At 27.0% G+C, this 144179-nt stretch overlaps 1 long non-coding RNA gene across 3 annotated transcripts; it reads left to right on the top strand.

Moving 5' to 3' along the window:
- The first annotated feature begins 22794 nt into the window (after nucleotides 1-22794).
- On the top strand, nucleotides 22795-71796 carry LOC129959428 (uncharacterized). 3 transcript variants are annotated; one of them, XR_008783423.1, is made up of 5 exons: nucleotides 22795-22933; nucleotides 59355-59415; nucleotides 63390-63517; nucleotides 70095-70650; nucleotides 71494-71796. It is a non-coding gene; the product is annotated as an uncharacterized LOC129959428 (long non-coding RNA). The 3 variants fall into 3 exon arrangements; XR_008783422.1 differs by lacking the exon at nucleotides 22795-22933 and adding an exon at nucleotides 30115-30476; XR_008783424.1 differs by lacking the exons at nucleotides 22795-22933; nucleotides 63390-63517 and adding an exon at nucleotides 30117-30476.
- Nucleotides 71797-144179: the final 72383 nt, after the last annotated feature.

Below are 144179 nucleotides of genomic sequence, written 5' to 3'. Positions count from 1 at the left end.
CATCTGTATAAAAATAATTTATTTTTGAATCTACAATTAGCAAGTTCATTTTGGCGAATACGAGAATTACATTTACATGAAACAGAATCGGCATAGTTCTGCCGTTTTCACAGAGATAACAACTTTTCCTTTCGATGATGAAATTATTTTCCAAGAAATTTTTAGGTAGATATTTGGTAGATATTAGGTAGATTATATATATATATATATATATATATATATATATATATATATATATATATATATATTAATTTTATATATATATATATATATATAAATTTTATATATATATATATATTATATAAATATTTTATTATTATTATTATATATATAATATATATAATAATATCGTGTTCGATTATCTCTTTAAATATTGTCGACTCGAGTAAAAATCTAGGGGAAAGGATGCCGTACCCTCTTCTCTCCCCCCTCCTCACGTCACTATGAGGCATGAATTGTAACAAAAGAAGATAAATTTGGAAATGCAAAAGAAAGTAACGCATTGGAAACGTATGAATACAATACTAAATTTATATACATTTATCGGCATTTTGTCCCTAATGATATTAACAATGCAGTCTTTTTCGCTCAATTTTTTAAAAACTTTTTTAAGAAAGAATGACTTTCTAAAACACATGAGATTTAAGGGGTTTTTTTTATTTTGGTTATGCATCATAGTAATTTAAATTATAAAAATTACACATTTTTACCTTATTATAAAGAGAATATTTAACCAAATTATAACAAGTAAATGATTAATATAACCATCAAAAAGAATGATCTTGCAATAGACGATTTAAAGATTATAACTAAGAAGTGAATAAATCAAAACTAATGGAAAAGCATATTTTAAAAATGGCTTTTCATTCAGTGTTGAAAAAAAATCCACTAACAAAAACCTAAAAAACTGGCAGAATAATGAAAATCAACTTGATTTTATTTTTTAAAAAGCAAGCAATGCTTAAATTGTATTTAAAAAAACTAATATTTAGAAACTTGTTAAAATCGGAAATAATGAACCATAGGAATAAAAGTAGTTCAATTGAAAAGATAATAATTATCTGCCAGTAGGTATGTAAAAACTATATATATAAGCATTATTTTATGTTAAGCAGAATGCAGGTGCGAAAAGCAGTGAAGAGACTTGGCATTTTTAAATTCGATTTATTCTCTCCTGGGAGACAGGCATGATTTATTTACAAGAAGGCGCAAACTAGGCACGTCCACCACAGCACGGCACAAAAGCAGAAGTCGGGAAGAGAGCAAGAAATAAATTATCCTTTGTCTTATATAACATGAGATATTGATAAAGGAAAATATTTTTTTACAGTGCTAATATATTATTAAGATTCTCATAAGGATTTCTGACGCATGACAATCACAAGTAAGGGAAACAGGGATCTTTTAAAAAGAATGTGCTTACTGGACATTTTTCTATCCCGTCGCGTGGAGCGTGTGAAAGTGCAAATGTAAGCACTTTTACAAAGCTTCTCTCGAATTAATTAAGTAGAAACAGCGGAATCGGATCAGGAAATAAGAGAATGAAATTACTATGGGCTAAATTAAAATAAAGCTTTGGATATTAATTTGGATTAAATTAAGAGTTTAAAATATCATTACATATATATATATATATATACAAATAGGATACAATATATATATATATATATAAAATTAATGAAAATAAATGAAATAATATAAATAAAAAAGATGCATAAAATAATAATGGAGATTTGAATCTTCCAGGTTGAAACGCAATCAAATGACAATATTTTAGTTTCAAATAGTTTGACATTTTCTTATTTTTAAAAATTTACTCTTAACAATTAAAATAACAATAATGTGCATATAAAAAAGATGTATTTAATATTACTGAATGCACGTATATGTAAATGTAGTCACTAAATCATTGAGAAAATATTTTTTTGCAAAATGCACTTAAAAATATTTAGAAAAAATATTAAGATTAAAGGCAGAGGAGGATAGAAAGGAGTCAAAAAATTAATCACTGAAAAACTGACTTTTTAAAATTCATTGTGGTGTAAAAATGTTTTTTGTGCATTAATATGGTCCAAAGTTATTAAAGAAAAGTATTGAAATTTCGGTAAATTTTTAATTAAAAATATAACCAAGATTTTCAAACACCTTTCTTAGTCAATACCTTGTATCCAAAAAGTAGGTAACTGCTTGCTGAATTTGGTGGTGCAAATTCCAAGATCTGCCTTGTAAAACAATTTACAGGAATTTTTATCATCCATCTCGCATAATGCAATTTACGGATATGCCAACCTATTAACATTATCACATTAAAATTAAGGATAATTTTATCTCATTTTTTTACAAAGGAAAATCTTTCTATTTTGATTAACTAATGAAATTGGCTTATTTTTATTACAACAATAAAAATATTGGTGAAAAATAATATTAAAAAATTAGTGAAATAAAGAGAAAGAATTGCACAACTAAATTTATATCATTAAAAATGTATTATTATATATTTATCTTTAAGATGAATGAGAAACTGTTTTCATACGGTAATATTTTCGAAAGTTATTGCAAAAAAAATCAAAATTATTTTGATTTTAATTTGCTTTAAAGTATTCATTTTCGCCCTCCGAAACTTGTCCTTACTGCCCTGTAGAGCGTAACAGTGAGATATACACACTTTCTTTATTTATTTGGAAAGGAATTATATATTATATATAGTTATTGCAGCAAAATGTGAAAAACAATACCAAAATCACGTTATAACAACACAAAAAAAATTTATTTATGCAAATTTTGGACCAAAATTTTTTTATTGCTTTCTGTAGTTGACGGCGTTTTCTTTTAAATAAAAAAAATAACAATGGCATATGTCAGATTCATTTCTGAAAGTTTATAAAAATTTATTTTGTTGAGGAGCCGAAAAATCTTGACTCAAAGTTACAGGAACACCTGTCATTTCAGGCCCGAATTAGAATGCAAAACAAAATTGCCTAAAGAGAGATGGAAAAATGAGAATAAATCACCATAAATGTGTTTTCTCGCCAAATCTTGTTACCATTAAACATTTCAGAATGCATCTTCTATTAGCGCCATCTACAGGTGCTAACAAGAACAAGGTTCGTCGAGACAAAAGAATGAGAATGTGTCCTGAGTTTAACGATAGCAAAGACACGTCATAGACAGGATGTTGCCCACTCAACTCCACTTGAAAGACGCATTGACAATTCTTTGTTCGATTACTTAAGTAAATGTAGTAAATCTTGAAAATTAAACTTTATTTATCGATTAAATAATTACCCGCTAAGGAAAATAATTTCTTTTGTATGTAAGTTCAAAAAAATTGAGAACTTTCATCATAATTTGAAATTATTCAGCTTTCTGAATAATGAATAAAAACCTCTATAATATGCTGTAGTAAATTTTCAAATGATGATAAAAATGCTCCAATAACAAGCTAAATTGTAATATTTTTTAATAATTATATTAGAATTTTAAAATACAAATCCATTATTCATTTTAATCATCGAGAAGCTTTACAAAATGGCAACGGTAACTGGACATAGTTTATTATGGTTTCTGATTGTTTACATTGGGTTGTCATCGGGGATAAAGGCCTTTGCTGCTGTATATCCTACAACCTGTTACTCAAACAAATAAGTTGTCATGGGCAAATCCGTGATGTGATACTTCCCTATAACTTAAGATCATGGCCATTTGATCGTAATCTTAGTAACAGTTTCGAATGTCTTAAATTATCCTGCGGAAAACAGCTTGTTGAAGTCTTCACTTTTAAAGTCCACTGCAGAAAATATGCCGCTATTTTCGTTCATATTCTTATCGCAATTCTCTTTTTTTTTTATAAATTTATTTAAATACTAATTAATTGATTTTTTTTTTTTTTTACCTACTCTTACTGGGGGTTACAATCGAAAGGTAAATAATTTATTTTAAGCCAAGCATGTAGTACAGTAGCTGCTGCTTAATGGTCATTTTGGTACTTAAGAATTTTGATAACATCAACTGATTGCTAACAATAACCGAATTAATACTTTTAACTATATTTTTATCAATTTCAAAGGGAAAGAAAAAAACATTCACTTCATGGCTATCTACAATTTATTTCAAAAATAAAAATTAAAAATTTCTTTAACTATTGCTTGTCAACAGTTATTCCTTAACAGTCCACTTAAATAAACTTTGTATTTGTATATTGTTTTTTAAAACTCATTGAACAATGCAGCTTTTCAAAATATTAAAAGCTTGACTGATTTCGGTGCTCATTAGAGAGGTTTTTTCCAACACATTTGATGTCATCAGAATCATCAATATCTATTGCTTAGTTTTTCTCACAAAAAGCTAAGATTTTACAAATTGAAATTTTCATTTGCAATGATGAGGACTGTGCTAATTCATTTTAGGTGAACTTTTATACCTATCAAATATTTAAATTTTGTCTATAACACACTAATCAATTCTTTTTTTTTTTTTTTTGGAAAAATTTTGCTTTTGTAATTTAACTGCTAGTACCAGTGAGTTATGGCTGTTCAGATTTCAGCCCAGTAAATTAATGATTGAATGTTGATTCATAGATTTTGAATAAAAAGTTTCTGATTTTTTTTCTGCTATCTAAATTTTGGTATATTTAATTGTATGATTATAAAGAATATATAACACATTTTTATGCATTTATTTTTAAAATATAGAATATATTGTAAACAAATGTATCTGAGGGAAATTACAGAAAGTGTTTTTATATAATCAAGATTTTACATTTTTAGAATGATTTTGGCCTGTTTAATTGAAATGTGTATAAATTTAAAAGGTACAGATATGTCTCATTTCAAGTAATAAACTGTTGCCAGAAATTCCTATTCCAAAACATTTACTTTTTAAAAAATTCTTTATTTAAATTGTTCTAAAAATATGCAAATACCCCTTGCATGTGCAATAGTTTGTCTTAAATTGTACTTGGTTCTGAGCACTACTATTCTTATTGTCAGTTGTTTAAAGTAGAAAAAAAGAATTGCTTATAATTCTGTTTAAACATTTGTTTAAAAATACCAAAGTCTTAATACTTAATTCACAAAATGGTATTAACTCTAGTGCATACTAGCTAAACATTTTAATCTGTTAATTTTTTTCTTACTAAAATTTATTCACTTGGTCAATAGTAACAATTTTGAATCAAATGATATATGGCCTAGAGCTGAGTTTCATAAACTACTGATCATTATTGACTTAAAGCATGGTAGCAACAGACAGCAGATATATCAACTGCAGGTTTCTACTATGTCTTGCATCTGCTTATCATTATGTAATAGGATTTAATTTAAAACATTTAGGGCCATGCATTTTAAATAAGGAAATTTATTTTGTTTACAGTTAAATGATGATTCATGATTCTGTTCAGGAGTAGTAGGGATTTTAAAAAGCTTTGAAAATACAGACTTCCATAATGATTATGAAAATCTTTAAAAAGTGTGGCATAGATGCACTTGTCTTTCAGTTTTTTTTTTCCTTCATTAGTTAATGAAATAATTGAAAAATGTTACTTGATATGAAATATTTTATTAAATTTCCTCAAATAGATGTATTTAAAGGAGTTTATTTTTTATTAATATCTGAATTTCCCTCGTCTTTTTCTGATCTATGTATTGATGAGCACAAAAGTTTTTTCTTACTTAGATTGATTGAAGAATCATGAGTCAAAATGGGTTTATAAATGATGAAAGTTTAAGAACCCTTAGTCTCTCTTTGTTCATTGCCATAGGGTAGAGCTTCTGATACTTTTTCTATACTTGACTCCATTTTTGTGAGAGAAAAATTGATCTCCCCCATTCCATTAGAAAAATTATGCTGTGATTTTAAGAGCCTAAATGAATGAAAAAGAAATTAATTAATTATGCTTGTTCTTGACTATAAGCTCGTGTGTGTGTGTGTGTGTGTGTGTGTGCGTGTGTGTGTGCGTGCGTGCGTGCGTGCGTGTTTAAATTATTGTGCTGAGTAGTTAAGCAATATTAAATTTTAAAGAAAAATGCCAGAAGAGTTATTGTTATAATATATATATATATTCTATTTTTCTGTTACATTATGAAATCCTCAGTTATCTTCAAAATTAAATTTGAAGATGTAACCATAACAATAATTATTTTTATAACTAACATAAACTTAATTTAATTGTTTTGCAGTATGAAAATGATTAATGAATCATAAATTGAAAAATACAAATAATGAATATTGTAATCATCTAAAAATATGAATGTGAGAATTTTGTAAGTCTGTCTATCTATGAACATGATAAAACAAAATCACTTTGAGTGAGACAGATGAAATTTGAATCATCATTATGCCAAATTTCTAGAATTCCATTAAATTTTGAATAGAATCCATTTACAGGAAATTTTGTCTTGCTGGCTGTTCAAGTGAAGGTAATCATAATAACTATAAGACATAAAAATCTAGACAGATGAAATCTATTACACAGGTTTAGCACTTAAAATGTTGATCTATTAAATTTTGTTCCAAATCTGCTGAGGTGTTGACCATCTCTACTTTTGCATGGATGTAAATGTGATAACTAAAAACATGCAATAACTTAGACAAATGAAATTTGGTATGTGATCTTATTACTGCTATTATAGTTCTGTATCAAATTTTCATCTCAACAAAAATTAATAAAAAAATGTCCAAAATATATACTTGCCCCCCCCCCCATTATTCTAAGAAGCACAAAACTCTCATGTGCTAGAAACTAAAAATAGAAATTTGAACATTCATGATATCCTTAGCTTTGACCATAGTACACAATTTGTATCTGGTTGAGGGAGGGGGATAACATCTTTATTAGACAGCAGGCAAGAAAAATTCTGAAGGATTACCCTCCCCTAGCTTTTTTAATAATGGCTGGTCAACAATAATTAACAAAGTAAATTTCCAATTCAATAGTCACCATTCAATTATCAATTCACTTGCTGCTTCTCTTTCTATCATATTAACTTCTATTAAATAAATCAGTTTTTAAGAGCTTTTTGGTGTGTGTATATGTGTGTGTGTGTGTGTGTGTGTGTGTGTGTGTGTGTGTGTGTGTGTGTGTGTGTGTGTGTGTGTGTGTGTGTGTGTGTGTGTGTGTGTGTGTGTGTGTGTGTGTGTGTGTGTGTGTGTGTGTGTGTGTGTGTGTGTGTGTGTGTGTGTGTGTGTGTGTGTGTGTGTGTGTGTGTGTGTGTGTGTGTAAAGTTTTTTTTTCTCTCTCTCTCATTCTCTAGATATTACTGTTTCTTCAGAATATATGCATTAAAGCATTTAAGTTATTTTTAGGAAGTGTATATTTAAAATAAATATGAATGATATAGAAAAAAGAATGAAGTGTATATTAAAATGGATTACCATCGGGTTTTGAGATCTTTTCGTTGTGGTAAAGAAACTCTTTCGATGGGATTATGTCTTTGTAAATATGTAGAAAAATCTGCATCTTTTATACGTGTGTTTGAAATTTATTTCCTGTTTGGCTTGTAGAATGAATGATCTTAATTTGTTTCGTTTTATACAGTTATAACTGAATTTTCTGGATGAATGATGTTTAATGAAACTACCACGGATAATTTGGTTTGGAATAATTAAATTTAAGTTTCTGTATGTAATGTAAATAGTGTTTGAGTTGATATGGAGCTGGGATTGGAACACATATTTTGTTGTTGTCTCAGGTGTGTTCTTTGTGAAAGGACTAAATTGTAGCTATACTCATTTATAAAAATCCACATGTTCAAAAAAATTTTGTATTAGAGAGGAAGTTATATCACTGACTCTCCGACCCGCTCGAAGGCACACGGATAAAAAAATACTGAATGACAGGACCGCCGCAACAGCAACACTGGTGGGAACTGTGGTTGAGTCCTAAGGGCCATCACCGGCCACGGTACAACCCTTCCCTTAGGAAGTACGTCCCGTCATCGATGGGAGGAGCCAGACCCCCATCTCTTCGTGTACCCTCCAGGGTGGCGAGATCCAACCATCATGCCGGAAGCATCTCATCCTCTCTTCGAGGTGCCCCCCCCCGGGAGGATGTGTGAGAGAGAAAGAGAGATTGTTTTTTGCTTTAACTCTAGTAAAATTTATATTCCGATATAAATATACGTTTATAAATTGATATGTTGATTCTTTTTGCAATATAAATTCATTAAAGTTATTATTATCTACTAATAGTAGAATTTGTAGTCCTGATCTAATCAGAAATTCTGGTGCTCTCAGTCAATATAAATTTATCCTATGTTCTAAATCAGAGATGTAAAGAAATAACTTATAAATAGTAAAGTTTGTATTCCTGAGCCAATCAAAAATTACTGTTAATACCTGATCATAAATGTATCTGGTTAGGAGAAGACTGCTGCTATGAGAAGACATAACTTAGAAATTGTTCAATAAAAGTCAAGTGCAGTCTCCATCTGACTTCATGGTTTTACACATTCTCAAATGTAGACCTGCCCATTTTATAAGATTTGCTGAAATATGTTTCAACATCTGATGTATCGTATGATTCATAGAATAAACCAATGGGAGTGATCTACCCAAAGTTTTCTTACATATTTTCTACTTTTTATTTTCAGATGTTTAGATTTTTATTTTCTGAGTCTTGCATTTGTACTTAATATATCAAGGTGAACTGAGACTGGTTTCGATCTATTAGTTTACCTTTGCCTTACTTTACCTGAGTAACAGCGAACTCTATAATAATGCAGAGCACAACTATTAGCGCTCTGCAATGTTAGAGTACTTTCCTATTTACTTTGCATTATGCAACTTACCAATCTGCCATAACATCAAGAAATGCTGTGGATATCGGTATGATTCAAGAAATATAATCTTGACTTGATTTGAGTAATGACTAGGTTAACTGACCCAATGATACTGCAGAGAACCTCCTTCCAAAAGCTCATTCCGATTCTACATTTCTTTCTTGAGAGTCAGATATTCATCTTTATGCATATAATTAACTCCTCTCTAGAATACCTTTTTTTTTTTTTTTTACTAAAGAGATATGGTTGCATTTACATAATTCCTGTGATAAACTGCTGATAAATATTAATTGTTGCCTTGTACCTAAAGCTGATTATAAATTAATTATTGATCAATCAAAACTGATGTTACAGAATTCCTTTCAGTGTCGGAATCTAACTTGATTGACCATTTATTTCAGAATGTCTTCCTGGGATGTTTGCTTTGACCATCTAAATGAAAAACAGAAACTTAAAATTCGTAACTTTTTAATATACTTATTTTTCGAATAGAAATAATAATACGGGAAAATTAATATTTCTTGCCGTACCTTGATAAGATAACTTTGTGTGCAGTATTTCGAGTTACGTTTTATTAGGACATTATAAAAGCTGATGCAAGAAATTTTATTGAATAGAATTCGGTTCTGTGAATTGAAGGAATTTTAAACCGATGTTGCTTTATTAGTAGTTAATTGAAGACTTCTTATGTCATCCCATGAATACATAATATTTACGTATTGAATCTATGTAAACTATTTCTCTTTTTATCCTTTAGGTAAGATGACTTATATGAAACCTTGAATGACCACTGATATGTTAGTGAATTTATTCACTGGTATTTTGTAAATTCTCAGATTTGATGAGATCCGAAAATATTTTTTTATTCTATAATTGTGATTACTATTTTTAAAAACTTAAAAACTATACAAATAATTAAAGAGATATTTGTTTTAAAAAAAAATGTTAAAAACAGTCTACTGTTGAATTTTGAAAAATATTCCTACACTATCGAATTAAATAAATTTTAATGAACTAGGTTTAATATTTTTTAAAGTGAAATAAATAATTATAAAAATTGGGTTGGTTGAAATATGCTGGGAAATTTTTGTAAGTTACAAAATTCTGATTAGACCACATTTTTTAATATCAATAATATTTTCTATATTTATGGCATTTGTAATGACAGTCGCTTTATAATATTGTACTATGTGATGTATTATATTTTTGTCCTCGTTATATACATCAGTTGTTTGTGAAATTGCTTTACATTCCTGTGCAATATGGTGTATTCTGAATTATTGTGATTATTTTTAAATGAAAACACTATACCACAAATTTTTCATTTTCTTAACCAACATTGTATAAATTTCTTTCGGGACTATTTTATTATACATATCACGTTTGAAGGAACTGGTCAATTTAGCCATAGCTGACATAAAATATTTAAAAAGGGAAATATTTTAATTCAACAAACCCGAAAAATATACCCAAAAATGTATGAATTTTCTATTTTTGTTTCCTGCTCTAGGCCTGCCATTAACTGGGCCAATATATCTTTACTATGCATTTAATATTTTCGATAAAAAATGAAATGCATCTCAAAAATAAAAACTTTAAATAGCATTTTATTTCTATGTCCATTTTTCCCCCGCTTTAATGTTTTTAATATGCGAGAGGCTTCCACCACCACCACCCAATTTGTAGTACAGGTTATAAATTTTTTTGTACGTTTATCATTATGTATATGAGAAAACTGTTAATGCAATAAGTATTGAGATTAATTTTTTATACAAAAAGAAAAAAATGAAATATTATTCAATTCTTTTGTTTCTTGCTCTTTCGGAAAAGCATTTTATTAATATTTGATGTAACCATTGGTTAAGTGGTTATAATTAAAGTAATCCTACTCAGACTTATGTAGAGAACTTCTCATTGACGTAATTTGTTGAAACTTGCTATATAAGTTCTTTGAATCATGGGGAGGAAAAGTCTGCAATAAAAATTATTAATTCAAATTCCATCTATCTGGTGAAAAGATGGCGCATAAGAAACAAACAAACAAACAAAAAATAATAATAAATCACAGATTTGAAATATAAAACTTTATTTAATTACATAATTTGTTCAATGGGCATTTCATTTGCATGAATCACATGTTCAAAGCGTGTTCAACATCTCGAAGTGTTTCTTGAAGAATTCCAGCAACATGGCGGGCTTTCAATTCAGGTAGAGTTCGTCTGTCAATGTATGTATGTATGACAATGTAATGTATGAATTAAATAGATAGAAATGGTTAATTTCATTCGGTAAAAAAAAAAGAAAGAAAAAACTAAATATTTTTGTTCTGCAATCAAACATTAACGAAAAACGAATTTTTTTTTATTATTTTTAGATTTTGTTTCACAGCTTGATAATTATCCAACAATATTGAGCTGTTATCAGATGACCAAGACGACAGCTAAGCTGTCACTCAACACTTCAGACTACTCCCTACTGTCAGTTTTAAAGTACACTAATTCCAATGGAGTCAATGTTATAGGTGTTGCAAGACAATACTGCACTTCTTACTCTGTCTTATGAAATCGCGTCTTTTTTTCTGCCTGCAATGAAATGCAAAACTAAATTTCCCGGCACATTTGATAAGTTTCAAGTGAGCACGAATTGTTCCGCATTCACAATCAATTTTTCAATGACGAAACCAGTGGGTATGGTCTCTCAAACTTTTTAGCATACTCTCCAAAAGTCATTATTCCCCTTTTCACCTGAAAATTGGATACCTTGGGTTAAGCCGTAAATGCCACGAGTGCTCAGATTTTTATTTTCACAGTGTCTCACATGGGTATTTTGCGCTCCATAGTATAGTGAAGGAAAGCAAACATATGTTTCGGATACTTTTGTGTCAGCGAATTTAAAATGAAATTCATGATACAACTACAATTTTAGTAACAAGATCACATACTAATTTTCATTTATCTAAGTCAGTGCGTCTTCGAGTTATTACTTTTACATGCATGCGAATGTACAAAACTTTGATAATTTTTTCAAACTTTCATACGGATCTACACTTTATATAGAGCTGTATCAAATTCTTTTCGTCTAACTTTGTGTTGTGTAGTAATGTTCCCATGCTGTGGAACAGATACAGATTTCCTCCGCATGGATTTCGTTCGAAACTTGATAGAAATCTAAACATTGAGTAAAGATCAGATGCCAAATTTCAGCCTTTTAGCTCAAAGGATTGTGAGTTACTTTCACTGAAATCTAATTCGAAGAAAGCATTTTTCGTCTCGAGGATATCTAAAACATGAAGATTCATTAAAAAAAAAAAAAAAAAAAAAAAAAAAATCAAACTTGGATTTTTTTTTTTTCTCCCTTCTTTACAATGCTTTACATACTTCGTTTCGTATACATGAATATTATATTAATTCATAATTTATCGATCTGAAAAAAAAGTCTAATTTCAGATAATGAAGAGACAGAAATTCAATGCAATTACTTAGTATGTTTAAATAAAATTTACGAAGTGAATATATTTCCGAACATTAAGAAATCTAACAGGAATTCGTTGTGAAAGTTTTAACACTTCACAATATTACTTTATTGCAGCTTAGGAAAGAACCTCATCGTATAAATCTCAGAAATTTTAAAATCCCATACAAACTATATCTCAAGAATAGCAGCTGTTTGTATAAATTATGAAACTTACAATTCCGTAAAAATTAAAAGCATTGATAATTCGAAAAAAGAAATTTATTTGCAGGTTTAATATAGAGATAACAGTACATTGTTTTTAAGATTATAATTTTATAGATAATATATTTGCAATCATTATATACAGAATAAGGTTTTCCAAAAACAATTTTTAAAAACACTTTAGAATTTAATGCACTGTTTTTTTTTTTATCATTTTATTATATTTATTCACTTTTTAGTCTTTAAAAGTGAATTAAATATCACAGGTTTTTGAAATCAATACCTTCTAAATATCAACAAAATAAATATATATTGTATATATATATACAATTTTATTGTATATATATATACAATAAAAATGTTAATTAATTGGTTAACTTATAATTAAGTTAAAACAATGTTGAAATAGTGCACTATCAGTTAGAATTCACAGTTATACAATATTTAGAAATCTAACATATCAGAAAGTGAGTGAAAAAAAAATCAGTTACAGAATTCCATCTTTTTAAACATGAAATAGTCAAGTTAATTGAATTTAATAAAATAATTTAAAAAAGTTTTAATGCACTCAAAAGCTATTTTTTAAAAGCATTTTTCAATTATTTAAAACCTTTTAATCTATAATTCATTATTATGAATATGAAATCTTAGAATCATTTAAAAAAAATTAAAATACAAAATAGCATCACAGATACGGAATAAAAATTCCAATTAAATTCATTTATAATTATAACAACATTAAAATAGTACATGGTCGTCGACAACGCAAGTTAACAAAATTTTAATATTCTAATACAATGTGGAAAGGGAAATTTTAAAGGATTTGTTTTTGCAAGCATTGATCAAGTTGAAAATGTATAAAATAAAAGCAAGATATTCTGATGATAAAATAATCAGAAAATCTGATTTTACTATTTTACTTTACTTGCAAACAAATAAATTGATTATATTTGTACAAATTACTATAATGGTATTGTAAATTCAGAATGAATTTATTCGAGTGATTTTTTTAAAAAATTTCGTAAGGATAATTTTTTTAGAATGAAACTTTTATAAATTTTTTTAGCAATTTAGTAGGAAAAAAAAATTGTGGACATTTTACATGTTTTAGAAGAGGCTGATTATTAAGATTATCTAAATTTAATAATAATGAGGGGGGGATAGCCTTTGTATCATTGCCATTCTTCGAATGTAATTTTCTTATAGAAATATATTATATTTATCAAAAACTATCCATACATATTTTAATTTTTATTACTGTCAATTCTATGGTACGTAACGTATTAAGTATATCGATCATTACGTTGATCAGACATGATGATAATTTTTTTTTAATTTAAGAAGATATTTGATTAGTTGGCTGTCCAATCGGATGTTTCTATTTGAAAAGAGGGGAGTCGTAGTAATTTCATTTTATATAATCTAATTTTCCTATAAATATAGAAATATTAAAAAATTAAATACTATTTTAACATTTTTGCATTCAAGATTTAAAATATTAAGATGAATTTTTAAAATAAACTTACACAAACAAGAATTTTCTCCAGAAGATGTATTTGTTAACAAATGCAAAAAAGGAGCAATATATTTTTAAATTACTTGCATAGACAATAGAAAAATTTTTGGAAGTTTTTAAAAATTAGAATTAAAAAGATATCTTTGAATTGATATATATTGAAATTGTATTTGAACTTGATTGCTGTAAGGGACTATTAGCAGCTTTTAGTTTCTATAAAAAATATTAGACATTCTAAAAAGTCTTAAGAAATTTCATGGGGAGAAAAAAAAGTACTTTTTATGACAGCATTTTTAAATGACTGCATTCATTAAATATTCTCAATCTAAATATTCCGTAATTGACAAAATTAATGCATAACATCTAGCTTAGTTTCATATAAGTTAATAATTTTTCAGAGCATATATTTGCTTATTTAGAACTTACAAATATGAAACTAATTATTTATAACAAAAAATTTTTTTTAACAAGATTATAATCAGATATGTTATTACAACATATTTTTGTTCCATCTTCATTGTGAGCATACATATCTAGCTTCATCATCTTGAATTCAACCTTGACTAATGTAAACAAGATAAGCATCAACTTTTACTAATCTCTAAATCTCGATCATAAAGTGTAAACTAAGACGGAAAATTTAGGAGGCAAACATTCAACTAATCAATGGGGGGAAAAAATCCACTTCATTCATGTGTGAGATATTTTAAAATAATCATTTCGTATGCGGTTTAGAGCCGTATGAAAATGTCAATAAATGTGAAAATTATTGACAGACACAGATGAAACTACTTATAAGAAAATTTTGTGAATGTAGATTTTTTTAATGAGAGGAATTTGCTGTATTTTATTGAATATTTGTCATTAACAAGTTTTACAAACAAACAAAAATTAGTTGATAAATGTTTTTTTATAAAGTTTTAAAGCTCTAAACGGCGAAGTTTACAAAAACTTTACATAATTCAAAATATCGCTTACAATTTTTTTTAAAATTTATTGTACTTGGGATGAATGCGCTTTTTAATAAATTATGGTAAGAAGCGAAAAACTATCAAAAATTAAACGAAACCTTGTTGTGTACAATTGTTCTGCCGGTGTCCTGATCTAGGGGTAGTGAGTCATCTCCGTGATCGTCTTGGTTCGGGCATGGTTGTACTCTACCCTGTGTTCTATATGTGAGGTACGTGAAACTGCTTTCCCCATATAAAAAGGGGTTGTGCAAGCGAGTGTGTGAGGGTCATCTTCATATGAGATAAAGTCTAATTTCTGCCCTTGGGTGCTCAGGGATCTTTACCCTCAGAAGCTACTGCACCCCTTTTTCCCCGATCTCTTGTCTTGGTTTGAATCGGTGTTTAATCCAAGGGGGATAAGCAACAACAACAATTATTCTTGATATTTCTATCTCCTATAGAGATGCACAGATCTCTATAGGAGATATTTATTATTTTGAATTACATTGAAATAAAATGATCCATCTGAAACTATTTTCAGTTGCTTGGAAGCAACTGAAAGCTGCTTGAAACTTACAAATTACAACAAATGCTTACATTTTTTTTTTTTTTTACTATATTATATTTTCGTAGTTATAATTTCAGTCTGCTGCTTTAGTTATTTAATCAAAAAGATCTATCTGCTAGTCTTGAATATGGTTAGTAGAAAATTAGTTCATCACTTGCGAAATAGTAAAAATTTGAATTATGACTGCAATGATAGCTGATAAAATGGATTAACTTAAGAAAATTTAAAACATACAACCCTGGGACAATTAACTTGAAGACTTATGCAAAATGTAGGTCCACCAAATTTTTAAATGATGAGTATCTGTCTCAAAATTTAGCTATGCAGTTTTCCTGAAAGAAAAATTTCACGCTTAATATGTGCTTCTATTAAGTTTCTATATTTCAGCCAAAACTAATTTTGCTATTTTAAACAAAAACGTTAACATTTGAATACAATTTAAAAATGATTTTTTCTTTGGAATACCAAATACATACTTTGAACTTTTAGATTACAAAGATATATTGGCTTCCAAAACAGCATTCTAAATTATTCATGCATGTGTTGTAATATACTGGTGAAATTTAGAAAGTTATATTGCAAGAAACTCAGAAAAATATAGAACATTCAATATCAGGACTTTGAAATAAGGCCAGCAAATACTTCAAAAGCCTTAATTTACTTGTACATTTCCATAGTTCGGTTCCATGTACGGTTCCATAGGGAACGTATCGCAGCTCAAATTGCAGTGTTCTAATATATTTCAGACTTGGTATAATTTCCAGTGCTGGATTTGGTTTTAACTCTGGACCAAGCTATTTGATACATGGGGGTTTTCTTTATGCCCATTTATAGAGTAAATTTAGCATATACGATACTTGTTCTCTTAGATATTTTGGGAACCCCCAAGTAAGTAGGGGCTCTAAGTTTGTGCAACTTATACGTAAACCCAAAATTGATAGTGTCACAAGATTCCTCAACTGTCTATGACAAGCTGTTTTTTACATGTCCTTCGCCACCTACATTCTGACAAAGGATTGGAATTGGAAGAACTCGATGATGGTGCAAGCAAAATCTTCTCTCTCTTGCTTAGAAAATTCCATCTATATCTAATACCATGTCATCGTACATAAGCTGAGGTCTCATAATGCATGCCGAAATGCACTTCTTCCAAAACTTCCCGACTTAATAATAACTAAAGAGAAATGAAAAAAAAAAAAATTAATACGTCAAAGTGAAGATGGGCGATTAAAGAAATAATGCAATATAGCAAACACTAAAATGTTTATGGACAACAGGATTGGTCTTCTCGAAATTTTCGTACATTCTCTAAAGAAGGTTTTGTCACCCCTTCCCCTCATAAAAATTGTGGACCTGGACAAGGCCATAAATGTCCAAATAAACTTAATAATTAGATTTTTAGTTCCTGTTTCAGTAACATAATGTAGAAATTCACGTATGTATTTTAAGAACCTTATTTCGGCTGACTGAAAAAAAAAATTGATACAGAACTTCAATTTTAGTAAGTACTGCATACCAAATTTCATTTATCTAAATCAAGGCATTTTTAAGTTATCGTGTTTGCATGCACGCAAATCAAAGACCACCAAGCGATCAAACAATTTACGGATTTGTTTCAAAATTTGACATGAATCCGTAATTAAGATGCTGAAACTGTACCAAATTTTATTTGTTTAGCTCATTTTATAGTTATGGTGTTCACTTGGTTTCAAATTGAAAAACTTACTGTGAATGGAATCTACATATTTAACGTTAACAGGAAACGTTGAGTTATCTTGTTCACAGACGTTAAACAATTTTAGGATTTTGCGGATTTGGGAAAGGTTTGAAAATAGAGATTAGCTTTAGCGATTACAACACTTTCTCTTTCTATGCGAAAAAGCAAAAATGTAAGAAACTCGTTTTTTTTTTTTTTTTTTTGTTTGTGTGTGTGTGTGTGAGGGAGGGGAGAAATGCCGCATTTGTAACAAACTTCTACAAAAATTCCCAAGCTCCAATAAAAAGCTTCAAGTCCCTGAAGACAGAATAGTACTTTTCAAATGGCTAGAAATAAAACCTGGTGCAAATGAGAACCTTCGGTTTTCCTCAAAGTTACTTCCAATTTTGATTTAACAACACTTCATTGTACAAAATGCGAGTTCACTTGAGAATTCTTAAACGTTAAATTTTTAGTTTTTCTCCTTATTAACACCCAAAATTCTTCTGTCGTCGCATTCTTTTTACCAATTTTATCTTTGACTTTATTCTAATGTGTTTTTCGAAGTTTTTATTACTCAAAATAAATTACCTTGAAACATGACACAAGGAAATCCCCCTTCTTAGTAAAAATTTTAATTTATTCCCATTTTACCTTCAAGAAATATATATAATCTCAGCACAGTTCTGAAAAGTCAAACAAGCGTAAGTCATCATGCAATTTAAAGAATGCCAACATGAGTACTTATTTTAAAACAATGTTTTTAATATGTCAAGGCATTATAAACTGAATAATATGATTCAATTTTGCTGAGTCGCACGACAGCTATTAAAATATTGCCATTGATTATTTACAATCATGTCTTTTTATTTCATGCGGTTATATAAAAGAAAGGCATTGCTACAAAATTGTGCTTAAAATTATTTCTTGTAAAATTTTATTAAAGTAAAGAAAAACTGCTCGGAAATATCTTTGTACCTAAACGGTAATGCGCTTAGAATTTATGTAGGAAAGACGTTATGATTTTATTACATTTTTAATTAAATTAGATTATTAGATTTTTAATTAAAAACCTTATAAAAGTTTTAAAAAATCCTTTTTAGCTTAGGACCTGCTACCCAAGAAAACACGAGCGAAAGTTAGTAACTATAGATCCAACGGTCTGTCTGTAAAGCAGTTTAAACGATTTTTGAATCATGTATAAAACTTCAGGTAATTTACAGTTAGTATGCCAGTTTATAAGCAAGTCAAAAAAATTAAGTATCCAACAGTTACGTATATTACCTAATAGTAATGCTCGAGAGAAATTTCGGTTTGCGCGAATATGGCCAGGACACTTTTTGTTCATGCGTAAAATAAATTATTCCAAAAGTAATTGAACAAAAATTTTTATTGTCTGGGTATGAACAATATAGAATGCGAAAAAGAAACGGGGATTATATTGTTTTTTAAGATAGCTGGCGAAAATATTTTGTAAATATATATATTAATCTTTTATAAATGACTTAGTATGATGCGAAAAATATGTGAAAAATGAATTACTTAAACGTTAGATTCTACATGTACTTATTTCTATGTATATATTTATTTAAACTCAAAAACGAATACATTTAATTAAAAAATCATCTGATCTGGAATATGAACTCCCTTATATTCATTTGTAGGCACATGCTCTTATCGTTAAGTACCCCCTCCCCCCTTAGAACCTTTTGCAAACTTATATTCTCAAATATATATATATATATATATATATATATATATATATCAATTGTCTGCATTTGTCTTTTCCAATGTGTTAGTTATGGATATTCTATAAATAACATTTTTAATTATCGTTTTATTTAGACAACTATTGCAAAGTTTATTACAAATTTAGAAGCATCTAAAATTATATAGTTTTAAAAGCTCTTTTAATGCAGCTAAAAATCTCCCATATCACATATATTTATTATTTGTCATCAAATTGCAGTCGTTAATATTTCATTCGTAAAATAATTGTAGCTTAATAAATGAGATCCCAGAAAATAAATGTAATAAATTAGATTTTTTTCACAATTATATAAACCTAGTTTACGTTTACGCAATTTATTTACTTCCTAGATTTATAATGTATTTACATAATTTGATACAGAAAGCAACTCTTCTTAGTATGCATATAGCAAAAGAATGTTGATGATCCTTACTTTTATTTATTATTAAAGTTTTTATTAAATTTACTTTAACCATTAACCAGATTTTAGTTAGAAAATGATCGATATGAAATAAAGTGTAATAAATTAGAAAAGCTTGGAAATTTACTGCCGAGGAAGTAACAATCGGATGAATAAAATATGGCTTATTTGCTGAAATATTCAATGAGATATGAATAAGAAAAAAAAACAACTCTTTTGCCATATTCATGTAAAAGATAGGTTTTCTAATTTTTCTAATAATTCCACTGACAGATGATCGAAGTAAATGAAAGTAAAAATTCAGTGTTTCATTAAAAAAGAATGATAGCATCTTAGCTGAAAGACAAAAAGAGTCGTCAAAAGTGCTATTTCTTAACTTGTCACCTCATCAGTTATTCTGCCAAATCTAGTTCACTCTGGAATAACTCAATAACAAACAGCATAGGCTTAATGAACGACAATTGGATCAGATGTCTGGAAGTCTGTTGACTTAAAATCGGCGCCATCCTCTGCATTGACTTCTTGGTAAACCGAAAATAATTGGCAAGATCTGTTCGGTTATTCTGCCCAATGGAGCGTAAATGAGACTGAATTGACATTTGAATCAAATGCCTGACAGTTTGTCCATTTAAAATCATCGACATCTGTCACATTGATTTCTTAAGCGACCGACCAAAATTAATCGGCAAAATGCGCAGAGGCGTACCTGTATAAAATGGCAACCTGGACAAATACCAAAATAACGCCCCCCCCCCCTTTTTTTTTACTTGCAAGCCTTATATTCCCCTCTTCGGAAACTGTATGCCGGAGGGAGGGTGAAGTGGGAAAAAAATTAACTGTTAATATTTATGCATAAAGCATTTTTGAACTAATATGATCCAGCCGCCGATTAAAGGACCTTGATTATCTAATTCAGATTTATCTAATAAATTCAATAGATCTAAAAATATCCTAAATATGATTTCCAAAAATATTTTTCATTAGTGAAATTTAAGTTATCATTATTGAAATTAAAGTCATTATTTCATCAAACTTTTAAATGGTTTTTCTTCTGTTAAAAAAGGATTACTCTGTCTCAAATAACTTTTTAATAAAGAAATTTAGTTTACTTTTAAACAATGAAAAGGTAGTTAGCGATATTATAGCTTGCGAAAATTAAGCTTTCTTTGCTCTAATTTCTTTTCTCTTTCTGCATAATCTACATAAGCCAGTTTCTGTTTCAGGTATCGATCTGTCATGGATATTTTATTAAGTGAATATGAATTATTTAAGTGATTTTTCATAAGTTCTAAAGCGTATAGATATTTTTTATACGGGCATTTTGTTAGCAAATAATATTTTTTCTTGTTATAAGAGCTAAGGCATCTATATCTATTAATTTTTTATTCTTTTATGTAATTTCAAATCAATTAATAAATGTAATTATTAAAATAACCATAAAAATCTCCTGTGATTTTAATGGCTTAAAACTTGTTAAATTTATCAGATTTATTTTTTTGCCAAGGAACTAACATTTTTAGATATTATACAATTTAATATCATCATAAAATAATTTATATTTCAGAATTATATTTGGCATGCACTTTTTATGTAGATAATTTAAATGGCTACTATGATTGCTATTCTTTTTTGCCAATTTTATATACATTTAGTTGTGCATTTTTTAAAGATAATTTACTCATTTTGAGAGCAAAAACACTACCAACAATTAATATGTTCTTTAATTCTGATAAATGTTTTTAGAATTCTGAAATACTCTTTTATAATTATCATAATATTTTTTAAATTGTTTTATTACCTTATATAAGCATTGTTAAATTTTAATTTTAAAGAAATTTTCATCGATTTTTGCACATTTGTAACATTATGCTATCAGTTTTTCATTTTAGTTTGATGAGCTATAGTCAGTGGCTTTTGCTAAAAAGAAATTACTTAATAAACAATAACTTAATTAGCTAAGTAATGGAGACTTATTTAAATCAATTTTGTACTTGACTAAACCTTAATTACATTTATATTTTTTAGGAAGCCATTCTGTTTAGCACCTTTGCAAATTTGAATATAAAGGCCTAAATCATTACCTGTATTCTCTGTTACCCATTCAATTAATTTTGTTTATGCATCAAAATACAATTCCAACACAATGATTTGTTCTTGTTAATGGTATTTTCCTTTCTTTTTTAATTATTGCTTTCAGCATAGCAAACATTAAATAAGTTCAGTAATAATTTACAATTGGTTGACATTACTAAATTAATACAGTTAACTTGATGGATGAACCAACAGCAATTTTAAATTAGTAGGTACTTATAAATATTTACGTACATATTATAACCGATTAATGTATTATATCAAAGATTCAATAATAATAAATGCACATGCTTGAGATTTTCTTTTTGTTATCTGTCTGGATTTCTTTCCCTTAATAAAAGATATCAAATGCTGTAAAAGGTAAATTGGTGGATAATGCTTATTATATGATTTACAAATAAAAATCCAGGATCCCTTCTCATAAAAATTCTTGTGTCATATCGATAAGTCCAATGTTATGCGGATATTTTTTCTTCGCACTCTAAAGAAGGAAGCTAGAATATCTTGTTTTATCAAATACCTCTCGCATAATTCGTTTATAGGCCGCGGTGGCCTGGTGGTAAGGTTTCGGCTTTCAGTGGGTTTCAGGTTTGAGACACGATTCCACCGAAGAACCGTCATATAAGCGGGTCTGTTGCACGTTAAATTCGTCGGAGCCAAACGTCCTCCCGCTCGTGTGGTGCGGAAGTTTGGACTGGGGGTTCCAGCTCAGGTGTCGTTCTCGTCATCTGACCGCGGTTTAATATTACGAGGTCCTCCCAAAATAGCTCTAGTGTTGCTTAAAAATGCGGGATGTTAATGTAACTAAAAACTGAAAAAAACTAAAGATTCGTTTATATTATGGCGATATATCTGCCTTTGTTAAATAAAAAAAATGTTCAAACCATCATGATTGGATTTTCAATATCAGCGATAAAATTTGGGCAAGAGAAAAATCTTCATTATAATTTTTAAGAATCTAGGTAACGAGTAAAAAATAAAAATAAATAAATAAAAACGTACTTTTTACTTAAATGCAACTAATTTGTTTCTCACTTTTCCCCTCTCTAATAATGGCACCTAGGGCACTCGCCCTGCCTTAGTTATACCGCGGAAAATGCGACATTTTATTCTCTTATTAACTATTTCGCCAAATGCAGTCATTATGCTAATTTAGGCCATTACTTGTATATTGTTACTTGTTACTTGTAATTGTTTATAACATATTAAATTCATGATCGGTTTTAAACCATCATATTCGTTAATATCCAACTCGCCACATCACCGTTCTGAAGCGGTAAGACTACTCCGGATGAAAGTCTCGATTTCTCCCCGACGGGAGGAAGGGGGAAGTAACCGCCGTCAAAGGGCCAGGAAACAACCATCTGCTTCCCTTCCCTCCGCCTCCATTATCCCAGCATACGTAAGGGTGACCTACCTTGAAAGACTGCCTTCTGATTTTAGAAGGGCTCTTTTTTTTTTCTGCATGTGGAATGAAACAGATCTGGAGGTAAGGACTTGCAAAGTAACATTTGTGTAGATTTTTTTAATTTATTCTTCTAGTATTTTTGCTTATTATTATCATAGACATTTGCCATTAACAAAGACGGACAACTGAATTTTGTCACCCTGACAAGAAGTTTACACACAGCGGAGACCTATAAGTGCCACTAAGATCTCTATTCCACTCATATAGTAGAAGAACGCTTCAATAACACTCAGTAATAAAGCGAAGGTGAGGGTGAAACCCTCTAATTGCTTGATCTCAAACTGGTGTTATCAGAAAATGATCTCATCGTAAATTGATTCAGAGTTACCATTATTCTTTTCTAGATTTAAAAAAGAAATTTTATTTATAATTTATTTTACCTTTTTATATTTCAATTTTTATATACGGATGGGACACGGTATTTTCTTCATTTCTAAATGAAAGATCGAATCATTGACTATAAATTACCAGGGAAATGCACAATGGCTGATTTCTGAATAAGCAGTTAACAGATCAATTAAAAATATTATCAGTCTAGTTTATCAAATAAATTTTATGAAAAATAAAAATCACAGGAATTTTAAAATATCAGAGTAATATTTTCATTTCATTAAGTATAACTGTTTTGGATCCTAGCTAATTTGTTAAAGTCACTTAATTATTAAAGTATTTATAAATTCCGAACGCCTGCTTAAAAAAAAGTGCGTTCAAAAATGGATGCAACAGAATCGAAAGCCTTAATAAATAAATATAAATATACATATTAATAACCACATAACTAAGTTAGTGAAAAAAATTAACCGAAAATAAATCATTAATATCTTTATAATGTTACAAATGTGAAGCTGAATTGAAAAATTTATTAAAAGAGTGGCCTTTAAATCTGCAGTATAACCTTTGCGATGTCTAACTCTGCTTCCGGAAATGCGGAATGCAGCTCCTTCCTAAATTTAGCTCTTATCGCTACGCAACGAGACACCAGATATCGATCGAAGTCCGACTGCGGAGCAGCAAGACAGGTGATGAAATGATGGATTCAAAATGGCTTCCTCCGTTTCACGGAGGAGACAAAATAATGCCATATACGAAAAATTTCTTAGCTTAAATTACATGGGTAAAATTATTTCCAACACACACGTGAAATTTCAATTCTAAAAGAGCTGTATAAGGATACAGATTCTATATATGACAAATTTATAAATATTTAAAATTTCACTTTTTTTTTTTTGTCTTGCCAAATATAATAAAATAAAGTGACATACATAGCTGCGGTTTTTCAATACTGTCAAATTTTTTAATTGTTATTTTAAATTCGAATTTTTCGGATGATTTTTATTTTATAGCAACTAATATAAAATAGAATAATAACGAGGCAAAACAAAATAATATGGTATGATCATCAAACTGTAATTTTTTTAAAACAATAAATTGTCAAAATGGTAAACTAACCGGAGTCATTAATTAATATTTGGCGCATTTTTTATGGTTTGGCAAAGATTGGTAAACAGATCTGCTCTGCTTTCTGTTTTGGTGCAGAATTTTTAAACAAAAATTCTGAGTATAAGTATACAAAATTTAATGGATTCTTTTTATAGGTTAAATAATATAATATTAAATTTTGTGTATAAAGGCCACATCCTTAGAGTTCAATAGAGTAAAAAACAATAAACAATAGTAAAATTTTAAACCTTTCAATTAAACTTTGAAATTCCAGATTTTTTAGAAAAAATATATACATATATGTTTCAAATTCTGAAAAACATGCTTTTAAATCTTAAAATCTCAGAGCAAAAATGGGTTCTTCTTTAAATATTTTATTTTTTCATTTTAAAGTGTGTGACGTTTTACTCTAATGTGTTTTAATCAATGAAATAATAATTGGTGACTGTCATGATCGAATGCGAATCCATTTCCAGCCAGGAGTTTTATTCATCCTCGCCTGATTTGCATAAAACATCCAAATTTCGCATGTGAGCGCCATCTTTTGGTTACTTTTGGAAGCATTTTTATAAGTGGGAGGGAGAAAAAAAATTCAATGCTCCTCTGATTATATTTGCGCAAATATAATAATTTTTTTTTAAATCACTGAAATTTTTTTCCAATCATTACTTCTTTTATTATGAATTTTTTAAGTTTACACGGATTAATAATCCCTTTTGCATGTACTCGATATGTTATATATAAAGATACTATATGGATATAGTTTGGGGTAAAATTAATGTCAGTTGACAATCATGGAAATTGTAAGAAACGATTTTCACCAATATTTCTTTTCATTTCCTACGAAATTAATTAACAAAAGATTGAAATTATCAGCCGTAATTTTGTATTTAAAATAAAAACATATGGCATAAATTAGTCCTAAGCACTTTGTTCCCTGTCGATTTGATGCTATTTATTGTCCTTCAAGCAACTTCGGAAAATGTCCATATCCGAGATAGCATTCTTGAGCATGATGCCCTAAAATGTTAGTCTGTATCCACCAATGATTGTATTTTTGCAATAATACATCAAAAAATCTGAACTGAGGCCTAAATAATTTCATCACATTTTTTAAATGAATTAATCCTTTTAAAAATTAAGAATGTAATATTTGATTTTAATTTTATTAAACCCAAATCCGTAGGTTTCAATAAGAGCAAAGGAAAAAAAACAACAGTAAAATGACAACAATAAAATTTTGAGCCTATCAATTAGGCCTTGAAACATTAGATCTTCTTTTAGAAAAATTTCTGTTTTAAATCCTCAAAACACTTTTTTTTAAAGCGGGCACTTTCTGTTCTTTGATTAAGTAGGCTGTAGTCTATAAATACCAGCAAATCAATATAAACAGAAAATACTCACTAAAAAGTATTCCAATTAAAAATATTTGATATCTAATAAATTTTACATCTTGAATTCAGCCTGGAAATTCCAGATAGTAATGTCTAAACATTTCTAATAATTTTATATATCTTTCTAATCAATACAGAAACGTTTGAATTCAGCATTTTAATTTTGTGAATAAAATTTAAGATAAATAATCTGCATTCAATTCTTTATAGAAAAGTAGATGTTCATTTAATAAAATGAATGTTTTATTGCCATTAATAGAGTGTCATTGTTGCAAATGTTAACTTTTGTGAATTATGCATTCTGAAACAGGAATTTCAATATAGAATCTTTATTTATTATTCAGCCGATATTGAAATGGTTTGAAATACATTTAGTTGAATAAAATAATATTACAAAATGGTTTTTTAGAGTTTTATTGAATAATTAATGTCTTAAAAATACTAAAAGGTATAAAAGATATTTTATTGAGTGAGCTGTTGGATATTTTGAACTACTCTATATGGTTGTTTAAAATAAATGAGAAATATCTCTCCTTAAATTAAATATAAGGCATATAACAATTATATTTATTCTATAAAATTATCTTTCCAATAGAAGAACTTTTTATCAACTTTTAGTTTGTAGATTAAAAACTGAACTTACTTCAAATGTTTCAATTGTGTACAACATCATCTTTTTATCTTATAACTGTTAAACATAAAGAGGTTTAACAAAATAAATCTTTTTATGTTTAGATGTATTTAAATAAACTTTTTTCTCTGTAATACTTTTTATGAGCAACTGTATTTTTTTATATTATTTTGCTATAAAATGAGATTGTTCAGGAAAAATTGAAAAGAATGAGGAAAAATTCAAATGAATTAGAATTTTCATGAATTACCTTATTTTATTTATTACTTGAAAAATTTCAGTAATCTCTTGCTATTAAAATTCATTTTTTTTTTTTTTTTGTTGGTGGTGTTTAAAGATTTTAAATAAGGTATTCAATATTTTATTTTTTTATTGTTCAGATGAGATTTTTTTAAAAAAGTTGTAAATGCATCTTTATGTACACTAGATTTTAAGAATTTGGAATAAAAGAAATTGTTTGATAATATTTATACTAGTGGGGCAAGAAAATCTTGGAGGAAAAGTGACTTCTTTAAATATCTTATTTTTTCAATTTAAAGTAACATTTTCTTCATTTTACTTTGATGTGTTTTTCAAAATGTGTTTTTTTGGGTGTGTTTACAAAAATTATTGTTTACAGTATTATATATTATATTGGTTGCAGAATTATAAAACTTTTTTTGAATAAAATTAAGCAAGTATTTTTCCACATTTTAACTTAATTCTACTTAAAAAGCTTGCAGTAATAATCATTTTTACATTCAGCTTCCAAAATATTAATGAATTTATACTTATGAAAATCTATTTTTAAATTTGAGAATAAATAATATCAATTAAAGTTTAGACTGAGTGAATATACTGCTTCAGAAGATTTTAAACTGCACCCTGCTGGATATAATATTCTGTATTGTTATTATTATTCTGTTAGCAGCAAATGATAAATATTTCTAAATAATTTTCATAAACAACCTTTACAGTATGTGTTGAAATTTACTATGCAAACCCTCATAATTCAAGGAAAGTATGAAATTTTAAATTATGTCACATTTAAAAAAATGTATTTTTTATTAAATAATGCTAAATGTCTTTCTCTAGTTAAATTAAAAATAAATTTTATAGTTGAAGAATTAAAAGTAAGGAAAGACATGTTGTCTATCATCTTCACAAAGATTGAGCCATTATCTGTATAATTTTCTTTTGTTAGGATATGAAATTATTTCTGATAATCATGAAAATTTTATTTTGCTATACATTGAAAAATTGTGTTATAATTGTTGAAATGAATTCTAAACTTTTGAGGTGATAAAGTATTTTACTCATGTTTTTTTAACTGCACATTTCATAAATTTGCTATTTTAAATCATTCTTCTTGGGTTATTTGTAAATTTTCTTCCTCTTTTATAACATAATATAGCATTTTACTCATGTTTTGTTTTTTTAACTAGACATTTCATGAATTTGTTATTTCAAATTTTTAAATTTTTATAAAATGTCTTATAATATTTAATATAATATCAGTGAAAAATCAATATGCCCGATTGAGCTGATTTAGTTAATTTTATTGGCGCTGAGACATAAATGAAACATGAGACATATTTAAAAATGCAAAAAAAAAATTATTCTTTAGGTTAAATTTTACTTATAACATTAATGCATTCTAGTTTTAAATGACATCAGAATGGACTGACCTAGACCTCAGATCTTTAACGCGTTACAGCAAAATTTCCATGATATCCGAAAACTGAACATTATTCAACGAATGTCCAATCATTCATAAAATTCATTCCCATGTTACAATTTATCAAAATTTAAAAGTTTTTAACCTGGCTAATTATATCACTTTGCTTTCTGAAACTTGTAGACTTGTTCACAATTTTTTCCACTCTTTACTCAGAAAAGAAAAAAAAAAAGAAAGAAAGAAATTAAATGATAATGAAAAGAGTCAAACGAAACGAAACGTAGAGAAAAATAACTTTCAATGGAAAAACCAAAAATAAATAAATAGATAATTCCGAAAGTAGTGATATTCAGGGAATTTCTAAGATATCCAAAATTATAAAATCTTGGGGAAAAAAACGCAATATCAAAACTACTTGTTCCACATAAATTACAATATGGTTAGCAGCATCATATGATTTGTTTATTATTAACTGAGGGAGATTGGCATATCGGAACGATCAAAATGCTTTTTTTTTTCTGGAACAAATCAGTGACTTCTTTTATTTATTTGATTTACTAGGATAGTGTGCTTGAACGCATTAAAATTAAAATTCTGTCAAATTTCAGAATATTTCTAGGATTTATTTATTTCAAATTTGCAGATCCATAAGATCCATTTTTCTTTTAGTTGGCTAACTGACTCACAGGTCAACAATTCTCAGCTAACATAGGATAAAGAAAAAAAGATCCCCCTCCATTCCCTGCACCTACAAAAGAGTGGGACATTGACCTCACCCTTGACCTTAGGCCTAGGGGATGACATTTTTTGACATAGAGATTTCTGTGTATTTTTGTTTCCTATCCGTCTACATTTCCATTAAAGTATTTTATGCTCACAAGATTTTCTTTTTGTTGAATTTTTGAAGATGCCAGCTTTTGCACATATTTTAAAATGCAGAGACAAACCAACACAGTTATTTAAAATTAAATATACAATTTTTCTCATCTGTCATAAATATTTATACACTGCCATTTTTTAATAATTTAAAGAGAATTCGTTTTATAGTTTTTTGCACGTAAATTGAAAAATTGAACTAATTTATGACAATTAATAATAATTAAAAAATGGAACGATAATTTTAATTTTGAAGCTTACCATTTTCTTATTAATTTAATATTTTTAAGTAAATAAGGAATATATAATTATTTGAATGCTCCTAGTTGAAATTTTCTGAAAACGCACTTAACAAAATTAAATATACAATTTTTCTATATTCTATATAAAAAAAACCTTGAGACATTAATCTTAGGGTTTATTTTCAACATAGAAAAACAAATTAAAAAGTGCGCTTCGTATAATAACTTTCATCAAAATATATATTACAAAAAAGTTGCAAAAAGTTTATTATTTCGAAATAAAAATCACATGAGTGATACTCGTGGTTGATTATGAAATTTTTTACTTTTTTTTTTCTTCTGCAAATAGTATTTGGATTCAAAGGGATTTTGCAAGTATTTAAATCTAGCCAATTACATTTAAAAGATGAAACATTTTCATTCTAGAAATTTTGAAATCTTAGTCTCTTTAAATGTGGATACGCGTCATAATCAATACCTGTTGTGTATCATAAGTTTGTGTTATGTATGATGTGTTAATATTTATAATATTCAAATATTAGATTGTTTCAGAAACTGTCACAGTCTTATGATTTAGCGCGAACAATTCATTCCTTGGAAGAAGAAAAAGGTTTGGGAATTTGTTTTATCTTTTGTTATTGTCGTTGAAAATATGCTTTTTTTTTATTTTTGTCGGTATCAAATATTCTAAAAGCATGCCGAATGTTTCAGAAAAATGGCATCTTTAAAAAGGAAGGCTCAGTATTTTTAAAGAACTATATATGCTTTTTATATACGCTTTTTTTTAGTATACATAATGCTAGAAAAAATATATAGTTTTGTCTTTCCTGTGTGTTCGTCCTCCTAAGTAAAATGTCCGCACTTCGCGAATAAAATCTTTTTAACAATATTCAAAAGCACTAACAGTAAAGAAAGCTGCCTCAACGTGAATAAAATGTGCGCACATTACGAATAAAATCTTTTTATTAATGTTCAGAAGCATTAACAGTAAACGAAGCTGAGTCAACATGAGCTGTTTCTTTTTTCTACACTGGGGCACATATAGTAGCTGGAAGGTTCTTGCAATTTGATGATGCCTCTATATTTGTGAAAAGGGAGTTAAAGTAGGTTGGCTCTCCTAAATTTATGTCCGAGGGAAATTCAGTGGCTTTATATCACTCTATCCCTTCAACTCCTATTAAACAGATATCTCTAACTCTTATCAACGGTTCAAGATAGGAATAAGAACAAATATATATATATATATATTTTCCCCTTCAACAGAAGCAGTTGCGAATCGTTGAAAATACTGTAACGTGTAAAAACTCAACCTGCTTTGAAAGAGGTAAGCAAAGTTCTTAATAGTTTATGTTGATTTGTTGTATTAATTATTTTCGTATAAAATTTAAATTAATAACAAATGTTCATGAAAATATAAAAAAGATAATTTATACTATTTGAATATCGTGAATATAATAATAATGAATATAAATTCAATTTGATTTGGATATCGGAGCAATTATATAATTGCATCATAATAGACAAAACATTATCGCGATATATATATATATATATACATGTGTGTATATCGTAATAGTTTCTAGTCTATTATATCAATTTTAATTGTCAGAAATAATAAGATTTTACTTTTTTCCGCAGGGTCATTAAAACAATGATTGCGATTTTGGTATAAATCTGTGAAATATTTATTCATTAATCATACATTTGATACATATTAACTCTTTCTCTTTCTAATAAGTTAAATTCCATGAATCTTTTAAAATGATTATTTTGTTAAAAGTTTAATAACCAGAGCAGAACACATTTTTAATATACCAATAATAAATATAAATTGGCATGAAATGTTATGTTTAGCAATTATATCATTTAAAACCTTACAAGTGAAAGCTTTGCCATATGTTATACTTATATCTTACAAATTTTTCCTATTGTTAAAACCATCGTCAAAATAACACTTTGATGCTTTTTATTAGTTTTCCTTTGGTAATTATAGTGGTAGTTGATTTAAACATTATATTTTATTTTTAATCTTCTTGATTTGATAGCTGTATGGTTTTGCATAATTATGTAAGCAGATTGATCAAATTTTAAGTAATAATTTCAATATTTCTATATTGCTCCACTCATTAATCTTTATGAAATTGTATAACGTTTTTAAAAATTTTGTTTCATAACTTAGTTTTTATCATTCAGTATCAGGAAATATTTCTGTTATTTCAATTTGTTACTCAACTCAACAACCTTTGTTTAAAAACTGTTTTATATAAAAATATTTAACTTACTCAATAATATTTAAATAAATAATTTAATCTATTAAATAATTTTAAATTATTATTTTTAGCAGTATTATATTTAATAACTCATATTTAAAATAAATAAATAAAGTATTATTTAACTTAGTAATAGCAATTTAGTTCTTTTAATATGCATTTTTACTAAAAATTAATAAGGTGCACCTACGATTTCAGGAATATCAGGCAAAAGTGTGGAAGAAAAATATTTAAATAAGCAATTTTCGGTATGAAAATAAAATAATTTTTTTTAACTGAAAATATTCAATATAAAATATTTATTACTAAAAGTATTTAAAATAAAATTTTATTCAGAGATTAGAAAACAAAATAACTTTGAGGAGATATTTTGTTACTTGATATGGAAACGTTAAAAGATCCATGCTCGACTACAAAATAAGAAGAAAAAAAAATAATAATGAATAAATAAATAAATAAAATAACCAACACAAAAAAGCGAGTACCTACATGCATATTTATATCTTAAAAATAGAAAGCTTAAAAATGTAACATGCAACAAGGAATTTTCCCGGAAAACGAATTTAAATCCGCGTTACTGTTCTCACACGTAAGAAAAAAGTACTGTGTGGGACTTATGTAATAAGTACTTTTGTCTACAATCTAATTTAAAACAATACTTCCGTGTTCTTATAAGAGAAAACCATACATTTCTAAAGTACGCAGCGTCATATTTTTTTTTAACTGATTTAAATAGACGTTATGGTAAAAAAAAAAAAGAACTATGTGTCTGGGAAGAGTTTAAACTTTTTCTAAAAAATTCATTTAATTCATTAATTCATTAAAAAATTCATTTCATGTCAATGAAAATTTTTCATTTTCATTTCAATTCATTTTATTTAAATTATTCATTTCAATTCATTTTATTTAAATTATTCATTTCATTCATTTTTATTTATTTAACTTATTTATTATTCATATCATTCATTAAAAAGTTCATTCATTTTTGTATGAACGTTATCGCGTTCATACAAAAGAAAAGCTGCAAGATTGTGACGATAAAATTGAAATGTTTCATAGAAACCATTTACTGCGGATTACCATTGACACTAAAGAAAAATCCAGCTACATGTTGAGAGATCTTTTCATGAAAAATTATCTTAAATATGCTTTATCATCTCTGTAAAAGAAAAACCATGTATATGTGTCAGAAATCGTTTACAAATAGATTTATGCTATTCAGATGGATTTAAAAATCGTAAATATATGCTATATGCCGCAAAATATTTTCATTTTTTATATAAATAACATGAGATTATGTTTGATTAATGAAAATGCTTTTCTTTTCTGCAATGAAATAATATTTTTACTTTGCAATCAATTAAATTCATTTACATTTCACTCCTAAACAAATATTTTGATGTGATATTGGAATGTGACTTTTTTTTTTTTTTTTTTTTTTTTTTTGCTAAGGAATAAATTTTAAATTATATATAAAATAGCTCGAATTTATCCCATAAAGAAAGTTCCGTTCCCACAGTGTTTCTTTGAAATTTAGATGAACTATTTTATTTCGAGCTTCAACACAATGAGAAATAGTTTCAAATTTGTAATCTTCTGTTATAAAAACATTATCAAGTGTTACAGAAAAACATTGTACTTTGTTTTCTTCAAACAATCAACGTTTTTAAAAATTCTTCAGGCAACTGTTGCAATTCTGTATTTGTAATTTAGAGCAAATATATAATATGGTGAAAGCTAATTTAAGGAACCATGAAACAAGCAAACAAAAAAAAAAATGCTTTTTTGCAATATTAATAAGAGTTTAAAAAGTGTTGGCTTCAAGGATTTTAAACGCATGATATATTTGTTTTTAAATTAAAATTATTGAATGTGATTCTTTAAAGAGTTTTAAATAATTCGGGACATTTTATATTCTGATGATATTTTATAAATGTAATGTGTATTTTTATTATTTTGCTTTCTAAAAGAAAATGTTTTAATCAGCATTTTTTTGCGAAGAAATGTATTTTGTTAGAAAACAAATTTTGTATGTTCTTCGCTGCTAATTTCATTTTTGTGTGTATACATATATAATATATCGAACAAATATAATTTCTATATATCGAGCAAACTTTTGACATAAAAAAATTATGTTTATGTATTGCAGTCAAGAAGCGGCCACTGATTTCGTTCACGAGAAAGAATATAAATTAAATATGAAATAAATCTTTCCAGAAATCCCCGGAAAACGGAAAATCGATAACGGAAAATCAATAAACACGTGCGGGTAAGTCACGTGTTATTCTTAGCTCCTGTTTACGAAACCCTGTCTTAATTCGCAGCCATATTTTTGCTTTGACATCAATGTAATTGGAGATTTCGTATCGCGTTTTGTGGCTCCAAAACGTAAGTCTTTAATTGTGAGAGAAACTTTTCTTAATAAGAAGAGCAGAAATTGGAATAAAAAATGAAGCCGCGAGAAAAAAAAAAGAAAAAAAAAATCTTGATTTTGGTTTCTGCGGAAGTTGTTATTCCCTCAAAACCATACACATCATTTTTAAAACTGATATTCGTTTTCCTATCTATAATGTTTCTAGAATCATTTAGAGATTCATTACAAAATGAAGATTTATTACTGTCATCAAGAATAATTTTGCCCTTAGCATCTAGTTTTATTAGTTGACACTGTTTGTTTTCTTCACCGAATTCAGACATTGTCTCTAATTCTTCATTATATATATATGTATATATAAATGTTTTTATTTAAAGTATCTTGATAAAATTAGCCACTTTTAAGATTTTTCATAGTTTAATATTTTTTCACTATATTTTAATACTAGCGTTGTTTAATGCCTTTTACATACTTTAATTCATTTTTTTCTTTTTGGGGGTGGGGTGGGGTGGGGGGTCAGACAGAAAAACAAAACTCTCTTTTATATGCGAAAAAAAATATTTTCAAAAAATTATATTTTTTTAAATACATAATTACATATATTTAAAATATATATAAAAACCACCTTCAAATGGTAAGAAATTTTACACAAACACAGTAATAAAAAATTACATAATAATAAAAACTATTGACAAAAGTTACGCATCTGAAATAAAGAAAATTAAATAAAATGGAAAATTATTATAGAAGCACTTATTTATTATATTCAACAAAATTCGATAATAAAGGAAAATATTTAATTCATATTGCTTTGAAAAATGTAATGAATAAATGGAACTGTGCAATTAAATTATTGCTTGCATTGAAACAGTATTAAATATGAAAATAAATAAATGCATTAAAGGCTGATACAATTTCTAATTATTTGTACTTATCATAACTTAATGTTGTGGTTCAGAACTTAACAATAAGAATTGATTTATATGCAAACTTGTCAATTTAAATGAATGTCATTATAAATAAAAGTTACTACGTAGCAGGTGACACTGTTTTCCATATATTTACAATATAACTATTGATGAACTGAAATATATAAATATTATAAAATGCCTTCTTGAAGGAAATTTTAAGAGTATTGCAGTTTCTATGAATAATAAATATAACACACACAGTATTGCAGAGAATCTATTCAATTTTTATTAGAAATACTTTTTTAAAAATAATTTAGTGATTATTAAAAATATTTCATCAGAAATAGTTTGCATTCATTCTTTGTGAAGTATCAAAAATAAATGGAATTTGGTAATTATTTTCTATCATTATAGAAAATGAAAATATTAGTATAGAACTCAAAAACTCGTACATTCCCCATAAATCGGTTCCATTCTGTTGTTAGTATTTGTGCCTTGCGTAAAACGGTGCATGTGTTTCTCTATGTGAAAGTAGTCTTTCAACTTGTCTGTATTGTTAATAGAAATTCTACAGTCAAAGCAATCAGTAAAATGTCTGTAAGTTTACTGTTGAAAGACGCCCAAGCTATGTTATTTAGAAAATCGTTACATCTGGGGACTGCAGCATATTCAAGAAATATTTGCGTCGCAAAATTGGTTACATAGAACATGTGTCAGGCAGATTGTACATCAGAAGTAAGAATCCTGTGTTGAAAGGAAGCATATTTTCCCTTGCTTGGCATTCAACAGGACTCGAATGGATTCCGAAAGAGTGTTCAGAATATTTCTTTTTATCTTTTCAATTCTTGAAACTTATCAGTTTGGGATCCAAAAGGTTAGTTTATCACTCTTGAAAGTGCTGTCTTTTTTATAGAATAAATGTGAGCAATATAGCAATAATATATGAATAAAAGTATTTTAAGCCTTGTTTTTTATTCAGTTTTAGATTTTAGGTCAAACATAATGAGTGCTTTGCTATTTTTGATCTTCAAATTTATTATATTAAAGTTATATTGCTTCATGGTAGATTTAAAGATGAACGTCTTAATGTATTTAATAATAATGAATGACTAAAATATAAAAAATAACAATTAAATGAAAAGTTAATTTTTCTGTTTATTAATAAAATGCAAATGAATTTTTTTTATTAAATTTATTTTATATTCTGAGTGAAAGTTGGCTATTGATTAGATATTATTGAAAATTTTTCCAATAAAAAAATTGCTTCCTATAGGAAAATTATTTCTAATGCACCTCCTAAGGCATCAATAGCAGTTTTTGAAAATGGGCGAACTTTAAAATTTTTTCACCAATGCCTGATTCTGCAGTTGAATCTTATTTAAAGTATAACAAAACTTTTAATAAAAGCAAAGCACCGAAACATACTGAACATTAAAAAATAAGTTGGATCATATTTTGTTATCAGCAATGGAAAAAAAAAATGGTTTAAATGATAGTAGCAACAATGAACCCAAATCGTCACATCCATCATAAAATATAATGATGTCAAACATACTTAAAATGAATTAATATAGATATTTGATGATGATGATGTCGTGTTCGCGTTGCAATGGAAAGAGGGGTGCAGTAGCTTCTGAGGGTAAAGACCCCTTAGTACATGAGGACTGAAGTTTGACTTCTAGCTCATGTGAAGATGACACTCCCACAATCGTTTGCACAACCCCTTTTTACAGGGGGGGGGGTCTTTTGCACACCTCACAGACAGAACACAGGGCGAAGAACAACTATGCCCGAATCCGGGACTCCCAGATCTTTGGGAAGATGTGCTATCCCTATGCCAGGACGCCGCCAATATAGATATTTCAAATTACTTAATTTACTTTCCTTCGAGTCACCACGGGAAAATTTGAATTAATATTTTTATTATGTTTTAAAATTAATAATTTGTAAAATTATTAGCTTTTGACTTTTTTAAAAATCTATTTGTGGATGCTATTTTTGTTTTGATAAAAAATAAAGTTGCAGGTGATAAGAATATTTTAATATCAGAAGACCCCGGCAAGTCATCTGTGACTAGACCACCAATAACTTGCTGCTTTACCACACCAACATGTTTCTCTGACCCAGTCTTTGTCAATTAATTCTATAATGTAAAAATTCTCTATTTTTCTATTTGTTTTTTTTTTACATATATAAAATATTAACTAAGCTTCGATATCTCTGATGTAGCACAACCTTCTTACTATGTAATGTCATTGTTAAGCACTTTCCTCCCATCCAGCTGTTTTGACCGGATGATAAGAACCTTTAAATAAAACACTACGCCACTTTTCATAAACTGGAAAAACCGTTTCAGATTCATTAACATCTATAATTTATTTTATTTTAATCAACGTTTCAAAATTTGTAGCCATGATTTTTATTGTTGCAATGAAAAAAAAAAAAAAAAAACCTTATTTTTCAGTCATGTGCTTTAAATGCTGCTGAAGTTTAAAAAAAACGTGCATGCTCTAGAATCCCCCTCCCTCTTTTTTTATTTCGTTGTGTATCCGTCTTTTGAAATTCACATGCAGTGAAATAACTTATAAATACTGCTGATGTAACTCGTTTGAATTGTTCAGACATGAAGTGCATGGAAGCAACGTTCTAAAAGGGACAATTCTTGATTGTTCGGTATATGCAGATAAGTCTCATTTTTATCCACAAAATTTCTCAAATTTTCACAAAAAAAAAAAAAATCTTAATATTATAATTTAAAAAAATAAATAGATTTGAAATTTTGATTTCATTAAAATAATTAAATGGAGGAAAAGTTCATTACAATATTTGTAGGAAAGAAAACACATGGATTTATGAAAACATTTCTGGTGCTGATTAACGCCGATTACATGAGTAATTTTTACCAAGATTTGCGACAAGTTTATAAATGATATAAGAAACTGATATTTAAAATATTCACTTACTAATAAAAGAAAATGATAACTTTGATATGAAATAAGCTTTGCGAGTAAAAAGTATTAACATGTGTTCTTATTTTAGTATTAAAATAAACTTTAAAAACTTATTATCTTGACTTAACTTATTATCCTAATTATTTCGTCAAATATATTTATATTGATAATATTTTTAAATAAAAATTTAAAATGTTATGAACAAAATATTCACCTGCTATTGACAAAAAATTGTTTTAATATTTTCAGAACTTTAAAAAAAAAAAAAATGAAATGGAAAACAGGAATCTGAAACAGAAAATCATACAAATTTTTTATTCTAAAATTTTCAATGACAGATTATATTTTTTCGAAATAAATGTAGTAATTTTATTATTATAGATTATTAACTAATAATAAATTTTTTATTACATATTTTAATCAGAGAACAATATATTCATTTATATATATATCATGCTATTCTCATTTCAAATACTAAATATGTGAGTGAAATTAAAAACTTATTTGCTTGAAACTAAAAATTGGAAGAAATTGAAGTAAAATTTTTTTAATGTCAGTAGAAGAATGTATTATATTCGTTATGCATTTCGATTAGTGATAATTTCTCTATATCATTTATTAAACAAATTTTTCTATTACTTATGAAAGTTTATAAGATCATATGATGCGATTATTTTAAACAAATTATATTCTCTGCAAACACGTCGCACTAAAAGAGGAAGCGGTTCTCAAAGCGAAAACCAAATTCTTAGTTGAAAAACCACAAGGCAATTACCATACGCTGATAGATTTATTACTTGAATGATCACGCAATACCATTCAAAATCCGAGATGTTTAGGGGGAAATTATAGACGAGAAGCAGGAAAATTTACCCCCTGCTGTGAATGGGTCGGGGGAAAGGAAAAACATACCAAACCGGTTGACGAACGTTCTGTTAATTTTTCGTCAGCAAATTGTATTCGACTTTATCCAGACAGCGGCTAGACAGCCGACGCTCGATAGATTAAATATACAAAAGAAAAAAAAAAAAACGAAAAAATTTTAACCCCAACTGATATGTATAAATTTATTTTTTATAGCCTACAATCAACATTTCCCAAAGTGAAAACAATTTAAAACATTTTTCTCACCATGCCAATTTGCAATGCACGCGGAGAGAGATTGTTTTCCGTTTTAAAATGTGTCAAGAATTATTTACGAAATACCATGAGTCAATCGCATTTAAATGAATTTCACTATCATTCATTGAAAATGATGTAGTACAAGAATTAGATTATTAGAAAATTATAGACAAATTCTTCAAATTAAAAGCAAGAAAAGTGATATATGTATATATATATATTTCATGTCTTTCAGTATCTGTTTCTGTGTTAGTAGAAATTTTATTTCCATTATTTTTGGCGTCTATTTATTTTATTACCCTTTATCATTTTAATATTTTTTTAATATATATTTTTGTGCTTCCCCACAAAAATTTATTTTTTGTTATTTTTAAGAATTATGATTTTTATCATCACTATCTAAAAACATAAATATAAATTTAATTTCTATGACAGAAAATATGTAAATAAACTGAATTTAGGATATCAGTGTATTTTTGTGATATATTTTTGTTTCATTATATTATTTTTGAGCTCAATACTTTTTTTTTTCAATTTATATTATAACTTTTTACGAACAGGACTTGTAGAAGAAAAGAAGGATGAAAATGTTTTTAATTATCTGTTTTCTAGATTTTCAATTATACAGTATTTTTAAGAACTATTTTGCAATTTCTCTAAGTACAATTTAAAAAAACAAAATCTCAGAAGAGATAAATTTATAATTTTTATTTTTATTTATAATTTTTATTTTTATTATCTGGATTGTTAATGGAAAATACTATTCAGTTCATGGGTCAAAGGATGTTGACACTGTTTATGCCAATTCGAATTAGAATTAATATCAATAAGAATATTTTCTCTTAGTAGTTACTGAATAGAACTGTCATTTTATCCTTATGTGTTTTCAAAAAAAATTTCTATAAATAAAAGGTCTGCAACTTTTTTTTTAACTATTTGATATATACATATAATATAGGAATTACTGAAAAATATACTTAAAGGTAAAATTAAAATCTTAAATAAGTTTAATTCACAACGCTTTCTTGTTATAAATAGAATTTACCTAGAAAGGGCTTCAATATAATTTGGCGCTTGTGGCCTCATATTGTCAAAATCTGCCATTCTAATATGGTTATTAAATCATAGAACACACACTTTTTCATTTAGCTGGAACATTAGATTTAACGCAAATCTATAACTCTGTATATTATGTAAACTATAAGCAAATTATTTCCTTTCCAAATTTTTATAGAGTACATACTAATTTGAAACACTGCTAATATTTTGAAACCACCGGTATTATGGAGTGACTTTTACCAATTTTATGTTATAAAATTATGTTTAAATATTTGCAATACATCAGTGAGACTAGAGAAAAGGAAAAGAAAATTAGTATTTAGCACTCAGTACTAGATCTGGTTTGTTAAGGAAGACAAACTCACATAATTTTATTTAGAAAGAAAAGAAAGAAAGAAAGGCAATAAAAAGGCAAGAAGCATGAACTCACAAGAAGTTCTGGAATGCATCTAGGAGATAGTCAGATTCATTTAGTGCTTGGCAAGGCACTGGTGTATGCCTGTCATCATCCTCTTACTCAGAATTTTGAATCATCGCGTTATAAAAGAATTATTTTCTTTCCCAGAACACCGGGGCACAAGGTGGGTAGAACCGACCTTCTCTATAAAGGGGCCTGGGTGCAAGAAATTATTTGGAGCCCTAAATTTTTTGTAAAATAAAAAAAAAGTACAAACACGAGCAGATATTACTATTTCAAGTATTTAATGCTCGATTTTATTTTTGCTATTAATTATTTCGAAAAAATTAATTTTTTCAGATTATAATTCTTTTTTTCAATTTCCTTTTCGCCGCTTAATATAGAATGTACATTTAATCCTTCTGTACGCCATGCTTGACCGAAGAGAATTCTTTATTAATTTTTAATTTTCTAAAAGGGTGCTCAGCACTCTCTCTAATGACTGAAATAATAATTTAGAAAGATATGAATTAATTTGAAATACTCTTAAACCTATCTTCTGTTTGTGCAATAACGGTATCAATTATACTGTTAATAAATAGCATCTAAATTCCTCACCCGGGTTTTCTAACTTTAATTTGCTATTTCAGAATATAATCTTTTTCAGAAAAATGTTCTGAAATATTCAAATTGCACACTATCACTTTCGCTTCGTCTAAAAATGTATTAAATTTTGCATTTCAGTTTTAATTTTATTAACTAAAATTAAATCAATCGAGAACAATTGCTTTCGATCGAAATAATTTATTGATATTGATAAATTTGGACAATTTTGCAAACTATACGATTAAACATAAAATAAATGGCACTTCTGATATTGAATCCCACAGACTTTTAACTTCGGGAGCGGTATTTGCGCCAACAAATTCTTTTAGGATTTTACAAATTTGTTTAAACTGTGTATACACTATTTATAGCGAATCTGTTTTGGTTTCCCAACGAGTGTCACAAAATGGTTTAAGAGAAATGTTTCTGTAGAATTTCCCCGCTTTTTGTTGTAGCAGAAAATAAGCAAAATAAACGTTGCAATATTTAAAAAAAATTGCAATATGCGGCAAAAATTACAATACTGGAAATGGCATCACAAATTAATAAATTTAAAGAATGTAATTGGGAAGGCATATAAATTGCATTAGGATTGAAAACAATTATCTAGATTGTACACTTTATATTTTCCTTTCATGTTGTTACCGTTGTCGTATGCCTGGTCTCTACTATTCATAAAATCTAAATCAAGTTTATTTAATTTTTTCAATAGAATTTTTTCTAGTCCTTCTCCGGGCATATCAGTTATTTCTATAAACCCTGTAAATGACTCATTTATAGTTAATCACTTTCTTCAAAATTTGTATACCTAATAATGACTGAAATTTGTTCCTTATAGGAAATATCAAGAGTACATTTAGATACTCTAGTACGTGAATGCTTTTATACCGTCTTTAATTTTATTAATTCATTTCCTAAAGCAGAAATAATTTGTTCTTGTGATCTATGTGTTAAATGATGCACAATTTTATTTTTTGAATTTTTTATTCTGTTTATATAATCCATTGACACAGAATCGTATTTACTTAATAATTCGATTAAATAAATAAAAATTTCCATTATTTGGGGTACCTATTTCTTGGGTTCCTCGAAGTGGAAAATTATTACATGCTAAAATTAGAATCAATCACATTTTTTGAAATAGTTAAGCTTTCCCGTTTCTTTGTTTATAGTAACTTGATTTGTTTTATCAATAGTTGAAAATAAATTTAGTCGTTTTAGTAATTCTTTCCTAACAATAAACGAATTAAAGGGCCAATAGAACGCTCATGATCTTGAATTACATTTGACAGCTATCTACAATTATTATAATCCCTAATAAATCGTGTAGATTGTTCATTTTCACATCTTTTCGAAAATAGTATACAATAAAAACAAAATACAGAGTCTTGCGTTTTTGAATACATTAACCAGCTGCGAAGCTAAATTTCACCATTTGGCATTTTTTTTTTTAATAATACGTAGTGGAAAATGATCTATTTTCAGGATTCTTCGCAAAACATATTAATCAACAATAAATCGTGTATAACTTTGTGTTATACACGATTTATTAAGGATTTTAACACAACATTCTAAGCTTATTCGTTTAATAATACTTGGTCATAAATATGGATCACTTACATTCACTTGATGAAATATGTTATCGTTATTTTCTGATTCGATCATATTCGTATAAATATACAATTCTTTCACGAATTTCAGTTTCTGCATTTTCTTTACAAGATTGTGTAGTTTGTGCGGATCTTTTTTCTCCAGTTGAATTGTAACTTCTGAAGGCGAAACAATTTCAATGCCAGAAAAACTTCGTAGACAAGAAAACATGTCTATTGTGACTTCTTGAAGTTTAACGTTTATTTATTTGTTATTATTATTATTTTTTCCATTTCTGCTAATTTTTTTTGACAGCCAGAAGAATATGTTCTTACCATGGACATGATTAGATCTAACAATATTAAATATTTTATAGTATGAATTTTCAAACACTATATGCAGTCTTACTTAATAGGTGAGGTAAATTATTGCCTTAGATGTTTTATACTTGCATAAGACAATAATATATTCGTATATTTCCACACCTAGCGATTTTTAAAGTTAAATTTCTTCTCTTCTTTCCATTCCGCAATTATAGTTCAGAATATTATTTTAGTTCTTGATCATTTTGAGCCCCCTCAATCCTGGGGCTCCGGTACAGAGCATCCACCCCCCACCCCCCCAGAAGGCCGGCCCTGAAGGTGGAAATTTCGCGCATGAACTGTCTGCAGTGGCAATCGGGATATTGGTATCAAGGATATTTTTCTCCAAATTTCAGTTTTTGGCTTTGATATGCATTGACCAGTTTTTATTTCTAATTTTCTTCCATTTCTGCATCCTTATACAATCTGTAAAATTTCTCCAGAATTACATTAATTTTCTCCACATTCATAAATTGTAATATTTTTCTATTACAAATCAAACAATATTTGTTCGTTGGTACCTAAATTTCGGTTGTTTGGGTATACTATAAGTGTTATTTAAGATTTAAATACCAGAAATTAAAAAAAAAAAGTACTTTATTGAAGAAGTTTAAATGAATCTTAAATTGCAATGCAGAGAAGCCAAAAACAAGTTCAGATACATGAATAAGATGTAACAACCAATCACGATAGTTAATTGAAAATCCCATTCTTCTTGCTGAGAAAAACAGCCAATTAGTGTTCATCTCAGTGGCCAAACAATTTATTTTCGTATCTAATATTGAGCCTTGTTGGCCATTAAATCCATTTTCAATATATATTTTAGAATTAAAAAAAAAGTTTTTCCCACATAAACCCGCAAAAAAAAAAAAAAAAAAAAAAAAAAAAGGTGCCATATTTTTTAAAAAATTTAAATATATGGCAGTTGAAATTCATCAGCATTTAATAACTTTCGGATGAGTTTATATTTAATATCTATACGTTTACTTATTAATACTTTACTGTCACAGTTCAGTTCAGGTATTTTGAAATCCAATATAATTAAATTGCTTTAAAATTCATGAATACCAAAGCATATTTTGCGCTTTCGGTTAAAGCTACAAATTCAACTTCCTTTGAACTTAATGCAATACATTTTCGTTTCTGGGATTTCCAATATGTTAGTGTCATGCCGAAAAAAAAAACAAAAAAAACAATGTATTTGCTTATAGAATGCCTCCCACTGAATTTCTTCCCAACTAGATTAAGATAATATTCCGACGATCAGACAAATTTATTATACTTGTCTGGTTTTAAAAACATAATTTCATATAACAATAGTTGAATGATGAATAAGCTAATTAATATGTCAAAAACAACTGCTGAATGATGAATAAGGTAATTGATAGGTCAGTAACAACAGTTGAATAATGAATAATCTATTCATTCGAAAATTGTGACATAGTATTTACAGCAAATCCAGTGTCCTATCTGAAATTCATAATGAATATAAAAATGCATTTAATGTTCTGTTCGGTATTTGTTGAATCAGTTCTTTTATCTCATTTTCCTTTGCTCTATTTGGCATGCTACAGATCACTTTAAAAGGCCCCGCTCCTGTTAAGCAAATTTTTGTTCCTTATCACATGCACAGAAACCCATCTGTGTATTTTTTGTTTATTCCCTTGCTTTTACCATGTTTAAATTATTTTCTTTAACATCACAGAAAATTCTTTCTTTTAAATTCTTAATTCATTTAAAACTTAATTCTTTAGCATATTTGATAAAAGACTTTTGTATTTACACCAAATTCTCATCTATCTAGTTGTTTTATCATTATTTTATTCTTCAACGAAGATTTATTTTTAGTAGGACAGAACGTTAAACATTTTGAATACACCTTTGTGTTGTAGTAAATGAACTCTTCTATGAATTCTATTATATATTGGGAAATTTGCATATGCATTGATATGATTGAAATTTAAAATGAGGTTTGCATTCTGGAGGTTTTACAGAATTTCTTTTTTATTATTATTTTTAATCGTATTTGCTTTATCACTTCAATGAATTTGGTGCTTTAAATATGTAATATTTGAATATATTGTTATATGAGGAATTATTACTTTTTTTTTTTTTTTTTTTTTTGCTTGCTTGTAGTAAACTTTTGAAGTTATATCTCTGATCATTCATGTTAGATTGTTTTGAGAAATTAAGGATCAGATGGAATTAAAAAAAATATATATGTGTGTATTTTAAATTTTAATGTGTTCATGGAATTCAAGACATTTTTTTTTATCATAAGAATAATTATTCATTTAAAAATAAAGATACTTTTTATTATCTTATCCATCACTATATTCAAGATGCAACAAAAATATGAGAAAACATCAGCTATGTAGCACATTTATATTTTTGATCCAGTGGTGGAGTTGAAAAATTTCTAAAAATAATTTGTTGTTGCAAGGTGCATATTTAAATTACATTCATAATGTGAATGATATTATTCTTCCTTGCTTTTAATAATTTCTGATTTTTATAATTTCAAAGTTTGGGTGAAAAATAATCTGTTGAGAATTAAGTTTCATTTGTAAAACGTGTCTATACTAAAAATAAATAAAATGCCTGCATTTCTTTACTTATAAATGGTATAATTGCTTACTCTTTCCTTGATTGAAAAAAAAAATTTTCTTGGAATATTTCCATTTCATGTAATTTTTATTTTATTCAGCTTGATAGTAAATTTGACAGAATAAAATAATTTTGATAAATATATGGAGGAAAAATTAATTATTATGCAGGAATATATATATATATATATATATATATATGTAATATAATACTTTTTTTTAACTTAAATTATTTCTTAATGATGAATCATAAAAAAACAACATTACTTGTATATAGTCCTATTTTTTAATTTAATTCTATTTATCAGGGGATCAAAAGAAAACTATCCAAATTTTCATGAAGACTGATAATGTTTGTATTTTTAAGTATATATCAAAGGTTATTTGTGAAACATTTGTAATTATTGCAGTCATTTTTAAATTCAGGGGGAAATTATTTTATTACTAGTTAGTTTACTTGCAGTGAAATTATTTAAATGTTTAATTTCTGTTAATAATAAGACTGAATGCATGTCATTTTAATGCTTCAAAATTTGAATTAAATAGGAGATATTATAACCTGGGAGAGTTTTTTAAAAACTTGGTGTGGTTTTTAAGTTTTGTCTTTCGGACTTTATTATAGTAAACCATTTATGGTATGTGTTAAAATTCTGAGACAAATCTCTAATATACCATGGTTTGGTAAAAACAGTAATAACAGAAAAGACCTAGACGTCTACTCTATACGAGAATGTATTAAATCAGCGGCTGTGGTCTTCCCAAATCTTTCTAATACAAGTGTTGTCCCCTAAAGATTTGTCACTAAATGCTAAAAATGTGTTTTTCGAACTCGGGAAGCTTTAAAATATGGTGTTTTGTCAAAATCTCGAGTTCAAACTTTTTTGACAATTACAATATGTTCTCTATACTTCGTAGATGAGAAAGTAAAAAAGTAACCACTTCCTTCAAAAAAAGAATTGGCAAAATGAAAAATATCACTATCAGATCCATTACACTCTACACCCCAACAAGAAATGCTCCAGAAACCTCCCGATGAAAGAAATTATCTCCTCAAGGACAACAGCATCAATCACTAGACGATTTCGAAACTGACTGTGAAATCCCCACTTGTCTCTTCTCTGAAAACCCGCTCATCAGCTGCTAGAACCAGTTCGGCTATTCCTCCTCCTCCCCTGCCTTCCGAATGAACGAGTCTACTTCCAGGAATTTTTCTAATCGATCTCCCTTCTCGTATTTGCTCTATTTTACTGTAATGGCGGAAACCAAATCTTATTTTCCCAGTATTTTCTTAAATTATTTTATTGCAATTTGATTCTTTTTTTTACTAAAAATTCTCATATCACTTCCACTATTCTGCACAACATTATTTAAATTAGATCATGGTGTTCTATAATTTTTTCCCAGCAAATTCACGGAATGGAGATTAATGGCGAAAGCCCAGGCTCTTCCAACAAATGCTTCTACTCCCCATCCACAAGTGTTCGCCATTTTCCAAACCTGCTCTCACGGCATCCCGAAGGAGCAAAATTTGACGAGTTCTCTAGTTGTAGATAAAAATGACAGGCAGCGCCGTCTACTGGTGCTACTAGGAAACTCGTTCATGATTCGCTAATGACAGAGCAACGGTGAGCTCTGTTATTTCCGGTATGTTGGAGTGCGTGGAGGATGGGGTAGATGCTGAGACCAATCAGCGTTCTTCTCTCTCCCATTTATTGATTCTTTTTGTCTCCACGTGCCGTTTCGCTTTTCTTTTTTTTATTATTATTACTAGCCGCATTTGGCGACTAGACAACGAGCTGATTCGCTGGAAATATTGGTTGTCTTTAAATTCAAATAAATCTAGTATTCATTGCTTACGATTCCTTCAAAAAAATATTTTTAAACATCAAATTAAGATATATTTTGAAATCTACTATTTTAATAGCGTTGTTCGGTGCATCATTCTTTTAACTTTCGTGGTACTGTAACTTCACATTCTTATTCCTTATGTAAAATACAAATCAAGGTATTAAATAGAATCTTTCTTTCTATGGTGCTTTTAACAATGATTTAGTGAAGAAATTTAATGATTAAACATCCTATGAAACAATGAAACGTTTTGAATTTCATAATAACAAAAAATATTGTTGAAAAATTATGCAAAAAAAAAAATACAGTTTTAAATCATTTTCAAAATTTTTTAAAAAAAGCCGACAAATGGAATGGTACCATTAAGAAGATATATATATATATATATTAAAACGGTTTAAAGAGCCTATTATTAGGTGTGTTTTTTTTCGTAATTCACCAAACTTTCAATGAGGAAAAATAAACCAAATAGAATTACAAACGGATTTTTTTTTTTTTTTTTTTTTTTTTTAATAATTTCATGTTAGGGGAAGCTACATCTCCGAAATCCTAATAGACGAACCGCTACTAGGCATTGGTTCAACATTATATGAGATCCATTCCCAAATAATAGTTATACAACTTCAAAACATTACCTTAAACTAAATGAACTAAACAGGGATAGATCTTAAAAAAATTAACTGATATAACAGAAATACGAAATTTCCTTGACTAAAATAATTGCCCCATGGATGATTTGAAACTCAAGACTCTTCTCGGAAATCGTCATATTTATACATATACATAAAACATATATACATATACATAACCACTAACAGAGATACGCCTTGATATATTTTAACATGCATATGAGAAAGTTAAGGCCCCATCCGTTTAAAAAGAAAATGTAAATTTGCTTCAAAATTTTACTGTGGATAAATTTATATTAAATCGTTAATATATTTACCTCTATATTAATGTGTAATAATTTTGTTCTCTACTGCATTCTTTTTACAGATATTTTTCAAAGGAATATTTTTTAAATTTGACACCCTACGAGTTTATTAATCTTAATCCATTCTCTCTAGCTAACACTAAAGGAAGTAGAAGTCTACACTTAAGCGAAATAATAATATATAAAAGAATTATGACCCTGATTTACCTTTTTTACAAAAGTAAGTAAGGTGAGCATATTTTAAGAGCAGTGAACCCATGGTTTTTGGAATCTAATTGCAATAGATTTAACTTGCTTGAACTGCTGTCTAAATATTTTTTTAATTCCAGTTTCACTTCTAAAACAAGAAGTCCCCTCTCTGAGTTGTTAAAACATTGTTATTTTTTCATTCACCACCATTTTTGCTTTTATATTCTCACCGGTGAAGCTTTGTCACATTAGTCTTGAATAGTCGTATAGTCGTTGGGATTAATATGTAAAAACTAGTTTAAGATTCATCTTTAATCTAAAATAAAATTATTTATGTTTATTTTCCCACAACTGCATTTTCTTCAGGACTCTATAGAACAACACTACTCCTTTTATATTACATCCTTGTATGTAAAGTTACTGCATATAGCTTTACTTCCTACACAGAATTTCCTCATGCGTTCATGTTACTAAGTAAAAGCAAAAAATAATGAAACTACACAGTAAATCTTGTTTGCCTCAAACAAATATATACATTCTACTTTAAAAAATAAAAAAACCAAGTTGCATTTTAATTACATTTATACTAATTTTTCAGTATTGTAAAACTGTTATCAAAACTCATAACGAAGATTAATTTCCTTTACTGCACATGGTTACAGGAAAAAAAAGAAGAAATACAAACCTTCATCATATAACAACAAGGAACGTTTTAAATAAAGAAACATTTTCATTTATGTAAAAATTATTAAGCGTTAATTTGGATTTACAATATACTGTACATTTCAGTTTAAAACAGGAGATTTCACAATGTTGTAGAATATGGTAAGTCTCCTATTTGTTAAAAGTATGTAGGAAATCCATCAAATATCATGATAAATATTTCAACCTGCACCACCATCAGAAAGCACAAATGCTGAAATATTTAAAACAGAAAAGTTAAATGGGAAGTGAAAATTTATTCCTTCTCTAATTTTCCTAATTCATTCATGTGACTTACTGTATACAGATGACAAAATATGACGAGTACAATGTACACTTTTTATGATGCTGGCAATAAAATATTGTTTAAAGCCGAAAACAATTTTTAAATTGATGTGATTTTTCAGGGAATGCAAGGATCCTTTCAAATATAATCTATAAAAATGGGAAAAGCTAAATAATTTCTGAAAGGTTTAAGTCATGCAGGATTTTCAATATGACGTTTTGAAAGAAAAAAAAAATATCATTTATAATTGAATACCTAAAATAGGCTCATATAAAAATACCAGTCTGTATTCTAACTGTCAACTAAAAATACAAATATGAAAGATATATATTTTTTTAAATTACAAAGCAAGACATAAAATAGCGAACGAATTCAAATTAATTAAGAATGATTCCTGAAAGAGGAATGCCACCAAATAACTCATCAATAATACAAAATGAAAGTTCATAAATAATAATTCATGAAATTATAAAATTATAATTCATTTACTAATGTGTAAGTTTCTTGCATTATGTCACACTATCCACCTTCAGTGACTACTTTATTTGTTCCTTATATTCACTGAATTAATAGTTTTGTCAAAGAGCCTTATAAAATACAGGAAATTTCGATAAGCTGAAGGCATTAATGGCTATAAAAGAACAAGAAACTAATAAAAGAATAAAAGCGTAAAGAACAGGAAATGTGTCAGGAGGAGAAGGTTTTATACGTGTTCTAATTGACATTTTCAATTTATCTAATCAGCAGAGCAATTCAAGAAACTAGGGGCTCTAATGACATGTTTTGTTGCGGCCATTAAGAAAAATTAAAACCTTCCCGATGAAAAGTAAATATTTTATCACCATCATCCTTACTTTAACATCTTTAATACTGTTATTTGTGTTAAAGATATGAACTATAACTTGGAAATTTGTCTTTTGTAAAGGCGCAATTATATCTACAGTTCAATTATGTCTTAACGGTTTCTCATGCTACTTTTCCTATGAAGATTCATTGTAGTACTTAGAACAAAAACTTGTTGCTGCTCAAGATATCCCAGTGTGTTACGGGGTTTTAGGAAATGCTACATTTCGTAATAAAATAATCAGTTCATCCGGTTTATGATATAAAAATATCTCTCACAGGATTTCTTAAATAATTATGTTTAGGAAAGAAGCGAAAATACATTTTTTTAGGTAATCAAAAATGACTGTAAATAATAATATAAATTGCTGCATTTATTGATTAATAAAATAGTAAAATAAATATTTTTTTCCTTTTAAAGTGTTTTGTTATACCATGCTGCATTTTCGTAGCTGTAAAAAAAAAAACTTTTTTATGTACGTTTTGAATGAGATAAAGCAAATGTAATAATTATCAGGCATTAAAAAAAAGTTAACATTAAAAAAAACCTAAAAAGCAAATTTAAAAAATTTTCCCTGTTTTTTAAAAAAATAAATTAAAATTAAAAAAAAAAATCCTTTCACAGAGTACAACCCCTTTCCTTATTTAGTCTAATAAAAAATTCGAAATAATTTCACTGCAAGTTTGCTAACATGCAATAAAATATTTGTCCCCTGAATTTAAAAATGACTACAATAATTAAAAATGTTTCACAAATAGCATTTGATGAATACTTAAAAATACAAATATCATCAGTCTTCACGAGAATATGGATAATTTTCTAAAGAGCAACTAAAATCTTGATCCCTGACAGATGTCAGAATTAAATAAAAAAACAGAACTAATATATACAAGAAATGTTTCTTCACGATTCATTATTCAGAAATAATTTATGTTAAAAATAATTGGATTATATTCACTGAATCATATTTATTGTTTTCTTTTAATTTGGAATGAATTTTTCTCCATATATCTATCAAAAATACTGTTAAATTTATTATCATGTTAAAAAAAATTTAAAAATTACATGAAATGGAAATAGTCCAAGAAAATTAATTTTCATTCATTCAAGAAAAGAATAAGCAACTATACCGTTTATAAGAAAAAAAAACTGTAGACAATTTTTTCAGTATAGACACATTTTACAAAAGAAAATTAACTTTTTACAAATAATTTTTCAACTAAACTTTGAAATCTAAAAAAAAAAAAAAAATTAAAAGCAAGGAAGAACAATATCATTCACATTGTGAATGTAAAGCAAGGTATACAGCTTACAACAATAATTTAATTAAAAAAAATTTTCCAACACCACCATTGGATCGAAAATAGAAATATGCTACACAGCTGATGTTTTCTCCAATTTTTGTATCATTTTGAATATAGTGATGGATAATGAAAGAAAAAGTATCCTATTTTCTAAATGAATAATTATTCTTATGATAAAAAAAAAATGTCTTCACTTTCATAAACACATTAAAATGTAAAATACGCAGTTATTATTTTTTTTTTATACTGTCTCATCCTTAATTTCTCAAAACAATCTAACATTACCGATCAGAGACATGACATCAAAATTTTACTACAAGCAAAAGAAAAAAAAAAACATTAGTAGTAATTTTTCTTATAACAATATATTCAAACGCTCCATATTTAAAACATCAAATTCTTTCGACTGAAAAAGTAAATACGATTAAAAATTAAAAAAATAACGAAATTCTGTAAAACCTCCAGAATGCAAACTGCATTTTAAATTTCAATGATATCAATGCATATGCAAATTTCCCAATATATAATAGAATTCACAGAAGAGTTCATTTACTGCAATATAAAGGCGTATTCAAGATGTTCAGCTTTCTATCCTACTAAAAATAAATATTTGTTGCAGAATAACATGATGAAAAACAACTAGAAACATGAGAGTTTGATGCAAATAAAGTCTTTTATCAAATATGCTAAAGAATTAGGAATTAAGTTGTAAAAGAGTTAAGAATTAAAACGAAAGAATTTTCTGTGACGTCGAAGAAAATTATTTAAACATGGTAAAAGCAAGTGAATAAATAAAATCTGCACAGATTGGTCTGTGTGCATGTGAAAAGCATCAAAAATTTGCTTAACAGGTAGGCAACAAATCCTTTTAAAGTTTTTTGTATCTTGCCAGATAGATCAAAGAAAAATGAAATACAAGAAACAGAACTGATTAAACTAATACCGAGCAGAAAAATAAATGCATCTTTAAATTTGTTATGAATTCCAGGTAAGACACTGGATTTTCTGTAAATACCCTGTCACAATTTTATAATGAATGCACTATTCATCATTCAACTGTTGTTACTGACATATCATTTATATTATTTATCATTCAACTGTTGTTATTGACGTATTGAATTTTGTTTTTAAAACCAGACATGTATGATAAATTTGTCCGATCCTCGGAATATTATGTTAATCTAGTTGGGATTAAATTCAATGGAAGGCATTCTATATGCGAATGCATTATTATTTTACATAAGATTCTAAAAGCATTTTATTACGTAAGATTGGTAAAAATCACTTCATAATACCAGTGTTTTCAAAATGTTAGCAGTGTTATAAATTAGTATGTACTGTTTAAAAAGTTCGAAACGAAATAATTTGATTATAGTTTACATGGTATACAAAGTTATAGATTTGTCTTAAATCCAATGTTTCAGGAAAATGAAAAAGTGTTATTTAATGCAAAATTTGATTTAGTGTAAAATTAATTAAAATTAATAATTTGAATGCAGCAGAATATTTTATGAATTGTGATTTAATAATTTTATCTGTAGTAAAATTAGAGGTAATATGATATAAATATATATAAAAGGGTCTTGTTAATACCTAATGCTCTGCATGATTCAGAAAGAAATTTAATTAGCCAGGTTAGAAACATTTTAAATTTTTGCCGTGTGAAATGCCCGATTCATTTGAATAACAGCTAGCGGAAATATTCCGATTAGGAAATAACATGTACTATACAATTAGGGTATAAACAATCCAGTTTGTACATCTTTGCCTGATTTTTATTAGAATAATGTAATTGCACATTACATCAATTAATTTTAGAATTAAAATGTCATATTAAACATAGCTAATTGGTTCTCTTATGAGTATTTTCTATTGGCTATTCATTAGGAATACTTATTGGGTGTAAATTGTGTATTGAGTATACACAATTCCAAAAAAAAAAAAAAAAAAAAAAGTTTATAACAATTTCTGATTTTGGCAGCTATCATATTCAAAGAAAAATCTCCAAGTGGGTAAAGAGTCGCATTTTTTTCTATTACTATCATAAATCTTATTCGAGAAAGAATGGAGAAATAAGAACATGAAGGAAACATTTCGAAAATTATTAATGCATATTAACCCTTTAAAGGGCCATTTTTTCTAGTCATATTATGTTAAAATATTTTTAGACTTGAAATTAGAATAAGAAAAGGGATTCATTTAGCTTATTAGATAAATTTAATTTGATTAATTAATTAATTTGGTTAATTAGTAATTAAGTATCAAATAAGACACATCATTTTGTGTAAAATAAAGAACTAAAGCATCTAAGTTTCTGTCTTTCTAAAAAAATTTGTCAGAATTTATGCCAATAAATTCTGACAAATTTTTTTAGAAAGACAGAAATAAATTTGTCAATAAATTCATACGAAGATTGATAAATTTGGTGGGAAGCATACTTCCCACGGCCCTAGAAAGGGTTAAATTAGGCATTTTGCATTAAAAACACTCGAAATTTCTAAAATTTAAATGTTAACTATTACTAATTTACATCAATAAACGAAGAGATTTAAAACATAAAAAAAAAAAATTAACAAGGAAGAAAAATAAAGCTTCTTAATATAATAGTTTTTATATCAAAGACAATAACATAAATGAAAAAGAAATAAGAACTATTTTTGCAAGCATAAATTGATAGGAAGAAATTTATCATAAAAATAAATGTTAATAAACAATGCATAGATTTACTTTACTTAACTTTGTCACTATTGCTTCCAGAAGTTTAATATAAATTAACATGCACAAAAGACATTGAATAATTTCAAAAATCTTATCCTTGGTGGATTTTTAAGACTCAAATGATGCATAGATCTGGTTTCTATAGTAAATTCTGAAAGAAAAGAAAAAATAAATTTTCTTAAAATAAATCTAATTTTTTTAACATAAAGATTTTTTCTGTATAACAGAAAATGAAATATTTGTTATGAACTCCAATAACAAATATAAAAATAGTTTTGAACATTTCACACTATTCAGTATAGAAAAATCTATCAACTAATTTGAGATACACTGTTATATGCTTAATAAATTTTACAAATACAGAACATGAACATTATTTGAAGAGAAGATGACGAAAAAACACATTTAAATTAAGAAGAAAAGTTTTTTTTTTTTTTTTTTTTTTTTTTTTAAATACAAAATATTTCCTTCAAAATATTAGGTTCGAAGTAAAGTAAATCGAAAATATATTTTTTAAAGAATTTTATATTAGAAAAAGAAATTACATTTTATAATAATATGATTCACAACACTTAGATATCGAGAACAATCACGCTAAAATTTAAAAAAAAAAAAATCTAAGTGAGCCAATAGAATTACTAAAGCATTTCACTCTTTACTAATTTCATACCTTTAGTTTAACAGTGATAGAATTACAGCATCAGGGAATCGCTCAGAATATTGCAACTGTATGGTATTTTAAATTTTTAGCTTTGTAAAATCATACATCTAAAATTTAAATAGTAAATTTCAAGATTTCTAGGTAAATAATAAAAAAAAATAATTTATTAAAAATAACAGTAATTTATAATACTAATTTTAAATTTTATTAAAAGTGAAAAAATAGTGCTACTTAATATGACAATTCAAATCAGAAATCATATTAAAAACACTAAGAAATCATAAATATGAATAAGTTTAAACAGACAAGAAGTGTAGTCCATTTACTTATCTTTTGCCGTCATAGATTAAGGACATTTTATATAAACCAGAAAATACACCATGGTTTATGCAGAGTCTTAAAAGTTTATCAGTAATAGATTTTTCAGTTTCACATAATGTGGAAAACATTTCCATCCATTTGGGCGGTAAAAAAAAAGCGATGTAGAACTTATAGTATCTAGGTCAAAGAAGAAACAAAAATGTCTAAAGTTTGATATTAAAATATAATGCAATGATAAAGATTCTATAATCTTTAAAAAGAAGCACTGTATATATGGTCTTTGTTACGGAATCGTCTACGAATAAGAAGTGTGATTAAACTTGTTGATTGAATCTTTACATCCAGAATTTGGAGCAAACCGAGTACAAAATTTATATTTAAATCAATATACAGCATTTTTAAAAATAAAATTTAGAAATGGGAAATTTTTGAACTATTTTTTAACGTAATTATTAATAACAAACACAAGGTTTAGAATAGATCAAAACAGTTTAGGCAAAATATCTCCTGGAGTAGCTAAACTAAATACCTTGGTATGACCTTTGATCAGAGGTTAACCTTCAAAGACCATATTGACACTATAAGGAACAAAGTCAAAGCATTCAAAGCTAAACTGTACCCCATAATGGGGAAAGGGTGCAGACTCTCTCAGAAAAAATGAGCTATTGTTATACAAGACCAGAATCAGGTCAACAACGAGCTGCTCACCGCCTGTTTGAGGGGAAGCCGCAAAAACGAACCTAAACAAGTTACCCCAAAATAGAATTGCACATGAAATATCTAAAGCACCGTGGTTCGTCAATAAAAAGCAAATTTTCAAAGAACTAAAAGTACCAACAATATGAGACTACTTTAAAGAACTTGCAGAAAGCTTCTTCCATACAATAAATAACAATACCAATCCAGCAATAGTACATATACTCAAATATGACGCTAAGCACCCCCAAAAAGAAAAGACGGCTTAGGGCACTCCTTTTTGTAGATTGAGTACAATGAAGGGGAAGGTCAACGACCCGTAGTGTGGGGATGCGAGTACGAAGACGAGGGATGTAGGTATTTTAAAGAATGAATAGTTGACCGTATCTGCACTTATCAGGACTGAGTGGGAAAGTAACTATCATTGAGCCATCGGAGCCCTTGAGAACTGATCAGTTGAAAGGGATGAAATCGTGCCAGCAATAGCTATAAGGAAACAGAAGAAAGAGAAAATCAGGTATTTTTTCCCCTTTATCCTTTCTCTCTCTCTCTCTCTCTTTTCCCTCTCCCTGGGTAATATCGTTATTTATGTATGGATGGGTGTGAATGTTAAACGAAAGGATGAATGAATGGTTATACCATATCACCAAATAATAATTCCCTTACAGATAAAAAACAAACAAACAAAGGCACCAATAATATCCAGGCTTAAAGCAATATTCTTAACTAGGTTTAAATGAAATAACTATCAGGTCTCGTAGATGTAGCACCACACAGTCCAGGTGGTCCGTCCAAAACATTCATCACTGGCGTGATAAAGGAATAAATTACAATTTGTCAAAGTTAATAACTCTAAATTGGCAAAAAAAAAAACAAAAAAAAAATGGTTTAAAATTTAACAAAATAAAAAAAAAACATCTTGTATAGGTACAGGAATTTCAATAGGAATTTTAATGCATCAGAGATGACTTTCTAATTAATGGATACCCTCAAACGAACTTAGCAGCAATAGTATATTCTAATTCTCTTGCCTGAATTGTGTGTTGTAAATATTTAAAGCTTAATTGTAAGACATAAGATTGCTAAAAGTCACTCCATAGTACTAATGTTTTTGAAGTATTAACAACATTATAAATTAGTGTGTAATCTATAAAAATGTTGAAAGGTATATAATTTGATTGTAGTTTACATAACAGAGAATTACAGATGTGATTATATCTCTGTATATCATATTGACCATTATACTAAAATTGCATATTAATTTATCCGTAAAATTTACTAAGCATATTATAAGTCTCAATTTAGTTTTTTGATTTTGGTACATTGAATTTGAAAATTATCATCAGAAAGACTGCATGTATCTTAAGCGGCGCTCCTACGACCTGTCCGCCTGCAGACGAGGCACACTTTCCCTCCTTGACTTTCTCTTGCGGCTTTCTGGGGTGCTTTGATGTCTGTCCAGTTTACCGACAAATTGTCCGGTATGATTGGACAGAGAGTCAAGGGGTAAAAGTGTGCCCAGTATGAAGATTCACGGGTCTTAGGAACGCCTCTTTTTACTTACGGCACTTAGAAAGACAAGTCTAAGAACGGACATTTTGACTACTCTCCTTAAATCATTCAAAGGCGCACAGAACCTGGCTGATCATATTGCTTTGCTAAGGACTTTGAAATCATGCATCACATAAGGTATTAGCAAGAAATTTTTATTTATATTCATATCATATCAGCAGAGTCTTGAATCCAAAATTTGCTTGTCTCTAATCTTTCTATTTATATAAATATCATACTAATTATCACTTCTAATTCTAATTCTAATTCTATATCAAATATTGCCCAAAATACTCCTGAAACAATATTTCAATAACTTCCTGCATCATTAAAGCCGTTTTAAATTAACATGCAATTTTAGGAATATGGTCAATATGATATACAGAGTTATAATCATATCTGTAATTCTCTGTTATGTAAACTACAATCAAATTATATACTTTTCAACATTTTTATAGATTACACACTAATTTATAATGCTGTTAATATTTCAAAAACATTAGAACTATGGAGTGACTTTTAACAATCTTATGACTTAAAACTAAGCTTTAAATGCAACACACAATTCAGAAAAGAGAATTAGATTATACCATTGCTGCTTAATTCATTTGATTCAGTTTTTATTTTGGGGGCGTCCATTAATTAGAAAGCCATGTCTGATGCATTAAAATTCCTGTTGAAGTTCCTGTACCTATACAAGAAGATTTCTTTTTTTCATTTTATTAAATTTTAAACCATTTTTTTTTCAGTTTAGAGTTATTGTTTTTGTCAAACTGTAATTTACTTCTTTATATCAGTTTTGTAAGGAATTACTTTGAAACAGACTACTACATTGAAGCAGGCTTGTTCCATTTATGTCTTTTGCAGAATGTTTTCCATCCTTTGATTAAGCTGAAGTTAATTTAAATAAAATAAAAACTTTGGAAAATAACCATATATATTTTTAAAAGCTATACAAGGTTTATTTTTAGAAATTAGTAGATGATTCTGTAGCAAGATCGCATAAATAGCGCGTCTTTTTAAAGAGTGTAAAAACTTTATCATTGCATTTTATTTTAGCATCGCACTACTTTAGACATTTTTGTTTCTCTTTTCAACTAGATACTAATAAATTGTGGACTTTTTTTTTTTTTTTTTGACTGCCCAAATGGATGGAAATTAGTTTTCCACAATATGAGAAATTGAAAAATCTACCATTGATAACTTTTTAAGAATTTGCATTAACCATGGTGTATTTTCTGGTTCAGATAAAATTTCTTTAATCTATTACAGCAAAAGATAAGTAAATGAACTACACACATGTTTCTTTAAACTTATTCAGATTTATGATTTCTTAGTATTGTCGATATGATCTCTGATTTGAATTGTCATATTAGGTAACACAATTTTTTTCACTTTTAATAAAATTTAAAATTAGTGCTTAAAATTAGTTTAAAATTAGTGCTATTTTTATGAAACATCAGGCAGTGCTATAGAAACTGGATTATGTATACCCGAACTGTATGATAAATGTTGTTATTTCTTAATCGGAATATTTGTGCTAGCTTTTGTTGTAATGAATCGGGGCTCCCACACTTACATGGGAAAAATATTGGTCATTCATATGATTAACAGGATTTCTCTACAACATTATCTTGCCAAATTACGAACTTTCAAAAAAAGTCGACAAAAAATGCAATAATTAAAATCAGCATACATTACGGTCTATAGATGATTTTGAAATTTTAAAAATATGTAATATTTCAAAAATTATTATTTATTTGTTTAATGTGTTGTCAGTTTTAGGATCAGCAAACTCAAGGGAGCCTAAGAAATTCTTATTTGACTTTTTCTTGACTTTTGCCTTTTGTTCTTGCTGTTAAGCAACATTTAGAACAATTTCTTTTTTCCTTTCTTCCAGACTTAATTGGGATGGAAATGGAAGTTTTCCGTACTATCCAAGATTGAAAAATTCATCATTGGTAAGCATTTTGAATTTTTATCTGATGAATTTTATTTACTGGCTGGAGATTTATTTTTTGGAATAAATAATGGCAAATAATAATAATTCCGTTGCTTATTTTCACTTTTATTTTTACTAAGAACACCGTTACTTAGAAAAATGTTATGAATGATCCGATTTAAAAATAATAATAATTAGCATTTGGGTAGGAATTTGTAAGTTTATCTTTTTGCATTTTAGATGTATGTTATTTAATGAGTCTAAGTGGTTACATTATGATACAGTAGTGATATACTAAGTTTTTTTTCCTTTTGTTCTAGTTTTGTGTATTGAATTAGAGCTATGAGAGTATCAGAAAATGGAGTGCTTCCGTTACACTTTAACCTCCAATAGAATTTTTATTTCTTTATTTGAACATAATAGTCCCAAGAAACTGCAATTCATAAAACTTTTTTGATGAATTGGGATCATTAATTATATTTTGGTTACTTATAATTGGTGACAGAGTGGAATTCTAAATAACCTTCTTTAATTAAAATTGCTGTATTGTCTTAACTTCTTTTTATATATACCGCTGATTTCCAATAATTTTTTAATGCAATATATTTTGCAGTCTTTTCTTAGTTGACTGTGATTTTTCAAATAGTTTTCACATTCAGTATCAATAAAATTCAAGAAGCACATTGTAATAAGTATCAACTTAGTTTATTGATTTTTGAACATTACACAGTGTAATCTTTTTTCATTATTCTACTTTTGACTCTTGTAATTATAATATTGTTTATTCAAAAAAGTTGCAGTGATTTAAAAAAAAAAGCATAGAAAGACAAATAATTTTGTAAGATCCTTAAGTTTCTACACCATGTCGTATAATATTTAGTATAATTTCAGTGAAAAATCAGTATACGAAATTGTGCCGATTCTGTTAATTTTATAGGTGCTGAGATATAAATAAACTGTGCGATATTTAAAAATGCACAAAATTTATTCTCTAGATTAAGATTTCCTTACAAAATTAATGCATACAGGTTGTATATGACACTAGGCTGCCCTAGATCTCAGATCTTTAACACGTTACAGTAAAATGTTCACGATACCTGAAAACTGAACTTTATTCAACGAATCTCCAATCACTCATAGAATTCATGCCGATATTACAATTCATCAAAATTTAATTGTTTCTGACCTGGCTAACTATAGTATTTTGTTTTCTGAAATCATGCATAGCATTAGGTATTAACAAGAATCTTTTATACATATTTTTTTTATCTTATCTGCAGTGTTAGAATCAAAATTTGTTTACCTTTGATTTTACTACCAATATATATAATTATTAAATCATAACGCATAAACTATTTTGCTACATTTCCTTTCCAATTTTTTATAGAGTATATACTAATTTATAATACTGCTAATATTTCGAAAGCACTGATATTAAGGACGGATGTTTACCAATCTTATATTATAAAATTATGCTTAAATATTTGCAATACAGAAGTGAGACTAGAGAAAAGGAGAAAAAAGTTGACATTTAACACTCAGTACTCGACCTAGTTTTGCAAAAAAGAAAGCTCACACGAACTTTTCATTGTCCAGAAGGGTAAAGCCGCGGTCCCACGAAGGAGGATCTTCACAGATGTGGTCATAAAACTGTCACCCTTCCTTCGTGGTGCCACCCCCGTCTGTGGCAGCGGACCCACGACCGGAGAAATCTTCAGACGGCACGCGTTCCCCTTTCGACCTCTCAAAACCCTCAGTTTCTTTGACCCCCCCTACCCCCCCGTAGCCCAAACAAATTTTCCGGCTCTTTGATGTTTGTCGATTTACCGACATTTTGCGGGAAGCTATACCACGGGCGACGGGGGAGTGTGGTCCCCCAATGGGTCGGATGTCAGATTTATGAATCAAATCCGTGAGGTGGCAGGTCGTTGGACCGCCGCTTAAGAAGCATGTATTCACAAGAAGTTCTGGAATGCATCTAGAAGACAGATTCATTTAGAGCTTGGCAAGGCACTGGTGTATGCCTGTCATCATCCCCTTACTCAGAATTTTGAATCATCGCGTTATAGAAGAATTATTTAGTGTTTCCACCTGGGCATAAAGTGGAAATCTCGCCCATAAACTGTCTGGAGTGACAGTTAGGGCATGGAATCAAAGATTTTTTTCTCCAAACTTCAGTTTCAGCGTTGATGTGTATTAACCAGCTTTTATTATTATTATTATTTTTAATTTTCTTCCATCATTGTACCTAATACATCTGTAAGGTTTCTTTCGAATCAGATTGATTTTCAGTTTCAGCGTTGATGTGTATTAACCAGCTTTTATTATTATTATTTATTTTATTTATTATTATTTTTAATTTTCTTCCATCACTGTACCTAATACATCTGTAAGGTTTCTTTTGAATCAGATTGATTTTTCTCAAATTCAAAAGGTGCTGTAATATTTTTCTATTAGAAATCCAACAATATTTTCTCTCAGATAATTAAATTTCGGGGATTCGGCTATACTGCATTATTTAAGGTTTAAACCCCATATAGTTAAATAAAGAAAAAAGAGGTTTATTGAAGAAGTTTAAAATTATTCCTAAATTGCAATGCAGAGCAGCCCTTCTCCCTCCCCCCCCCAAAAAAAAAGTTCAGAAACATGAATAAGATATGACAACCAATCACGATAGTTAATTGAAAATTCTACTCTTCTTGCTGAGAAAAGCAAGCAATTAGTTTTCATTTCAATGGTTACGCAATTTATTTGTATATCTAACATTGGATCCTGTCGGCCATCAAATCCATTTTCAATATATATTTTAGCATAAAAAAAGTTTTTCCCACATAAGTCCGCCAAAAAAAAAATCTGTCAAATTTTCTATAAAATTTAAATATATAGCAGTTGAAATTCAATAATATTTAATAACTTTCGGATAAGTTTATATTTAACATCTATACGTTTACTTGTACAGTTCTGATCATTATTTTTCAAATATTGAATTAGTGCTTCACTGTCACAATTCAGTTCAGGTATTTTGAAATCAATAAAATTAAGTTGCTTTAAAATTTTAGAATACCAAAAAGTACCTTTTGAACTATCAATTTATTTAATTTTTAATTTAAAGCAATAAATTCAGATTTCTTTGAACTTAATACAATACATTTTTGTTTCTGAGATTAGCAAGATATTTGTACAATATCGGGGAAAAAAACAATGCTTATAGAATGCCTCCCACTGAATTTCTTCTCAACTTGATAAACATAATATTCCGAGGATAAGAAAAATTTATTATACATATCTAGTTTTAAAAACAAAATTTAATATGTCAGCAATTAAGGATGAATAATGTAATTAATATGTTAATAACAACAGTATAATGATGAATATTTCATTCATTATAAAACTGTGACACAATATTTACAGCAAATCCAGTTTAATAGAAAAATAATTTGTTGACAAATAATTTTCCTTTTTAACAGGGTGTGTAGCGTCATGAAAATTGCTTAAATTTGAAAACCATTTTTAAGCACCTTAAAAAGGCATAATTTTGAAATAAGGTCCTTAAAAAGTGTTTACTTTTCTCGAGTAGTGCAAAGACAGCATTTTATTTCCTTATATGTTGAATACGATACTTCAAAAGCATGGCTTGTAAAGGCTTGTTTATCAGATATCTCAAGAAAGAAAACCAAGAAAAGGGAAGAATTCGGACAAGGAATCCAGGATGAAATAGGTTCAGGAGTTCCAACACATATTAAGATAACGCTTAATGAATCTTTTTGTTCCCCACTCCCTCTTTCTTCAACAATGTGCATTGCCGTTTATTAAAATAATGGGATAGTTATTCGGAAGGAACAGTACGAAAAACGTACTGTGGCATACATGTTGCGAAAGACGTTCGATTTTTTTTTAAATTTCTCAAGCACTAAAAAAAAATTTTTTGTGTGTGTTTGAGATGTTGTTAAATTATGTCTGGTAAGTATATGCTTAATCTTTTATGTGTTGTAGAAGAAGAAAACGCAGATTGGTCCTATCAACGGAAAATAAGAATACAGCAGGTTGAATTTGATGCAACACACGGATTTATCGAATATAATAGAAGCTACTGTTCAAACACTTGCAGTGAAGCCTCTTTAGTACGTTACGCATTCGATCCTCATTCTCATTAATATGTTGTTTTGAAGCAATCTCTTGAGTGTCTTATTAGATGGATTTTAATGTATTATACTGAATTAATTGCGGTGTGTAATTATGTTAGTTGATCGAGTAAAATCTAGTATGATGAGATTTTAACTTGAAGCCGTAAGTTTCCAATGATTATGATTTCTTTCATTGTGTACTTTTTAAATAATCCATCCATTTGAAAATTGTTATTTGTTGCACCAATCTCGCCACATAAAATTTTTACTAAGAAAAACAAAGAAAAAAATTGCTAGTTCTGTACTTAACATTTTTAAAGAAATAAAAAGTTTTCCAAAACTTTCATTCTTCAGTGTTTAGATTCCGTCATTTTATAACGATTTTTCCTTTTTATAACTCTTACAGAATTTTTTCCCCCATTGACATCTCTCTTTACATATAAAGGTTCGTCCTGATTGGCATCTTAAACCAGTGAAGTTAGGAGTATGAAATCTGGAAAGTTACTTCTTGTAAGCTAGAAGTCCACTAAGAACGGATATTTAAAAATTTTAATCAGAAATTTAATTTAAAAAATAAAAACAGAATTTTAACTTGTATCTCCAACATCAAAACATTATTGCTCAAAAATTACTTTTACACAATTTTAAAGATTAAAAAAATAGCTTTTCAATCATACCAATTTTGTTTGAATGAATGCATTCCCTCCCCTTTAGTTTTAGTAAGTTTTGAAAAATTAGTTTTGGTCATAATTTGTAACAATGATTTTTATTATATGAAATTCAAAATAAAATCATTGCTTTTTTGAATCATTGAGTCATATTGTTTTATCGTTCTTAATGTCGTGATAAAAGGGGAAGGCGTTCTTAAACTTAAGTTCTTAAACTTTGGTTCAACTTAAACTTAAGTGTAAAGTTTCTAGTTTTTAAAGCAGTTCATTAAATAAGATTCTTGATTTCATGAGGGTTTTTTTTTTGAAGCAATGCAATATATTATCTTGTGCTGGCTTCAAAAACATAAAAAAATACTTTAAAAAATGCTTTAACTAGCATTTTTTATTTTCATTTGGCTTTTAACTACAGAGCATTTTTTCCCATTATTTATGGAAACTAGAAGCATTTTCATTTCTTCGCAAAATATATCATCACACTTTTCAGCAATTTTTTAAAAACTAAAGTAAGAATATATATATATAAAGGCTTTACGGAACTTCAAAAATAAAAAGCGATAAGACAATTTTTTAATAGTCTGGCCATTTATGAACTATACTATTCTTTTCTATTAAAAAAACGATCTAAAAACACATTTAGATTATGGGGCTTTGTTCTATCTTCAATTTTATGGCAGTTTTGCCAGTCTTATGATGGTAGCCCTCCGATATCCCTTTATAAGATTGCAACTAAAATTTCTGAATATAGCGAGTTATTACAAGAGGAAATTTATACTTTCGATCCCAGCTATGTCGAATCTTAATCGTTGTTGCATGCAAAAAAATCAAATATAAACTGTTGGCCATGCTATGCTTCTACATCAATGATATTTTCAGAAATGATGTATCCATCTAAATAAACAGGTAGTTTGATATTTTAAGAAATAATGAAAAAAGATCACATATCTTTATTGTTACTTTTGTAAAAGTTGTCTTAATTTTTTGGTATTGATAGTTTTTTCCTTTTTATGAACCTTTTTTGTTTTTATCAAAACCAAAAATTCATCATTTGTTTTGCAATAGAAGACGTTGCGTAAATACAGAAAAAAAATACTAAAATTTAAAGAATACACATTTAAAATTATTTAAAAAACTTTTTAACAAAATCTATGCATTACTGTAAAACAGGAAATACCCTATCCTTACATTATTAACATAATATTCCGAATATCTGACAAATTTATTATATATGTTAGATTTTAAAAGCATAATTTAATATGTAAATAACAATAGCTGAATGATGAATAATGTATTCATTATAAATTTGTGACATAGTATTTACAGCAAATCCAGTGTCCTATCTAGAATTCAGAACAGATTTAAAGATCATATAATGTTCTATTCGGCATTTGTTGAATCAGTTCTGTTTTCTGTATCTCATTTTCCGTTGCTCTATCTGGCTAGATACAAACCACTTTAAAAGGTGTTGCAGCCTGCCCATTAAGCAAATTTTTGATTCGTGTCACATGCACACAAACTCATCGGAGCATTTTTTATTTTTTTCATTTTCTTTTACAATGTTTAAATAATTTTCTTCAAACATCGCAGAAAATTCTTTCTATTAAGTTCTTTACTCTTTTAAAAAATAATTAGCATATTTGATGTAAAACTTTTGTATTTACACAAACTCCCATCTATTTAGTTGTTTTATCATTATGTTATTTTTCTACTAAGATTTATTTTTAGTAGGGCAGAAAGTTGAACATTTTGAATATGCCTGTATGTTGCAGTAAATGAAGTCTTCTGTGAATTCTGGTATATATTGGGAAATTTGCATATGCATTGATATGATTGAAATTTGAAATGAGAGTTGCATTTCGGAGGGTTCACGGAATATCTTTTTTTTTTTTTTTTTTTTTTTTTTAAATCATGTTACTTTTTTTTTCAATCGATTGAATTTGGTGTTTTAAATATGTAATAATTGAATATATTGCTATATAAATAGTTATTACTAAAGTATTTTTTTTTTATTGCTTGTAGTAAAGTTTTGTAGTCATTTCTGATCATTAATGTGAGATTGTTTTGAAAAGCTAAGGATCAGATGGAATAAAGAAAAAGTGGGCATTTTATATTTTAATGTGTTAATGAAAGTGATGACATTGTTATCGCAATTTTATTATAAGCAAACAGATACATCTGTATAATTGTTTCATTTAATTTTTTCCCTGGTTTAAATTTTCTCTAAAAATCACAGAAAATTCTTAATTCTTTTAAAACATTATAAGCATATTTGTTTTAAGCCTTATGTATGTTTCAGTTATTCCACATATATTTTATTCTTCAACAAAGATTTATTTTTAATATTGAATGATTCATCAACATAGGGCAGAGAAGTGAGCATTTTGAATATGCGTTTGAGTTGCAATAAATAAACTCTTCTGTGAAATCTATCATATATCAGGGATATTTATATGCAAATATGTAAAAATATTTTGATAAAGTACTTTATTGCATTCTATTGGATTTTTAATTTTAGAAATTTGCTTATTTTGTTTCATTTCTGTGGTTTCTGTTCTTACTGTTAAATTGCAAGACTTTCTGGCTTTCACTTAAGCTGTGAACTTTTAAGAGATACATGTAATAGAATTTCAATATAAACATTATGCAACTGAAGAAATCATTACAATATCTATCTGAGAATGGAAAGTGAGCTTTTAGAAAATTGAACATTGTTTGAATACTGTGCTTTTATTTAAATTAATCATGTATGCTATAATTTTTTCTAAGTATTATAGAATCTTCAATGAATGAAACATGTAATATTTTCATAGATAATGGAAAATAAAATCATGTATAAGTATTTTTATTATGACAATGCATATTTTTTTACATTATTCTATTACTTATGAATTAAGAATTGTGTTTTAGATATTGTTTAATACCATTATGTAATAATTTACTGCTTTATATAATCAAGGGATAAAAAATATTAGTAATCTATTTTTTTGTGTCCAATCTTGTATTATTGAATTTCTAAGAAAAGAGATATTGTAAGAAAATTCCATACTGGAATCGAATTATTAGTTAGTTACTTTCTCTCTTAGATGTTCAGAAATAATTTAATTCATGAGTACCAACTCATTTGAATGAAATTTATGGAAATTATAAGAAAAATATCGTTGTCACGTCATTCTGTAACTTTAAATTAATTGTTCATTTTTACTAATAAAATTCATTTGTATAATAAACAAAAGAATAATAATAATATTTTTTCAATCCCTGATTTAAATTTGTACATGAAAATTTAGTTTGTTGCATTATTTTAATATAAAATTTGATTTTGCTAAAATGTAAATTTATTTGTTAAAAATTCAGCGATATTACATTTTAGAAATTATCTTCTAAAATAATTTGAAAAAATCTTTTTAATATACCCTTTATACTTTCAGAACAGAATTTGGATGAATTAATATAACAAGTGATATATGCAGTTGAAAAACACTTTGATTGCATTATTTTGTTTTCAAATAACTAGAAAATTTACATTTCAATAAATAAAAGTTTTCATTTCCTAAATTTTCTAGTGATGCATTTATTATTATTTATGCATTTAAAAATTATAAACAACTGTGGGTAAATTTCAATTACTGGCGAAATGTGTTTGAGTTATTCTTTGCCCAACTAGAAATATTGACTTTTTCCATAAATGTATCATGCAGGAGATTTTAAAAGAACATATAATTATATTAAGTTTAATATGAACAAAATTCTCTAAACAAATCTTTAATTAAGGTTGGGAATAAGATCACAGAGAACAATATCCTGATTTTGAGGTTATGTATAGTCCCTTCTTTTATAAAATAATTTCTTCTTTTATAAATAAAAGAGTTTCATTGAAATCCACTAAATGCTATGTAAATTTGAATTTCTTTTAGTTTGTTATGAAAATGTACTTAGCTTTGATATATGGAATGTTGCTAAAATCATGGGAAAAACTGTAAAAGTAAATCAGGCGTAAGCAAAACGAGTCATTTTTATAACAAAATATGAGATCTCAAATTGCAAAGATAACCGACACAGGCTGTTTCTACAGGCATCTATTACAGGCTGTTTACCAGTGGAAGTAAAAGAAATAAGTACAGCATGTATGGCAATGTAAATGCAAAATTTATATTTCTGAATTGCTGGAATGCTGGAATGCAAATTTCCATTATGGCACAGTGACATAGTTGCATGAATAACATGCGAAGATGTATCGCTTTAGACATTTGCATTTAGTACTTCAAAAGTTTGTTGATGATTAAGTTTCATACATATATCTGTCATGCAGCTTATAATATGTAGAGTTTTTTTTTTAATGAAAATATTTTGTTTTACCATTAAAACTTTCATAAAACCTCAGTTGTAAAGGATACCTGCATTTGAGAAAAATTTAAGTTTATGCTTTCATTTGATCAAGATCCGTTTATTCAGATTAAAATCAAATCTCATGTAAATAACAAACCGTCATTGTTGGTTTGTTATTAACCCCCCTCGTTTTCAAATTTTCTAGCAAAACTAAGTGTTCTTTTCTTTCTTTCTACATTTTTTTTTTTTGCAATTTGACGTAGACCGCCAATTTAAATATTTTATTATTTCAGGTTATATTAATGTTTGTTACTTAAAAACTGCTCATATAAATATAAAATTTAGATCATTAATAAAAAAAAACCTCTTTCCTTTGGAAGGAAAAAATATGGAGACCCTACAGTACTGTCTACTGTCATTCTTTGTGTTTATGATCCCATATTCTTTTGTAAAAATGACTTTTTTTATATATGGGTAACTTCCTTAAAAGTTTATCATCTATTTTTTGAATCACTCTTTCCTCCCACATACAGCAATGTGGAGTAAAATCATTATGGAGGTAAGGGCTTGCAAACGCATTGCATTTCCAACCGAAAAGGAATAATTTTGGAAATTGCTCAACAGCTGTGTTGAGGAGGACAATAAAATTTCAAGCAGAAGACATGTGAGCTGGCAACACACTGTTCAAATTTGGTGCACTACCCTAAAATATTTGACCCCAACGACATATTTAACTTAGATCCGATTTTTACCCAGACATTGCGCGAGACGAAAACAATCATTTTCCCTCAAAAACCGACAAAAACCGGTCTGTATTCATTTCGCGCACTACTTCTAGTATCTTGTTTTTACACTCGGCGAGTCAGTAAAAGCAAGTTACGGCTATCGTGTGAACGCCAGCTACAGCGTCAGAACGTTAAATTATCCCATGGAGAAAAAATACTAGCAGCTTTTTTCGTTTGCTATTGCGTTTTTTTATTTTAATGAAATCAACTGCAATCGATGGAAGGAATAAAAATACAGGTTGCTGCTACCAGAGGAGTTTTTTTTTTTCGAACTTAAAGCATTTTCAAATATTTATTAAAAGTTGAAACACTTTTGCAGTTTTAATTTTTCATCGACAATTTTAATTGTCGTGAATAAAAGTAATCATTTTTAAATTTTTGCAATTTATATTAATGTATGTATTTTGAGTGGCTTATGCACGATTAAAAAATATTGTAAAAATGTACGAGTATTTGCAGTTTTTGAATTCTAATATAAGGTCATATTGCGCATTTGTTATCAATTACTTTCATAAGTTTTTCAAGAAATTGTGTTAAAAATAAACAAAACTTGTTTTAACCTGTTATATATATTAAGGGAATAAAAAATATTGCGGTTTTTAAGATATATATTCAATATAATTCTTTTAAGTAATTTTGTAGCAAAATGCAATTTAAATACAACTAACTTCACTAATTTTATGCTATTTCATGTTTTTCTAGAATTAAATATTTATGTATAGCCAATAGAATTTAAAACTATTGCGAAAAATTGTGAATTTATATGCAATATAAAGCCTACATGAAATTTTTCAGGTTGAAAACCAAGCGAAGACGTTTGGAAAAAACATACCTTGATGAGCCAGTGTCACTTATCAAACATCAAAGGATATAACTCTCTTCGGACGAAAAATAATTGATGTAGGGTATTTTTTCAACAGAATTCGACAAAAATACAATCACGGTCCCTTTCCTTACCAAATATAATTGTCGTATTTGATATATGAAAAGGATTACGAACTGGTATTATTTTTTCACAGAAATTGTTTGGTGGGAAAATCCAGATTCTCTCAAAATGTCATAAATGCTGCTTCTGTTTTGGATATCATAGTTATGGGCGAAAGATATTCTCTCAGCTTCAGATATTCCGTCCGTGTCATCACATGCTTTCCAAAAGGAGCATGGCCGTATTTCGGCAATTTGGGAAGAAACCGTTACAAATGAAATGCCCGATACATCAGTGGAAGAGAAACATCTGGCAATAGAAGCAAATGAAATATATTCGCATGGGATACCTCTTCTGACTGCAGTTGCAGAAGGTTGCTGAGCAACAAGATCACATAGGAGAAATTATTTATTTCTATCCGCAGCGGTATGTAATGCACTTATCGCTCACTCTTTTTACACATACAGAAATAAGAAGCTGGTTTGTAATTAAATAATTATAATTCTTTATATTACAGAATTTTTTTATTTCAAATAAAATGAAGTTCTAATTTTAAAAATACAATTGCGTTAAGAGATTTTTTTTTTTTTTTTTTTTTTTGCCTTTTTGTCTTCCTTATATTAATTCTTTAGTAACAACATGAATTAATCCTGTTGTTAATTATTAATTTGAAATGGAAAATATTAGTAATAATAGTTTACTGGTGGGATAAGTTACGAAGAATAATAAAGCCTTTAATCTCACTGATGGAGGTTATTAAATTATTTTCTAAGAATAACTACTATTTTGATCCTGAAAACAAAGTAAACGTATTTAAGCAGTACAAATCTCCAAAAAGCTACTTCATCAAAAAATTTCTTTCTAAGAAATGCACTTTCTTTTCCAACTTAAGAATTAATATTCCAGAAAGGAGTGCTACAAGTGTGTGATTAAGTGCTTAAACAATACAAATGATTATAAGGTTATTAAATATAAATATTTTAATAGTTTTGTATTTTTCGGGAGTAATATATCGAAAGATAATTTTTACAAGCATAAGTATAATATGAGCATTAGAAAGTAAATGATAGCGAAATTTTATTTACTTAATTTTGAAATAGAGAATATTCCTATCTAATTGATTTTATTTCAATGGAAATATTTCATAATAATGTTGTAAAAATATTTCCACTGCGTTTATTTATTTGCTATCCCTTACGGTTAGTTTTAATGCTGTTATTCCTTTTCCTTTAAACTAAAACAAGAAATGATATATTTTTATTTTTTCAGGCGGCAATCGTAAGGTTTCCAACAAAGAAAATTCTGCACCTGGGGATTATCCGGTGCTGAAGCTGCAAGGTTAGAAAGGGCGACTACTGAACAAAAAAGTAGATCCCTGTGAAGAGAGGGACCTCGGAAGCGACTAGCAGCTGCAATGTTAACAAAGGGCAACTACTGAACAAAAATGCAGGGCGCTGTGAGGAAAGGAACCTCAGAAACGACCGACAGCTTCAAATTTTGAAGTAGTTATGGTGCAAAAAGGAATCCACCAGCTACGAAAATATTGTTAAAAATAAATTATGCACTTTCTTTTTTGCGGCTGTCAAATACGACTAACATAATGAGGTCAATGGCATTAGAGCATTAGAAGAATGTTTTAGTTTCAAAATCTTACTCTGCGGTTTATTTGTAAATCTAAATATTGAATATTTAGCTGCATCTCCGGAGGGGTTAATTGGTGATAATGGAATTGTGAAAATGAAATGCCCAACATCATATAAAAATATAATTCTACATGAAACTATCAAAACCAGAAAATTTCTATTTTTGAAATTAGATAGAGATGGAAAATAACTGTAAATAGAGATCACAAATATTATTTTCAAGTGCAGGGCCAGTTGTATATAACACAAACATGTTTTTGTTTATTTTCAATGTGGAAGAAAAAGGGGAAAAAACTAGAAAAAAAATAGTGATCCATTGTTTTTGCAACAAAAACTGGATGGAAAATTCTTTTATTTTATTTTGAATTTATTTTATTCTTTTATTTTGACGGTTTATTATTAGAACTTATTGATCCCAGGCATTCAGGATTGATGACAATTCGAAACACTTCTGCGATTGTGGAGGCCCAAAAGAAAAGGGGAGAGGGGAAAGAAAGGAACGCACAATAAGAGTATGCGTAAGTAGCGTTTTCCCCCTAGATATTTTATACAATTTGTAATTATACTTTTTAAAATAATTCAGAAATTGACACTGCTCCGTTTGTGTTCTTTATAAATATTATTTTTATATGATCCTGTGTTTATAAGATCTTGTATATACGTTTATTTAATTGTCTTTTCTCTGTATCAAGTAATAACTGATACTTAATTCTATTCTTAGTAGAAAAGTAATACTGTTTTTATCAGAAAAATAATTAACAAAATTAAATTCATTTAAAGAAAAATTAGAAAATCAGTACCCTTTTTTATTTACGAATATTAGATGTTTTGAGAGAATTTTCTTCAAAATCGCAATTATCTATACTTATAAAAGGAAATGTTTGCGTGTGTTACAACACTTCACTAAGGAATATCTTTATCAAGAAATAAAGGAACATGCAATATCATTATTCTTTTCGTATTAATGATTGGTATAGATAGCTTTATTTCATGCTTTCTGGTTTTGATTATACTAACATTCATCAAGTCAAGGGCAACGCCGAGCAGATACTGCTAGTAGTCTATAATAGTGAGTTGGAAGCTATTTTAGAAATTAATAACGCTTTAGAAGTATCTTAGAACACCTTATCTCTACAGATTTTGGCTTATCGTTATTATCAGATTAAATTTCAAAATGAATACTTTTGTACATGATAACGAAATAATGTTTTTTAATGCCTGTTGGCATTTCTGTATCAATATATTTTACTATATTCTTTCCTCCAATGAGTGTATCCACATTGGTTATATTTAGTAATCATAATAAAGCTGGGAAGCAACATTATCCAGAAATTATTTAATTGAACCTCGATATTTTTTTTAATTGTAGCTTCAAGATTATAAATCAAAATAGGTGATAAGGAATCAAATATTCAGAAATGTCTTGGTTTATCCGGAATATCAGTCATTTAACAGTTATCATTTACCAAACATAAGTGACCATACATATTGTAAAATATGAAAAAAGAATTTTTCAGACACTGACGTTTTTTTAAGAATTAAATCTAATAAATTTTTCTTTTAACTATTTAAATGTAATTTATTAATATTAACTCTGATGCGCAATTGGGGATAATGGTTAAATAGATGAATGGTTGCATTGGCAAAATTCAATCTTTACTTATAACAAAGATGAATGTGTTTGTGAGTGTTTGTGTGCTGGCTTACTTTGTATAAAAAATATAATTTGTATAAATGAAAGAGATAATAGTTTTGCCTAAAAATGTAATATATTAATTGTATGCAAAATAGAATTCTTAAATTTTTTTCTTATGAATGGTTTTTTGCCTAGCAGATTAAAAAAATAGATATAATCCTATAAGCTATATTATATAAAATCTTAGTCACCTAAATTGAAAAACAAACAAACAAACAAAAAACGCTTATTAAATCGCACTATTGTAGATTTTAAAAATTTATTCTTCTAGTATTTTTGCTTATTATAGTCAGAGGCGTTTGCCATTAGTAAAGAACAGACAACTGAATATTATCACCCTGACAAATAGTTTACACACAGCCGAGATCTATAACTAACTATTGTTTGTCAACGGATTCTGAGACGACCACATTTCTACGACTTCATCTCATTAAGGGGTGAGTCGCGGAACGATGAGTGCATTTCCGGTAATCCCTTTGAGCTTGGATTTCCCCTATTAGATACTAGTAAATGTAAACATCTCCTCCTTTCACCCCTATTTTGACGGATTAAACCTATTCTAACGCATGCGCAAAAGCGAGGAGGGTTTTACAATCCGTTGCTGAACAGAACTATTATTCTTTTTTAAATTTGAAGAAGAAATTTTATTTATAATTTATTTCACCTTTTTATATATGGATGGGACACGATATCTTCTTCATTTCTGAATGAAAAATCGAATCACTGACTATAAATTACCAGGGAAATGCACGGTGGCGAATTTCTGACTAAACAATTGCCTAGATCCACTGGGATAAGAAAGGGCCGCGAGTGCATCAATTAAAAATGTTCTCAGTCTAGTTTACTATATAAATAAATTTGTTAAAAATAAAAACTTAGGAATTTTAAAATATTAGAATAATATTTTCCTTTCATTAAGTATAACTATTTTGGATCCAACATAATTTATTTAATTCACTTAATCATTAATTTATAAATTCCGAACATCTGCTTAAAAGAAAATGTGTATAAATGTGGATGCAACGGAATCGAAAGTCATAATAAATAAATAAAAACATATACATTTTAATTAAGGTAGTGAAAAAAATTAACCGAAAATAATCATTTTTATAAATATGAAACTGAATTGACCAATTTATTACAAGAGCGTTCTTAAACAGGGTGGCCAGCATTTCTGCTGTTTGAATTTCCTTGCCATTTCTAGGTTTCTTTTAAAGAAATTTCCCTGACATTTTTGCGATGCTTTTAATATCTTCAGAATGATGTCGCTTTATTTTATTCCCTTTAATTATTGCGCAATGTGTTCTTAACTTTATTTGAAAAATAGTTCTACTCTTTTCACTAAAATCAATGTAAAATAAAATGTAATTCTCAGAAGAAAACACACACACATTTTCACTTATTTAATTTCAAATAAGTTTCAGTTATGTAAAACCCTTCTTCCCTCCTCCCCCAATATATTAGCCACTAAAAGATATATGCCCATCTAGACTGAATTTGAGCCATATAGTCATATATCAGAACTGTTTGTCAAATTTACTCGCGAAAAATGAAGTACAAAAATATATGTACATTGGCGAAGTGCTTAAGAATGAAATAATTTGTTTCCTTCTAATGGGGTCTCCCTTATCCATACTGTTTACCAACATGCCAATCAGAACTGAACAATAATTTTACTAACAGAAAAAAAAATCATTTATAAATTTAAAATAAAATCTTTGCATCAAAATAACAAAAATTCTTCAATGAAATCAAAATTGCATTGACTTTTAGCTCCCCAACTAATAATTATAATCGCTTGCACGCTGGCTCAATACTTAAACTCTAAAATAGAGAAAAAAGTGGAAAATTGTTCCTTTTCAATTTTTTTTTTTTTTCTTTATTGCATAAAAAGAGATTTTTTTAGAGCTATAAATTTCAAAAAAGATAATATGAATCAATTTTGTAAATTTTTGTGGCAAATAATTTCATATTCATCAAACCGCATAAGAAAAAGGCTGACCCCTTAAAAAAAATTTTTTTGAAAAAATTACAAGATGCATGTATACCTACCTACCTATAAATGTATCAAACAAATTAATTTCTCGTTTTTAATATTATTTTCAAATTATAGAGCATTTTGTTGAATGTATGGGGAATTTTAAGCAAACAAACAAACAAAAAAAATGTTAAAAGAAAATATTAGCATTAACGTCCATTTCCTGCCGTCCATAGCATTAATTCATATGAAGAATTTGGTAATCCGAGTTCATAATGTTTACAAATAAACAATAAAAAATGTTTTACGGAAATCGTAGCACTAACATCCGATACTTCATAATTTAATGATAACAACAACAAAAAATCTCCGAGAAGGGGGGAATAAATAATTATTTTTAAAAATACTTATTTAATTAAAATAAATTATTTTGGGATTATAATAACGGATCAATATTTTATAACTAGTTTTGAATGTTAATATCCAAAATTCATACTTTCGCTCTTGTAACAGGTGGTATGATCGATTTGACGTTCGAAGGAAGGGGGGGGGGATAGCTCCCTATATATATTTTTAAATAAAAGAGACCAGTTAAGGCTTAAAATCATAACAGTAAAAGGAGCTGGGCTTTAGTTAGACTGTCTTTTTCCATAGTACGAAAAACCATTTTCTCTAATTATATCGATAATTGTCGTTATGAAAAAAAAAAAGCAAACAAAAACTTTCGGCGAAAATATTGTATATTTATACATATATGCAATAAATTAGATATGTCTGTTTTAGACTATAATTAAAAATTTGATTTTCATTAGTTGTCAACGATGCTTCAGTCTACTTATGAAAAAATACCAGCGAATTATCATGTTCGATAAAAATTACCGTTTTATTAAAAAAAAATAAATCCAGTTTTGTAAATTTCCTTGACCTTTTCCAACTTCCCGAAATTCCCAGGCGATTCCCGGTTTCCCGGGCGGCTAGCCTCCCTGTTAAAATGCGCAGTTTAACTTTCAGGTTGTGTAAATCTGTTTCCGGGAATACAAGTACAGCTCCTTCCTAAATTTAGCTCTCACTCCTAAGCAACGGGAGACCAGATATCGATCGAAGTTTGACTGCAGAGCAACAAGACAGGTGATAAAATGATGGATTCAAAATGGCTTCCGATGTTACAAATAAGACATTTTGTGATGACTTTCTCCAAGCTAAATTTCCACAATGCAATAGTTGTGCATTCACTATTTTTATAGAAAAGTTATCTTCTTTTATTATTTTGCAGAAAAGATAAAAGAATCTTGCAGAAAAGATAATAAAAGAATGACGAATCCATTTCCCTTTTCTTGCTAACCCGTTTTGCAATGAAACGTCTGCATACGATGTGTCAGCGCCATCTTTTGGTTACTTTTGGAAACATTTTTTATTACAAGGGGAAAAATCCACAGCTCCAGTGATTTAATGCTACATCCTGTGTTTCGATCTATGCAATGTTATCTAGAATGAAATATAACTATATATTTTTTTTATAGAATTAGATCAAATAAATCTGAAGAGTTCCATAAAGAATATACTCAAAAACTGAAAATCTTTTGACGGGCAGTAAAAGAATTGAGAACATTTTTTATACATATCCTAGCAAATTTTTAACAATGAGAGAAAAATTAGGACCAGCACCTGAATAAACAGGAAAATTAAGAGGTTGAAGAATTTTACTGAGATAATTAATATTTAATGGGCTTTAATTAAATATAAAATTAATAATGACTTATTTTGAAGCAAATTAGAGAAACTATGCTTTCCCCCTTGTCGGATTTGTCCCCATCGAGTGGGTAAACCTCTGTCACCTCCTCTGAATGATACACTAATTTATTGGAAGATATATGAAATGAAATCAATCCAATGAAATATTAAAAAAGCATTCAATACTAAAAATGGATTATTCATTAAAATTTAAAAATTAAATTGTAATTGCCATTGTTAATTTTTATTGAAGTAAAAAAATATTTATTTTAAATGAAGATATCTCTCGACAACAGAATATAGACTATTAGCATCAAATTTTTAAATTAAAAAATAATTTTGAGAAAAAAATTTTGTGATAAATTTCTGTAAATAATAATTATTTTTAAATAACAGTTTGCACTTTTCTATTTTTTAAACGCAAACAATTACATATAAAATACTTTTAAAAGTAAAAATTATAGCGTGGGGCACTAAAAAAATTAATATGCTGTAAAATTTATGCGATTTTCTATAACATTCCAAATGTGTTAAGAAGTTTTTTCATAAGTTTAACAAGCGTTAAAAAATAACAATAAGTTTTCTTAGTGGGCAAACATAAATCAAAGCACTAAAATTAAATTATAAACAATAAAAATAGTATCATCAAGAATTTCAAGATGTGAAAATTGACCTAAATTAAAAAATTACATTTCATTATGAAGGCAATTAAACACCACTTTTATCTTCATTATTCCTGCAGATTTACAATGGCAGCGCATGCATTCAATAATGAAAAGTTTTATACTGTGTAAACAATGGGATTTACTTAGAATTTAGAGAAAACAATACACTGAATTAATAAAATTAGAATTTATTCTTTTTTTATTATTTACAAACAAGAAATCTACATATGATATAAATGATAAAAAAAGACAACATTAAAAAAATAATCACATACCTACAAGCTTATATAAAATTATGCACAGACTTTTTGAGGGGTCCCTTTACTTTACAGTAGGGTCTAGGGTTCGGTAAGCAGATGTTTGCCTATTTCACAGAAGCATCTCCATGAATCGGGTCAAATCCATCGAGGCCAAATATCCTCCTGTTGATGTGGTGCGGAAGCTTGGAGCGGGAGAAGCAAATTCAGTCCGAGTTCTCCTTATCTGACCTCAGCTAAAAATTATGTGATCCATCCCGAAACAATTCTAATTACGGGGTCCGTCCCAAAATAGCCCTAGTGTTGCTTCAAAACGGGACGTTAATATAACTAAACCAAACCAAATCCGAAACAATTCTCGTGTTCCTTAGAAACTGGGTCTAAATACTATAAAATTAAAAAAATTATTGATAATTATTGTTTAGGACAGTTATAATAAATTAATCGTCAAAAGGCTTCACATATTTTATAATTTATCCAAATGATCTTAGTATGTGGTATACAAAAAAAAAAAAAAAAAAAAAAAAAAATAATAATAACATAAGGTTCCATGGAATAACATTTTTATGAAAAAAGCACCATATTAAAGAATAGGAGGAAAAAAGCTTTCGTTTGGTTAAAGAAAAACGTTTACCTGAAATGTAAGCAATAAATACAAATAATAAAAATACTGCAACACAGAAACAAAGATAAAATAACATTGTTTTTAACATTTTTTTAAATGATAACCTATTAAAATATTTAAATCTTCTTCTTGGATAGACGAAAAGTATTCTAATGGAGAAATAATAATAATAATAATAATAAAATGCATAAAATAGTATACCTGAAATGTGTCGCTTAGAAAATTTCATAATACATTATACATCTGCAGGCTAATGCTGCTAATAATAAAGAGCTTATTAGTTTAAAAGTAAGTTTCTGAGAAGACTCCTTGCGTTGCCTGTCATGTTTTATACAGTAAAATCGCTGAAATTAGTTATACTGTTTAAATTCAGAGGGGCAGATGTAACAAACTATCTTTTAATAAGAAACTACAATTAAGATCCAGAATATATATCCAAATTTTGTAGGACAAAGCACTAGCGATTCCGCTCTCCGACATCGGATTTTCGTCGTGAAATACACTGAGAGCAGCAACAGTTGGTAATGAATATGTACGCGAAACAGAGAGGCAATAAACGGCCGTAATTCCTACATTTCCCCAGAAGGTGTCGCAGCAATTAACTGCACACGTCCGCTAACTGACGGAAAAGCCCAAGCTTCCTCCAAAAAAATCAGAACCTTCCCCCTCTTTATAACTTTCCGAAATCTTTCGCTTTCTGTTCACATGAACGTTGAAATGTCAGATTACAAGAATGGATTTTATCTTTATCAACAATTTACAAAACTTATTTTCCTTGTAAAGATTACAAAAACACAGTAAGCCATCCCTATAAATAATTTCTTTATGTAAAATATAGATAGGACGACGATGGAAATGGTGTATCGCCATACAGGTTCTTTATTCTGAGGAAATAATATCGGAAAGCATTGAATGTTATCATCTGTAATTTATCTTCAAAAGGCACACACCAGCTTTCTAATGTCCCTCCCCTCCTTTACCTAAATAAGAAGGAGTGGTGTCAGAAATATTCGAAACTGTTTTAGAGTCTATCAAATGTAATGTATCAAATATTTTCTGAACAAGGATAGGTAAACTTCATTGAAATCTTTCAAAATGATTTTAAAATATTTCTCATGATACGTTATTATTATGTTTTTTTAAATGAAAGAGTCATCTGTAATTAATGCATATTACATAGTTCTGCATGTCTGTCAGTAGCCGCATTGCAGGTCTAAATATTAGAATTAAAGTTACCAAGAGACAAATATAGTTTGGAGAATGGGGACGTATAACTAAAACACTTTTTTGACAGTTGAATTAGTTTTAATTAATCAAAAATAAAACGAAATTTCGATGGTTAGTGATAACTTCTGAAAATATTATCTCAAGTAAAGATTGTTGCCAAATATATCACTTTAAAATTCAAAATTTTTACTCCAAGTTAAAAATTTAAACACTAATTTTCTCAATGATAAATTTACTTATACAACTGCTCCAATTTTAGCATTTTTTTTTTTTAAATTATTTGTATGATTTGTATCAGTAGTTTTATCTGTTAAAATTTAAGTTAGACCTATTTCTTCTCTTCATCAAACCTTTAAAGAGTCTTTTTTTACCTTCTGTTGTTCATCTCAACTAATCTTTTAAATTAAGAAATTTGTTTTATTCTTAAGCAATGAAAAGCAGGAAGTAATATTATATCTTCAAATAACATCTTAATTATAACTTTAATTTCAGGATTAGATTTTTTTTCATGTCATATGCATTAAGTGTACATAAATTATTCAGGATATTTTTTTAACGTCTAAAACTAGAGATATTTTTTACTTTGTATGTACATTATTTTACAACAAATAATAAATCAAACAACTCGTCTACAATTACATAGTCTCATTTACTCTAGAACAGGTTTGAGTTTCGTAAAAATTCAAAAAATTATTCATTTATTCAAACTTAATGCTGATTCTTCGTTTTATTTTTTAAAAAATACAGTTATGTTAACTCATTGTCATCATTTAATTTCAAAGCAATAACTTTGAATCTTTAAAAATTTTTTTAAGTTCAGGTAATTTTTTTATAAAAGTAAAATTTTTAATCAATATTCTTTTATTTTTTATATTTTAAATGACTGTGATATCAATTACTGAATTATCTTACATTTCACTTGACAAAAAACAATTAACCGAATATTTTCTTTAAAAACAACACATCTGAAAGTGTATTTTGAAAGATCGGTTTTCACGCGCAATGCTAATATTACGAGGGGGGGGGATGTCAAAGTTTCTTTCTTAGTTGTTCTAATACGAATTTATAGCAAAATAAATTCACTCCAGCTCAAAACGTAGCAAAAATGTCAATCGCTCTTTTCTTTGTTCACGCCTCTTCCACACACAAAGGTTTTTCTCCTTATAATTTCTATACATGACACTTTTATTATTACAGTTATTCTAACCAATCTGTTAGGCATTTCAAAACACTAATCAGTTATTTTGCTGATTGATAAGGAGTAAAATATGTCAGATACTATTTGCATGTTTTGTTTATATTATGGAGGTATAATTGTCTTTGCTTTTATAACAGTTCGCTTTTAAAAAGTTTTATTTTAGTTATTAAATTGCTGCAGTCTAAAGATAATAAAAACGACCATTGTTTACTGAAATTATGCATGCTATATTTTAAAAAAATTCTCGGCTGATTTCACTCAGTCGGTGTTTTGTTTCCTCGCAAAGATTGCAATTTTTTTTACAACTGATTTCTATTATTTCTCCGTTTTTAATACCGACTTAATTTTCCGACTGATTGATTGCATTGATTAGATGATATGATGTCAACTCTATAGAATCGAGAAATATGTAAAACAGCAAAATGAACCAACATTTGAATCTGTGAACATAATCTATGATTTTGAAGAATGCGAATAATGCGTTCATATGAAACAAAATCGATATTTTCCTGAAGCGGCAAACTGTTTTGCTGCCTGCGTATAAAAATGTTTTTCCTCCAGTAGCTCAATTAATTGTCAAAAAATGCTTGGAAAAAGTTACTGACATGAAAAATAAAATTATACATAAAATATTCCGTTTGATTATCCTTTCAGATTTAGACGACAAGAAAAAAAAAATTAGGAGTAGGCGCAATCTCTTCTCCCACTTAGTAATCGATTTCGAAACGCCTCAATCTGATTGGTCTCTCTTTTACCCCATACTCCCCGCCACTTCACCACGAGAACTGTACCTTTGCTGACGACTTCGCCCCAAGGTCACGCTTCGCCACAGCCTGCAGCGATCAACAGATGGCTGTATTAGAACTACTGCACATCTCATTTCGTCATTGATCGATTTCCCCTGCCAGATGCAGATATTAATCCCGTTTCGAATAAGTTCCTAAGTGAAAAGAAAAATAAGTGCGGACGAATTAATGCAGCTTCATTAAAATTCTTAACTACTGTTCAACAGCAATACCCCCTCCCCCCCAAAAAATGATTCGATAACTAGGAAAAACATACAATGGGTTATACAAGCGAATAGTTCTTGAAAATAAAAATTTGCTGACTGTATAGTTGAGTGATGCATCTGGAGAATAAAAACTAGCTATCAGCCAACTGATTCTCGTATCCCCCCACTCGAACAAAACTTTTGCCATCGCCCTCTTGATTTCTCATTTATACGCTATTTTTCCTTTCCGGTCTTTGACAAGTTGGTTAAAATGAATATTAAAATAATAAATAAATAAGAAAACGCAAAAATAATATAAAAAATCTTAGAAAAAGATTTATGGGAGAAAAAATCTAGAAGATAAGCTTGAAATTAAAAATTTGAAATGAAATTAGAAAGAAAAAAAAATATCCTCATATTTTCGGCGAATCAGAAACATTTCATTTTGAAAGATTTTTAAATAAGCATAACATGTTGAAAAAGAACTATTCATTGATAAATAACTAAAATCACTATAATCCATAGAAAATAGAATTTCCCAAATTCAAAATAAGGAATATGTAAAATCGAAACAGAGATTAATGATCAGAAATAAGTACCGATTTAAACTTTATATAAATTATTCCTGACCAGAAGTATCAAGTAAAACATAACAAACAGCAATATTTATTAATCAAGGAAGGAGATCTTTCAGATAAATAGTATATCAAAAATAAAGAACTTCTATAATATTAGGAGAATCTGTAGTCAAAATGAAAAAAAGTGTTGAAGATAAGATTTCATTCCAAGTTCAAACCAAAGATATATAATCTACAAAAATAGAAAAATTCATATTACAAAAAAACAAAGCTAAACTTGAATTGAAACTCAATTGAATTAAAAGCTAAACAAAACATAAAAAGAAATAAGAAAACAAACTGAAAAGAAAAATGTACCATTTAAAAACAATGAATAGAATAGACACGAGATATTGAATAAATTCTTTCAGGATGTCAAATGTAAAATTCATTGTAATATTTCTGTAAATTGGTAAGAAGTAAAATATAAAAAATAATCAAGCTTATTGTAAAAGAAAATAAACATTTCAAATATTTAGTACAGCAAAACTAGAAAATTTTTTCAAATATAAGGTCAATCTACTGACCAAGATGAAAAATCAAACACACTTTTCATACAATTAATCATATATAGTTCCAATATAATATTAAAGTAAATCATTGATGACCCTTGCTATCATATAAAAAATAACAAATAGTAAAATATATTAAAGAAAAGAAGATAACTTTCTAAAAATTCAGAAAAAATAAATAAATGAAATTGCAACGTTAAAGAAAGGTTCCCCTCCAAGCAATAAATTCAGATACATCGTGTTATAAATAAAATGAAATAATCATAATTTGAAAAAAAAAATCCTTAAATATTCATACAAACAAGAAAAAATTGTGTGAATTAAATGGCAATATGCAATTTAAATCAATAATTAGAAACTGAAATTGTGTGTTGTACATCTCTTTATACCCCAATTTCAAATGAATCTGTAATCTACATTGGGAAAAAAAACTATATATTGAATGAAACAAAGCTGAAATTCCGTAGAAAAAATAAAAAAATAAATGACAGGTAAAGTGAAGATTTGTGATGTAAGAATTATGTAAATTATGATTTATATGGAATATCAAGCGAAATGTAAGAAAGAATCAAATTACTGTGCAAGAAAGTAAATATTTGAAATAGTTATGAAATCAGAAATACAGAGTATCTTAAAATATTAGCTCAGTTTCTTTGACAATGAGCAAACACAATCAGATTGTTTACGGTAACAATGATATAGAGTCCAATTTAATATCAAAGAAAATCCTTTATGATTCTAGTATCATACAAAACCTAAGAAATAGTGAAATACATTAAAGAAAATATGATAAAATTTAAAATTTTTAGGAATACACAGTAAAAAGAAACACATAAGTAATGCTTATAGAAATTTTTGCCTACAAGGAATAAAGTCAGATTCTTGGTACTATAAATAAAGTGAAATAATCAAAATTTGCATATATTTTCCTTAAATATTCATGCAAATATGTAACAAATGTGTGAATGTAATGGCAGTACGAAATTTCAATCAATAACTGGAAAATGAAAATGTGTGTTAAATATGAGTTTTTATTTCAAGTTCAAATGAATATACATATTGAGAGAAAACTTTATATTGGGATGAAATAAAACTGACTTTCTGGGGTATTCAAAACCAAACAGGATTTGACACAAAATGAACAATAAATGACAGGTTACGTGAGGATTTCTGATGAAAGAATTATGTAAATTATGATTTATATGGAATATCACTCAAAATTCAAGAAAGAATCAAATTACTGTGCAAGAAAGTAAATATTTTATATAGTTATGAAATACAAGCTAAACAGATTCTTAAAATATTAGCTCAGTTTCTTTGACAATGGGCAGACACAATGAGATTGCATATGGTAACAATGATATACAGTCCAATTTAATATCAAAGCAAAACCTTTATGATTCTAGTATCATAATAAATATAACAAATAGTGAAATACATGAAAGAAAAGAGGATGAAATTTTAAATTTTAAGGAATACACAATAAAATGAAATACATTAGCAATGCTAATACAAAATTTTGCCTACAAAAAATAAAGTCAGATTCATGATGCTATAAATAAAGTTAAATTATCAAAATTTGCAAATATTTTCCTTAAATATTTATGCAACTATGTAAAAACTGTGTGAATACAATGGCAGTGTACAATTTCAATCAATAAATAGAAAATAAAAGTGTGTGTTAAATATGAACTTTTATTCCGAATTCAAATGTATATGTGATGTACATTGAGAGAATATTTCATATTGGAATTTAATAAACCTGACTTTCTGTGGAATTTTAAACCAAACATGACTTGACACACAATGAATAATAAATGAAAGGTTAAGTGAGGATTTGTGATGGAAGAATTATGTAAATTATGATTTATATGGAATATCAAGCGAAATGTAAGAAAGAATCAAATTACTGTGCAAGAAAGTAAATATTTCAAATAGTTATGAAATCAGAACTAAACAGTATTTAAAAATATTAGCCCAGTCTCTTTAACAATGTGCAAACATAATCACATTGTTCATGGTAACAATGATATAGAGTGCAATTTAATATCAAAGCAAAACTATTATGAATCTAGTATCATACAAAACAACACAAATAGTGGAATACATGAAAGAAAATATGATAAAATTAAAAATTTTTAGAAATAAAAATAAAAAGAAACACATGAGCAATGCTTACAGAAAATTTTGCCTATAAGCAATAAAGTCAGATTCTTGATACTATAAATAAAGTGAAATAATCAAAATTTGCATATATTTTCTTTAAATATTCATGCAAATATGTAAAAATTCTGTGAATGCAATGATTGTATGCAATTTCAATCAATAACTAGAAAATGAAAATGTCTGTTAAATATGAGTTTTTATTCCCAGATCAAATAAATATGCATATTGAGAGAAAACTTTATATTGGGATGAAATATAACTGACTTTCTGTGGAATTCAAAATCAAACATGACTTGACACAAAATGAACAATAAATGGCAGGTAAAGTGAGGATTTATGATGCAAGAATTATGTAAATTATGATTTATATTGAATATCAAGCAAAATTCAAGAAAGAATCAAATTACTAAGCAAGAAAGTAAATATTTTATATAGTTATGAAATACAAGCTAAACAGAATCTTAAAATATTAGCTCAGTTTTTTTGACGGTGGGCAAACACAATCAGATTGCATATATTACAATGATATACAGTCCAATTAATATCAAAGAAAAACCTTTATGGTTCTAGTATCATACTAAACATAACAAATAATGAAATACATAAAAGAAAAGTTAACAAAATTTTAAAGTTTTAGGAATACACTATAAAATGAAATACATTAGAAATGCTAATAGTAAATTTTGCGTACAAGCATTAAAGTCAGATTCAGGATGCTATAAATAGAGTGAAATAATCAAAATTTGCAAATATTTTCCTTAAATATTCATGCAACTATGTAACAACTGTGTGAATATAATGACAGTGTGAAATTTCAATCAATAACTAGAAAATAAAAATGTGTGTTAAATATGAGCTTTTATTACAAATTCAAATGTATATGTGATCTACATTGAGAGAATATTTCTTATTGAAATGAAATAAACCTGATTTTCTGTGGAATTCAGAACCAAACATGACTTGACACTCAATGAATAATAAATGAAAGGTTAATTTAGTATTTCGGATGTTAGAATAATGTAAATTTTGATTGATATGGAAACTCAAGCAAAATGTAAGAAAGAATCAAATTTACAGTGCAAGAAAGTAAATATTTCAAATAGTTATGAAATCAGAACTAAACAGTATCTAAAATTATTAGCTCAGTCTCTTTGACAATGTGCAAACACAATCAGATTGTTCACGGTAACAGTGATATAGAGTCCAATTTAATATCAATGCAAAACCTTTAGGAATCTAATAGCATTCAAAACATAACAAATATTGAAATACAGGAAAGAAAATATGATAAAATTTAAAATTTTTAGAAAAAAAATAAAAATAAACACATGAGCAATGCTTATAGAAAATTTTCCCTATAAGCAATAAAGTCAGATTCTTGATACTATAAATAATGTGAAATAATAAAAATTTGCAAATATTCCTGCAAATATGTAACAATTGTGTAAATGCAATGGTAGTATGCAATTTCAATCAATAACTAGAAAATGAAAATGTGTGTTGAATATGAGTTTTTATTCCCAGATAATTGAATATGCATATTGAGAGAAAACTTTATATTGGGATGAAATATAACTGACTTTCTGTGGAATTCAAAATCAAACATGACTTGACACAGAATGAACAATAAATGGCAGGTAAAGTGAGGATTTATGATGCAAGAATTATGTAAATTATGATTTATATGGAATATCAAGCAAAATTCAAGAAAGAATCAAATTACTGTGCAAGAAAGTAAATATTTTATATAGTTATGAAATACAAGCTAAACAGATCCTTAAAATATTAGCTCAGTTTCCTTGACAATGGGCAAACATAATCAGATTGCATATATTACAATGATATACAGTCCCATTTAATATCAAAGCAAAACCTTTCTGATTCTAGTATCATAACAAACATAACAAATAGTGAAATACATGAAAGAAAAGATGATAAAATTTTAAATTTTTAGGAATATACAATAAAATGAAATACATTAGCAATGCTAATAGAAAATTTTGCCTAAAGCAATAAAGTCAGATTCATGCTGCTATAAATATAGTGAAATTATCAAAATTTGCAAATATTTTCCTTAGATATTCATGCTGTGTAACATAAAAATTGTGTGAATACAATGGCAGTGTGCAATTTCAATCAATAACAAGAAAATAAAAATGTGTGTTAAATATGAACTTTTATTTCAAATTCAAATGTATATGTGATCTACATTGAGAGAATATTTCATATTGGAATGAAAGAAAACTGACTTTTTGTGGAATTCAAAACCAAACATGACTTGACACAAAATGATCATTAAATGACAGGTAAAGTGAGGATTTGTGATGCAAGAATTATGTAAATTATGATTTACTTGGAATATCAAGCAAAATGTAAGAAAGAATCAAATTACTGTGCAAGAAAGTAAACATTTCATATGGTTATGAAATCAAAGCTAAAGAGAATCTTACAATATTAGCTCAGTCTCTTTGACAATAGGCAAACACAATCAGATTATATATGGTAGCAATGTTATACAGTCCAATTTAATATGAAAGAAAAAACTTTATGAGTCTAGTATCATATTAAACATAACAAATTGTGAAATACATGAAAAAAAGATGATAAAATTTTAAATTTCAAGGAATGCTTAATAAAAAGAAACACATTAGTAATGCTAATAGAAAATTTTGCCTACAATCAATTAAGTCAGATTCACGATGCTATAAATAGAGTGAAATAATCAAAATTTGCAAATATTTTCCTTAAATATTCATGCAACTATGTAACAACTGTGTGAATATAATGGCAGTGGCAATTTCAATCAATAACTAGAAAATAAAAATGTGTGTTAAATATGAGCTTTTATTACAAATTCAAATGTATATGTGATCTACATTGAGAGAATATTTCAGATTGGAATGAAATAAACCTGACTTTCTGTGAAATTCAGAACCAAACATAACTTGACACTCAATGAATAATAAATGAAAGGTTAATTTAGTATTTCGTATGTTAGAATAATGTAAATTTTGATTGATATGGAAACTCAAGCAAAATGTAAGAAATAATCAAATTTACAGTGCAAGAAAGTAAATATTTCAAATAGTTATGAAATCAGAACTAAACAGTATCTAAAACTATTAGCCCAGTCTCTTTAACAATGTGCAAACACAATCAGATTGTTCACGGTAACAATGATATAGAGTCCAATTTAATATCAAAGCAAAACTATTATGAATCTAGTATCATACAAAACATAACAAATAATGAAATACATGAGAGAAAATATGATAAAATTTAAAATTTTTAGGAATAAAAATAAAAAGAAACACATGAGCAATGCTTACAGAAAATTTTGCCTATAAGCAATAAAGTCAGAATCTTGATACTATAAATAAAGTGAAATAATCAAAATTTGCAAATATTTTCTTTAAATATACATGCAAATATGTAACAATTGTGTGAATGTAATGGCAGTATGCAATTTCAATCAATAACTAGAAAATAAAAATGTGTGTTAAATATGAGCTTTTATTCCAAATTCAAATGTATATGTAATGTACATTGAGAGAATATTTCATATTAGAATGAAATAAATCTGACTTTCTGTGGAATTCTAAACCAAACATGACTTGACACACAATGAATATTAAGTGAAAGGTTAAGTGAGGATTTGTGATGTAAAAATAATGTAAATTTGGTTTCCTATGGAAACTCAAGCAAAATGTAAGAAAGAATAAAATTTACTGTGCAAGAAAATAAATATTTGAAATAGTTATGAAATCAGAACAACACAGTATCTAAAAATATTAGCTCAGTTTGTTTGACAATGAGCAAACACAATCAGATTGTTTATGGTAACAATGATATAGAGTCCAATTTAATATCAAAGCAAAACCTTTATGAATCTAGTATCATAGAAAACATAACAAATAGTGAAACACATTAAAGAAAATATGATAAAATTTAAAATTTTTAGGAATACACAATAAAAAGAAACACATGAGTAATGCTAATAGAAATTTTTGCCTACAAGAAATAAAGTCAGATTCTTGGTACAATAAATAAAGTGAAATAATCAAAATTTGCAAATATTTTCCTTAAATATTCATGCAAATATGTAACAATTGTGTGAATGTAATGGCAGTACGAAATTTCAATCAGTAGCTAGAAAATGAGAATTTGTGTTAAATATGAGTTTTTATTCCAAGTTCAAATGAATAGCATATTGAGAGAAAACTTTATATTGGGATGAAATAAAACTGACTTTCTGTGGAATTCAAAAGCAAACATGACTTGACACAAAATGAACAATAAATGACAGGTTAAGTGAGGATTTGTGATGCAAGAATTATGTAAATTATGATTTACGTTGAATATCAAGCAAAATTTAAGAAAGGATCACATTACAGTGCAATAAAGTAAATATTTCATATAGTTATGAGATAAAAGCTAATTAAAATCTTAAAATATTAGCTCAGTCTCTTTGACAATGGGCAAACTCAATTAAAATGTATATGGTAGCAAGGATATATATTCCAATTTAATATCAAAGCAAAACCTTTATGATTCTAGTATCATACTAAACATATATTGAAATACATGAAAGAAAAGATGATAAAATTTTAAATTTTTAGGAATACACTATAAAATGAAATATATTAGGAATGCTAATAGTAAATTTTACCTGCAAGCATTAAAGTCAGATTTATGATGCTATAAATAGAGTGAAATAATCAAAATTTGCAAAGATTTTCCTTAAATATTCATGCAACTATGTAACAACTGTGTGAATATAATGGCAGTGTACAATTTCAATCAATAACTAGAAAATAACAATGTGTATTAAATATGAGCTTTTACTACAAATTCAATTGTATATGAGATCAACATTGAGAGAATATTTCATATTGGAATGAAATAAACCTGATTTTCTGTGGAATTCAGAACCAAACATGACTTGAAACTCAATGAATAATAAATGAAAGGTTAAGTTAGTACTTATGATGTTAGAATAATGTATATTTTGATTGATATGGAAATTGAAGCAAAATGTAAGAAAGAATCAAATTTACAGTGCAAGAAAGTAAATATTTCAAATAGTTATGGAATCAGAACTAAACAGCATTTAAAAATATTAGCCCAGTCTCTTTGACAATGTGCAAACACAATCACATTGTTCACGGTAACAATGATATAGAGTCCAATTTAATATCAAAGCAAAACCATTATGAATCTAGTATCATACAAAACATAACAAATAGTGGAATACATGAAAGAAAATATGATAAAATTAAAAATTTTTAGAAATAAAAATAAAAAGAAACACATGAGCAATGCTTACAGAAAATTTTGCCTATAAGCTATAAAGTCAGATTCTTGATACTATAAATAAAGTGAAATAATCAAAATTTGCATATATTTTCTTTAAATATTCATGCAAATATGTAAAAATTCTGTGAATGCAATGATAGTATGCAATTTCAATCAATAACTAGAAAATGAAAATGTCTGTTAAATATGAGTTTTTATTCCCAGATCAAATAAATATGCATATTGAGAGAAAACTTTATATTGGGATTAAATATAACTGACTTTCTGTGGAATTCAAAATCAAACATGATTTGACACAAAATGAACAATAAATGGCAGGTAAAATGAGGATTTATGATGCAAGAATTATGTAAATTATGATTTATATGGAATATCAAGCAAAATTCAAGAAAGAATCAAATTACTATGCAAGAAAGTAAATATTTTATATAGCTATGAAATACAAGCTAAACAGAATCTTAAAATATTAGCTCATTTTTTTTTGACAGTGGGCAAACACAATCAGATTGTATATAGTAGCAATGATATACAATCCAATTTAATATCAAAGCAAAACCTTTATGATTCTAGTATCATAATAAACATAACAAATAGTGAAATACATGAAATCAAAGAAGATGAAATCTAAAATTTTTAGAAATAAAAATAAAATGAAACACATGAGCATTGCTTATAGAAAATTTTGCCTATAAGCAATAAAGTCAGATTCTTGATACTATAAATAATGTGAAATAATAAAAATCTGCAGATATTCCTGCAAATATGTAACAATTGTGTAAATGCAATGGTAGTATGCAATTTCAATCAATAACTAGAAAATGAAAATGTGTGTTGAATATGAGTTTTTATTCCCAGATAATTGAATATGCATATTGAGAGAAAACTTTATATTGGGATGAAATATAACTGACTTTCTGTGGAATTCAAAATCAAACATGACTTGACACAGAATGAACAATAAATGACAGGTTAAGCCAGTATTTGTGGTGGAAGAATTAGGTAAATTATGATTTATATGGAATATCAAGCAAAATTCAAGAAAGAATCAAATTACTGTGCAAGAAAGTAAATATTTTATATAGTTATGAAATACAAGCTAAACAGATCCTTAAAATATTAGCTCAGTTTCCTTGAAAATGGGCAAACATAATCAGATTGCATATATTACAATGATATACAGTCCAATTTAATATCAAAGCAAAACCTTTATGATTCTAGTATCATAACAAACATAACAAATAGTGAAATACATGAAAGAAAAGATGATAAAATTTTAAATTTTTAGGAATATACAATAAAATGAAATACATTAGCAATGCTAATAGAAAATTTTGCCTACAAGCAATAAAGTCAGATTCATGATGCTATAAATAAAGTGAAATTATCAAAATTTGCAAATATTTTCCTTAGATATTCATGCTGTGTAACGTAAAAATTGTGTGAATACAATGGCAGTGTGCAATTTCAATCAATAACAAGAAAATAAAAATGTGTGTTAAATATGAACTTTTATTCCAAATTCAAATGTATATGTGATCTACATTGAGAGAATATTTCATATTGGAATGAAATAAATCTGACTTTCTGTGGAATTGAAAACCAATCATGACTTGATATAAAATGAATAATAAATGAAAGGTTAAGTGAGGATTTGTGATGTAAGAATTATGGAAATTTTGATTTATATGGAATATCAAGCAAAATTCAAGAAAGAATCAAATTAATATGCAAGAAAGTAAATATTTCATACAGTTATGAAATCACAGCTAAAGAGAATCTTACAATATTAGCTCAGTCTCTTTGCCAATAGGCAAACACAATCAGATTATATATGGTAGCAATGTTATACAGTCCAATTTAATATGAAAGAAAAAACTTTATGAGTCTATTATCATACCATACATAACAAATTGTGAAATACATGAAAAAAAGATAAAATTTTAAATTTCAAGGAATGCTTAATAAAAAGAAACACATTAGTAATGCTAATAGAAAATTTTGCCTACAATCAATAAAGTCAGATTCATAATGCTATAAAAAAAGTGAAATAATCAATATTTTGAAATATTTTCCTTAAATATTCAAGCAAATATATAACAATTGTGTGAATGTAATGGCAGTATGCAATTTCAATGAATAACTAGAAAATGAAAATGTGTGTTTAATATGAGGTTTTATAGCGAGTTGAAATGAATATGCATATTGAGAGAAAACTTTATATTGGGATGAAATAAAACTGACTTTCTGTGGAATTCAAAAGCAAACATGACTTGACACAAAATGAACAATAAATGACAGGTTAAGTGAGGATTTGTGAAGCAAGAATTATTTAAATTATGATTTATATGAATATAAAGCAAAATTTAAGAATTGATCAAATTACTGTGCAAGAAAGTAAATATTTCATATAGTTATGAAATATAAGGTAAACAGAATCTGAAAATATTAGCTGTGTCAGATTGTATATGGTAACAATGATATACAGTCTAATTTAATATCAAAGTAAAACCTTTATGATTCTATTATCATACTAAACATAAAAAATATTGAAACACATGAAAGAACATATAATGAAATTTAAATTTTTAGGAATACACAATAAAAACAAACAGATATATTCCTGCAAATATGTAACAATTGTGTAAATGCAATGGCAGTGTTTAATTTCAATCAATAACTAGAAAATAAAAATGTGTGTTAATATGAGTTTTTATTTCAAATTCAAATATATATGTGACCTACATTGAAAGAATATTTTATATTGGAATGAAATAAAACGGACTTTCTGTGGAATTCAAAACCAAACATGACTTGACACAAAATGAACAATAAATGAAAGGTTAAGTGAGGATTTGTGATGCAAAAATAATGTAAATTTTGATTGATATGGAAACGCAAGAAAAATGTAAGAAAGAATCAAATTTACTGTGCAAGAAAGTAAATATTTGAAATTGTTATGAAATCACAACTGAACAGTATTTTAAAATATTAGCTTAGTTTCTTTGACAATGAGCAAACACAATCAGATTGTCTATGGCAACAATGATCAAAACATAACAAAAAGTGAAATATATTAAAGAAAAGAAGATAAAATTTTAAAGTTTTAGTAATACACTATAAAATGAAATACATTAGGAATGCTAATAGTAAATTTTGCCTACAAGCATTAAATTCCGATTCATAATGCTATAAATAGAGTGAAATAATCAAAATTTGCAAATACTTTCCTTAAATATTCATGCAACTATGTAATAATTGTGTAAGTAAAATGACAGTATGCAATTTAAATCAATAACTAGAAAATGAAAATGTGTGTTGAACATAAGTTTTTATTCCAAGTTCAAGCGAAGATGTAATCTACTTTGAGAGAATATTTTATATTTGAATGAAATAAAACTGACTTTCTGTGGAATTCAAATCCAAACATTACTTAAAGCAAAAAGGAACAATACATGAAAGGTTAAGTGAGGATTTGTGATGTAAGAATTAAGAAAATTTTGATTGATGTGGAATATCAAGGAAAATGTAAGAAAGAATCAACCTTTTTTTTTACAAGAAAGTAAATATTTCTAATAGTTATGAAAAGAAAGCTAAACAGTTTCTAAAAGTATTAGCCCAATCTTTTCACAATGAGCAAACACAATCACATTGTTTAAGGTATCAGTGATACAGAGTCCAAGTTAATATCTAAGTAAAACCTTTATGATTATAGTGCCATACAAAACATTACAAAAAGTGAAATACAGTAATGAAAAGAAGATATTATTTTAAATTTCAAGGAATACACAATTAAAAGAAATATATTTGCACTTCTAATAGAAATTTTTGCCTCTAAGCAATAAAGTCAGACTCATCATGCTATAAATAAAGTGAAATGATCAAAATTTGGAATTATTTTCATTAAATATAACTATGTAACAATTGTGTGAATAAAATGGTAGCATGCAATTTAAATCAATATCTAGAAAATGAAACTGTGTGTTACCCGTATGAGTTTTTATTCCAAGTTCAAATGTATATGTAATCTACTTTGAGAGAATACTTTATATTTGTATGAAATAAAACTGACTTTCTGTGGAATTCAAAACCAAACATTACTTAAAACAAAAAGGAACAATAAATGAAAGGTTAAGTGAGGATTTGTGATGTAAGAATTATGTAAATTATGATTGTTATTGAATATCAAGCAAAATGTAAGAAAGAATCAACCTCCCTATACTTGAAAGTAAATATTTCAAGTAGTTATGAAATCAAAGCTAAACATATTCTGAAAATATTAGCCTAATCTTCTTAACAATGAGCAAAAATGTATAATACTAGAATCAGATATTTTATAGTATCAATGATATAGAGGCGTATCTAACATCAAAGTAAAACATTTATGATTCTAGTATCATACAAAACATAATAAATATTCAAATACTTTACTGAAAAGAAGATAACATTCTAAAATTTTTGGAATACACAATAAAAATAAACACATTTTCAATGTTAATAGAACAATTTATCTCCAAGTAATAAAGTTAGATTCATCATGTTATAAATAAAGTGGAATAATAAAAATTTAGAAATGTTTTCCTTAAATATGGATGCAGCTGTGAAAGAATTGTGCGAATCAAATGGCAGTATGCAATTTAAATCCATAACTAGAAAATGAACATTTTTGTGGAGAATTAATTTGAATTCCAAGTTCAAATGAATATGTAATTCACATTGAGTGAATTCCCATGGAATTCAGCTTTCCGAATATGAAAAGAATCAAATGAACAACAAATGATTGTTTAAGTGAGGATTTGTTATTTATGAATTATGTAAATTATAATTGATATGGAATATTAAGCAAAATGTAACAAAGAATCAAGCTTATTGTACAAAAAAGTAAATATTTCAAACAGTTAGCAATTCAACACGAAAGAGATTTTAAAAATATTAGTTGAATCTTTATGGCAATGAGCAAAACACAATCAGATTTTTTAAGGTGTCAGTGATCTAGAGTCCTGTTTAATTTTAAAATAAATCCTTTATGATCCTTAGTATCATATAAAACATGTTAAACATTCAAATACATTAAAGAAAATAAGATAAAATTCTAAATATTTAGAAAAACAAAAGTAAAAATAAACCACATTTGCAATTGTAAAGGAAAATTTTTACTCCCCAAAATAAATTTAGACGCACCATACTATATATAAAATGAAATAATTACATTTGCAAACAATTCCTTAAATATTCTTTCAACTATTAAACAACTGTGTGAATGAAATGGCACTATGCAATTTGAACCAATAATTGGAAAATGAATATATGTGTGGAACATCAGTTTGTATTCTGTGTAGAAATTAATATTTTATATACATAGAAAGAATATTTTATATTGCAATAAATAAAGCTTAATTTCAGAGGAATTGAAAATTTAAATACATCCTGACATCAAATGACAAAAGAAACTCGAAAGAATATTTTTTCTTTTCAGAATAAAGAATAGTATAACCCGTGGGGTTTATTTAATCCAGAGTGGATGTGAGATTCAAGTACATTATGTCTGATATGTGGTATCAAGTAAAATATAAGAAACAATCAAGCTTCTTGTCCAAAAAAAAAAAAAAAAAATTTCAAATGCTTAGTAAACCAATTGTCATCATAATTATACAATATCAGGTAATAAAATATATACATGAAACAACATACATCGAAAATATAAATGATAAACTTACAGATTCCTTAACAAATAGTAATTCTTATTTCTAATAACCGGATGATTCATAAAGTTTTCTAGGTAATATTCTGAGTAAAAAAAGGGAAAATGTGAAATCAAGCAGTGAAATTATTATTTTTTTCTACTGATTCCAGAAATATATTTTCATCCAGAAAATAAAATTCTTCCATTGAAAATTTAAAAGCTTACCTTTGATACATTTTTTTCGAATCTCGGATAATACGAAAAACTTCAATTTCCATACAAATTAATTCTGGAAAAAAGAGTAAAAGAAATATTTCAAAGCGTTGCTTAACAACAAGAACAAACAGCAAAAGCTTCAGAAATCAAGAAAGATTTTTTTAGGGCCCTTAGAGTTTGGAGATCTTAAAACTTCACTGTTTTTAGCAAATAAACAATAAGTTTTGAAACAATTTATATTCTTAACATTTAAACCGCCTGCTGCCGCTAACATATGCTGTTGATTTCAATTATTGCATTTTTTGATGACTGTCTTTTGAAAGTTTGTAATTTGGTGCGCCAATGCTGCACAGGGATCCTGTTAATTATGTGGATGACTAATATTTTTGTCATGTTAATGTGAAAGACCCTATTCATTACAACAAAAGTTATCTGAAATTTTCTAATTTGGGAACATTAACATTTACATACAGTGAGGATATATCTACATACAGAGGCGGTGGTAGCAGGGGGACAATTGCCCCTCTGTCGACAGCCTCTATTCTATACGCGAGTCAGACTAGCCATTGTTTACGAAGGAGTTAAGAAAAACCAATGTATGCAACCGAGGTGATGGAACTCACTTTTTGGGAGGAATATTAGCTTGCAATAACTTAGAATTAAAAAAGTACTTAACGTACTTAACCATAAGAACACATGCCTAAAAATTAAGATAGAGGAATTAATATTCAAGATCTAATTGTTTCTTAATAAAATACATTGGTTTTTAAAGCCTAAATACATATTGAAAAATAAACACATGGGGGTGTAATGTTTAAGTAGTCCATTTTTCATATCTTACATAAAACAGTAAATTTGTACATATATTTACAAAATATTTTCGCCAGCCTTCTTAAGAAACAACATCATTGTATCTTTTCCGCATTCTAAATTGTTCATATCCGAATTATAACAAATTTTTGTAGAGCACGCGCACTTATTCTCCTGGGATTCGTAACACATCTGAAATCCTACTCGGTGTTGCAATCTTCACTTAACCAATATTTTAAGTAGGAGACTACGCTGAAAAATCGGTTTTTAGCGAAATCGTCGAATATTTTTTATTATTCTGGATTTCTAAAAAAGTTTGTTTTATAAAACTTTTTGTTTCAGCATTTATTTTATATAGCTTTTGATATAAAATAATAAGTCCATGCATTTGTTAATTTAGCATGACACGCTATTCTATCGCAATTTGTGTTTCTATCTGTATACTACAACTAGAATGCAATATAACCATATTTTTTCTAACATTAGATCTCAGAGAAATTAAATCTCAAGAGTATCATAAAGAAATAGACTCAATATTGATAATCTTTTGATGGTCAGTAAAAGAAACTGAAAACAATTTTATACAAATACCTTTGTAAAGTTTTAACAATGAAAGAAAGGATCAGCATCTGAATTGAAAAAAAGCTAAATAATACTTGAATTTCTTTAATTAAATGTTGAAATTATTAGGAGTTATTTTGAAGCCTAATTAGAGATATTGTGCTTGCTCCCCTATCGGCTTTGTATTTTCCCCTGGTCGGAAAATCTCTGCCTCAGCCTACATCATTGCCAGATGTTTATTAGAATATGTAATAGCACATTACATCATTTAGATTCAGAATTAAGATATCAGATTAAACATAGCTAACTGGTTGTTTTATCAGTATGTTCTATATCTATTCATCACGAATTCTTATTAGATGCTTCTCTATCCTGTCTGAAGTTTATATTATAAAGTTTTAATTTTCACTGTGATTCTGCTTTTCATATGTTCTATACTTGCTGTAAATAAAAGCTTTCCATGCAATCCAAGGACTTTGGAATGGTTAACATAGTTATTTTCAAAAACATATAGTAATATTAATAATATTCCTTTGTCAGATGAAGTTTAACAGAACTCTATATTTAATAATGAAAGTACCAATATATGCGTGTGAGCATCAAAAAAAAAAAAAAAAAAAAAAAATCAAAAATGAGGAAATCAATGTATTGATAAGAGAATTTTGACTGTTCAGTACTTTTAGCATTGAGATTAAGGGATATGAAAAATTGGTGGAAAAAGTCTGAAGCTGAACATTAAAATAACAGTTTACAGAATTAGGTAGAAGAAAATTATATATGTTTAATATGAAACATATATTAAATATGTATCCAACAATTCAGGCAGGATTGATTTTTTTTATTGCGCGAGTATGAATATTAATTAATTATGGAATTGTAAAATTTGCAATTTATTGACATTTTTGATGCTGCATTAATGCAAAGATATATGAAATGAGGTCTGCAATTTTCAATATAAACTGGCCTCACAGGAAGTTCTTTCTATTCTTTTATTCCGCACTTTTTTTTTTTTTTTTTAAATTTGTAACTGCCAATGCATTTTCTATTCTGTTAGTAGATCCCCATCCATTTCAATCTGATTTTAATGATAGGCTTTAATTTGAGTGTTCCTGAATGTTATGTATAGTGAAGATACCACTGCAAGAAAATAAAGGTTATTGCGGCAGATAATTGCACTATGAAGGACAAGACAAAGTCAAAAGACATTAAGAAAAACATAGAATAAAAAATATAAATCTAGAAAAAAGGCGAAAACGACTTGCAGCTTTGAAAGAATACCGTGATCGTATTCATCAGCAGCACTGTAGAAGCAAATACCATCAGAATTGACAATTTTCAATTCACAGAAATATTTTTATTGTTGAATTTTAATATTACTATATATTTGCAACTAAGGAGTACTGCAAACAATATATATATATTTCTCGAGCATTGTGCATGATATTTTTAATTACAACTTTCAAAAATTAATCTGAGATATTGTTAACAGGATAAAAACCCCTCTACACTGCACATTTTCTAGTCTCCACAAATAATAATTATTATTTGTGGCGATTTAAAAATTAGACCAAATCACCCACAGCTACTAAATTTGGCATTTATATACCTTGCAGGGTAAGATGTGCTCCAAACAGTATTAAAAAAATTTAATTAGAATTTCAATTAATTAAAAATTAAGTGAAATTTCGGTGTTTTTTCCGAATAACTTCCAAGAAAAATAAATTTTACAGCATTTCAAAAATTAATATATATATAGCCATATTTTCATCAATAGTTTACATTGTTGCCCAGAAATCCAAACTGCTTTCATAGTTTCATCAAATATGTAATCATGTGATTTTTTTTCACTGTGGAAATCTTCAGAAAAAGGATTCAGTTTAACATCTATGTAGCTTACAAGGAAAAAAAAAAAAAAAACCCGAAGTTACACTATCGTGAAATTTACAAGAGACGAACCAGATACTTAAGTTTTTAAGAGCGCTATAATATCATGGGACTGGTCTCCGTTAGAAAGGTTCCTGTGCATCATATGTAAGACAATTAAAATGAAATGGCTTCAGTGTCTAACAATTTGGTGGCATCGTGGATATGAAGTTTAATCTAAACGATAATTGATCATGCACATTACATGTAAGACAATTAAAATGAAACTGCTTTAATGTCTGAAAATTTGGAGGCATCGTGGATATGAAATTTAATCTAAACGATGTGATATCAATATTCGCGACGCACCAACTGGTTCCCAAAGGCAAATAGTATTTAAATAAAAGCAATTCAGAAATGAATACAAGTTTAAATTTATGCCTTAAATTTATCAAAATATACTGGAATTTCAAAAAATATCTTAAAGTTATCTTAATAGGAAATCTAAGGGACCACTGAAAATTGTTTTAAAAGTTTAATCAAATAGATGTCACTATAAATAGAATTTGGATAATTTCTAGGAATTGAAAAATCCTGCGCAATTTTTAGGAATTTTAAGAATACAATATCAGTGGTATTTTTGTTTTCGGACATTATATAGGGATTTCCCATCACGACGCCTTCCAAGACATGCGGTCAGAGCATGTCTTGGAAGCGCCACTTGTTTACTAACAATTACGCCTGATATATTTTTAAAATTTTTCGGCTAATTTTTTTTTTTTACTCGCCATTTGTTTACTCGTTAAAATTTCGAATTTTTATGCACTTACTTTCCATTATTTATTTATATTTAATATCATCATCATTTGACGATTAATTGCATTGATTCGGTGATCTGATAAATGTCGATTCAAGAGAGTAGATAAATATTTAACACAACAATGTAAGGATCTATTCATCTATCAAAACTAATCTATATATGAATCTGTTCGAAAAAAAAAACTGATTTTGACGAATACGAGTGTTACGTTCACAGGCAACAAAATCGATATTTTCTCCCAGCAGCTCCTGCCTCCACCTCTACTCCTGCCTTTTAATCGATTCACACACCTCTCAATCTGATTGGTCTCTCTTCCACCCCTTCCTCCACGCCACTTCACTCTCCAGTCACGACCTTCGTAATACGAAGGTCGTGCTCCAGTTTACTAGCAGAACTGCTCTTCTGGTTGCGCTTCTCACGTTTTCTCCTAAGGTTTTCAATACGACCAACAGATGGCGTTCTAAAACAATGTTGCCTCTCTCTGAATGGTTTCCTCTTTAAATGGTGGTATTGCTACCGTTTAGAAATCGCAGCTCTTCCGTGACAAATTGAGCTGAAAAGGCAAGTAAGCCCTAAAGAATAAATGTAACTGAATCCGAATTTTAATTAACTCATACAAAGCCGAGCCACACCTAAGCAGTGCTTTGCGCATATGTCTTTTATGAGTGCTTATATACAGTGACGATATTAAAGCAAGATGGCTTATAGTTAACACTTAAAGGTTTTAATACTATAATGTTAATATGAATTAAAAAAAAAAGGTTTTACATTTGATTTTTTTAAAGTGTGTCAACATTTTGTTCTTTGTTAAAACCTATACTTAAACACATGTATTGAAAAACTATACATACAATCGCTCTAAGCTAAAGTCGGAGATCAAAGAAAAAATACAAATAAAGTTAAAATTTTTAAACTAAAAATGATTGGAAACATAGTTAAATGAATGTTCAATAGATATTTATTGTAATTATAAAAACAAATAAAAATTATACATTAATTCATTTTAACTAGATATTATGAAAAAAAAATTAGGCACAATCTGAACTCGGACGGATAAGATTTAAAAAAAAACTAGTTAATATTTCAAATGAATTAGTATTTTGTATGTAAGTCCTTGTTTTTTATAACCATTTTAAGATGTTTAGGCATAGATTGCTCCAATTTTTCCCAAAAATTAGGTTTAATATTTTCCCATTCCTGCCACAATAATTTTTTCAACTAATCTTTACTGGAAACGGCATATTCAAGGACTTTTTTCTTAAAGCGTTCCAATAAATTTTCAATGGGATTTATATCGGGACTTTGGGGCGGAGTTTTCGTGATGTGAGAACAATTATATAGGAGACAGGAAAGCACTCGATAAGCTTTATGTTTCTGATCTTTATGATGATAAAATCGCAAGTTGTTGCCAAGAGAAAGTTTCTGCACACATTGTGGCAAATTTTTCTTTAAAATGTAGAGGCATACATTCGGATCCATTTTTCCACCAATAAAATGCACGGTTCCTTTGCCAGTAACTGAAAACGAGCCCCAGACAATTACAAATCCGCCACCATATTTCACAGTTGTTTTCAAATTTTTTTGTACGCAACTCCGATTTCTCCAGACGTAATGCTTGTCATCGGACCCAAAAACGTCGAATTTGCTCTCATCAGTAACTAGCAGGTTTTTCAACAAAAAAAAATCTTCATACTCCTTTGCGAATTTAAGTATTACGGTTACTTACGAGGGCTTCGCTTATTTATGAAAAGCTTTCGTCTGGCTTTTCTTCAATTGAGATCTGCCTTAGGGAGCGTATTTCTTGTTGTTTATGGGCCGGCTTTTTCTCCTACTTTTTTTCAGCAATAATAACTAGCTTTGGTGCACTAAGGAACAGGCTTGCTTTCACTTCTCTAATTAAATATCGCTAATCTGCGTCGGTGAAAATTTTATTGCGGGCTATCTTAGGCTTATTCACCCACTGATTATTGATTTTGAAGTGTTTTATGATGTCATGAACCTTTGAATGAATTCTGTCGATAGTCTAAGATATTTCTCGCAGAGACTTTCCAACTTTAGCACGTTTAACGACCAATTTTCTTAACTCAATGCTCCTTTGGCCCCTTTTCCTTGACATTGTAATTAAATGAATATTTATTTCCATTGTAAATGAAAATAACACAAGTAGGAAATTTTCCTAGGCAATTAAAATTTTGATAAGAAAATTAGCAGTAATTTTCACCAACGGTTGCAATTATTTGGTGCTTAATTGTGAGATGTCCGAGTTTGGCTTACGGGCTCTCTTCCACAAATTTTACTTTGATGTCTGAATTGTTAATTATAATTTATGAATTGACGGTATTTGGTCTTGTTTTCAGCTGTACAATAAATTCACTTTAAAAAACTTTTCGCGTTTTTCTAATTCATTTTAGTTAAAATATTTTGGCATAACAAATTTTTTTCATATGGTGCCCGAGTTTGGCTTGTGCTGACGATATATTTCTGATATAAAAAATAACAAAGACAAGTGAAGCGAAATAATATGCTAAGCACATCTATCACATATATTGATTTACACTATTATCTTACAATTAGAAACAAATTAATTTCCATATGTAATATGAAAAATTTATAGCTAATAAGAAATATATTCTGTAGAGAAGTAAATAAAATTTCATTTTAACTATTTATTAACTTTAAATTATATTAATACATGAATTTTTTTCACATAAATTCAATCACGTCATTAATTATTTAATTAACAAAGCATAAAAAATTCTTTTAATCAACAAATAAAATGAAATAATTTTAAAGAAAATAATTAGATAGAAGTGGAAATTTTCAGGCTTTGTTTTAAACAAATTGATTTATATCTATATCTAATTTAAATCTAATTTTTGTAAAATAAACTGAAATTTGTTTTACCAATAATGAACGGAACAAAATCTTAATTTCATGGTTTGCACATTTCATTATTTTTTGTATTAAAATCGACGGTAATTCGAATTGCAAACAAAAAAATATATATGCAGCTTTAATAGAATTTTTTAGCAATAACTTTGATGTTCTTCCAGAATGGTGATGTTTTTTTTTTTTTTTTTTTTTTTTTTTTAATAATAGTTCTAATACGTACAATACACACACACAGGGAAAAGAAGGTAATTTTACACTATATTCTACTCTCTACTTGTTTTACAAAAGCCCACAGAAAAATAAATTGTCAAAATCTTGAATAAAGAATACAGTCCAATACAAATTTTAAATGATATTGGGAGGTAATCAAAAAATAAATAAATTAACAAAAATATTACTTTAGCAGGATATTCTCGGTCTATCAAATTTAAAATTTGTTTTCGTATTGGAATAAAGGTTAAATTAAATATAATACTTAGAAACGAGATTATACAGTAAAAAATAAATCATATCAGAAAAAAAGCTACTGAAATGAAAATTGCAAATACAGAATACAAAAAAAAAAAAAAAAAAAAGTCAAGAAGTCTAATCTAAAATTGGAGCAATTATTTCTTATCTTTGGTATCAGTAAACATATAAAAATTAACATAATCTGGTTATTAAAGAAAAAAAAAAATCATCAAAATAACTAAGAAAAATAAAAATATACAGACCTTATGAATTTGATCAGAGAAATATTATTATTATTTTCTTTTTTCTTCTTGGTTAAGCACAGTACATTATACTTGAAATCTGTATATAATCAGCAACAATGTGAAAATAGTTTCTACAGTAACTCTAAAGAAAGGGGAGGAAATAACATATGAGCATAAATCATAATTAAAAATCCTACAAACCTCTCAAATATACATGATTAAATGTAAAAAATTCATTCTGAAGTTAAATTTTTGCTATATTCAAAAGAACTATCTGAATACCTCAGTGCAAGACATTTATATTGCATTAATATAAATGGAGAAAAGAGATTTAGAAAAAAAATCATGTTTAGTAATATTTATCATTCATGTTATATTTCACAATAAAACGCCTTTGATTAAAAAAATTTTTAGGAGTAACACAAGCATGAAATATTTTCCAGTACTTAATAATAAAATACATTTCAAAAAATTAAATTATGAAACTGAAACACATCCAGTCTTCTTAAAATATAGGAATTATAATCAACTATAAATGAAAACAGGCAATCTTGCAGATTTAGAATTTTTTTATACCAGTTATAAAATTCAAGTGCACTCAATATTTATAAGGTAAGAAATCTAAGGACAAGACAAACAGAGTATTCCACTCTAAAGATATTAAAAAAAAAAAAAAATCCCAAATCAAGACAGTGAAAGAAACATTCAAATACGGGGCGGTATGGCATGAAAAAAAAGCATCATATCTTACATTTGCTCAAGAGATCAAAAGAAACTTAAGAAAATTTCAGTTAAATTAAACAGAATTCAGTGAAAAAAAAAAAAAAGACTGAATGAAACAGAATCCCAGGGATCATCAAGTCAATCACATAAGAGTAAACAACAATCAAGGTTACAAAATAAGAAAAATCAAGATAAAATGGACAGCTCCAGAGCGAAACTACAATTTAAAAGACAAGGAAATCATTCCTAAACTTAGGAATCTAATCATATTTAAAAAATAAAACTATCTTTTATTCAAGAAAATGATTTTTTCAAAAGAATTAGTTAAACAAAAAGAAATAAATTTTCATAATATATTTAAAATATTTTGTCCAGGAATAAAACCAATCTGATTCTTCACGATATAAAATGGAATAAACAATAAACATGCACAAATCATGTTTTCAATATTTGAACAATGAAACATATTTTGTGTGATATAAAGCTAGGATAAAAATTACTTCAAAGATAGGAAAAACTCATTTATATTAACCTTACAAAAGGTTGACAGAAAATATAATTAATATTTCATTCAAACTAAGATGAGCAAAATTTCAAATAACAAATAAACATGACCAGCCACAAAATGCATAATGAATGTTCTAGCTTGACACTGAGACGTATTAATTTTGAAATTATGTAGAACTGTCATGAGCATAAAATATTTTTAGTAACTCTTATGAAACAACAAGCATAAAAATTATGACAAATTGAAAATAATCTAATTTTAGTGAATTTTGGATTGTGATTTCTTTCAATTTGATTTAGAATATTTTTCTAAAATTAGCACTAAAAGTAATCAGAAAGAGCAATGAAGGCAAACATACTGGTTTGAAGAGACTTTAGTTAGAGATAAATCTTGAATGAAAGTTAGTATGAAGTACAAATTTCTTTTCAAAATGGTCTTGAATGAAAGTTAGTATGAAGTAAAAATTTCTTTTCAAACTGGTATTGAAGAAAGCAAAATGAAAAAAGACAATTCATTAAAATATAAATCATGTCTGTACAATCAAACGAAAAAGAAATTTACACAGTTTCAGAGTATAAAGCAGGATTGGAATGATATTAAGAAAAATTTTAAACCCCAGTGATTATTTGTTATCCTTGGCATAGGAACATATAAATAATCGATTTCATTGTGTTATTACAGAAAAGGTCTTTAAAATGACTAAGACAAAAAATATACAGACCTTTTAATGCAAACATATTAGTATTATTTTCATTTTCGTATATACATCAGGGTAAAGCACCACATATTAATCTTGATGTCTATAAACAGAAATGGTACATACATGAAAATAATAATTTAAAGTATTTATAAAGAAGAAAAAAATATGCAGAAATTAAGATTGAAAAATTAATTATGTAAGGATAAAAGAATTATGTAAATCACTATTGATAAGGAATATAATGTAAAATCTAAGAATGAATCAAGGTTATTGCAAAAAAAAAAAAAAAAAAAAAAAAAAAAAAACATTACAACTAATCAGTGTAAAAACTAAACTAATTTCTGAAAAATTAGGTCAATCGGTTTTCGAATGAGCAAAACCAATAAAAAATCTTAAGCTATGAATGAAATATTGTTAAATGTATTATTCTTCTAAATCATTTATGGTCCATGGTATCACATAAAACATTAAAAAGAGTGAAAAACCTGATAGAGGGGAAGATAACTTTCTAAATATTTAACAATACAAAAAGACTTTTAATTATTAATAAAAAGAAAGTTTTGCCATCAATCAATAAAATCACTCATCATGCTACAAGCAAAATGAAATAATTCCTCAAATATTCATAAAATTATGAAGTAATAGTGTCAATAAAATGGTAGTATGCAATTTGAGTCAATAATTAGAAAATGAAACTTTGTGTTGAACATTATTTTGCATTATTTTGAACATTATTTTGAAATGAATATGTAATCTACACATTAAGAACACTTAAAATTGCAATGAAATAAAGCTGAATTTCTCAGGAATAAAAACTCAAACATGACTTGACAACAAATGAACATTAAATGACAGGTTATGTAAGGGTTTGTGATAAAAGAATTATGTAAATCACTATTGATATGGAATATTAATCAAAATATAAAGAAGAATCCAGGTTATTGTGCAAGAAAATAAATATCTAAACTAATTAGCAAGTTAAAACTAAAGTAATTTCTGAAATATTAGGTCAATCTGTTTGCAAATGAGCAAAACCAATCAAAATATTTAAGCTATGAATGATATATTGTCCAGATTAATATTCTTGTAAATCATTTCTGGTCTATGGTATCATATAAAACATTAAAATAAGTGAAAAACCTTATAGAGGGGAAGTTAAATTTCTAAATATTTAACAATACAAAAAGACTTTTGCAATATTAAAAGAAATCTTTGCCTCCAATCAATAAATTCACTCATCATGCTTCAAGAAAAGTGAACTAACCCTAATTTGAAATAATTCTTCAAATATTCATAAAATTATGTAGCAGTAGTGTCAATAAAATGGTAGTATGGAATTTGAGTCAATAATTAGAAAATGAAACTCTGTGTTGAACATTATTTGACATTACATTTTGAAATCAATATGTAATCTACATATTAAGAACGCTTAATATTGCAATGAAATAAAGCTGAATTTGTCAGGAATAAAAACTCCAACATGACTTGACAATAAATGAACAGTAAAATAAAAGGTTATATAAAAGTTTGTGATAAAAGAATTATGTAAATCACTATTCATATGGAATATTAAGCAATATATAAGAAAGAATCAAGATTACTGTGCAACAAAATAAATATCTAAACTAATTAGCAAGTTAAAACTAAAGTAATTTCTGAAATATTAGGTCAATCTGTTTGAAAATGAGCAAAACCAATCAAAATATTTAAGCTATGAATGATATATTGTCCAGGTTAATATTCTTGTAAATCATTTATGGTCTATGGTATCATATAAAACATTAAAAAGGGTGAAAAACCTTGTAGGAGGGAAGATAATTTTCTAAATATTTAACAATACAAAAAGACTTTTGCAATATTAAGAGAAAGCTTTGTCTCCAAGCAACAAAAACAGAAACATCATGTTAAAAGTAAAATAAAATAATCAAAATTTGAAATAATTCCTTGAATATTAATACAATTATGAAGCAATTGTGTCAATGAAGTGGCAGTATGCAATTTGAATTCATAATTAAAAAATGAAACTGTGTGTTGAACGTCAGATTGTATTACAATTTCAAATGTATATGTAATGTACAAATGAAGGACCATTAATATTACAATGAAATAAAGCTGAATTTCTCAGGAATAAAAACTCAAACATGACTTGACACCAAATGAACAATAAATGACAGGTTATGTAAGGATTTGTGATAAAAGATTTATGTAAATCACTATTGATATGGAATGTTAAGCAAAATAGAAGAAAGAATCAAGGTTATTGCGAAAGAAAATAGTTATTTAAACTAATTAGCAAGTTAAAACTAAAATAATTTCGAAAATATTAGGTCAAACGGGTTATGAATGAGCAAAACCAATCAAAAATTATAAGCTATGAATGAGATATTGTCCAATGTAATATTTTTGTAAATCTTTTATGGTCCATGGTATCACATAAAATATTAAAATGGTGAAAAACCTTATAAAGGGGAAGATAAATTTCTTAATATTTAACAATACAAAAAGACTTTTGCAATATTAAAAGAAATCTTTGCCTCCAATCAATAAAATCACTCATCATGCTTCAAGAAAAGTGAACTAACCCTAATTTGAAATAATTCTTCAAATATTCATAAAATTATGTAGCAGTAGTGTCAATAAAATGGTAGTATGGAATTTGAGTCAATAATTAGAAAATGAAACTTTGTGTTGAACATTATTTGACATTACGTTTTGAAATCAATATGTTATCTACATATTAAGAACGCTTAATATTGCAATGAAATAAAGCTGAATTTGTCAGGAATAAAAACTCCAACATGACTTGACAATAAATGAACAGTAAAATAAAAGGTTATGTAAAAGTTTGTGATAAAAGAATTATGTAAATCACTATTGATATGGAATATTAAGCAATATATAAGAAAGAATCAAGATTACTGTGCAACAAAATAAATATCTAAACTAATTAGCAAGTTAAAACTAAAGTAATTTCTGAAATATTAGGTCAATCTGTTTGCAAATGAGCAAAATCAACCAAAATATTTAAGCTATGAATGATATATTGTCCAGGTTAATATTCTTGTAAATCATTTATGGTCTATGGTATCATATAAAACATTAAAAAGAGTGAAAAACCTTGTAGGAGGGAAGATAATTTTCTAAATATTTAACAATACAAAAAGATTTTTGCAATATTAAGAGAAAGCTTTGCCTCAAAGCAACAAAAACAGACACACATGTTAAAAGTAAAATAAAATAATCAAAATTTGAAATAATTCCTTGAATATTAATACAATTATGAAGCAATTGTGTCAATGAAGTGGCAGTATGCAATTTGAATTCATAATTAAAAAATGAAACTGTTTGTTGAACATCAGATTGTATTACAATTTCAATTGTATATGTAATGTACAAATGAAGGACCCTTAATATTACAATGAAATAAAGCTGAATTTCTCAGGAATAAAAACTCAAACATGACTCGACACCAAATGAACAATAAATGACAGGTTATGTAAGGATTTGTGATAAAAGATTTATGTAAATCACTATTGATATGGAATGTTAAGCAAAATAGAACAAAGAATCAAGGTTATTGTGAAAGAAAATAATTATTTAAACTAATTAGGAAGTTAAAACTAAAATAATTTCGAAAATATTAGGTCAAACGGGTTATGAATGAGCAAAACCAATCAAAAATTATAAGCTATGAATGAGATTTTGTCCAATGTAATATTTTTGTAAATCTTTTATGGTCCATGGTATCACATAAAATATTAAAAAGGGTGAAAAACCTTATAAAGGGGAAGATAAATTTCTTAATATTTAACAATACAAAAAGACTTTTGGAATATTAAAAGAAATCTTTGCCTCCAATCAATAAAATCACTCATCATGCTTCAAGAAAAGTGAACTAACCCTAATTTGAAATAATTCTTCAAATATTCATAAAATTATGTAGCAGTAGTGTCAATAAAATGGTAGTATGGAATTTGAGTCAATAATTAGAAAATGAAACTTTGTGTTGAACATTATTTGACATTACATTTTGAAATCAATATATAATCTACATATTAAGAACGCTTAATATTGCAATGAAATAAAGCTGAATTTGTCAGGAATAAAAACTCCAACATGACTTGACAATAAATGAACAGTAAAATAAAAGGTTATGTAAAAGTTTGTGATAAAAGAATTATGTAAATCACTATTGATATGGAATATTAAGCAATATATAAGAAAGAATCAAGATTACTGTGCAACAAAATAAATATCTAAATTAATTAGCAAGTTAAAACTAAAGTAATTTCTGAAATATTAGGTCAATCTGTTTGCAAATGAGCAAAACCAATCAAAATATTTAAGCTATGAATGATATATTGTCCAGGTTAATATTCTTGTAAATCATTTATGGTCTATGGTATCATATAAAACATTAAAAAGAGTGAAAAACCTTGTAGGAGGGAAGATAATTTTCTAAATATTTAACAATACAAAAAGATTTTTGCAATATTAAGAGAAAGCTTTGCCTCAAAGCAACAAAAACAGACACACATGTTAAAAGTAAAATAAAATAATCAAAATTTGAAATAATTCCTTGAATATTAATACAATTATGAAGCAATTGTGTCAATGAAGTGGCAGTATGCAATTTGAATTCATAATTAAAAAATGAAACTGTGTGTTGAACATCAGATTGTATTACAATTTCAATTGTATATGTAATGTACAAATGAAGGACCCTTAATATTACAATGAAATAAAGCTGAATTTCTCAAGAATAAAAACTCAAACATGACTTGACACCAAATGAACAATAAATGACAGGTTATGTAAGGATTTGTGATAAAAGATTTATGTAAATCACTATTGATATGGAATGTTAAGCAAAATAGAAGAAAGAATCAAGGTTATTGTGAAAGAAAATAATTATTTAAACTAATTAGCAAGTTAAAACTAAAATAATTTCGAAAATATTAGGTCAAACGGGTTATGAATGAGCAAAATCAATCAAAAATTATAAGCTATGAATGAGATTTTGTCCAATGTAATATTTTTGTAAATCTTTTATGGTCCATGGAATCACATAAAATATTAAAAAGGGTGAAAAACCTTATAAAGGGGAAGATAAATTTCTTAATATTTAACAATAGAAAAAGACTTTTGCCATATTAAAAGAAATCTTTGCCTCCAATCAATAAAATCACTCATCATGCTTCAAGAAAAGTGAACTAACCCTAATTTGAAATAATTCTTCAAATATTCATAAAATTATGTAGCAGTAGTGTCAATAAAATAGTAGTATGGAATTTGAGTCAATAATTAGAAAATGAAACTTTGTGTTGAACATTATTTGACATTACATTTTGAAATCAATATGTAATCTACATATTAAGAACGCTTAATATTGCAATGAAATAAAGCTGAATTATCAGGAATAAAAACTCCAACATGACTTGGCAATAAATGAACAGTAAAATAAAAGGTTATGTAAAAGTTTGTGATAAAAGAATTATGTAAATCACTATTGATATGGAATATTAAGCAATATATAAGAAAGAATCAAGATTACTGTGCAACAAAATAAATATCTAAACTAATTAGCAAGTTAAAACTAAAGTAATTTCTGAAATATTAGGTCAATCTGTTTGCAAATGAGCAAAACCAATCAAAATATTTAAGCTATGAATGATATATTGTCCAGGTTAATATTCTTGTAAATCATTTATGGTCTATGGTATCATATAAAACATTAAAAAGAGTGAAAAACCTTGTAGGAGGGAAGATAATTTTCAAAATATTTAACAATACAAAAAGATTTTTGCAATATTAAGAGAAAGCTTTGCCTCAAAGCAACAAAAACAGACACACATGTTAAAAGTAAAATAAAATAATCAAAATTTGAAATAATTCCTTGAATATTAATACAATTATGAAGCAATTGTGTCAATGAAGTGGCAGTATGCAATTTGAATTCATAATTAAAAAATGAAACTGTTTGTTGAACATCAGATTGTATTACAATTTCAAATGTATATGTAATGTACAAATGACGGACCCTTAATATTGCAATGAAATAAAGCTGAATTTCTCAGGAATAAAAACTCAAACATGACTTGACACCAAATGAACAATAAATGACAGGTTATGTAAGGATTTGTGATAAAAGATTTATGTAAATCACTATTGATATGGAATGTTAAGCAAAATAGAAGAAAGAATCAAGGTTATTGTGAAAGAAAATAATTATTTAAACTAATTAGCAAGTTAAAACTAAAATAATTTCGAAAATATTAGGTCAATCGGGTTATGAATGAGCAAAACCAATCAAATATTATAAGCTATGAATGAGATTTTGTCGAATGTAATATTTTTGTAAATCTTTTATGGTCCATGGCATGACATAAAGTATTAAAAAGGGTGAAAAACCTTATAGAGGGGAAGATAAATTTCTAAATATTTAACAATACAAAAAGACTTTTGCAATATTAAAAGAAATCTTTGCCTCCAATCAATAAAATCACTCATCATGCTTCAAGAAAAGTGAACTAACCCTAATTTGAAATAATTCTTCAAATATTCATAAAATTATGTAGCAGTAGTGTCAATAAAATGGTAGTATGGAATTTGAGTCAATAATTAGAAAATGAAACTTTGTGTTGAACATTATTTGACATTACATTTTGAAATCAATATGTAATCTACATATTAAGAACGCTTAATATTGCAATGAAATAAAGCTGAATTTGTCAGGAATAAAAACTCCAACATGACTTGACAATAAATGAATAGTAAAATAAAAGGTTATGTAAAAGTTTGTGATAAAAGAATTATGTAAATCACTATTGATATGGAATATTAAGCAATATATAAGAAAGAATCAAGATTACTGTGCAACAAAATAAATATCTAAACTAATTAGCAAGTTAAAACTAAAGTAATTTCTGAAATATTAGGTCAATCTGTTTGCAAATGAGCAAAACCAATCAAAATATTTAAGCTATGAATGATATATTGTCCAGGTTAATATTCTTGTAAATCATTTATGGTCTATGGTATCATATAAAACATTAAAAAGAGTGAAAAACCTTGTAGGAGGGAAGATAATTTTCTAAATATTTAACAATACAAAAAGATTTTTGCAATATTAAGAGAAAGCTTTGCCTCAAAGCAACAAAAACAGACACACATGTTAAAAGCAAAATAAAATAATCAAAATTTGAAATAATTCCTTGAATATTAATACAATTATGAAGCAATTGTGTCAATGAAGTGGCAGTATGCAATTTGAATTCATAATTAAAAAATGAAACTGTTTGTTGAACATCAGATTGTATTACAATTTCAAATGTATATGTAATGTACAAATGAGGGACCCTTAATATTGCAATGAAATAAAGCTGAATTTCTCAGGAATAAAAACTCAAACATGACTTGACACCAAATGAACAATAAATGACAGGTTATGTAAGGATTTGTGATAAAAGATTTATGTAAATCACTATTGATATGGAATGTTAAGCAAAATAGAAGAAAGAATCAAGGTTATTGTGAAAGAAAATAATTATTTAAACTAATTAGCAAGTTAAAACTAAAATAATTTCGAAAATATTAGGTCAATCGGGTTATGAATGAGCAAAACCAATCAAATATTATAAGCTATGAATGAGATTTTGTCGAATGTAATATTTTTGTAAATCTTTTATGGTCCATGGCATGACATAAAGTATTAAAAAGGGTGAAAAACCTTATAGAGGGGAAGATAAATTTCTAAATATTTAACAATACAAAAAGACTTTTGCAATATTAAAAGAAATCTTTGCCTCCAATCAATAAAATCACTCATCATGCTTCAAGAAAAGTGAACTAACCCTAATTTGAAATAATTCTTCAAATATTCATAAAATTATGTAGCAGTAGTGTCAATAAAATGGTAGTATGGAATTTGAGTCAATAATTAGAAAATGAAACTTTGTGTTGAACATTATTTGACATTACATTTTGAAATCAATATGTAATCTACATATTAAGAACGCTTAATATTGCAATGAAATAAAGCTGAATTTGTCAGGAATAAAAACTCCAACATGACTTGACAATAAATGAATAGTAAAATAAAAGGTTATGTAAAAGTTTGTGATAAAAGAATTATGTAAATCACTATTGATATGGAATATTAAGCAATATATAAGAAAGAATCAAGATTACTGTGCAACAAAATAAATATCTAAACTAATTAGCAAGTTAAAACTAAAGTAATTTCTGAAATATTAGGTCAATCTGTTTGCAAATGAGCAAAACCAATCAAAATATTTAAGCTATGAATGATATATTGTCCAGGTTAATATTCTTGTAAATCATTTATGGTCTATGGTATCATATAAAACATTAAAAAGAGTGAAAAACCTTGTAGGAGGGAAGATAATTTTCTAAATATTTAACAATACAAAAAGATTTTTGCAATATTAAGAGAAAGCTTTGCCTCAAAGCAACAAAAACAGACACACATGTTAAAAGTAAAATAAAATAATCAAAATTTGAAATAATTCCTTGAATATTAATACAATTATGAAGCAATTGTGTCAATGAAGTGGCAGTATGCAATTTGAATTCATAATTAAAAAATGAAACTGTTTGTTGAACATCAGATTGTATTACAATTTCAAATGTATATGTAATGTACAAATGACGGACCCTTAATATTGCAATGAAATAAAGCTGAATTTCTCAGGAATAAAAACTCAAACATGACTTGACACCAAATGAACAATAAATGACAGGTTATGTAAGGATTTGTGATAAAAGATTTATGTAAATCACTATTGATATGGAATGTTAAGCAAAATAGAAGAAAGAATCAAGGTTATTGTGAAAGAAAATAATTATTTAAACTAATTAGCAAGTTAAAACTAAAATAATTTCGAAAATATTAGGTCAATCGGGTTATGAATGAGCAAAACCAATCAAATATTATAAGCTATGAATGAGATTTTGTCGAATGTAATATTTTTGTAAATCTTTTATGGTCCATGGCATGACATAAAGTATTAAAAAGGGTGAAAAACCTTATAGAGGGGAAGATAAATTTCTAAATATTTAACAATACAAAAAGACTTTTGCAATATTAAAAGAAATCTTTGCCTCCAATCAATAAAATCACTCATCATGCTTCAAGAAAAGTGAACTAACCCTAATTTGAAATAATTCTTCAAATATTCATAAAATTATGTAGCAGTAGTGTCAATAAAATGGTAGTATGGAATTTGAGTCAATAATTAGAAAATGAAACTTTGTGTTGAACATTATTTGACATTACATTTTGAAATCAATATGTAATCTACATATTAAGAACGCTTAATATTGCAATGAAATAAAGCTGAATTTGTCAGGAATAAAAACTCCAACATGACTTGACAATAAATGAATAGTAAAATAAAAGGTTATGTAAAAGTTTGTGATAAAAGAATTATGTAAATCACTATTGATATGGAATATTAAGCAATATATAAGAAAGAATCAAGATTACTGTGCAACAAAATAAATATCTAAACTAATTAGCAAGTTAAAACTAAAGTAATTTCTGAAATATTAGGTCAATCTGTTTGCAAATGAGCAAAACCAATCAAAATATTTAAGCTATGAATGATATATTGTCCAGGTTAATATTCTTGTAAATCATTTATGGTCTATGGTATCATATAAAACATTAAAAAGAGTGAAAAACCTTGTAGGAGGGAAGATAATTTTCAAAATATTTAACAATACAAAAAGATTTTTGCAATATTAAGAGAAAGCTTTGCCTCAAAGCAACAAAAACAGACACACATGTTAAAAGTAAAATAAAATAATCAAAATTTGAAATAATTCCTTGAATATTAATACAATTATGAAGCAATTGTGTCAATGAAGTGGCAGTATGCAATTTGAATTCATAATTAAAAAATGAAACTGTTTGTTGAACATCAGATTGTATTACAATTTCAAATGTATATGTAATGTACAAATGACGGACCCTTAATATTGCAATGAAATAAAGCTGAATTTCTCAGGAATAAAAACTCAAACATGACTTGACACCAAATGAACAATAAATGACAGGTTATGTAAGGATTTGTGATAAAAGATTTATGTAAATCACTATTGATATGGAATGTTAAGCAAAATAGAAGAAAGAATCAACGTTATTGTGAAAGAAAATAATTATTTAAACTAATTAGCAAGTTAAAACTAAAATAATTTCGAAAATATTAGGTCAATCGGGTTATGAATGAGCAAAACCAATCAAAAATTATAAGCTATGAATGAGATTTTGTCCAATGTAATATTTTTGTAAATCTTTTATGGTCCATGGCATGACATAAAGTATTAAAAAGGGTGAAAAACCTTATAGAGGGGAAGATAAATTTCTAAATATTTAACAATACAAAAAGACTTTTGCAATATTAAAAGAAATCTTTGCCTCCAATCAATAAAATCACTCATCATGCTTCAAGAAAAGTGAACTAACCATAATTTGAAATAATTCTTCAAATATTCATAAAATTATGTAGCAGTAGTGTCAATAAAATGGTAGTATGGAATTTGAGTCAATAATTAGAAAATGAAACTTTGTGTTGAACATTATTTGACATTACATTTTGAAATCAATATGTAATCTACATATTAAGAACGCTTAATATTGCAATGAAATAAAGCTGAAATTGTCAGGAATAAAAACTCCAACATGACTTGACAATAAATGAACAGTAAAATAAAAGGTTATGTAAAAGTTTGTGATAAAAGAATTATGTAAATCACTATTGATATGGAATATTAAGCAATATATAAGAAAGAATCAAGATTACTGTGCAACAAAATAAATATCTAAACTAATTAGCAAGTTAAAACTAAAGTAATTTCTGAAATATTAGGTCAATCTGTTTGCAAATGAGCAAAACCAATCAAAATATTTAAGCTATGAATGATATATTGTCCAGGTTAATATTCTTGTAAATCATTTATGGTCTATGGTATCATATAAAACATTAAAAAGAGTGAAAAACCTTGTAGGAGGGAAGATAATTTTCTAAATATTTAACAATACAAAAAGATTTTTGCAATATTAAGAGAAAGCTTTGCCTCAAAGCAACAAAAACAGACACACATGTTAAAAGTAAAATAAAATAATCAAAATTTGAAATAATTCCTTGAATATTAATACAATTATGAAGCAATTGTGTCAATGAAGTGGCAGTATGCAATTTGAATTCATAATTAAAAAATGAAACTGTGTGTTGAACATCAGATTGTATTACAATTTCAATTGTATATGTAATGTACAAATGAAGGACCCTTAATATTACAATGAAATAAAGCTGAATTTCTCAGGAATAAAAACTCAAACATGACTTGACACCAAATGAACAATAAATGACAGGTTATGTAAGGATTTGTGATAAAAGATTTATGTAAATCACTATTGATATGGAATGTTAAGCAAAATAGAAGAAAGAATCAACGTTATTGTGAAAGAAAATAATTATTTAAACTAATTAGCAAGTTAAAACTAAAATAATTTCGAAAATATTAGGTCAATCTGGTTATGAATGAGCAAAACCAATCAAATATTATAAGCTATGAATGAGATTTTGTCCAATGTAATATTTTTGTAAATCTTTTATGGTCCATGGCATGACATAAAGTATTAAAAAGGGTGAAAAACCTTATAGAGGGGAAGATAAATTTCTAAATATTTAACAATACAAAAAGACTTTTGCAATATTAAAAGAAATCTTTGCCTCCAATCAATAAAATCACTCATCATGCTTCAAGAAAAGTGAACTAACCCTAATTTGAAATAATTCTTCAAATATTCATAAAATTATGTAGCAGTAGTGTCAATAAAATGGTAGTATGGAATTTGAGTCAATAATTAGAAAATGAAACTTTGTGTTGAACATTATTTGACATTACATTTTGAAATCAATATATAATCTACATATTAAGAACGCTTAATATTGCAATGAAATAAAGCTGAATTTGTCAAGAATAAAAACTCCAACATGACTTGACAATAAATGAACAGTAAAATAAAAGGTTATGTAAAAGTTTGTGATAAAAGAATTATGTAAATCACTATTGATATGGAATATTAAGCAATATATAAGAAAGAATCAAGATTACTGTGCAACAAAATAAATATCTAAACTAATTAGCAAGTTAAAACTAAAGTAATTTCTGAAATATTAGGTCAATCTGTTTGCAAATGAGCAAAACCAATCAAAATATTTAAGCTATGAATGATATATTGTCCAGGTTAATATTCTTGTAAATCATTTATGGTCTATGGTATCATATAAAACATTAAAAAGAGTGAAAAACCTTGTAGGAGGGAAGATAATTTTCTAAATATTTAACAATACAAAAAGATTTTTGCAATATTAAGAGAAAGCTTTGCCTCAAAGCAACAAAAACAGACACACATGTTAAAAGTAAAATAAAATAATCAAAATTTGAAATAATTCCTTGAATATTAATACAAATATGAAGCAATTGTGTCAATGAAGTGGCAGTATGCAATTTGAATTCATAATTAAAAAATGAAACTGCTTGTTGAACATCAGATTGTATTACAATTTCAATTGTATATGTAATGTACAAATGACGGACCCTTAATATTGCAATGAAATAAAGCTGAATTTCTCAGGAATAAAAACTCAAACATGACTTGACACCAAATGAACAATAAATGACAGGTTATGTAAGGATTTGTGATAAAAGATTTATGTAAATCACTATTGATATGGAATGTTAAGCAAAATAGAACAAAGAATCAAGGTTATTGAGAAAGAAAATAATTATTTAAACTAATTAGCAAGTTAAAACTAAAATAATTTCGAAAATATTAGGTCAAACGGGTTATGAATGAGCAAAACCAATCAAAAATTATAAGCTATGAATGAGATTTTGTCCAATGTAATATTTTTGTAAATCTTTTATGGTCCATGGTATCACATAAAATATTAAAAAGGGTGAAAAACCTTATAAAGGGGAAGATAAATTTCTTAATATTTAACAATACAAAAAGACTTTTGGAATATTAAAAGAAATCTTTGCCTCCAATCAATAAAATCACTCATCATGCTTCAAGAAAAGTGAACTAACCCTAATTTGAAATAATTCTTCAAATATTCATAAAATTATGTAGCAGTAGTGTCAATAAAATGGTAGTATGGAATTTGAGTCAATAATTAGAAAATGAAACTTTGTGTTGAACATTATTTGACATTACATTTTGAAATCAATATATAATCTACATATTAAGAACGCTTAATATTGCAATGAAATAAAGCTGAATTTGTCAAGAATAAAAACTCCAACATGACTTGACAATAAATGAACAGTAAAATAAAAGGTTATGTAAAAGTTTGTGATAAAAGAATTATGTAAATCACTATTGATATGGAATATTAAGCAATATATAAGAAAGAATCAAGATTACTGTGCAACAAAATAAATATCTAAACTAATTAGCAAGTTAAAACTAAAGTAATTTCTGAAATATTAGGTCAATCTGTTTGCAAATGAGCAAAACCAATCAAAATATTTAAGCTATGAATGATATATTGTCCAGGTTAATATTCTTGTAAATCATTTATGGTCTATGGTATCATATAAAACATTAAAAAGAGTGAAAAACCTTGTAGGAGGGAAGATAATTTTCTAAATATTTAACAATACAAAAAGATTTTTGCAATATTAAGAGAAAGCTTTGCCTCAAAGCAACAAAAACAGACACACATGTTAAAAGTAAAATAAAATAATCAAAATTTGAAATAATTCCTTGAATATTAATACAAATATGAAGCAATTGTGTCAATGAAGTGGCAGTATGCAATTTGAATTCATAATTAAAAAATGAAACTGTTTGTTGAACATCAGATTGTATTACAATTTCAATTGTATATGTAATGTACAAATGACGGACCCTTAATATTGCAATGAAATAAAGCTGAATTTCTCAGGAATAAAAACTCAAACATGACTTGACACCAAATGAACAATAAATGACAGGTTATGTAAGGATTTGTGATAAAAGATTTATGTAAATCACTATTGATATGGAATGTTAAGCAAAATAGAAGAAAGAATCAACGTTATTGTGAAAGAAAATAATTATTTAAACTAATTAGCAAGTTAAAACTAAAATAATTTCGAAAATATTAGGTCAATCGGGTTATGAATGAGCAAAACCAATCAAAAATTATAAGCTATGAATGAGATTTTGTCCAATGTAATATTTTTGTAAATCTTTTATGGTCCATGGCATGACATAAAGTATTAAAAAGGGTGAAAAACCTTATAGAGGGGAAGATAAATTTCTAAATATTTAACAATACAAAAAGACTTTTGCAATATTAAAAGAAATCTTTGCCTCCAATCAATAAAATCACTCATCATGCTTCAAGAAAAGTGAACTAACCATAATTTGAAATAATTCTTCAAATATTCATAAAATTATGTAGCAGTAGTGTCAATAAAATGGTAGTATGGAATTTGAGTCAATAATTAGAAAATGAAACTTTGTGTTGAACATTATTTGACATTACATTTTGAAATCAATATGTAATCTACATATTAAGAACGCTTAATATTGCAATGAAATAAAGCTGAATTTGTCAAGAATAAAAACTCCAACATGACTTGACAATAAATGAACAGTAAAATAAAAGGTTATGTAAAAGTTTGTGATAAAAGAATTATGTAAATCACTATTGATATGGAATATTAAGCAATATATAAGAAAGAATCAAGATTACTGTGCAACAAAATAAATATCTAAACTAATTAGCAAGTTAAAACTAAAGTAATTTCTGAAATATTAGGTCAATCTGTTTGCAAATGAGCAAAACCAATCAAAATATTTAAGCTATGAATGATATATTGTCCAGGTTAATATTCTTGTAAATCATTTATGGTCTATGGTATCATATAAAACATTAAAAAGAGTGAAAAACCTTGTAGGAGGGAAGATAATTTTCTAAATATTTAACAATACAAAAAGATTTTTGCAATATTAAGAGAAAGCTTTGCCTCAAAGCAACAAAAACAGACACACATGTTAAAAGTAAAATAAAATAATCAAAATTTGAAATAATTCCTTGAATATTAATACAATTATGAAGCAATTGTGTCAATGAAGTGGCAGTATGCAATTTGAATTCATAATTAAAAAATGAAACTGTTTGTTGAACATCAGATTGTATTACAATTTCAAATGTATATGTAATGTACAAATGACGGACCCTTAATATTGCAATGAAATAAAGCTGAATTTCTCAGGAATAAAAACTCAAACATGACTTGACACCAAATGAACAATAAATGACAGGTTATGTAAGGATTTGTGATAAAAGATTTATGTAAATCACTATTGATATGGAATGTTAAGCAAAATAGAAGAAAGAATCAACGTTATTGTGAAAGAAAATAATTATTTAAACTAATTAGCAAGTTAAAACTAAAATAATTTCGAAAATATTAGGTCAATCGGGTTATGAATGAGCAAAACCAATCAAAAATTATAAGCTATGAATGAGATTTTGTCCAATGTAATATTTTTGTAAATCTTTTATGGTCCATGGCATGACATAAAGTATTAAAAAGGGTGAAAAACCTTATAGAGGGGAAGATAAATTTCTAAATATTTAACAATACAAAAAGCCTTTTGCAATATTAAAAGAAATCTTTGCCTCCAATCAATAAAATCACTCATCATGCTTCAAGAAAAGTGAACTAACCATAATTTGAAATAATTCTTCAAATATTCATAAAATTATGTAGCAGTAGTGTCAATAAAATGGTAGTATGGAATTTGAGTCAATAATTAGAAAATGAAACTTTGTGTTGAACATTATTTGACATTACATTTTGAAATCAATATGTAATCTACATATTAAGAACGCTTAATATTGCAATGAAATAAAGCTGAATTTGTCAGGAATAAAAACTCCAACATGACTTGACAATAAATGAACAGTAAAATAAAAGGTTATGTAAAAGTTTGTGATAAAAGAATTATGTAAATCACTATTGATATGGAATATTAAGCAATATATAAGAAAGAATCAAGATTACTGTGCAACAAAATAAATATCTAAACTAATTAGCAAGTTAAAACTAAAGTAATTTCTGAAATATTAGGTCAATCTGTTTGCAAATGAGCAAAACCAATCAAAATATTTAAGCTATGAATGATATATTGTCCAGGTTAATATTCTTGTAAATCATTTATGGTCTATGGTATCATATAAAACATTAAAAAGAGTGAAAAACCTTGTAGGAGGGAAGATAATTTTCTAAATATTTAACAATACAAAAAGATTTTTGCAATATTAAGAGAAAGCTTTGCCTCAAAGCAACAAAAACAGACACACATGTTAAAAGTAAAATAAAATAATCAAAATTTGAAATAATTCCTTGAATATTAATACAATTATGAAGCAATTGTGTCAATGAAGTGGCAGTATGCAATTTGAATTCATAATTAAAAAATGAAACTGTTTGTTGAACATCAGATTGTATTACAATTTCAATTGTATATGTAATGTACAAATGAAGGACCCTTAATATTACAATGAAATAAAGCTGAATTTCTCAGGAATAAAAACTCAAACATGACTCGACACCAAATGAACAATAAATGACAGGTTATGTAAGGATTTGTGATAAAAGATTTATGTAAATCACTATTGATATGGAATGTTAAGCAAAATAGAACAAAGAATCAAGGTTATTGTGAAAGAAAATAATTATTTAAACTAATTAGCAAGTTAAAACTAAAATAATTTCGAAAATATTAGGTCAAACGGGTTATGAATGAGCAAAACCAATCAAAAATTATAAGCTATGAATGAGATTTTGTCCAATGTAATATTTTTGTAAATCTTTTATGGTCCATGGTATCACATAAAATATTAAAAAGGGTGAAAAACCTTATAAAGGGGAAGATAAATTTCTTAACATTTAACAATACAAAAAGACTTTTGGAATATTAAAAGAAATCTTTGCCTCCAATCAATAAAATCACTCATCATGCTTCAAGAAAAGTGAACTAACCCTAATTTGAAATAATTCTTCAAATATTCATAAAATTATGTAGCAGTAGTGTCAATAAAATGGTAGTATGGAATTTGAGTCAATAATTAGAAAATGAAACTTTGTGTTGAACATTATTTGACATTACATTTTGAAATCAATATGTAATCTACATATTAAGAACGCTTAATATTGCAATGAAATAAAGCTGAATTTGTCAGGAATAAAAACTCCAACATGACTTGACAATAAATGAACAGTAAAATAAAAAGTTATGTAAAAGTTTGTGATAAAAGAATTATGTAAATCACTATTGATATGGAATATTAAGCAATATATAAGAAAGAATCAAGATTACTGTGCAACAAAATAAATATCTAAACTAATTAGCAAGTTAAAACTAAAGTAATTTCTGAAATATTAGGTCAATCTGTTTGCAAATGAGCAAAACCAATCAAAATATTTAAGCTATGAATGATATATTGTCCAGGTTAATATTCTTGTAAATCATTTATGGTCTATGGTATCATATAAAACATTAAAAAGAGTGAAAAACCTTGTAGGAGGGAAGATAATTTTCTAAATATTTAACAATACAAAAAGATTTTTGCAATATTAAGAGAAAGCTTTGCCTCAAAGCAACAAAAACAGACACACATGTTAAAAGTAAAATAAAATAATCAAAATTTGAAATAATTCCTTGAATATTAATACAATTATGAAGCAATTGTGTCAATGAAGTGGCAGTATGCAATTTGAATTCATAATTAAAAAATGAAACTGTGTGTTGAACATCAGATTGTATTACAATTTCAATTGTATATGTAATGTACAAATGAAGGACCCTTAATATTACAATGAAATAAAGCTGAATTTCTCAGGAATAAAATTCAAACATGACTTGACACCAAATGAACAGTAAATGACAGGTTATGTAAGGATTTGTGATAAAAGATTTATGTAAATCACTATTGATATGGAATGTTAAGCAAAATAGAAGAAAGAATCAAGGTTATTGTGAAAGAAAATAATTATTTAAACTAATTAGCAAGTTAAAACTAAAATAATTTCGAAAATATTAGGTCAATCGGGTTATGAATGAGCAAAACCAATCAAATATTATAAGCTATGAATGAGATTTTGTCCAATGTAATATTTTTGTAAATCTTTTATGGTCCATGGCATGACATAAAGTATTAAAAAGGGTGAAAAACCTTATAGAGGGGAAGATAAATTTCTAAATATTTAACAATACAAAAAGACTTTTGCAATATTAAAAGAAATCTTTGCCTCCAATCAATAAAATCACTCATCATGCTTCAAGAAAAGTGAACTAACCCTAATTTGAAATAATTCTTCAAATATTCATAAAATTATGTAGCAGTAGTGTCAATAAAATGGTAGTATGGAATTTGAGTCAATAATTAGAAAATGAAACTTTGTGTTGAACATTATTTGACATTACATTTTGAAATCAATATGTAATCTACATATTAAGAACGCTTAATATTGCAATGAAACAAAGCTGAATTTGTCAGGAATAAAAACTCCAACATGACTTGACAATAAATGAATAGTAAAATAAAAGGTTATGTAAAAGTTTGTGATAAAAGAATTATGTAAATCACTATTGATATGGAATATTAAGCAATATATAAGAAAGAATCAAGATTACTGTGCAACAAAATAAATATCTAAACTAATTAGCAAGTTAAAACTAAAGTAATTTCTGAAATATTAGGTCAATCTGTTTGCAAATGAGCAAAACCAATCAAAATATTTAAGCTATGAATGATATATTGTCCAGGTTAATATTCTTGTAAATCATTTATGGTCTATGGTATCATATAAAACATTAAAAAGAGTGAAAAACCTTGTAGGAGGGAAGATAATTTTCTAAATATTTAACAATACAAAAAGATTTTTGCAATATTAAGAGAAAGCTTTGCCTCAAAGCAAAAAAAACAGACACACATGTTAAAAGTAAAATAAAATAATCAAAATTTGAAATAATTCCTTGAATATTAATACAATTATGAAGCAATTGTGTCAATGAAGTGGCAGTATGCAATTTGAATTCATAATTAAAAAATGAAACTGTGTGTTGAACATCAGATTGTATTACAATTTCAAATGTATATGTAATGTACAAATGAAGGACCCTTAATATTACAATGAAATAAAGATGAATTTCTCAGGAATAAAAACTCAAACATGACTTGACACCAAATGAACAATAAATGACAGGTTATGTAAGGATTTGTGATAAAAGATTTATGTAAATCACTATTGATATGGAATGTTAAGCAAAATAGAAGAAAGAATTAAGGTTATTGTGAAAGAAAATAATTATTTAAACTAATTAGCAAGTTAAAACTAAAATAATTTCGAAAATATTAGGTCAAACGGGTTATGAATGAGCAAAACCAATCAAAAATTATAAGCTATGAATGAGATTTTGTCCAATGTAATATTTTTGTAAATCTTTTATGGTCCATGGTATCACATAAAATATTAAAAAGGGTGAAAAACCTTATAAAGGGGAAGATAAATTTCTAAATATTTAACAATACAAAAAGACTTTTGCAATATTAAAAGAAATCTTTGCCTCCAATCAATAAAATCACTCATCATGCTTCAAGAAAAGTGAACTAACCCTAATTTGAAATAATTCTTCAAATATTCATAAAATTATGTAGCAGTAGTGTCAATAAAATGGTAGTATGGAATTTGAGTCAATAATTAGAAAATGAAACTTTGTGTTGAACATTATTTGACATTACATTTTGAAATCAATATGTAATCTACATATTAAGAACGCTTAATATTGCAATGAAATAAAGCTGAATTTGTCAGGAATAAAAACTCCAACATGACTTGACAATAAATGAACAGTAAAATAAAAAGTTATGTAAAAGTTTGTGATAAAAGAATTATGTAAATCACTATTGATATGGAATATTAAGCAATATATAAGAAAGAATCAAGATTACTGTGCAACAAAATAAATATCTAAACTAATTAGCAAGTTAAAACTAAAGTAATTTCTGAAATATTAGGTCAATCTGTTTGCAAATGAGCAAAACCAATCAAAATATTTAAGCTATGAATGATATATTGTCCAGGTTAATATTCTTGTAAATCATTTATGGTCTATGGTATCATATAAAACATTAAAAAGAGTGAAAACCTTGTAGGAGGGAAGATAATTTTCTAAATATTTAACAATACAAAAAGATTTTTGCAATATTAAGAGAAAGCTTTGCCTCAAAGCAACAAAAACAGACACACATGTTAAAAGTAAAATAAAATAATCAAAATTTGAAATAATTCCTTGAATATTAATACAATTATGAAGCAATTGTGTCAATGAAGTGGCAGTATGCAATTTGAATTCATAATTAAAAAATGAAACTGTGTGTTGAACATCAGATTGTATTACAATTTCAATTGTATATGTAATGTACAAATGAAGGACCCTTAATATTACAATGAAATAAAGCTGAATTTCTCAGGAATAAAATTCAAACATGACTTGACACCAAATGAACAGTAAATGACAGGTTATGTAAGGATTTGTGATAAAAGATTTATGTAAATCACTATTGATATGGAATGTTAAGCAAAATAGAAGAAAGAATCAAGGTTATTGTGAAAGAAAATAATTATTTAAACTAATTAGCAAGTTAAAACTAAAATAATTTCGAAAATATTAGGTCAATCGGGTTATGAATGAGCAAAACCAATCAAATATTATAAGCTATGAATGAGATTTTGTCCAATGTAATATTTTTGTAAATCTTTTATGGTCCATGGCATGACATAAAGTATTAAAAAGGGTGAAAAACCTTATAGAGGGGAAGATAAATTTCTAAATATTTAACAATACAAAAAGACTTTTGCAATATTAAAAGAAATCTTTGCCTCCAATCAATAAAATCACTCATCATGCTTCAAGAAAAGTGAACTAACCCTAATTTGAAATAATTCTTTAAATATTCATAAAATTATGTAGCAGTAGTGTCAATAAAATGGTAGTATGGAATTTGAGTCAATAATTAGAAAATGAAACTTTGTGTTGAACATTATTTGACATTACATTTTGAAATCAATATGTAATCTACATATTAAGAACGCTTAATATTGCAATGAAACAAAGCTGAATTTGTCAGGAATAAAAACTCCAACATGACTTGACAATAAATGAATAGTAAAATAAAAGGTTATGTAAAAGTTTGTGATAAAAGAATTATGTAAATCACTATTGATATGGAATATTAAGCAATATATAAGAAAGAATCAAGATTACTGTGCAACAAAATAAATATCTAAACTAATTAGCAAGTTAAAACTAAAGTAATTTCTGAAATATTAGGTCAATCTGTTTGCAAATGAGCAAAACCAATCAAAATATTTAAGCTATGAATGATATATTGTCCAGGTTAATATTCTTGTAAATCATTTATGGTCTATGGTATCATATAAAACATTAAAAAGAGTGAAAAACCTTGTAGGAGGGAAGATAATTTTCTAAATATTTAACAATACAAAAAGATTTTTGCAATATTAAGAGAAAGCTTTGCCTCAAAGCAACAAAAACAGACACACATGTTAAAAGTAAAATAAAATAATCAAAATTTGAAATAATTCCTTGAATATTAATACAATTATGAAGCAATTGTGTCAATGAAGTGGCAGTATGCAATTTGAATTCATAATTAAAAAATGAAACTGTGTGTTGAACATCAGATTGTATTACAATTTCAAATGTATATGTAATGTACAAATGAAGGACCCTTAATATTACAATGAAATAAAGATGAATTTCTCAGGAATAAAAACTCAAACATGACTTGACACCAAATGAACAATAAATGACAGGTTATGTAAGGATTTGTGATAAAAGATTTATGTAAATCACTATTGATATGGAATGTTAAGCAAAATAGAAGAAAGAATCAAGGTTATTGTGAAAGAAAATAATTATTTAAACTAATTAGCAAGTTAAAACTAAAATAATTTCGAAAATATTAGGTCAAACGGGTTATGAATGAGCAAAACCAATCAAAAATTATAAGCTATGAATGAGATTTTGTCCAATGTAATATTTTTGTAAATCTTTTATGGTCCATGGTATCACATAAAATATTAAAAAGGGTGAAAAACCTTATAAAGGGGAAGATAAATTTCTAAATATTTAACAATACAAAAAGACTTTTGCAATATTAAAAGAAATCTTTGCCTCCAATCAATAAAATCACTCATCATGCTTCAAGAAAAGTGAACTAACCCTAATTTGAAATAATTCTTCAAATATTCATAAAATTATGTAGCAGTAGTGTCAATAAAATGGTAGTATGGAATTTGAGTCAATAATTAGAAAATGAAACTTTGTGTTGAACATTATTTGACATTACATTTTGAAATCAATATGTAATCTACATATTAAGAACGCTTAATATTGCAATGAAATAAAGCTGAATTTGTCAGGAATAAAAACTCCAACATGACTTGACAATAAATGAATAGTAAAATAAAAGGTTATGTAAAAGTTTGTGATAAAAGAATTATGTAAATCACTATTGATATGGAATATTAAGCAATATATAAGAAAGAATCAAGATTACTGTGCAACAAAATAAATATCTAAACTAATTAGCAAGTTAATACTAAAGTAATTTCTGAAATATTAGGTCAATCTGTTTGCAAATGAGCAAAACCAATCAAAATATTTAAGCTATGAATGATATATTGTCCAGGTTAATATTCTTGTAAATCATTTATGGTCTATGGTATCATATAAAACATTAAAAAGAGTGAAAAACCTTGTAGGAGGGAAGATAATTTTCTAAATATTTAACAATACAAAAAGATTTTTGCAATATTAAGAGAAAGCTTTGCCTCAAAGCAACAAAAACAGACACACATGTTAAAAGTAAAATAAAATAATCAAAATTTGAAATAATTCCTTGAATATTAATACAATTATGAAGCAATTGTGTCAATGAAGTGGCAGTATGCAATTTGAATTCATAATTAAAAAATGAAACTGTGTGTTGAACATCAGATTGTATTACAATTTCAAATGTATATGTAATGTACAAATGAAGGACCCTTAATATTACAATGAAATAAAGCTGAATTTCTCAGGAATAAAAACTCAAACATGACTTGACACCAAATGAACAGTAAATGACAGGTTATGTAAGGATTTGTGATAAAAGATTTATGTAAATCACTATTGATATGGAATGTTAAGCAAAATAGAAGAAAGAATCAAGGTTATTGTGAAAGAAAATAATTATTTAAACTAATTACCAAGTTAAAACTAAAATAATTTCGAAAATATTAGGTCAAACGGGTTATGAATGAGCAAAACCAATCAAAAATTATAAGCTATGAATGAGATTTTGTCCAATGTAATATTTTTGTAAATCTTTTATGGTCCATGGCATGACATAAAGTATTAAAAAGGGTGAAAAACCTTATAGAGGGGAAGATAAATTTCTAAATATTTAACAATACAAAAAGACTTTTGCAATATTAAAAGAAATCTTTGCCTCCAATCAATAAAATCACTCATCATGCTTCAAGAAAAGTGAACTAACCCTAATTTGAAATAATTCTTCAAATATTCATAAAATTATGTAGCAGTAGTGTCAATAAAATGGTAGTATGGAATTTGAGTCAATAATTAGAAAATGAAACTTTGTGTTGAACATTATTTGACATTACATTTTGAAATCAATATGTAATCTACATATTAAGAACGCTTAATATTGCAATGAAACAAAGCTGAATTTGTCAGGAATAAAAACTCCAACATGACTTGACAATAAATGAATAGTAAAATAAAAGGTTATGTAAAAGTTTGTGATAAAAGAATTATGTAAATCACTATTGATATGGAATATTAAGCAATATATAAGAAAGAATCAAGATTACTGTGCAACAAAATAAATATCTAAACTAATTAGCAAGTTAAAACTAAAGTAATTTCTGAAATATTAGGTCAATCTGTTTGCAAATGAGCAAAACCAATCAAAATATTTAAGCTATGAATGATATATTGTCCAGGTTAATATTCTTGTAAATCATTTATGGTCTATGGTATCATATAAAACATTAAAAAGAGTGAAAAACCTTGTAGGAGGGAAGATAATTTTCTAAATATTTAACAATACAAAAAGATTTTTGCAATATTAAGAGAAAGCTTTGCCTCAAAGCAAAAAAAACAGACACACATGTTAAAAGTAAAATAAAATAATCAAAATTTGAAATAATTCCTTGAATATTAATACAATTATGAAGCAATTGTGTCAATGAAGTGGCAGTATGCAATTTGAATTCATAATTAAAAAATGAAACTGTGTGTTGAACATCAGATTGTATTACAATTTCAAATGTATATGTAATGTACAAATGAAGGACCCTTAATATTACAATGAAATAAAGATGAATTTCTCAGGAATAAAAACTCAAACATGACTTGACACCAAATGAACAATAAATGACAGGTTATGTAAGGATTTGTGATAAAAGATTTATGTAAATCACTATTGATATGGAATGTTAAGCAAAATAGAAGAAAGAATTCAGGTTATTGTGAAAGAAAATAATTATTTAAACTAATTAGCAAGTTAAAACTAAAATAATTTCGAAAATATTAGGTCAAACGGGTTATGAATGAGCAAAACCAATCAAAAATTATAAGCTATGAATGAGATTTTGTCCAATGTAATATTTTTGTAAATCTTTTATGGTCCATGGTATCACATAAAATATTAAAAAGGGTGAAAAACCTTATAAAGGGGAAGATAAATTTCTAAATATTTAACAATACAAAAAGACTTTTGCAATATTAAAAGAAATCTTTGCCTCCAATCAATAAAATCACTCATCATGCTTCAAGAAAAGTGAACTAACCCTAATTTGAAATAATTCTTCAAATATTCATAAAATTATGTAGCAGTAGTGTCAATAAAATGGTAGTATGGAATTTGAGTCAATAATTAGAAAATGAAACTTTGTGTTGAACATTATTTGACATTACATTTTGAAATCAATATGTAATCTACATATTAAGAACGCTTAATATTGCAATGAAATAAAGCTGAATTTGTCAGGAATAAAAACTCCAACATGACTTGACAATAAATGAACAGTAAAATAAAAAGTTATGTAAAAGTTTGTGATAAAAGAATTATGTAAATCACTATTGATATGGAATATTAAGCAATATATAAGAAAGAATCAAGATTACTGTGCAACAAAATAAATATCTAAACTAATTAGCAAGTTAAAACTAAAGTAATTTCTGAAATATTAGGTCAATCTGTTTGCAAATGAGCAAAACCAATCAAAATATTTAAGCTATGAATGATATATTGTCCAGGTTAATATTCTTGTAAATCATTTATGGTCTATGGTATCATATAAAACATTAAAAAGAGTGAAAAACCTTGTAGGAGGGAAGATAATTTTCTAAATATTTAACAATACAAAAAGATTTTTGCAATATTAAGAGAAAGCTTTGCCTCAAAGCAACAAAAACAGACACACATGTTAAAAGTAAAATAAAATAATCAAAATTTGAAATAATTCCTTGAATATTAATACAATTATGAAGCAATTGTGTCAATGAAGTGGCAGTATGCAATTTGAATTCATAATTAAAAAATGAAACTGTGTGTTGAACATCAGATTGTATTACAATTTCAATTGTATATGTAATGTACAAATGAAGGACCCTTAATATTACAATGAAATAAAGCTGAATTTCTCAGGAATAAAATTCAAACATGACTTGACACCAAATGAACAGTAAATGACAGGTTATGTAAGGATTTGTGATAAAAGATTTATGTAAATCACTATTGATATGGAATGTTAAGCAAAATAGAAGAAAGAATCAAGGTTATTGTGAAAGAAAATAATTATTTAAACTAATTAGCAAGTTAAAACTAAAATAATTTCGAAAATATTAGGTCAATCGGGTTATGAATGAGCAAAACCAATCAAATATTATAAGCTATGAATGAGATTTTGTCCAATGTAATATTTTTGTAAATCTTTTATGGTCCATGGCATGACATAAAGTATTAAAAAGGGTGAAAAACCTTATAGAGGGGAAGATAAATTTCTAAATATTTAACAATACAAAAAGACTTTTGCAATATTAAAAGAAATCTTTGCCTCCAATCAATAAAATCACTCATCATGCTTCAAGAAAAGTGAACTAACCCTAATTTGAAATAATTCTTTAAATATTCATAAAATTATGTAGCAGTAGTGTCAATAAAATGGTAGTATGGAATTTGAGTCAATAATTAGAAAATGAAACTTTGTGTTGAACATTATTTGACATTACATTTTGAAATCAATATGTAATCTACATATTAAGAACGCTTAATATTGCAATGAAACAAAGCTGAATTTGTCAGGAATAAAAACTCCAACATGACTTGACAATAAATGAATAGTAAAATAAAAGGTTATGTAAAAGTTTGTGATAAAAGAATTATGTAAATCACTATTGATATGGAATATTAAGCAATATATAAGAAAGAATCAAGATTACTGTGCAACAAAATAAATATCTAAACTAATTAGCAAGTTAAAACTAAAGTAATTTCTGAAATATTAGGTCAATCTGTTTGCAAATGAGCAAAACCAATCAAAATATTTAAGCTATGAATGATATATTGTCCAGGTTAATATTCTTGTAAATCATTTATGGTCTATGGTATCATATAAAACATTAAAAAGAGTGAAAAACCTTGTAGGAGGGAAGATAATTTTCTAAATATTTAACAATACAAAAAGATTTTTGCAATATTAAGAGAAAGCTTTGCCTCAAAGCAACAAAAACAGACACACATGTTAAAAGTAAAATAAAATAATCAAAATTTGAAATAATTCCTTGAATATTAATACAATTATGAAGCAATTGTGTCAATGAAGTGGCAGTATGCAATTTGAATTCATAATTAAAAAATGAAACTGTGTGTTGAACATCAGATTGTATTACAATTTCAAATGTATATGTAATGTACAAATGAAGGACCCTTAATATTACAATGAAATAAAGATGAATTTCTCAGGAATAAAAACTCAAACATGACTTGACACCAAATGAACAATAAATGACAGGTTATGTAAGGATTTGTGATAAAAGATTTATGTAAATCACTATTGATATGGAATGTTAAGCAAAATAGAAGAAAGAATCAAGGTTATTGTGAAAGAAAATAATTATTTAAACTAATTAGCAAGTTAAAACTAAAATAATTTCGAAAATATTAGGTCAAACGGGTTATGAATGAGCAAAACCAATCAAAAATTATAAGCTATGAATGAGATTTTGTCCAATGTAATATTTTTGTAAATCTTTTATGGTCCATGGTATCACATAAAATATTAAAAAGGGTGAAAAACCTTATAAAGGGGAAGATAAATTTCTAAATATTTAACAATACAAAAAGACTTTTGCAATATTAAAAGAAATCTTTGCCTCCAATCAATAAAATCACTCATCATGCTTCAAGAAAAGTGAACTAACCCTAATTTGAAATAATTCTTCAAATATTCATAAAATTATGTAGCAGTAGTGTCAATAAAATGGTAGTATGGAATTTGAGTCAATAATTAGAAAATGAAACTTTGTGTTGAACATTATTTGACATTACATTTTGAAATCAATATGTAATCTACATATTAAGAACGCTTAATATTGCAATGAAACAAAGCTGAATTTGTCAGGAATAAAAACTCCAACATGACTTGACAATAAATGAATAGTAAAATAAAAGGTTATGTAAAAGTTTGTGATAAAAGAATTATGTAAATCACTATTGATATGGAATATTAAGCAATATATAAGAAAGAATCAAGATTACTGTGCAACAAAATAAATATCTAAACTAATTAGCAAGTTAAAACTAAAGTAATTTCTGAAATATTAGGTCAATCTGTTTGCAAATGAGCAAAACCAATCAAAATATTTAAGCTATGAATGATATATTGTCCAGGTTAATATTCTTGTAAATCATTTATGGTCTATGGTATCATATAAAACATTAAAAAGAGTGAAAAACCTTGTAGGAGGGAAGATAATTTTCTAAATATTTAACAATACAAAAAGATTTTTGCAATATTAAGAGAAAGCTTTGCCTCAAAGCAACAAAAACAGACACACATGTTAAAAGTAAAATAAAATAATCAAAATTTGAAATAATTCCTTGAATATTAATACAATTATGAAGCAATTGTGTCAATGAAGTGGCAGTATGCAATTTGAATTCATAATTAAAAAATGAAACTGTGTGTTGAACATCAGATTGTATTACAATTTCAATTGTATATGTAATGTACAAATGAAGGACCCTTAATATTACAATGAAATAAAGCTGAATTTCTCAGGAATAAAATTCAAACATGACTTGACACCAAATGAACAGTAAATGACAGGTTATGTAAGGATTTGTGATAAAAGATTTATGTAAATCACTATTGATATGGAATGTTAAGCAAAATAGAAGAAAGAATCAAGGTTATTGTGAAAGAAAATAATTATTTAAACTAATTAGCAAGTTAAAACTAAAATAATTTCGAAAATATTAGGTCAATCGGGTTATGAATGAGCAAAACCAATCAAATATTATAAGCTATGAATGAGATTTTGTCCAATGTAATATTTTTGTAAATCTTTTATGGTCCATGGCATGACATAAAGTATTAAAAAGGGTGAAAAACCTTATAGAGGGGAAGATAAATTTCTAAATATTTAACAATACAAAAAGACTTTTGCAATATTAAAAGAAATCTTTGCCTCCAATCAATAAAATCACTCATCATGCTTCAAGAAAAGTGAACTAACCCTAATTTGAAATAATTCTTTAAATATTCATAAAATTATGTAGCAGTAGTGTCAATAAAATGGTAGTATGGAATTTGAGTCAATAATTAGAAAATGAAACTTTGTGTTGAACATTATTTGACATTACATTTTGAAATCAATATGTAATCTACATATTAAGAACGCTTAATATTGCAATGAAACAAAGCTGAATTTGTCAGGAATAAAAACTCCAACATGACTTGACAATAAATGAATAGTAAAATAAAAGGTTATGTAAAAGTTTGTGATAAAAGAATTATGTAAATCACTATTGATATGGAATATTAAGCAATATATAAGAAAGAATCAAGATTACTGTGCAACAAAATAAATATCTAAACTAATTAGCAAGTTAAAACTAAAGTAATTTCTGAAATATTAGGTCAATCTGTTTGCAAATGAGCAAAACCAATCAAAATATTTAAGCTATGAATGATATATTGTCCAGGTTAATATTCTTGTAAATCATTTATGGTCTATGGTATCATATAAAACATTAAAAAGAGTGAAAAACCTTGTAGGAGGGAAGATAATTTTCTAAATATTTAACAATACAAAAAGATTTTTGCAATATTAAGAGAAAGCTTTGCCTCAAAGCAACAAAAACAGACACACATGTTAAAAGTAAAATAAAATAATCAAAATTTGAAATAATTCCTTGAATATTAATACAATTATGAAGCAATTGTGTCAATGAAGTGGCAGTATGCAATTTGAATTCATAATTAAAAAATGAAACTGTGTGTTGAACATCAGATTGTATTACAATTTCAAATGTATATGTAATGTACAAATGAAGGACCCTTAATATTACAATGAAATAAAGATGAATTTCTCAGGAATAAAAACTCAAACATGACTTGACACCAAATGAACAATAAATGACAGGTTATGTAAGGATTTGTGATAAAAGATTTATGTAAATCACTATTGATATGGAATGTTAAGCAAAATAGAAGAAAGAATCAAGGTTATTGTGAAAGAAAATAATTATTTAAACTAATTAGCAAGTTAAAACTAAAATAATTTCGAAAATATTAGGTCAAACGGGTTATGAATGAGCAAAACCAATCAAAAATTATAAGCTATGAATGAGATTTTGTCCAATGTAATATTTTTGTAAATCTTTTATGGTCCATGGTATCACATAAAATATTAAAAAGGGTGAAAAACCTTATAAAGGGGAAGATAAATTTCTAAATATTTAACAATACAAAAAGACTTTTGCAATATTAAAAGAAATCTTTGCCTCCAATCAATAAAATCACTCATCATGCTTCAAGAAAAGTGAACTAACCCTAATTTGAAATAATTCTTCAAATATTCATAAAATTATGTAGCAGTAGTGTCAATAAAATGGTAGTATGGAATTTGAGTCAATAATTAGAAAATGAAACTTTGTGTTGAACATTATTTGACATTACATTTTGAAATCAATATGTAATCTACATATTAAGAACGCTTAATATTGCAATGAAATAAAGCTGAATTTGTCAGGAATAAAAACTCCAACATGACTTGACAATAAATGAATAGTAAAATAAAAGGTTATGTAAAAGTTTGTGATAAAAGAATTATGTAAATCACTATTGATATGGAATATTAAGCAATATATAAGAAAGAATCAAGATTACTGTGCAACAAAATAAATATCTAAACTAATTAGCAAGTTAATACTAAAGTAATTTCTGAAATATTAGGTCAATCTGTTTGCAAATGAGCAAAACCAATCAAAATATTTAAGCTATGAATGATATATTGTCCAGGTTAATATTCTTGTAAATCATTTATGGTCTATGGTATCATATAAAACATTAAAAAGAGTGAAAAACCTTGTAGGAGGGAAGATAATTTTCTAAATATTTAACAATACAAAAAGATTTTTGCAATATTAAGAGAAAGCTTTGCCTCAAAGCAACAAAAACAGACACACATGTTAAAAGTAAAATAAAATAATCAAAATTTGAAATAATTCCTTGAATATTAATACAATTATGAAGCAATTGTGTCAATGAAGTGGCAGTATGCAATTTGAATTCATAATTAAAAAATGAAACTGTGTGTTGAACATCAGATTGTATTACAATTTCAAATGTATATGTAATGTACAAATGAAGGACCCTTAATATTACAATGAAATAAAGATGAATTTCTCAGGAATAAAAACTCAAACATGACTTGACACCAAATGAACAATAAATGACAGGTTATGTAAGGATTTGTGATAAAAGATTTATGTAAATCACTATTGATATGGAATGTTAAGCAAAATAGAAGAAAGAATCAAGGTTATTGTGAAAGAAAATAATTATTTAAACTAATTAGCAAGTTAAAACTAAAATAATTTCGAAAATATTAGGTCAAACGGGTTATGAATGAGCAAAACCAATCAAAAATTATAAGCTATGAATGAGATTTTGTCCAATGTAATATTTTTGTAAATCTTTTATGGTCCATGGTATCACATAAAATATTAAAAAGGGTGAAAAACCTTATAAAGGGGAAGATAAATTTCTAAATATTTAACAATACAAAAAGACTTTTGCAATATTAAAAGAAATCTTTGCCTCCAATCAATAAAATCACTCATCATGCTTCAAGAAAAGTGAACTAACCCTAATTTGAAATAATTCTTCAAATATTCATAAAATTATGTAGCAGTAGTGTCAATAAAATGGTAGTATGGAATTTGAGTCAATAATTAGAAAATGAAACTTTGTGTTGAACATTATTTGACATTACATTTTGAAATCAATATGTAATCTACATATTAAGAACGCTTAATATTGCAATGAAATAAAGCTGAATTTGTCAGGAATAAAAACTCCAACATGACTTGACAATAAATGAACAGTAAAATAAAAGGTTATGTAAAAGTTTGTGATAAAAGAATTATGTAAATCACTATTGATATGGAATATTAAGCAATATATAAGAAAGAATCAAGATTACTGTGCAACAAAATAAATATCTAAACTAATTAGCAAGTTAAAACTAAAGTAATTTCTGAAATATTAGGTCAATCTGTTTGCAAATGAGCAAAACCAATCAAAATATTTAAGCTATGAATGATATATTGTCCAGGTTAATATTCTTGTAAATCATTTATGGTCTATGGTATCATATAAAACATTAAAAAGAGTGAAAAACCTTGTAGGAGGGAAGATAATTTTCTAAATATTTAACAATACAAAAAGATTTTTGCAATATTAAGAGAAAGCTTTGCCTCAAAGCAACAAAAACAGACACACATGTTAAAAATAAAATAAAATAATCAAAATTTGAAATAATTCCTTGAATATTAATACAATTATGAAGCAATTGTGTCAATGAAGTGGCAGTATGCAATTTGAATTCATAATTAAAAAATGAAACTGTGTGTTGAACATCAGATTGTATTACAATTTCAATTGTATATGTAATGTAGAAATGAAGGACCCTTAATATTACAATGAAATAAAGCTGAATTTCTCAGGAATAAAAACTCAAACATGACTTGACACCAAATGAACAGTAAATGACAGGTTATGTAAGGATTTGTGATAAAAGATTTATGTAAATCACTATTGATATGGAATGTTAAGCAAAATAGAAGAAAGAATCAAGGTTATTGTGAAAGAAAATAATTATTTAAACTAATTAGCAAGTTAAAACTAAAATAATTTCGAAAATATTAGGTCAATCGGGTTATGAATGAGCAAAACCAATCAAATATTATAAGCTATGAATGAGATTTTGTCGAATGTAATATTTTTGTAAATCTTTTATGGTCCATGGCATGACATAAAGTATTAAAAAGGGTGAAAAACCTTATAGAGGGGAAGATAAATTTCTAAATATTTAACAATACAAAAAGACTTTTGCAATATTAAAAGAAATCTTTGCCTCCAATCAATAAAATCACTCATCATGCTTCAAGAAAAGTGAACTAACCCTAATTTGAAATAATTCTTCAAATATTCATAAAATTATGTAGCAGTAGTGTCAATAAAATGGTAGTATGGAATTTGAGTCAATAATTAGAAAATGAAACTTTGTGTTGAACATTATTTGACATTACATTTTGAAATCAATATGTAATCTACATATTAAGAACGCTTAATATTGCAATGAAATAAAGCTGAATTTGTCAGGAATAAAAACTCCAACATGACTTGACAATAAATGAATAGTAAAATAAAAGGTTATGTAAAAGTTTGTGATAAAAGAATTATGTAAATCACTATTGATATGGAATATTAAGCAATATATAAGAAAGAATCAAGATTACTGTGCAACAAAATAAATATCTAAACTAATTAGCAAGTTAATACTAAAGTAATTTCTGAAATATTAGGTCAATCTGTTTGCAAATGAGCAAAACCAATCAAAATATTTAAGCTATGAATGATATATTGTCCAGGTTAATATTCTTGTAAATCATTTATGGTCTATGGTATCATATAAAACATTAAAAAGAGTGAAAAACCTTGTAGGAGGGAAGATAATTTTCTAAATATTTAACAATACAAAAAGATTTTTGCAATATTAAGAGAAAGCTTTGCCTCAAAGCCACAAAAACAGACACACATGTTAAAAGTAAAATAAAATAATCAAAATTTGAAATAATTCCTTGAATATTAATACAATTATGAAGCAATTGTGTCAATGAAGTGGCAGTATGCAATTTGAATTCATAATTAAAAAATGAAACTGTGTGTTGAACATCAGATTGTATTACAATTTCAAATGTATATGTAATGTACAAATGAAGGACCCTTAATATTACAATGAAATAAAGATGAATTTCTCAGGAATAAAAACTCAAACATGACTTGACACCAAATGAACAATAAATGACAGGTTATGTAAGGATTTGTGATAAAAGATTTATGTAAATCACTATTGATATGGAATGTTAAGCAAAATAGAAGAAAGAATCAAGGTTATTGTGAAAGAAAATAATTATTTAAACTAATTAGCAAGTTAAAACTAAAATAATTTCGAAAATATTAGGTCAAACGGGTTATGAATGAGCAAAACCAATCAAAAATTATAAGCTATGAATGAGATTTTGTCCAATGTAATATTTTTGTAAATCTTTTATGGTCCATGGTATCACATAAAATATTAAAAAGGGTGAAAAACCTTATAAAGGGGAAGATAAATTTCTAAATATTTAACAATACAAAAAGACTTTTGCAATATTAAAAGAAATCTTTGCCTCCAATCAATAAAATCACTCATCATGCTTCAAGAAAAGTGAACTAACCCTAATTTGAAATAATTCTTCAAATATTCATAAAATTATGTAGCAGTAGTGTCAATAAAATGGTAGTATGGAGTTTGAGTCAATAATTAGAAAATGAAACTTTGTGTTGAACATTATTTGACATTACATTTTGAAATCAATATGTAATCTACATATTAAGAACGCTTAATATTGCAATGAAATAAAGCTGAATTTGTCAGGAATAAAAACTCCAACATGACTTGACAATAAATGAACAGTAAAATAAAAGGTTATGTAAAAGTTTGTGATAAAAGAATTATGTAAATCACTATTGATATGGAATATTAAGCAATATATAAGAAAGAATCAAGATTACTGTGCAACAAAATAAATATCTAAACTAATTAGCAAGTTAAAACTAAAGTAATTTCTGAAATATTAGGTCAATCTGTTTGCAAATGAGCAAAACCAATCAAAATATTTAAGCTATGAATGATATATTGTCCAGGTTAATATTCTTGTAAATCATTTATGGTCTATGGTATCATATAAAACATTAAAAAGAGTGAAAAACCTTGTAGGAGGGAAGATAATTTTCTAAATATTTAACAATACAAAAAGATTTTTGCAATATTAAGAGAAAGCTTTGCCTCAAAGCAACAAAAACAGACACACATGTTAAAAATAAAATAAAATAATCAAAATTTGAAATAATTCCTTGAATATTAATACAATTATGAAGCAATTGTGTCAATGAAGTGGCAGTATGCAATTTGAATTCATAATTAAAAAATGAAACTGTGTGTTGAACATCAGATTGTATTACAATTTCAATTGTATATGTAATGTAGAAATGAAGGACCCTTAATATTACAATGAAATAAAGCTGAATTTCTCAGGAATAAAAACTCAAACATGACTTGACACCAAATGAACAGTAAATGACAGGTTATGTAAGGATTTGTGATAAAAGATTTATGTAAATCACTATTGATATGGAATGTTAAGCAAAATAGAAGAAAGAATCAAGGTTATTGTGAAAGAAAATAATTATTTAAACTAATTAGCAAGTTAAAACTAAAATAATTTCGAAAATATTAGGTCAATCGGGTTATGAATGAGCAAAACCAATCAAATATTATAAGCTATGAATGAGATTTTGTCGAATGTAATATTTTTGTAAATCTTTTATGGTCCATGGCATGACATAAAGTATTAAAAAGGGTGAAAAACCTTATAGAGGGGAAGATAAATTTCTAAATATTTAACAATACAAAAAGACTTTTGCAATATTAAAAGAAATCTTTGCCTCCAATCAATAAAATCACTCATCATGCTTCAAGAAAAGTGAACTAACCCTAATTTGAAATAATTCTTCAAATATTCATAAAATTATGTAGCAGTAGTGTCAATAAAATGGTAGTATGGAATTTGAGTCAATAATTAGAAAATGAAACTTTGTGTTGAACATTATTTGACATTACATTTTGAAATCAATATGTAATCTACATATTAAGAACGCTTAATATTGCAATGAAATAAAGCTGAATTTGTCAGGAATAAAAACTCCAACATGACTTGACAATAAATGAATAGTAAAATAAAAGGTTATGTAAAAGTTTGCGATAAAAGAATTATGTAAATCACTATTGATATGGAATATTAAGCAATATATAAGAAAGAATCAAGATTACTGTGCAACAAAATAAATATCTAAACTAATTAGCAAGTTAAAACTAAAGTAATTTCTGAAATATTAGGTCAATCTGTTTGCAAATGAGCAAAACCAATCAAAATATTTAAGCTATGAATGATATATTGTCCAGGTTAATATTCTTGTAAATCATTTATGGTCTATGGTATCATATAAAACATTAAAAAGAGTGAAAAACCTTGTAGGAGGGAAGATAATTTTCTAAATATTTAACAATACAAAAAGATTTTTGCAATATTAAGAGAAAGCTTTGCCTCAAAGCAACAAAAACAGACACACATGTTAAAAGTAAAATAAAATAATCAAAATTTGAAATAATTCCTTGAATATTAATACAATTATGAAGCAATTGTGTCAATGAAGTGGCAGTATGCAATTTGAATTCATAATTAAAAAATGAAACTGTGTGTTGAACATCAGATTGTATTACAATTTCAAATGTATATGTAATGTACAAATGAAGGACCCTTAATATTACAATGAAATAAAGCTGAATTTCTCAGGAATAAAAACTCAAACATGACTTGACACCAAATGAACAATAAATGACAGGTTATGTAAGGATTTGTGAGAAAAGATTTATGTAAATCACTATTGATATGGAATGTTAAGCAAAATAGAAGAAAGAATCAAGGTTATTGTGAAAGAAAATAATATTTAAACTAATTAGCAAGTTAAAACTAAAATAATTTCGAAAATATTAGGTCAATCGGGTTATGAATGAGCAAAACCAATCAAAAATTATAAGCTATGAATGAGATTTTGTCCAATGTAATATTTTTGTAAATCTTTTATGGTCCATGGCATGACATAAAGTATTAAAAAGGGTGAAAAACCTTATAGAAGGGAAGATAAATTTCTAAATACTTAACAATACAAAATGACTTTTGCAATATTAAAAGAAATCTTTGCCTCCAATCAATAAAATCACTCATCATGCTTCAAAAAAAGTGAACCAACCCAAATTTGAAATAATTCTTCAAATATTCATAAAATTATGTAGCAGTAGTGTCAATAAAATGGTAGTATGGAATTTGAGTCAATAATTAGAAAATGAAACTTTGTGTTGAACATTATTTGACATTACATTTTGAAATCAATATGTAATCTACATATTAAGAACGCTTAATATTGCAATGAAATAAAGCTGAATTTGTCAGGAATAAAAACTCCAACATGACTTGACAATAAATGAACAGTAAAATAAAAGGTTATGTAAAAGTTTGTGATAAAAGAATTATGTAAATCACTATTGATATGGAATATTAAGCAATATATAAGAAAGAATCAAGATTACTGTGCAACAAAATAAATATCTAAACTAATTAGCAAGTTAAAACTAAAGTAATTTCTGAAATATTAGGTCAATCTGTTTGCAAATGAGCAAAACCAATCAAAATATTTAAGCTATGAATGATATATTGTCCAGGTTAATATTCTTGTAAATCATTTATGGTCTATGGTATCATATAAAACATTAAAAAGAGTGAAAAACCTTGTAGGAGGGAAGATAATTTTCTAAATATTTAACAATACAAAAAGATTTTTGCAATATTAAGAGAAAGCTTTGCCTCAAAGCAACAAAAACAGACACACATGTTAAAAGTAAAATAAAATAATCAAAATTTGAAATAATTCCTTGAATATTAATACAATTATGAAGCAATTGTGTCAATGAAGTGGCAGTATGCAATTTGAATTCATAATTAAAAAATGAAACTGTTTGTTGAACATCAGATTGTATTACAATTTCAAATGTATATGTAATGTACAAATGACGGACCCTTAATATTGCAATGAAATAAAGCTGAATTTCTCAGGAATAAAAACTCAAACATGACTTGACACCAAATGAACAATAAATGACAGGTTATGTAAGGATTTGTGATAAAAGATTTATGTAAATCACTATTGATATGGAATGTTAAGCAAAATAGAACAAAGAATCAAGGTTATTGTGAAAGAAAATAATTATTTAAACT

The sequence above is a fragment of the Argiope bruennichi genome, chromosome X1 (genome assembly GCF_947563725.1).
Source record: "Argiope bruennichi chromosome X1, qqArgBrue1.1, whole genome shotgun sequence".
Lineage (NCBI taxonomy): Eukaryota > Metazoa > Arthropoda > Arachnida > Araneae > Araneidae > Argiope > Argiope bruennichi.
This window is presented reverse-complemented; position numbering and strand designations above follow the sequence as displayed.